General features: G+C 45.6%; 3 protein-coding genes and 1 non-coding gene across 4 annotated transcripts; 3 read left to right on the top strand and 1 right to left on the bottom strand.

Annotated features, from left to right (window-relative positions):
- The first annotated feature begins 5332 nt into the window (after positions 1-5332).
- Narf (nuclear prelamin A recognition factor) lies at positions 5333-23032 on the top strand. Its single transcript, XM_075989741.1, has 11 exons — positions 5333-5916; positions 7159-7239; positions 10228-10371; positions 12607-12739; positions 13610-13744; positions 13957-14075; positions 15737-15866; positions 17930-17993; positions 19037-19174; positions 19522-19679; positions 21381-23032. Exons 1-11 carry the CDS (start codon positions 5890-5892, stop codon positions 21620-21622), a joined length of 1371 nt encoding a protein of 456 aa, XP_075845856.1. The 5' UTR covers positions 5333-5889; the 3' UTR covers positions 21623-23032.
- A 7005-nt stretch (positions 23033-30037) lies between these two features.
- Positions 30038-69700, top strand: Foxk2 (forkhead box K2). The gene is made up of 9 exons (XM_075989739.1): positions 30038-30540; positions 51677-51871; positions 54110-54257; positions 57694-57840; positions 61376-61569; positions 62192-62367; positions 63533-63829; positions 64557-64766; positions 66652-69700. The coding sequence occupies exons 1-9, from the start codon at positions 30149-30151 to the stop codon at positions 66846-66848; spliced, it is 1956 nt and encodes a 651-aa protein (XP_075845854.1). The 5' UTR covers positions 30038-30148; the 3' UTR covers positions 66849-69700.
- Positions 56637-56764, top strand: LOC142832050 (small nucleolar RNA SNORA24). The gene has a single exon (XR_012907143.1). It is a non-coding gene; the product is annotated as a small nucleolar RNA SNORA24 (small nucleolar RNA).
- Positions 69701-76167: 6467 nt separating the features above from the next.
- Positions 76168-99349, bottom strand: Wdr45b (WD repeat domain 45B). Its single transcript, XM_075989769.1, has 10 exons — positions 99152-99349; positions 92488-92562; positions 89023-89124; positions 86690-86777; positions 85184-85278; positions 83660-83850; positions 79237-79322; positions 78363-78464; positions 77605-77726; positions 76168-77354 (listed from the first exon to the last, which is right to left on the bottom strand). Exons 1-10 carry the CDS (start codon positions 99216-99218, stop codon positions 77248-77250), a joined length of 1035 nt encoding a protein of 344 aa, XP_075845884.1. The 5' UTR covers positions 99219-99349; the 3' UTR covers positions 76168-77247.
- Positions 99350-102279: the final 2930 nt, after the last annotated feature.

Below are 102279 nucleotides of genomic sequence, written 5' to 3'. Positions count from 1 at the left end.
AGGGCAGCAAGAAGGGGGATAAAAAGGGGGTTGATAGATCAGGGCCACAGAACCGTGATCCCACATGCCTACTGAAGCAAGTATTTAAACACAAAAATCACAAGTGCCAGGTTACAGGGTGAACTGGGCAATCCTCCCTCTGCCTCTCCAGTGCTGGGACTTAAGGTGTGTGCCACTACCACCTGGTTGCATCTGGAATTTTAAGGAAATAATAAAGACATTACACTATACACTAGTACAGCATGGGAAACATGGATTACCTGAAGTCGATCTAACAAAAGATGTAAAACAAATGAAATTTGAGGTTTTTATTATAGATGTAAGGGAAAGCACAACCAGAGGCATCTAACAGAGGCCATAGTGAGCATGGCCAGCAGAACAGACTGAGCCATGAGTGAAAGAGAGAGGGGCAGAGCAAGAGAGGAAGAGAGAGGGAGACAAAAGAAGACCCCCAGGGCAGAGAGAATCAAGAGGCCCAAGAGAGCGCCTAGTCACAATGACTGGGTCTTATTGGAAAAGAGAGACTAGGGGGAGGGAAGGGAAGCTCAGTGGTGGAGAGGTTTAGGGTAGTGGGCAGGGATGAGAAGTGCTGAGGAGTCGGGCTTGTCTCTTAAAGGGACAGGACAGACTATTACACTCCTGCCTCAACCTCTTTGTTTTTGTTTGCTTGTGATAGGACCTTTCTATGTAGTCCTTCCTGTTCTAGTGTTGTGGGGTATCCACCAGAGAAGACTGCTTGGACTTAGAAGTAGAGTCTTTAGTCAGCCGGTGACTACACTGGATATTCAGGAACCCGGTGTAGCACCAAGCCTTTCTCAGGGTGAGATTTTAAGCAAAACAACAACAACAACAACAAAAAAATATTCTGGGTTAACATATTTCAGTTAACAAGAACAGTTAGCTAGAATCAGAACTACAGAAGCCAAAAAGTAAGGTTAGTATGGTTAGTTAAATAAATTTTAAGAAAGAAGAGGTTTTGTTTGTTTTGGTTTCTGGAGAAGGGTTTTTCTATGTAACACTGGCTGTTCTGGAACTCCCTCTGTACCCCAGGCTGACCTCAAACTCAGAGATCCTCCTACCTCTGCCTCCCTAGTGCTGGGATTAAAGGCGTGTGCCCCCAACTCCCAGCTCAAAGAGACGCTAGCGCTAAACTATCTCTATACCTGGCACTCATTCCTGAATGCAGCCCCAGCCAACTCAGCCAGGAGTTTTTGAAGGCAAAGAATACAAGGTTATATTCTGTTCTAATGTGACCAGAAGGTCCCCTTGCCCAAAACAAGTATTTATTACAGAAGCTGAAACAGCAGTAAACAATTAACCCTTAACAGCCCTTAACTTTTGGAAGTCTAACTTTGCTTTATAGTTCTCTTAAGCACAGAAATTTAAAAATTTTAAACTTAACTTTAGCAGCAGAGCATGCCTTTAATCCCAGCACTTGGAAGACAGAGACAGGCGAATTTGAGTTTGAGGCAAGCCTGGCATACAGAGCAAGTTTCGGGATAGGCTCCAAAGCTACAGAGAAACCCTGTCTCGAAAAACAAAACAAAGCAAAACAAAAAAAAATTGTTAGTTATCAACATAACTTTAGCCATTACAGTGGTATGTGGCTGAGTTTTACAGCTTGAATGGTTCCTCTATGTGGACCAGGTTGACCTCAAACTCAGAGGTCCTCCTGCTTTTCCTCTCAAGCACTGAGATTCAAGGCACGTACCAACACACCCAGCTGCTTTAGGTTAATTCCCCGCCCAGCCAGTTTTTTAAATCACTAACTTTGGAGTTCACATAGCCTAGTAATAAATTATTTCTCCTGGTAGGTTTGTACACCTCTCCCTGTACCTGTTAAGGTCTGAGCCCACTTCCAGGTTTGAAAACCTATCAAAACCCACCAATCTCTGAGCATGAAAAAACATCAATCCCTTAGCTAAACATTCCACCTATCCCTGGGCTTGGCTTTAAATCTCACCAGTTCTCACCCTGGAAATCTCCTCCTTCCTATATAAACCTGTCTCCTGCTCAGTTCCCTGCTGCTTCTCACTTGAGCAGAGGCAATAACCCTCTTGTATTTCTCCCAATAAACCATGTGTGAGGTTTGTTGTGCTGTGTGACTTTGTGTTACTCCTTGGCTCAAAACTGCCAGGAAGCCTTCCCCCTCAGAGCTGCAATAGCTCCATTGGAGAAGCCTTCCAAGCTGTAACATGGGCATGGGAATTCCCACAGAGCTGCCAAACTTGTATTGGGGAAATCTTTCCCCACCGAGGAAAGCTGTAACACTTCTGTTGGAGAAGCCTGAAAGAGACACCCCACCCCCCAACAGCAGCGGCTTCCTCCCAGACCCAGGGTTAAGCACAAACCACATCCAAACACCTGTTTTCTTACAGAGATCCTTTATTAAGTGGGGGGGGGGGAAGTTAAAGTGGCTGCTCTCTGACTTACACACAAAACAGCAGCAAATGACCTTGCAGGTGTAATTTTTTACGAGAAAGAGGAGGGGAGGTTATGTGTTACGTGCTATGATGAGCTAGGATGTGGTGGTTAAGGAGTTAGGGGATGAAGGAGAAGGGGAAGGCAATAAGGAAAGAGGGTAGGAGTATTTGTCCTGGAGGGACAAAGGGCTGCCTCTGGATGGAGAGGAAACAGATGTGGCACACAGGCAAATGACAGTTTATAAAGGTAAAGGGGAAACCCGTGTTAGGATGAGGTGTTAACTTTAATTGGACATGTTAATTAGGTTAACCAAAGGGGGCTTTCGATTGCTGGACTTTCCTCAGGAGGAGGAAGTGACCAGGAGGAAAACCTTAGTGGCTAGCTTTAGGAATGTAATCTAACAGTTTTTAGCAAAGCAGAGGGAATGGAGAGAAGAACAAGGTCTGCCAGAGCCACATGCTCAAGTGGGCTAGTGCCCCTTTAAAACCTTTCCTCTCAGGACAGAGCTGTAACACTTCCATTGGGGAAGCCTTCCCCTCGAGCCAGAACATTGAAAGTACCAATGCAGTAAGCTAAAATTGTTCTCTGGTGTGGCGTTTAGTGATTGAGCATTTGCATGCATGCAGAAAGTCCAGTTTTGTGAGTGTAGTTGAGGGTCTGAAGGGTAGATTGAAAACCAGCTGACCAGCTGCACACGCTTTTAATCCCAGCACTCTGGAGGCAGACAGGTGGTTCTCTGTGAGTTCAAAGCCAGCCTGGTCTACAGAGCGAGTTCCAGGATAGGCTCTAAAGCTACAGAGAAATCCTATCTTGAAAAACAAAAATGAAAACACCAAAAAAAATCCCATTCCATCCTGTAGGAAGCTCCTTAAGCAGGAAGGTAACTCAGAATAGCTTCTGAAAATAATCAGATTCACTAGGCCTTTTCCCTGCTCGAGATAGTCTCTCAGAATGATGCTGAGCTGCAAAGAAGACTCTCAGATCAGACCAGCTACCTGGAAGATGTTTAGACCAACTGAGGCACCTGGGAAGGACACTCTCCAGCCTCTTGAGCTGCCTGCAGGCTGTGGAGTGTGCTCCAGGTTTCCTGTGAACCTTCACCCAGGCTATTGTTGGCTTTGGTGATGCAGCTGTCTTTTGATCATTTCTGCTCCTATAAGTAACCCCTCACCTATACTCCTGCAAGTAATCTAATAAAGCCAAGTTGGACTCTGTTAATATCCATACTTTGGTCTGTTACGGGTTCCCTATCTGGAGTAAGTAGACATGTATGCATGTTGTGTCTCCCCAGGCAAAGTTCTGTCATACAACACTGCAAAGTAAGAAGTAAGCGCATGTCTGCAAAGAGTTCAGTATGCCATAAGAAAACATCTTGTAGGGCTAAGGATGGAGCTCAGTACAGAATATTTACTTCTATTTTTTAGATTTGTTTACTTATGTTTGGGACAGGGTATAGTGGTATAGTATTTGTGCGATCTGGGAGCTGGGTGGCGGGCCCTCCAAAAAGCCAAAAGAGTAAAACATCACACAAGATACTGAAACCAGGATGTGACAACCAGCCCTAGCCTGATGGCACTGTGTGACTGTCCGCCCAGAAACAAACGGCTGTATCCCACTCATTAGAGACACTTTCCCCGGAGTGCTCTGTACTGTGTAATAATTTACACTTAACTCCCCTGTGATGGCTAAAGACACTTATAATGGTACCAGGCATTTCTTTAGGGCTGTTGACCCTGTAATGCTTGTGACATCCTTGTGGCCTGCAGATGGGGTAAGAACAGGATAAAGGCACGTGGAGGGGGTGGGAGCAGACACAGCCAGATCTCTGTGAGGCCAGCCTGGTCTACAGCCATGAGTTTCAAAACAGGACTGTTACAGAGAAACACACACAGAGTATAATGGTGTTCCTGTTCTGAGCAATTGTTTGCATTTTGCTTTTGTAATGAAGGGAGAAAAAGCAATGTTCCTGCCCAGCCATGGATTCCCTAGATAACTGTAATGCATACCTTTGATATCCACCTTTATAAACCCTTCACTTAGTCCCTCTTTCAGAATGCTGTTTGCCTCTAAGGGTGACATCCTTCTGGTGACAGTAAAAATAAATCCATTTACTCTAAATTTGAGTTGAGTCTAAGTCTTTGGTCTTTCCCAGTAGATTCCAGAGCCGCAATGAAAGGATAAGTCGTTTAGTCTGCCTTTGAGACAGGTCTCACTGTGTAGCAGTGTAGGACAGGTTGGCTTTGATTTCACCTTTCTCTTTCCTCAGCTTCCTGAGTGCTGAGATTACAAACCTACACCAATAGAGGGCTGGAGAGAAAGCTCGGAGATTAAGAGTACTGTCTGCTCTTCCAAGGGTCCTGAGATCTGGTGCCCTCTTCTGGCCTGCAGGCATACATGTAGACAGAACACTATACATAATAAAAAAAAATAAACCTTAAAAAAAAAGTCGGGTGGTGGTGGTACACACCTTTTAAGCACAGTACTCAGGAAGCAAAGGTAGGCGGATCTCTGGGGGTTAGAGAACAGCTAGGGCCCTGTGTCAAAAAACTTCTTTTAAAAAATTCACCAACATTCCTACTTATGCTACCAGACTGTTTCTGTTTGTTTGTTTGTTTGTTTGTTTGTTTGTTTGTTTTGACAGGGTTTCTCCGCGTAGCGCTGGTTGGCTGTCCAGGAACTCTCTCTGCAGACTAGAGTGACCTCGAACTCGGAGATCCTCCTGCTTCTGCCTTCCGAGTGCTGGGACTAAAGGTGTGCGCCACCATGCCCGGGAGAATTTTAGCATTTTCTTAACTGTAAGTGATATAAGGTATTCCATGCCAACCTTCAAGGTCAGCCTACTTTCAGCCAGCCCTCCAGACTCAGCCAAGCTCACAAAGCGACGCAAGCCTGCTGCGCATGTGCACGTTTACAGCACCAGCCTACGTGAGGCTTGGCTGGGTGGTCATGGCGGTGGCAGAGGGCGGCGCCTACCCCGCCCTCGAAGAGCGGCAGTGGCTTCATCGAGGCGGTCGGGCCTCGGCTCCGCGCAAGGCGCTCTGCAGTCGCCGCGGACAGCGTCCTCCGCTCGGCCAGCGCACTTTTTCCACCGCCTCCGCCTACCGTGGCCGCTCTCACCGGCAGACCTTCCCGCGGCCCGTTTACTTCTAGCCGGAAGGAAAGCTCCTCCCCCATTTTCTGATTGGCTCTGGGGAGGGACCTGCCACTTCCTGGCCCTCTCATTGGCCTAGACGGAAGAGGAGGCGTGGGTGTGCCCTACCACCCTCGCATTCGTCTCATTGGTCCAGGGGCGTGACTCATCTTGTTTCGACTCTCTCATTGGTCTACCACCGTCCTGGGGGCGTGGCCCCCGCGGATGAAGACAACAAAGGGTCGCGGGTCGCTAGCCGGCGGCAGGCGGCGGTGTTCCAGGCTTCCTCGTTCGGCTTAGCTGAGGGTGTCGGCCTCCCGCCAGTCCCGCTCCAGATGAAGTGTGAGCACTGCACACGGAAGGTGGGTGCGGCGTCCGGCGGGACCGGGGGCGAAAGCCAAGACCGTGCGGACCGTGCCGCGGGTCGGGCTCGGCCGCGTGCACCTTCCTTTCTGTCCTGTCAGTCTCTGGTAGCCGTCACCTGTCTGCCGGGGACTGACCGGGCGGCGAGCTGGCTGCGGGCCACTGCGGGCGGCTGCACCGCCGGACTCGCTGTGGGGTCAGTGCTCCATCTCAGTCCTGGCACGCTGGCTCCCTGGAAGTCAAGGCTTAATGCAGTGATCAGAAATGCCTTGATGACTCTTATATTAAAACAAGGACAAGAGGCAGGCGGATCTCTGTGAGTTCGAGACCAGCCTGGTGGTCTACAGAGCTAGTTCCAGGACAGGCTCCAAAGCCACAGAAAAACCCTGTCTCGAAAAAAAAAAAAAAAAAGACAACAAACCAGCATACTTACAGTATCAATGAAAACGAGCGGAGAAGGAATTAAGGGCAGGCCCTCCTGTCCTGCTCCACTGGGTGGTTGAAATGACTGACAGCAGCCACACTTGGTTCCACATAGGATAGCCATGTGATGCATGTGCAGGAAGTGCAGGAACCTTTTTTTTCTTTTTGACAGAGATTGTATCATATCCAAACACCCCATAAGTTGTTCCTTTTTACTTCTCACCGTAAGTGGTAATTAAACGTCTTTCAGGGAATCACCTGTATTCTTGTGTGATGCCACATCTAAGTGTTTTGGTATCCATTGGGTTATATCTGTTCTTAGTAAAACAGCGCAGATGGAGGTGTGTGTTTATGTGTATCCATCTTTAAATATGGGTGATTTTATTTCTGTAGAAAGGGTTTCTAGAAGTAAGACTTAACTGTTCAGGATATGTTTTGTGTTTTGATAATGGAGAGAATCATGCTAAATTATTCTTGGCTGAGCTTGGTGGTACACACCTGTGATCCCAGTACTTGAGAGATTGAGACAGGAGATCACAAACTAAACGTTAGACAGTGCAATTTATCAAGAGCCTATCTCATTTTTAAAAACCTGGTGTGGTAGCACACACTTTAATTCTAGCACTCAGGAGGCAGAGGCAGGAGGATCTCTGTGAGCTTGAGGTTAGCCCCTTCTACATAGTGACTGCCAGGGCTATATAGAGAGACCTGATCTCAACAAAAGCTAAAATAAAGAAAATAGAAGAAGAAAGTTCCTTTTCTAACATTTCCTTGTCTTTCTCCATCCCCTCTTTTCTTTTCTTTCTTTTTTTTTAAAGGAATGTAGTAAGAAATCAAAAACTGATGACCAGGAGAATGTGTCCACTGATTCATCAAGTCCAGCCCAGGAGAATGAAGAGGCAAGTAAACATTTGAGTTTGTGTCGGCCTAATGTGAGTGGGGGGAGCTGCTGCTGCGTCGTCTCCTGTCGGGAGTTCATATCACCTTGCACTTCACGCACTAAGAAAGATTGAAGTAAGAAGTGGCAAGGGCCATGTATAGGCCAGTCTTAAGTCATCTCACACACCAGGCCAGGTACTCCGTGAGAAAGAGGGACATCCTGGTGCGCTGTTGAAACCTGTGTTCTGTGAAGTGGAAGGGATTTAGATTCTGTAACATGTGAAAAGACCTAACTCAAGTTTCGTGATTCTTTAAGCTTGCTGTTTAGGTGGCTGTTTCTTGAGTTCACCATAGCGATGCTTGTTTTGTATTTATTACACATCACAGTCTGAGCTGGGTTTTTTATTTTTTTATTTTTTTTTTTTTGTTTTTCGAGACAGGGTTTCTCTGTGGCTTTGGAGCCTGTCCTGGAACTAGCTCTGTAGACCAGGCTGGTCTCGAACTCACAGAGATCCGCCTGCCTCTGTCTCCTAAGTGCTGGGATTAAAGGCGTGCGCCACCACCGCCCGGCCTGAGCTGGGTTTTATACCTACCTTACTTCATGCTCTGGGGGCATTTGCCTATCTCTGCATGTGTCCTGCCATGTTCTGGATTCACAGAGAAAGTTACGGTCACTGTTCCCTTAGAAAATATTAGGACTAGTCAGGCATGGTGGCATACCAGTGAAGTCCAAGTTTGAGTCCTGTCTAAGCTATACAATGAAACCTTGTCCCAGAAACAATAACCGAGAGATAAGGATTTAAGTCAACAGACTGGTTGGCTAGCTAGTGTGAGGCCCTGAGCTCAGTCACAAACAGACACATTAATTTTAGTGCTATTTAGATAGCTCAACTGGTAAAGAAACTTGCCACCAAGCCTCAGGATCTCAGTGTGATTCCCAGGACCTATGAGTGACATATGAACACAAGATGACATGAAAGAACATTCTCAAGTTGCCTTTCTACCTCCACACCAACACATGTGCCATGGCTCTAGCTCCCCACCACACACTATTAGGCAAGCAATCAGTCAGTGTACAAAAACAGCTTTTTTTATATAAGCGGAGAATTAATAACGTGGGAGAGTTAGTAGTTCTGATGTTCTGTTTAATCTAATGGGCATAGCTCTTGCTCTCCGGTGTGCCATTACTGTGCTTTGGAGACTGAGCCTTTGGGGAACAGCAGTGGCCCCTGGAGTTCTGGGTCAGTTTGGGCCTGTGCTTTAGACACCAGGACTGCTCCCTCATGCCTACACCCTGTTGCATGGTGTTGGAAAGAAATCTAATCCCATTGGATGCGAGCACACACCTGAGAAGTAGAGGCTGGGTGTCAGTGTCATGAGTTTGAAGCTTGCCTAGACTGTACAGCAAAATTCCATCTCCAAACAACATGAAATAAACCCACAATCTTTTGAGGCCCTGTTTCTTATCAGTGTTGTGGGGAGTTGGCTTTCTTCCCTCCTAGGGTTTTGGTGAGGACGAGATAAGTCTGAACACCATCTAACCAGTACCTGAGCAATGTAGTGTGGACATACTTGGGGAAGGGTTGGTAGACTGAGCCCTTAAGGTGAGAATTCAAGGTAGGATGGAGCATCAGACGGATGTCTGCACCACATAAATGCCTGGTGCCCACTAAGGTCAGAAGAGGACAGACGGCTGCTAACCACTATTTGGATGGTGGGAATTGAACCTGGGTCTTCCGAGAGAGCAACCAGTGCTCTTAACTGCTGAGCCATCTCCAGCTTCTGTTTGCTTGCTTTTCTCTCTGAGGCAGCGCCACACTAAGCATCCCTATGTCTTGGAACTTGGTCTATACCATGCTGGCCTTGAGCTCTGTGATCTTTTCTCTGCCTCGGGAGTTCTGAGATTAAAGGCATGTGCCGTCATCTCCCAGCTTATTTTATTTATTACTAATACAATCTGAACCTAGAACCTTGCACTTGAAGGAGAGGTGTGTCAGTCACCCACACCTCTAGCTCCTAAGCACCTTCTAGAGGTGCTGGGCAGCATAAGGAACTTAAGTTGCCAGCCTATGTGAGTTCATGAGGGAGGGACAAGCAAGTTGACAGTGTGGGAGTGGACACTGAAAATAAACGTCAGGATGCCAGCTCTGTTAGGGCCAAGCGTGGCTGAACGTGAGCCCTTGGGAAGGGCAGGGCAGGGCAAGGCAGGCAAGAGCTGTGCTGTGGCCCCTGTTCTGAGCTAGTGCTGTCAGAGGCTTTGAGCAGTGGGAATGTGGCTCGTGCTTTAGTGGATTCCTCTGGGGACTGAGAAGGACAAGGGTGGGGCACAGGTGTTCAGCACCCCTTTACTGAGATGGGAGTGGGGCAGTTCAGAGCTGGGAGCTGAGGTCTGTGTTGCACACAGGTGGAAACCTCAAGCCATCATGACTGTATGGAAAGTCTGCTTAGCACCGTGGAGCTGGAAGAGCTTGGCAGGGAAACCTGAGGCTTGTTACAGGCACTGGAGAGGAAGGGTGGAAGGAGGAGATGGCCGTCAGGCCAGTTTGCAGCAGGCAGGAGTATCATCTTTCCACACGATAACACTGGGGCTAGTTCACCCTTGTTCATCTGCTAAGTGCCGTCAGGGGCCTTGTGCCATGCCATGTGCCTCCAGTGCCGTGAGCTGTTCAGAACGGCGACCATTGCTCAGTAGCTCCACCTGACACTTCAGGCATTCAGGCATGACTTTGTCTCCATGTTAAGTGTAGATTTTTTTCTTTATTGGGCTTATGTAGTTACCCTCCCTAGAGAAACAGTGCTACCAAAAAATAAATGAAACAAAACGAAACATAGAAGCAAACAGGTGGATCTCTGAGTCTGAGGCCAGCCTGGTCTACAGATCGAACTCTAGAATTCTAGGAATTCTAGGCTACACAGAGGAACCCTGTCTTGAAAAACCAAAAAAACAGAAAAAGAAAAGAAAAGGAAGAAAGAAAAATAAACAATGTTAACACCATTTTCTTTCCTAGAAGGGAGAATTCCATAAGCTGGCAGATGCTAAGATATTTCTGAGTGACTGCCTGGCATGTGACAGCTGTGTGACTGTGGAGGAAGGAGTCCAGCTTTCCCAGCAGAGTGCCAAGGACTTCTTCCATGTCTTGAATCTTAATAAGGTATGGTGTCAGCTGGAACTGATGGTGCAGGCCTGTAGTTCCAACTGCTGGGAAACTGAGGCAGGAGAACTACAAGCTCAAAGTCTGCCGAGGCTACAAAGTGAGCTCAAGACCACACTGGGCAACTTAATAAGACTTTGTCTATGAATGAATGACTGAATGAATAGCTCAATGGTAGAACACTTGTACTAGGTTCAATCCTCAATATACGTAGATAGATAGGCAGATACATAGATACATACATAGATACATAGATACATTCCTATTAGGGATATTATTACTCTGATGAAACATCATGACCAAAAGCAAATTTGGGAAGAAAGGATTTATTTGACTCATACTTCCACATCTTAGTGAGTCATTGAAGGGGAAGCCAGGTTAGGAACTCAAACAGGGCAGGAACATGGAGGCAGGAGCTGATGCAGAAACCATGGAGGGGTGCTGCTTACTGGCTTGCACATCATGGCTTTCTCAGCCTGCTTTCTTATAGAACCCAGGACTACAAGCCTGGGAAGGCACCACTCAAAATAGGCCCTTCTCCATCAATCTCTAATTAAAATGCCCTGCAGCTGGATATTTTCTTTCTTCCTTCCTTCCTTCCTTCCTTCCTTCCTTCCTTCCTTCCTTCCTTCCTTTCTTTCCTTCCTTCCTTTCATTCATTCTTTTCATTCTTTCTGTGTTTTGCCTGCTTGTCTGCCTGCAGGCCAGAAGAGGGCACCAGATCCCATTACAAATAGTTTTGCACCACCATGTGGTTGCTGGGAATTAAACTCAGGCCTGTGCTCTTAACCCAGTGCTCTTAACTGCTGAGCCATCTCTCCAGCCCCTCTGCAGCTGGATCTTATGGAGACATTTTCTCAGTTGAGTTTCCCTCCTTTCAGATAACTCTATAGCTTGTGTCAAGTTAGCATAAAACTAGCCAGCACAGATAGATGAGAGAGAGAGAGAGGAGAGAGAGATCTGGCCCCATCAGTGTCTGTCACTGTACCGTGGTTCTTTGTATCTGCAACTTGTTCCTGATGTGATGGGGGCCACTACTGCTTTGTAGAACACTACATTCTATTGTTCTATTCCACAATGTTGATTTTTGTGGGTGTGTTGGAATTCTATGGTTAACATGTGAATTTTGTATGTGGCATTTTATAAACTTAGTCTATGACTGATTTGCCGAAGTATTTTAGTTTTATAAGTCTATCAAATGAAAAAAATTCAATTTTGTAATCCTTTCCTTTTCGTGTTGTATGACAATATCTAATATTTATCAGGCTAGTCCCAAAATTTCTATTCTCCTGTCTCAGCCTCTACAGTGCCTGGATTGTAGGCTTGTGCTACCATGACAGAAGCTTTGTACATCTTGCTTTTGGATATTGGCTGGAACTTTTAAACCGGTGCACAGTAACAGTGGTGATAAGCAGTACTGGTTAAAACCTTCCTATGAGCCGGGCGATGGTGGTGCACGCCTTTAATCCCAGCACTCGGGAGGCAGAGGCAGGCGGATTTCTGTGAGTTCGAGACCAGCCTGGTCTACAAGAGCTAGTTCCAGGACAGGCTCTAAAACCACAGAGAAACCCTGTCTCGAAAAACCAAAACATAAAAACAAAAAAAAACAAAAAAACAAACCTTCCTATGGACATTAGTGGAAATGCTTCTAAGTTTACTTCTAAATTGGGTTTTGTTAGGAATTTATTGTAGATGGCCCTGTCATCCTGCATTTCACCCAGATAATGAGCTCCGTCTGGAGCCTCATAGACAACACCAGAAGCCTAGGCGTACAAGAGATGTGCAGCCGATCCTCCTGCCTCCCGTCTCCTGAGTGATGAGGTGACGGTCAACCACTCATCACCACACCAAGACCCTATGCATTGTTCTTGTTTGCTTGTTTGTTTTTTAAGACAGGATTTTTCTTCTCTGCGTAGTCCTGGCTGTGCTAGAACTTGCTCTATAGCCTATATTTTTTTTCTTTTCTTTTTCTTAAAAAATGTATTTTAAAACTTTTATGTTTTGCTGGGCTGTGGCGGTACATGCCTTTGGAGGCAAAGGCAGGTCGATCTCTTGAGTTCGAGGCAGCCTGGTCTACAGAGTGAGGTCCAGGATAGCCAGGCCTACACAAAGAGAAACCCTGTCTCAAAAACAAAACAAACAAAAACTCCATTTACTATGAATTTGCCATCGAGGTGTCTGGCTTCGCTCCTGATGCAGTCGATACACGTGTGACATTGTTGTTCTCCCTTCTAGAAATGTGACACCTCAAAGCACAGAGTGCTGGTCGTGTCTGTGTGTCCTCAGTCTCTGCCTTATTTCGCTGCTAAATTCAACCTCAGTGTCACCGATGCATCCAGAAGACTCTGTGGCTTCCTGAAAAGTCTTGGTGAGTCAGTCACTTTTTATTTTGTTAGTTTTGAGACAGATTTGGCTGTCCTGGAACTCACTCTGTAGACCAGGCTGGCCTCAAACTCACAGAGATCCGCCTGCCTCTGCCTCCCAAGTGCTGGGATTAAAGGCGTGTGCCACCACTGCCTGGCCAGTGACTTTTTTTTATATATATATTACTGTTGGTATATACTTTAAACTCATGAAGGGCCCTTTTTAGTTTTCAGTTTCAATTTTCAAGGGCACAGGATAGAAAAACTTTGAAGAAACTCCTGGAACGTCAAAACCCCATTCCTTGTGTCATGAGTCCAGCTTCTTCTCAGTGGTAGATGGGTGTCACACACCCTTTGCTGTGGGCAGACAGAAGTTTTGTTACAGTGAGGCTGACTGGTCTATTGTAAGATGTGAACCGCTTACAATATGGTTGTGTCTACCTATAATGCTAGCATACAGAAGCCTGAGGTAGGAAGATTACAACTTCATCGCCAGCCTAGGCTACATAGAGAGAGACCTTGTCAAGATTAACAACAAAAAGCCAAGTGTTGTGGTCCACGCTTTTAATCATAGCACTTGGGAATCAGACAGATCATCACAAGTTCAAGGCTAGCCTCGTCTGCATAACTTAATGAGATCTGGACCAGCTAGGGCTGCATAGTAAGACCCTGTTTTAATATAAAATGAAAGGCAGAGAGTTCACAAGTTCAAGACTAGCCTCGTCTGCATAACTTGATGAGATCTGGACCAGCTAGGGCTGCATAGTAAGACCCTGTTCTAATATAAAATGAAAGGCAGAGACTGCTTAGAAGTCAAATGTGGTTTGGACCCATACTTGGTCTGAGAGAAACATCCATGTCCCTCTGTCCTGCAGGGGTGCACTATGTATTTGACACCACAATCGCAGCAGATTTCAGCATCCTGGAGACTCAGAAGGAATTTGTACGCCGATATCACCGACACAGTGAGGAGCAGCGTGAACTACCCATGATGACCTCTGCCTGTCCTGGTGAGCACAGGCCTGCTGGTACCATTTCCCCAGAACTGTAGAAATAAATGTCCTGGCTTTGGCTAGAAGTGGACAGGCCCATCCCACTCGGCAGGGCACCTTCTGAGCAGGGACGATGCAGAGGAGGTGTCTTGGTTCATTCTGGGGCTGACAGTTACAATCAGAAGGCAGGAGGAAGCAGAGGGATCTGACCTCATGTGTTCTCTCTCTAGGTTGGGTCAGATATGCTGAGCGGGTATTGGGCCCCCCAGTCATCCCACATCTCTGCACTGCCAAGTCCCCCCAGCAGGTCATGGGCTCCTTGGTGAAGGATTACTTTGCTAGAAAGCAGGTAAGCCAGCCCTCTCCAGAGAAGAGCAGCAGAGGGTAGACTCAGGGTGGGTACAGCCTGAGGGAGAACACTGTACACTCCACAAGACAGTGTGGCCCTGGACCTCCCGGTGGAGACACTGCCTGATTGCATCTGTTCTGGGTGCTTCAGAAAGCTAAGCGCCCCCTCCCCCCTTAGCCTGGCTTTTTGCTCCAGGCTAAAGATGCCCCCCCCCCCCCCTTAGCCTGCCTTTTGGTTTTGTTTGGTTTTGGTTTTTTGGAGACAGGGACTCTCAATGTAATCCTGGGTATTCTGGGACTCACTGTATGGATCAGGTTGACATCAGACTCAGAGAGATCTGCAGCCTCTGCCTCCTGAGCACTGAAATTAAAGAAATGTTCTAACACACCTGGTCCTAAATTTTTTTATTTTGAATTTTACTTTTTATTTTATGTGTGTGGGTGTTTTGACTGTATGTTTGTATATCTGTGCACCACTTACATGCCTGGTGCTACGGAGGTCAAAAGATGCTATTAGATCCCCTGGAACTGAAGATACATCTGGTTGTGAGCTACTCCGTGGGTGCTGGAAATTGAACCCAGGTTCTCTGGAAGAGCAGTCAGTCTCCTTGACCACTGAGCCATCTCTCCAGTCCCTGGTCCCATGGTCTTAACACTATCTGTCACATGATAGATAAAACCTAGTCTAGGGTGCCTTTATGTCCCTTGCCTCAGCCCATCCCCGTCTTGTGTTCCAAGACTTTGGGCAATTTGAGATAAATCACACCCTTCCTTTCTTTCTTCTTGTTAACCAACTGTTTAAGCACCACACTGACTAGGAAAGACAGCAAGGGGAGGGATCTTCCAAACACTGAAGCCAGCCTAAAGGTTGTATCCATCTGACAACCTCATTTTAGCCATAGGAAATGTTTCTTTGTTTATAAACTGTTTATATACAGTTGGCAAATTTCACCCCCATCATGTGTATTGAGTGGAAGGGGCAGAAAACTGGCTGTGGATTGGTACACACACACACACACACACACACACACACACACACACACACACAGATGTTCTACCTGCATGTCTGCCTTCAGGCCAGAAGAGGGCACCGGGTCCATTATGGATGGTTGTGAGCCACCATGTGGTTGCTGGGAATTGAACTCAGGACCTCTGGAAGAGCAGCCAGTGCTTTGAACCTCTGAGCCATCTCTCCAGCTCCCCCTTGCCCTCTTATACCTGCTTTGAGAGTTCTAACATTTCTAAGTCTTCTCAAAGCTCCCAGCCCTGTGCTCTCTGAGTGGAACCCAAAGTTACAGATCTGATTGCAGGTGCAGGTGGGGACAGCTGAACCTATAGCAACCTCTTGGCCTAACCCCTAGAAGGCTAAGATCAAGGTATAGTTCCTCTTGAACTCTGCCCCTACCCTGAGTAGGGCTTTTGTGCTCTGGCCTCAATGTAAAGGTCACTGGGCAACTGGCTCTTGATTTGTCTCGGGAGAGCAGGGTGGCCTAGATGTTGTTCCTTGAACAGCTTCAGAAAGTCTTCAGGTAAAACCTGCTCTTACCTGTGCAGAGCTGGTGGGGTAGTACCGTACATGGGGTAAGGTAGGAGCAGCATTTTGGACTCCCCCATATTCTAGTTGACATCCTTGAAGCTCTAAGTGAGTGCTCTCCTCCACAGAATCTGTCTCCAGAGAAAATTTTCCATGTTGTCGTGGCTCCTTGCTACGATAAGAAGCTGGAAGCTCTTCGGGAGGGACTTTCCACCACTCTGAATGGTGCCAGGGGCACTGACTGTGTGCTGACATCAGGTGAGAGCTGGACTCAGAAAGTGAGCATTCCTCTGACAGGCCACTCTGGCCGAGCTGCCTGGTGGCACTGATAATTGGGTTCAGCTGCCTAAAGTGAAGAGGAGGATCCTGCATCCTGCCTGCCCTTAGTCTTCTTCCAGATGAGTCAGGTCTCTGGGAGAACGATTGCTATGTTCTTACAACACAGCCATCAACATGGTTTCCTGTAGAGGGCAACAAGTGTTTGTGCACACAGACAGCACTGGGGAGGCCAGGAAGGTTAAACACACAAGCATCCTTCAAAGGAAAGAGATGTTTAACTTGTCCTCCTGTAATTCTGGGAGTGGACGTAGTTTACAACCTGTCTGTCGAGCCAGGCTTTGCCCATATCCCCCAGAATTTAGGTTTTACTATTCCAGATTCTTCCCCCATAAATCCTGAGCATTGTTCTGGGCCATAAAACCCATCCTTACGAACGATGTCTTTTGTATAGCCCCAGTGACTTCTATGTTGTCTTAGGGCCAGACCAAATCCTGACTCCCATGGGCATTATGTCTACATCAGTCATTCATTCTCCTTAGAGCCTGTCCAGGAACTCACTCCATAGACCAGGCTGGCCTTGAATTCATAGAGATCCGCCTGCCTCTGCATCCCAAGTGCTGGGATTAAAGGCATGCACCACCACTGCCCAGCCCCTAGACCCTTATCTTGAGCATTGCTTCTGAGTCAACAAGAGACCATCTTAGGGATGAAGCCATATGTGTTTGTAAAGAGCATCAATGTAAAGACGTCTTAAGCTTTCTTGTCATCACAGAGCCAAGTTAATTGTTATCAGAAAACTTCTTTCCCCAAAATTGTGCTGTGCTTAAATATGGGTAAAATAAGTGAGCAGTTGGTCAGACTCTCAAAGTTTTGGCCCAGCACCAATACCAGGCTGAATTGAGTTTCATCCTTGTCTCTTTGTGGATACTTCTCTGCCTGCTGTCAAGGCTGCGGAGACCCTCCACACTTTCCCACTGAAAAAAGTGGAAGATTCCTATGTGCTCTAGTGAATGCTGCATTTAGTGGTCCTGCTGGCAGCTCTCTTCAGATGCCATGCTTTAGAGCAGTTGTTCTCAATCTGTGGATGGCGACCTCAACTGGGATTACATATCATATCCTGCATATCAGATATTTATAGTATGATTCATAACTGTTGAAAAATTATAGTTACCAAGTAGCAAGAAAATAATTTGTGGTTGGGGGATCACCGCAACACGAGGAACTTTACTAAAGGAGCTAGCATTAGGAAGGATGAGAACAACTGCTTCAGAGAGAGACTATGGCAAATTCGGTTGGGGATGAAAATTAGCCACTGGTGTTCTGGAAGCTTTTCAGAAGAAAGAAGGTCAAGAGCACTTGTGGGAGCTTGTTAGGATCCAGGCTCGTCTGCTTGAATCAGACTCTGAAAGCTGATCCTTGAAGGTGTGTGGACCGGGGTCAACCTTGAAGACCAGGAGCTCTCTTCCTCCCTGTCCTGTCCTGGGACTCTAGCTTTGACCAGGGTGGGACAGTGTAGCAGGGAGTATTCAATGGTGCTGGTCTAACTTCCTGAGCAGGGGTCCAGTTTCTCTAGAGCACCACATTGAGAACTCAACCTGTGCTGTGTGTTAATGGTGTCTCATGGCACCTGGTGCCTTACTGATGTCTAGGGGACTCTCCCAGGGGTTTTTCTTGGGAACCTGTATATAGAAAGAAGGCGGTATACAAAGTATACTTTTCTGATAATGCGCAGTGTCCCGTGTCACAACCTCCAGTGCAGTGTGGCCCATAGACAGGCTTTCGCTTTGATTCAGTATGAAGCAACTACAGCATTACCTCAGGTCAGGGTTCAAAAGAGGATTCTGTTTTCACATCTTTTTAGAGCTTTTCTGATGCCAGCATTACCTTTTCCCGGCAAGGGGCTCCTGAGATATGAAATGGATTATACAGCAAGAGGGGTCCTAGCTTTCTAATGCAGAATTTCTCTGGGAGAAGCAAAGCCTGGCCCAGAGCTCTGGACCACCTGTCCTCCCAGTGACTCATTGCCTCTTGTTTTCCTCCAGGTGAAATTGCTCAGATAATGGAGCAAAGCGACCTCTCTGTGAAGGACACCGCTGTGGATACTTTGTAAGTGGCATCTTTGTAAATGGGGAGGGGCCTCTAGTGAGCTTTGCAAGCCCCAGGGCTGCCCTAATCAGGTATTGTGAGTACTGAGACAGGTTCCTGCAGTTTTACCAACCTGGCCTTTGCAGTGGATTCTCTAGTACTGCCAGGGGACTTGCAGGCTTACTGTATCCTTCAGGAAGAAAGGAAGTGTAGAAGCTATGTGGGGAAGAGCCACACATCTAACACTGTAACTTCTTCTGGTCCCTTTGCACCAAGAACACAGCTGTTGGGTTTCTGTTTCCCATGGTGACCCTGATGTCCAGCTAGGACTTTGGCTTTCGCTGCACAGAAAAGCAAGGAAGTGAGTCCCAGTGACACAGCCTCACGGCAATCTTGGGTAGATGTGAAATGACAATTCACGTTGATCATTAGACCTCATTAAAAATATGCTCTGGGGGGCTGGAGAGGATTCAGTGGGTTAAGAGCGTTTACTGCTTTTCCAGAGGATCCAGGTTTGTTTCTCAAGCATCCACATGGTGGCTCCCCAAAGTTTAAATACCTGCAAAGTGGTTCCCTGGATCCTGTTCCTATAAAAACTGGGTTACTACTTTGTCTTAGTCAGGGTTTCTATTGCTGTAATGAAACACCATAACCAAAAAGCAAGTTGGGGAGAAAAGGGCTTATTTGATTTACACTTCCACATTGCTGCTCATCACTGAAGGAAGCCAGGACAGGAACATCAAACAGGGCAGGATCGCGGAGGCAGGAGCTGAAGCAGAGGCTATGGAGGGGTGCTGCTCACTAGCTTGCTTCCCCTGGCTTGCCCAGCTTGTTTTCTTATAGAACCTAGTAAGTACCACCATCCCAGGGATAATGGCACCGCCCACCATGGACTGGACCCATCCCCCATTGATCACTAACTGAGAAAATGCCTCACAGCTGGATCTCATGGAGGCATTTCCTCAGCTGATGCTCTTTCCTCTAATGGCTCTAGCTTGTGTCAAGTTGGCACACGACACTAGCCAGTACGTCATCAGCACCAGTGATGATCTTGTCTGTTTGAGGTTTGGAGACGTGAAGGAGGCAGCAGTACAGCGTCACGATGGAGTGAGCTCAGATGGGCATCTAGCCCACGTCTTCAGACATGCGGCCAGGGAATTGTTTGGCGAGCATGTGGAGGAGATCACCTACCGTGCACTAAGGTTTGCGCCGGCGGCGTATCTACGGCTGGGGTGCCCAGGAGGGGTGCTGAGAGACAGCCAGAGCTGGGGTGATACAGGCGGCCCATATGCAGTGTGTGTGGTGTGCCTGGTGTACGCGGCTGCTCCACACGAAAGCCAGCGCTGCCTACGATAGGAGGGCCTTTTGTGAGTCTCCCCACTGAAATTATCTTGGTGACATTCAAAACTTAAATTGAAAAATGGGTAGATACGGTAAACCTTGCACTGGGGAGACTGAGGAAAGATTGTGAGTTCAAAGTTAGCCTGGTCTCCATAGTAAGGACTGTACTTCAGACAATGACCATTAAAATCCATGTTTTGATTTACAGAAACAAAGACTTCCACGAGGTCACCCTTGAGAAGAACGGGGAGGTCTTACTGCGCTTTGCTGCGGCCTACGGCTTTCGCAACATCCAGAACATGATCCTGAAGCTCAGGAAGGGCAAATTCCCATATCACTTTGTGGAGGTCCTTGCATGTCCCAGAGGTAAGCGGTGCAGCAGGCCCGTAACAGCCTGTCCACAGTAACCACGCAGGGCAGGTTGCTCCCTCATGTGCGGCATGCCATCCTCGGCCATGAAGTTCCTTTCCCTCAACTGTAGCGTGAGAAGTGGACAGCTGTATCCTTAGACATTCCCTTGTGAGCGCTGTAGGGATCTCCACCTGGTACCAAGGTGGCTAATGTGGAGCTGTTCCATAGGGCCCACTGGTGGAAGCTGGCCGAGACAGGCGTTGATTGCTCCCTAGGAGTTCCCCTTGCTGCACAGGGAAATTAACCATCCAGGTGTAGAGACTGGGGCAGCTGGAGAAGGTTCCTGTCTAGGCAGAGAGACAATGAGAACAGGCCAGAGCTGGGATAGGTGTAGTGCCTAGAATCTCTCGCTGATAGAGAAGGTGTAGGTACTGGAGAATGAGCGGAGCCTCTGATCTTAAGTGGTCTCTCTACGCCCCTAGGTGTGACGGAGCAGTCTCAAGACCAGGAGTGTCTAGGTCATCCTGAGTTTGTGGTGACGAAAGATACTCAAGTAGGAACACCAGAGTTCTCAGAAAGGCCCGGGGGAGCTAGGCAAGGTGCATTGTCAGAGATGAGAAAGGATCCATAAGAAGTGAGATAAAGGAGAGCCTATATATTTCTAGTCCATCCATGTCCTAAGGGATCTTCCAGAGGAGGGAAGCTGCTAGTGACCAGCATCTAAGGGGGGATAAGAGCAGGGAGCATCTACTTCGCCTGGGGTTGTACCCCTGTGTGTAGAAACAAGATGGCTGAGGGAGGGAGCCTCTAGGAGGGCCCCTCTTGCTTTCTGGGGAAAACTGCATAGGCCTGTGAAGGAGAGAAAGTGGGTGCAGCCCGCGAGAGAGTGGACATCAAAAGTCCAGCTGTCAAGTGGCCGATCAGTGGAGTCTGAACCCAGGTATTGTACATGTATATGGTAAGCAAGGGTTTCCTTATAGCTTTCTACTGAGCTATGTATTCCCAGCCTATCTCCTGGCTTGTTTAAATGAAAGCTTGATGCTGGGAGTGGAAGCCAGGAACTTGAGCCTTCTTGACACACACTCTGCCACCAAGATATTCCTACCCCTATGTCCTTAGTGCATTTTGGGGCGTGTGTATGTGTCTGTGTGTTTGTGTGTGTGTGTCTGTGTGTGTGTGTGTGTGTCTGTGTGTGTGTGTCTGTGTCTGTGTGATTGGCAGGTCTAAGAGTGGGTGGTACTGACAATAGGAGACCCACACTGATTTAGACTGTATGGCTGGGATGCTCATGCAGAGCTCTTAGCTCGCTCAGCCCTAACGCAGCCTTGTGGAGCCTGCACACTGACAGCATTGTGTGCAAGCGGTTGTGCTCATAGCTTTTTAGCCATTCTATGCTTTTTGGGTAATTTTCAGAAGCCAGGAATCCAGACAGCAGAAATCTGCCACTTCTAAAGGTTTTTAGGTAAAACCGGTTTATAGGTAATGTGTATATATATATATATATATATATGGTAAGACTAAAGAATACCCAGAACTCTCCTCCTGGGCAGGCTCCACGATAACCTCAGAGAATGCTGCGAGCCCCAGAAACACGCCCAGATCACAAGATACTGCCTGTTTCATGCTTCTGCTTTCAACTGTGCCCCTTGATGTGAAGCTCCCTTGTAACCGGCTGTCCCACAGGGAAGATGAGGTCCACCTCTGTGTATCTTTCAGGATGCTTAAATGGCAGAGGCCAAGCCCAGACAGAGGACGGCCACACAGACCGTGCACTGCTGCAGCAAATGGAAGGGATCTACTCCGGCATCCCCATGCGGCCCCCAGAGAGCAGTGCGCATGTGCAGGAGTTGTACCAGGAGTGGCTGGAGGGTACCGAGACCCCCAAAGTCCAGGAGGTGCTGCACACCACATACCAGAGCTTGGAGCCCCGCACAGACGGCTTGGATATCAAGTGGTGACAGAGCGGGAGGGCAGGAGGGGGCAGTGCCGAATGGAGAGCGGTGGATGTTTCACGAACAACGGGTCGCTCCGTGGCATGCAGCTTCACGTGGTGCTACCTTTGTAGTGTGTGAGGGAGTAGAATATTTTCACATGGAAAAAGCATTTTTCCTCTCTTGAGTATCCTTTTAGCCCAAGATTGTGAGAAAGAGCCCAAAGATGAGGCCAGGGACACGCCCCTGTCTTTCAGAGGTCTTGTTTGTTTGTTTGTTTTGTTTTGTTTTTTAAAGAATCCAAAATGTATTCATTTTTTGGTTTTTGTTTTTTAAGAAAGGATTTCTCTGTGTAGCCTTAGCTGTCCTAAAACTTGCTCTGTAGACCAAGCTGGTCTCAAACTCACAGAGATCCATTCACCTCTGCCTCCCAAGTGTTAGGATTAAAGACGTGTGCCACCACTGCCCGGCTCCAAGTGCTAGGATTAAAGGTCTGTTCCACCACCACCCAGCTCAAAATGTGTTCTTAAAGACTCAAGCCCCTGGAGTTGTGATCCATGAACCTCAGAGTATTGCTGCGGAAATGGAAGGGCCAGGCTGCCCTATGGTGGATAACTGTGATTTCTACACAGGTCCAGTCTTCTTACCCAGTTTGGCTCTTTTTGACAATCTCGTCGTGGAAGGAGAGACCACCTACTGTAAATTGTCCTCTGACTTCCACACAAGCACCAAGCCTGGCAGCTTTAAGGTAGATCCTCTTCACGGCAGGGGAGAGGCTGGTGAGAACGGCAGATATCTGTCGATGGAACACTTGCTTAACATACATGAGGGCCTGATTTGAATTATTTTAAAATAAATGAGTCGAGAACGAAGAGGGTAGCCTACTTACGCTTTGGGGTTCTAAGGGAGGTCCAGCTCATCGGTTACCCTCATGGGGCAGGAAGATGCTGGTAGAAAGGGGAAACAGTGTATCCACACAGAGGCTTGGCTGTCCAGAGGTAACCTCTACACAATCACTTGACACATGCCAGAGTTCATCCAGGAGGTGATGTCTGGAGAAACCCAGGGGCAGTTTTGTAAAGCCCTTGGATTTTGCTCATGTATGTAATTGCCTTGACTCCTCAGTGCTGTCGGCTTTGGTTTGTTTTGTTGCTCCTGCAAGACTGTCTAGGAGCATAACTGAGTCTGTTGTAAACAGCAGTTCTCAACCTGTGGCTCGCAACTCCCCCCACCCAGGGGTTGCATATCGGATATCCTACACATCAGATATATGTATTATGATTCATAACTGTAGCAATATTGCAATTATGAATTAGCTGTGGAAATAATTTTATGGTTGGGAATCAGGACAACATGAGGAACTGTATTAAAGGGTTGCAACCTTAGGAACGTTGAGAACCACTGTTGTAAATTATAATTTTTTGCCTTCAGTCTATATGCCTTGGTATCTGTCCCTCAGAGTAACTGATTATGGAATAAACAGTGCAGCAGGGCCTGAGTATAGAGTTGAAGGGCCCAGAAGCTGTCCTACCTATCCCAGACTACAGCCTGCAGTATGCCCCAGCCTGAGTGATGTTACCTTGTTCCTGAGTCCCTTCCTGATAGGTCAGGAGGATGCCCAGCCAGCTCAGAGCACTGAACGTCAATGGTGGGAAGGGACCTACTTCCTATCCGTGACAGCAGCTGAGGCTAGGTCTAAGATATGAGATGGCTTCTGTTTTGCTGATGCTAGGTTGTGGCCCTGTGAGCTTTTCAAGACTGCAAATGGTTTTCCGTTCCTCCATCATAATGGAAGCACGAGCAGGGTGGTGGCAACACATGCCTGTAACCCCAGTACTCGGAAGGCAAAGGCAGATGAATCTCAAGTTCAAGGTCAGCCTGGTCTAAAGAACAAGTTCCAGGATAGCCAGGGCTACACAGAGAAACCCTGTCTTGAAAAAAATCCAAAACAAAGTGCAAATAGTTTAAGCACAAAGTGAGACAAGACCTGGTCAAAGCAGTATGACAGTTGTGGTCAGAGCAGACAGTGTCTTCTGGTGAGTGACTGGTTCCAGCATGACAGTTGTGGTCAGAGTACACAGTGTCTTCTGGTGAGTGACTGGTTCCAGCATGAGCAGACAACATAATCCCAGTTCATATCTACTCAGTATCCTGTTTCACAGTGCCTATGATCTACACGGCAGAGGACCACTTTCTTAGTTTGTTTCCTACCTGACCTGAGCTGTATTGGTTTCTGCCACTGTGGATAACCGTGCTTATACACGATGAAATTCTGTCACAAAGACAGCAAACTTGGTTTCTATTACAGGTAATTTAGAAATGGTTTTATCGGGGTGGGAGGCATGGTTCAGGAGCAGACTGTGTGCCTATCGTACCTGGCACTGGGTTCATCCTCTGAAACCACAAAAGCAGAAAGTTGGTGGGGAAAGATTCACTACATTCTTTCTGGTAATGTATACGTGGGATTGCTGTAAGATTTGACCCAGCCTGTGTGCCCTACCCATCACTGGTTGGCATCTGGGCTTGCCAGGTGCATCACAAGTGAGCCAGCTACACAAGTTGCAGTCGCAGCTGGCAGCTAAGCTGCAGGTACTGCCTTGGGTGCAGCACTCATCTGAGGGGCACAGCTGGCTGGAAGGGTAAGGCAGGAATATGGCTTTTCATGTGGGTTCCGTTCTGCAGCTACAGATGGGAAATTACCTGAGGAATTTACTTTGGCTTGGTACAGTCCATTACAGCAGAGAAGACACCTCATACCTTACCTTCCATGAAGCACAGTATTTCCTGTGGATGTGTCTCCTTGTAAATACTAAGTTGAGATGGATGTGAACCGAGTGAAGTGTGTGTGTGTGTGTGTCTGTCTAGTGCTGGGAATGGAACGCAGGTATGTCATGTGCTAGGCAAAAAACTGAGCTGCATCTCTCTCTCTCTCTCTCTCTCTCTCTCTCTCTCTCTCTCTCACACACACACACACACACACACACACACACACACACACACTTACTCTTTTTATTTTGAGACAAGTTCTCAGTAAGTCACCCAAGCTGGCTTTGAACTCACTCTGTAGCCTGGGCTGACCTTGCAGGTTAGGCGTGGCCAAGTAGTATGGCAGGTTTGTAGACTTTCTAGCAAGCGCCAGGAAAAATCGAGTCGCTGCAGATGCTCAGTGACTCAGAAGCTCAGCTGCTTCTGCCACTGTAGTAGGGCAGAGCAGACCGGCAAGGAGCTGTGCTGAGAGGGTACAATCTGCGTGGAGGGAGAGGCTTCTGGTGAGGGGCGGGTCTGCTCACCTGGGAAGCTCTGATTGGGGGGGGGTATCCGAAAAGCCCCACGTTGGGCGCCAAAATGTAGCGGTGTAAATGAAGGCAGACAGAAATTATAATAATATATTCAGCTTTAATTGGGAAAGAGACTTACAGAGCCCAAGGGTCCAGCGGAAAACAGGTAAGCAGAAGGGAAGGGGGAGAGCACACCAGCAATATTTATTAGTAAAAAATATCCCCAGGCGACCCCGCCCTACAAGCAAGGTGATTGGCTGGGGCTACCCCTACAATTTTAATCATCCTACCTCTACTTCCCAAATGCTAGGGTTATAGATGCAAGCTGCAAGATACCATAACCTGTTTGTTTGTATTTATTTATTTGTTGTTTTTCAAGACAGGGTTTCTCTGTGCAAGAGTCCTGGCTAGCCTCAAACTTGCAGATATCTGCCTACCTCTGCCTCCTGTGTACTAGGATGGATTTAAGCCTGTGCCACCACCACCCAGCCCATACCCTGTTTATACAGTGGAGGGACTGAATCTAGAATTTAGGGATATACTAGGCAGGCTTTCTGATAACTGAGCTATGTCCCCAGCTCTGTTTCTTCTCCTTATCCCTTTCTTGTCCTCCCCTCTGCCCTTTTCTTTCTCTTACCTTTCCCTTTCCACCCTTCCTTCTACCCCCACCCCTCTGATATCTAATGCTGGCCTTGAACTCTGGCTCAAGGGATCCACTCAGCCAAACAAGTAGATGTGACGACTACAGATTTACATCACTGCTGGAGAAGTTTTAATAGAGAAAGTCTCAGAATCATACTTTTTCAGCCAGATATGGGGCATACACCTTTGATCACTGCACTTAAAAGGTAAAGGTGGGTGGATCTCTTGAGTTGAAGGCCAGCCTAGTTTACATAGTAAGTCTCAGACTAGCCAGAACTAAATGGTGGAGACACTATCTCAAAAATCAAACCAAGGGCTGGAGAGATGGCTCAGTGGTTAAGAGCATTGCCTGCTCTTCCGAAGGTCCTGAGTTCAATTCCGGGCAACCACATGGTGGCTCACAACCATCTGTAATGAGGTCTGGTGCCCTCTTCTGGCCTGCAGACATGCACACAGACAGAATATTGTATACATAATAAATAAATAAATATTAAAAAAATCAAAACAAAACAAAAAACCGAAAGATCCCTTTCCTTCAGCCTTCCTCCCTGCTTCCTTCCACTTTTTTTTTTTTTTTTTCGAGGCAGGGTTTCTCCGTAGCTTTTTTGGTTCCTGTCCTGGAACTAGCTGTTGTAGACCAGGCTGACCTAGAACTCACAGAGATCCGCCTGCCTCTGCCTCCCGAGTGCTGGGATTAAAGGCATGCGCCACCACCGCCCGGCTCCTTCCACCTTTAAAAAAAAATTTTTTAATAATTTATTTGTTTTTATTTTATGTGCATTGGTGGTTTGCCTGTTTATATGTCTGTCTGAGGATGTCGGATCCCCTGGAATTGGAGTTACACAGTTGCGAGCTGCCATGTGGGTGCTGGGAATTGAACTTGGGTCCTCTGGAAGAGTGGCAAGCGCTCTTAACTGCTGAGCCACCTCTCCAGTCCCCCTTTTGTGTTTTTGAGACAGGTATATACCTCTATGTCCAGCTAGCCACATTCACATCTCCTCTTCCACCCACTTTCCCTGTCCCTCTCATTGCCTTTCCCTTTGTAGCCAACTCCCTCCGTTCTGTTTTGTTTTGAGATACAGTCACATTTAAGCAAGGCTTGCTTTGAACTCCTGATTCTCCTGCCTCCATCTCCCAAATGCTGGGGTTACAGGAAAGCCACCGCCCAGTGAGATTCTCCTTCAGATCCTGACAGTAAATTTGGGAATGCGGGTAGCTGGAGAGATTGCTCAGCAGCTAAGTATGCTTGCTACTTTTCTAGAGGACCCAAGTTTGGTTCCCAGGATCCACATCAGGTGACTTAACCACTTTTAACTATGGCTCCAGGGAAACTGATACCTTCTTCTGACCTCTGCAAGTAACCATGTGTACCTGGCACACACAAAAAAATCTTAAACCAGCACTGGAGGCAGAGGCAGGTGGATCTTTGTGGTTCAAGGCCAGCCTGATCCTGATCCACGTAGTGAGTTCCAGGTCTGCCAGGGCTACGCGTGGGATGATCTCAAAAACAAAAAAACAAAAAAAAAAACAAAAAAAAACCAGGCAGATAAATCTCAGTTTGAGGTCAGCCTGGTCTACAGAGTGAGTTCCTGGATAGACTCCAAAGCTACAGAGAAACCCTGTCTCCAAAACAAAAACAAAACAACAAAAAACCCAAAACAAACAAAGAAGAAGACAAAACCCAGAATATTTTTTTAAAATTCAATCTGCAATGTATATTGTTCAGATCAGGTATTTCCCTTGCCTAGCATTCGCAAAGCCCTAGGCCCATCCTGAGCACCAAGTAAGCAGGCACGAGAAGCAAATGCCTTTATCCCAGCATTTGGGAGGTGGCATTAGAATGAGAGTTCAAGGTCATCCTCAAAACATTCAGTATTTTAGGCCAGCCTGGAGTAGATTGAAAGGAAGAGAAGAAGGAAGCAAACCATCTCCCATAGTGTCTCACTAATTTCTCTTCCCAGTCACTTCACGTCATTGCCAGGTCTTTATAATGTCAGTCAATTTTAGCCCTTCCATCAGGTGTCAGGATTTTGGGGGTTGGTTTGTTTGTTTTGTCTTGTTTTTTTGAGACAGGGTTTCCCTGTGTAGCTTTGGAGCAAGTCCTGGAACTAGCTCTGTAGACCAGGTTTGCCTTGAACTCACAGATATCTGCCTGCCTCTACCTCCCAAATGCTGGGATTAAAGGCTTACATCAACACCACCCAGCAGGATTTTTATTTTACATTTGTTTTTGGAGAAAATATTCCCAACTATTTAGGTGATACTAAACACACTTCTGCCATTTTGTAGCTGTGTATTTATATAAAGCAGTATTCTTAGCAGTGATAATCATAACATCAAAATTTGCTGGAGTATGCATTAAGTTTCAGTACTAGGGAGGCAGAGAAAGGTGACTCTGAGTTCTAGGCCAGTCAGGGCTACATAGTGATACCCTGCATACAGATCAAACTGAAAATCATCAAAGATGCTCTATGTCTTGCAGGATCAAACGTTCAGCATATGGAGCAACTGAAAATCATCAAAGATGCTCTGTGTCCTGCAGGATCAAATACTCAGCTGGGTGGGGGTGGGGCATAGGAAGAAGTATATGCAGGTGGATCCTGGGGACTAACTCGTCAGCCAGCCTTGCCCAAAAGGTGAACTCCAGGTTCATTGAGAGACCTTGTCTCACAAAAAGACAAGGAAAATAAACATTGGGGAAGACATCCTGACATCAATCCGTGGTGTTCACACATCCTACGAGAGAGAAGCATTTACTCTTATATAATACATATATATAACTAGACAAGCACATGGACCCTATTAGTATGCAAATTTGCTTTACGCTAATAAAAGCTAAACATGTACGTTGAATAATTGCTCTAAAATAAATATCTTTATAATTTATTATAAGTGTTTGGTTTGGCCAGATATGGTGTGATACGTGCCTTTAATTCCGACACTTGGGAAGCAGAGGTGGGTGAATCTCTATGAGTTCTAGGTGTGGATCTCTATGAGTTCTAGGTGATCCTGACCTACATAGTAAGTTCCAGGCCAATCAGAGCTAGAGAACAAGACTCTTGTCTCCCCCCCAAAAAAACCAAAATCAACCACAAAAACCAAACAAAGCAACATAACTGTATGTTTATTTTGTATACCTGTTATTACCAGGATTGTGTAAAAAATTATTGGACAAAAATTGGTGGAGAGTGGAAAAAGATTTATCCCTGTTATAGGTAGATGCTTGAAGCACAGTGCAGCCTCAAAATGGCCCTGGGCTCGAACGTGTATAAAGTAGAAGCTCAGTCGCTGTCAGTGATGGCGAAACACTTCTTGCTCTTGACTACGCATTGTCCTTTGACTGCGTTTTGTCTCTAGACGTTTACCTAGTTATTTCCATGGTTATCTCTACATCATCTACAATCCCTCAAATGAATGTTTAATGAAATGTCTTTCTTCCATATTTATAGTACAAAGCAGTCAGCCTTTAGGAATTTGTACGGTGATTAGTCATCTATATGTCAAAAAAGACATGGCAATGTTATAGAGACACATTGATTGTCATTACATTTATCGCTGGGACACACAGAATGAATTAAAATGCGAAACGTTCTGACGCCTCTCGCCCGGGGCCGCTATTTAGAAGCTCTTTTGCAGAGTAAGTACAGCCTGCTCTAACCACTCCACTATACGGTCCCTGACCTGAACTCCTTTTGTGCCTCAGTGAGAGAACACTGCATCGCATCAGCCAGCACCTAGGGGCCACCATGTTGGTGTGACGTTCCTCATGACCACGTGCCTCCCTTAGCAGAACCAAAGCAGGTGCATCGCTGCCCTTCGGTCCTGGAAAAGACACTGGGGCCTGAGCTTCACCCCTGTATGGCACTGGCTTTTTGAGCCCCTCACAGTCTGCTCTATCTGCACGGCTCTGCTATTCTCACGGCCCCCGTGATGGTTTCTTTTTTAATGGGAGTGATGGGCTGGCTCTCTCTCTCTCTCTCTCTCTCTCTCTCTCTCTCTCTCTCTCTCTCTCTCTCTCTCTCTCTCTCTCTCTCTCTCTCTCTCTCTCTCTCACACACACACACGCACTCGCACACACGCACACACACTGGCAAAACGTTCAGATTTGCAGTCATTGCTATGAATTACTGAGTGCAGAACTATACACCGGGGTAGTTTTGAGTTGCAGCGGTGCGCTGTGTCACACTAGCCGTGCAGCGTGCGGGACTCGACGTAGCCTAGGGCGCAGTACGAGCGTGGCCACCGGCTGTCGGGGCGCACCCGCGTCCGTCGTGACCTTGGACCCCGGCTCACCCCGCGAACGCGCGCGGCCCCACGCCAGCTCCCCATCCGCCCCGGGTTTTCCGCGCCGCCGCGGCCAAGCTGCGTCGCGCGACGCCGCCGGACGTGCGGGCGCTCGGCGGCGCGGCTCGCCATTGGCCGGGCTCGGTAGCCCCACTGCGTGCGCCGCGCCCATTGGCCAGCGTGCCCGTCCGTCGTCGGGCCCGGCGCGCGGCCGCGCGAGCTCCCGCCCTCGCAGCTCTCCTCGCCGGCCGGCGGTCTCGGCGACCGTGCTCGGCTCGCGCGGCCCACGACCGCGCCCGGGCCTCGGCCCGCCAGGGCGCCCGCGCGGATCGGCCGGGCCTCGCAGGCGATGGCGGCCGCGGCGGCGCTGTCGGGCGCGGGCGCCCCTCCCGCGGGCGGCGGGGCCGGGGGCGGCGGATCCCCGCCGGGCGGCTGGGCCGTGGCGCGGCTCGAAGGCCGCGAGTTCGAGTACCTCATGAAGAAGCGTTCGGTGACCATCGGGCGCAACTCGTCGCAGGGCTCGGTGGACGTGAGCATGGGCCATTCGAGCTTCATCTCGCGGCGCCACCTGGAGATCTTCACGCCCCCGGGCGGCGGCCATAGCGCGGCCGCCCCGGAACCCGCGCAGCCCCGGCCGGACGCGGGCGGCGACTTCTACCTGCGCTGTCTCGGCAAGAACGGCGTGTTCGTGGACGGGGTGTTCCAGCGGCGCGGGGCGCCGCCGCTGCAGCTGCCGCGCGTGTAAGTGGCGGGCGGGGGCTGCGGCCTGGACCTGACCCACGCTAGCCACCCCTCGGGAGGGAGGGACCCAGATCCTGGGGGCAGCCAGGACCCAGACCCACCACCCCAGCTACCTACGAGCGGGATCAGACCCTGAACCAGACCTCTGGTCACCCTTCGGGAGGGAACCTGACCGCTATCCAGGAGCAAGGCTAGATTCAGCACCAGGACCAATTCACTGATTGTGACCTACAGCCAGAATCTAGACTTAGGGACCCACCCTAGTTTAACGCCCTACTCGAACTGGACCACATCCGCAGATTCCACCAGGGATGTTTAACCTGCTGGCCCCCCTATGTCAGATCCCATGCATTGGTATTGCAGTCCACAACCCTTTGTCCAGTCTGACATGGGACTCCCAGGACACAGACCGTCATTTCTGCCATCAACCACCGGCTCTCCCTACCTTCATCACCTGTGTTGGTGGGTGGAAGTTTTATGGGCTCTCTGTGCCTTCTGGGAGTTTGCATAAGTTGTTATAACCATCAGGGAGGTCGCACCCAAGGGAGATGTTAAGCTGTGTGTAGTCGGAAAACTGACCCGAACTTAATACCCAACTTAAATCAAGAATAGGTATCTTGTTACTTTTTCTTTTTCACATTTTCAGTGGCAAAAAATTTTGAGGGCAGTGTCTTAAGCCTAAGAGTAATCTTTTCCCAGTTTTTTTGTAGCCAAAAAATAGAAAACTTCAAACGTGAAGGATTTAAAAACTGTCCAGAATCTTAAGACATCTGGGAAAACTGGATACTTTCAGCAGTTTTTTTTGTTTGTTTTTGTTTTTAAAGCATCTCTAGCCAGGTGTGATGTCTACAACCTGTAATCCCAGCACTCTGGAGGCCGATGCAGTAGATAGAAATTTGAGTTTCCGGCTCAGTTGGACTGTGTAATAAACTCTAGATCAGTTTGAATTGCATGGCGAGACACTGTCTCGTAAAACTAAAATCAAGAACAAAAGGTGTTTGGTTTTTAAGGACTTGTCACAGGTCACTTAGGGTGACAAGGGAGCCTAGTAGGGACTGTCAGTCGTAGTACAAAACAATTTCATTTACTTCTTTGGTTGGAGAAAGTTGTTGTTTGCTCTGCGTGAAAAACAACTTTGCTCTCCAGGAAATGCTAATTATTCCCCAGGGTTCCTTTTCTAGATCTTTGCTAGTGTAGCTTTTGCCACAGACGGAAGTTTTTATCGCTTTCAGTTTTTGGAGATAGATAAGAGCTGTGCTTTTAAGTTAGGTTGATATGTGTGCTATATATCATAGCCTTGGAAGGGTGTTCCAGAATGGGACACTGCTGGGCTGCAGAGCTCACTTTTAAGAGGAATTTACCAGCCTCTGTGGTTGAGGCACTTGTTGCTCTTGCAGAGGACCTAAGCTTCAATTGGCAGCTCGTCCACATTATAGCTGCAACCGTTGGGTCACTCTTAGGTGTCAGGTACCCTATTCTGAACACGGTGCTCACCAGGCATACACATAGTGCACAGACACATGCAGGCAAGTACCCATCCACTTAAAACAGAATACATTTAAAATTACATTTGTTGCCAGGTATAGTGAGTGGTACACGCCTTTATTCCCAGTACTCAGGAGGCAGAGGCAGGTGGATCTCTGTGAGTTCTTCAAGGCCAGCCTGTTCTACAGAGAGAGTTGCGGGACAGCCATGCTTATCCAAGACCCTGCTCCAAAACAAACAAACATATAATGTTTGTTTATGCGCGTGCCTTCCTTACATCCTCCATAGCACACAGGGAGGCCAGAGGACAGCAGTTTCCCCAGTTGTCAGCTGTGGCCGTGTGAGCCTTACCAGTGAGCTGTCTTGCTACAAGTTCTTTTTTATTGTTATTACTTTATCAAATTTGAAATTAAATTAAAACACTTAGATTAAAGAAAACTTGTGAATGTGTGTCTGTGTGTTGGTATGTACATGTTGAGGGCATGTATCCTCGGGCATCGGGATCCCCTGTAGCTGGAGTTAGGGGTGGCTATGAACTGACAGGTGCTGGGAACTAAACTCAGGTCTTCTGAAGGAGCAGTACGTGTTCTTACCTGATGAACCATCTCTCTAGCCCCAAATTATTTTTTAAATCTGTTCTTCAAATTTTATTATTACTTTACGTGTATAGATGTTTTACCTGCAAGTATTTGTCTGTTTACCATTTGTTTCTGGTGCCTTCACAGGCCGGAAGAGGGATTTGGATTCCCTGGAGCTGGAGTTAGACAGTTGTGATCTGCCATATGTGTCCTGGGATTTGAACCTGCGTGCTTTGGAAGAATAGCCAGTGCTCTTAATCATTGAGCCGGCACTCTTAACTGCCCAAATTCTTTTTAATGGATTTTAAACAAATACACACATGTACACACACTTAAAAGGGAGTGTAAAAGAATAATTGTGCTGAGGCTGAAATGGTTTTTATTTTTATGTTTTTTGAGACAGTCTGACTATGGAGACCAAGGTGACCTTGAACTGGAGATCTTCCTGTCTCCATCAGGGAGCTAGGATTACACCTACACCTGGTGTAAATACTTGTTTTATTTTGTTTTCAGATGTATTATTCCTCTACAGGCCAGGCAGACTGGGAACTCAGTGTGGTGTTAGGCTGGCCTTGAACTCTTAGTGAGTCTTTTACCCCAGCCTTTATCTCTCTCTCTCTCTCTCTCTCTCTCTCTCTCTCTCTCTCTCTCTCTCTCTCTCTCTCTCTCTCTCCTTCCCCAAACAGTATTTCTCTGGTTGATCTCTTGTTTAAACCATCATGATTTTATCTAGTTCCAACTTTTACATCTTTACTTTTTGTAGTTTACTTAAAAATTCAAAGAGGTGCCCTGCATCTTAGTGCCTGCCTCCCAGCACTTGGGAGGAAGAGGCAGGAGGATCTCTGTGAGTTCCAGGCTAGCCATGGTTCCAAGTGCCACCCTGTCTAAGAAAACAAAATTCAAAGATAATTTAGAAGAATTATGAAGTACAATAGTTTAGGTTTAAAGTGTGATTGATTCAGTGGAAGAGTATATTCTGTGTGTATTTGGCATATCCAGGCTCTGGTGAATATCTTTGGTACTCTGGTTGTCTCTGCAATGGCCAGTGAACCCTGTGCCCACTGTGGATGGGTACTTGGGACTCAGTATTGCATGGCAACAACAGGGGAATGTGTTTTTCTAAAAACAAACCCCCACATGATTCTGAACATCCTTGTTCTTCAGTCATGTGTGCAAGGGAATCTACAAGGGAAATGTGATATTTTAGTTCTGAGACCCTGTGACTCTGGAAGCACTGGTGTTCTGGATTCGGTTCTCTTGGGGCTCCTGAAGGTGGGCAGGTGAGTGAGCCTATAGCCTGGCATTGGAGTAGAGGGCATCCAAGCTGGGAGCGACCTTAAGGGGGAAGTGGGTTTATTTGGCTGGTGGGACAGTGCTTTCACTTTAGTGAAAATGCCCCCCAGCCCAGGCTCAGATGGTTGAATATTGGGTCCCCTGTAGGGACTGTTTGGGGAGGTTGAGGAGGTGTGCCTTGCAGGGATATGTCCCTCAGGGTAAGCTTTTGAAATTAAAAGCTTCTAGTTTTGTTTTTTCTATTTCAAACTCATGGTTCAAGATCTGATCTCTTAGCTTCCTGCTCCTCCTGCCATGCCTGCTGCTGTACCTTACACTGTAATGGTTTTTATTCCTTTAGATAAGATTATTCCAGAATAAACTTTTTCTTCCCTAAGTTGCCTTGTTATGGTATTTCATCACAGCAATAGAAAAGTGCTAATGCAGTCTAGTAAAGAAAGTCCTCTTAGAGGACTGGTCCCTTGCTGCACAGTGCCTAAGACCATGGTTCATCTCAGCATGTGGAGGCAGAGGCAGGTGGATCTCTCTTTGAGTCCGAGGCCAGCCTGGTCTACAGAGTGAGTTCCAGGATAGCCAGGGCTACACAGAGACACCCTGTCTCCAAAACCCTTCCCCCTCCCCCCCCCAAAAAGAGAAGAAATCAGTGGGACCATAAAGTTTGGGGTTGCTCCTGTTGTCGTCATGGTAGCAGACTTAAATATAACATCAAAATAAGCATTTTTTTTGTTGTTTGTTTAGGCAACTTTTAAAAATGTTTTCTTTACAATATATGTAAGTGCATGGGTGTCAGATTCTTCAGGGGTGGAGTTACAGGTGGTTGTGAGCTGATGTAGGTGCTGGGAACCAAACGTGGATCTTCTCCAAGAGCAGTAAATTCTCTTAATCACTGGACTATCATTCCAGTCTCATCCTAATGTGGGAGTCTTCTGTTTTGAGTTGATTTCATTGGTTAATAAAGGAACTGCCTTGGCCCTTGATAGGACAGAAAATTAGGTAGGTGGAGTAAACAGAACAGAATGCTGGGAGGAAGTGAGGCAGACGCCATGCCTCTCCTCTCTAGGGCAGACGTGATGAAGCAAGCCGCCAGGTCAGACATGCTGAATCTTTCCCGGTAAGACTGGTGCTACACAGATTACTAAATATGGGTTAGGCAAGATATGAGAGCCAAGAAGAGGCTAGATATAATGAGACCAGGCAGTGTTTAAATGAATACAGTTTGTGTGTTGTTATTTTGGGGCATAAGCTAGCCAGGCGGCCAGGAGCTGGGCGGCAGGAACACAGCCTGCAGCTCTCACTACACCACCCCAACCCCCAAATAAGTTCTTTGTTTTGTTTTCTGAGACAGGGTCTTTCCACCTTGTTCTAGAACTTAATGTGTAGACCAGGCTGGCCTCTAACTCAGAGATCTGCCTGGCTCTGCCACCTGAGTGCTGAGATTAAAGGTGTGTGCCACCACAGCTCAGCCTGGCCCCGTTTTTTTTTTTTTAAGGTCTGTTTGTTTGTTTGTTTAATTTTATTTGTGGGTGCTCTATCTACATGTAACCTTTATGCCAGAAAAGGGCATCGGATCCCACTATGGATGGCTGTGAGCCACCATGTGGTTGTTAATGCTGTGATTGTCCCTCTTGGCTTCTGTCAGTCTCTGTTTGCTTTTTATTTGTATTTTTAAAATCCATATATATATTTATACATGAGACCTAGAACATAACCTCTTTTCTGGGAGAAGTGGGCATTTGAAGCTGAGTTCTGTAAGCTTTGAAAGTCATCTCTTGCTTTCCAGGTGGCACAGCAGCTTAGGGTACCCTGGGGGTGGTTGGTGACATGTTATTCTCAAGAACAGCCTGGCAGTAAGTTACCCTTTTGCTGCCAAGATTAGAGAGGCAAGAGGGCTTCTTTGCTGTCCACAGCACTTTGTGGTCTGTTGTCATTATCTTCTTGAGTTCTAATTCCTCTTCTCACACAGTTTTTTTTCCCCCTGCTAGTCTATCAGGTTCAGTACCAAATCCCCCAAAGACTTGCAATCCCTAGAAATGGCACAGCATAGCTGCCTGGTAACAGTCGTTATTTGTGCCATTAATTGTTGGTTTACCACATTACTCTTGAGCAGACATGCTCAGGTGCTGGTATAGTAGGATGGGATTCTAGCTGGATATGGCTCCCTCATCTGCTCTCACCCCGTGTTCTAGAAGGTCCCTCTGTATCGCCAGTTGCAGAAGCACAAGACAGCTTTGTGCACTTTTGGAAATACTCCAGGAGAGGATGTGGTAGTGAGTACAGACTTCTCCATTGGGAAAGTGCAACTGTTTCTGTTTTGTTTTTAAACAAGAGAGAGAAAGAGGGTTTCTAAAACAAGTTAATTTCTAAGGAAAACAATTAGTATTTTGGATAATATTTTTTTGTTTGTTTGTTTTGTTTTGTTTGATTTTCGAGACAGTTTCTCTGTAGCTTTGGAGCCTGGCCTGGAGCTAGTTCTTGTAGACCAGGCTGACCTTGAACTCACAGAGACCCACCTGCCTCTGCCTCCCCTGTGATTAAAGGTGTGCGCCACCATCACCCAGCTTGGATAGTACAGATAGTATATTTTGTCCAGTTCTTCTTTTCTTATTTTATCTTGGTTTTCTCTCTGTCTCTGTCTGTCTCTCTCTCCTCTCTCTCTCTCTCTCTCTCTCTCTCTCTCTCTCTCTCTCTCTCTCTCTCTCTCTCTCGGCAGGTTTTCTCCGTGTAGCCATGGCTTTTCTGGAACTTATTCTGTAGACCAGGCTAGCCTCAGACTCACAGAGATCCTCTTGCCTCTGTCTCCATTTGTTTTAATTTTATGGCATTGATATTTTGCTTGCATGTATGTCTGTGTGAGAGTGTTGGATTCCCTGGAACTGGAGTTACAGATAGTTGTGAGCAAGCATGTGGTGCTGGGAAATGAACCCAGGTCCTTTGGAAGAACAGCCAGTGCTCTAACCACTGAACCATCTCTCCAGCCCCGCTTATGTTTTTGGTTTTGTTTTGTTTTTAAGCAAAGGCGATTTATACCATCTTAAATAATGACAATATATTTGTCAGCTTTCATGCTTCTGGTCTTTTGAATTCACTAATTTAATTTAAGCGAACCATGATCTGTCATAGGCACATGTTGCTATTGCTGTCACTCAAAGCATGTGTTGAGCATCCTATTAAGTTGTTACCTCTCGTATCCCAGGAGTGGTGGCACAGGAAGATGTAAGGACTCTTCTTGAGACTCAGCTTCATTGAGAGGTACTACCTTCCTTCCACATGGATTTGCAGTGTGTAGCTACTTTGAAGCAGATTCTAGGAATTCTTTAGACAGTATCTGCTTTTTGCTCTAATTGACCTTTTGACAAAGCTTGTGTACCTTATACAGTGAAAGCTGTAGTAGTCCAAGAAGTGGTTCTGATGTCTCTCCTCAAGACTTTAGGCAATGTAGACATGTTTTCTAGGCATATGTAGAAGGCTGGTGTACTGGCATGCAGAGATTAAAGGCCAGGGATGCTGGCACAAATTCCGCAGTACTCAGGACAGATCCCTACAATGGATGACAGTCCCAGGTGTCAGCAATGACAGTTTTCAAAACATTTATTTTGTGTGTGTGTGTGGGCACATGTGTGTGGGGGCACATATGTAGACTCACAGGAGGACAACATAGGGAACTGGTTCTCTCTATTATGTATGTGGGTTCTGGGATCACACTGAGATGTCTTTATTCACTGAGACATCCTGTTGGCCTTTGACAGATTAAAAAAAATACACGTGTGTTATTTGTGGGGAACTAATGTGTGTCATGGTACATGTGTGGAGGTCAGAATAACATCGGGTGCACACTCTTGCTTTACAGTGAACTCCTTTGAGACCTAATTCTCTTTCAAACTAGATATGCCTGTAACTTATGAGAAAGACATCTCAGTTTTGCCCCACAACAGTATCTGACTTGTGCCTATAACAAAAGCTGCTCTCGTCTTGTCCTCTTCTGTCTGACACTTGAGGTGGGCCTTGTGGTTGAGGGAAGGACCTTGGTTCTAGAGCTGAGAATTGAGTACTGAAGATCCTCTTTGTTAATGATTCTCAGCAGACTTGATGAGAGCCTGCTGAATTTGGGGGGAGAGGGAGGAAGGTTCTTTGTAGAAAATCTAAAAAGATGCCAGGGTCAAGGTTGAAGTTAAACATTTGTAATGGTTATGTTTAAGCCTCAAAAGGTGGTTCCACTGTAGCTTAGAAAAATATTATTGTAGTTATAAAAGGAACCCAAAATCCCAAACTCCAAGTTACTGTGTTTCTGTGTTGGTGTTATCCAACTAGATCCCTACCTGCTTTCACCATAGCATGCCCATTCTAACCCTGGAGAAGGAGCCTAGGAGTGTCTGATTGGCACAGCTCTGTCCCATGGCCGCGGTAGCTTTGGTTCGTCCACTAGACAAACTTCTGTCCAGTTGATTTTAGTGTGACATAGTCTTCTGTGCACATTTATGGTTACTGAGGGTTGGGTCTACAGTGGTTGGGGTTTTGTTTTGTTTTGTTTTGCTTTGCTTTTTTGAGACAGGGTTTCACTGTGTAGCCCTGGCTGTCCTGGTACAGGCTCTGTAGACCAGACTGGCCTTGAACTCACAGAGATGCACCAGCACTGCCCAGCTGTTTTATTTTTTGTTTTTTACCTGAGTTCTACTTTTGTCACCCTGGTTTACTGCAGGGAGAGTGGACCGGTTAGGTGTGCATTAGAGTCACCATAGCAGTAAGTGACAGCTATCCAAGATACTGAGACTCACGCAACTGCAGTAGCAAAACTCATCTCTTGGTTCTCTCTTAAGTGGATATAAACAGGTTTGCTAGAGACACGAGAGGAGTTGTGAAAATGCTACGTTTGCCATTTCTAAACTGTTAGAGGTCATTTCCATGCCCATCTGAGCTTGGTGTGGCCTCCGTGGCTTAAAGGTTAGCTGTGCATTCTGATTTTTTTTACAAAATTATTTATTTTATGTACATTGGTGTTTTGTCTGCCTGTGTATATGTATGAAGGTGTTGGAACTCCTGGAGCTGGAGTTACAGACAGTAATGAGCTGCCATGTAGGTGCTGGGAATTGAACCTGGGTCCTCTGGGAGAGCAGCCAGTCTTCTTAATTTCTTCAGCCCCCATCCTGGCTTTTTAATGAGTCTTTGTCTACTTTGTCCACTTTTCTACTAGAGCATATTCTAAATATACCTAAATAACCATTCAGGTCCTGAGTATATAGTCTGTGGATCTGAATGGCTCCTCTTCAGGTTCTCTTCCTGGAGTTGTGACCTGTGACCTCCTCTAGGTCAAGGGACTTAATGGGACTCAGGTGTGTAGCACGAATTCTAGTTGGTCTTTCTTAAATTTGTTTTTAAATTAATTTATTAATTATACACACATACGCACCAGAAGAGGGCATCAGATCTCATTACAGATGGTTGTGAGCCACCATGTAGTTTCTGGGAACTGAACTCAGGACCTCTGGCAGAACAACCAGTGCTCTTAACCTCTGAGCCATCTCTCTCTCTCCAGCCCTCTAGTTGGTCTTAATAATAAAAACCCAGAGTCAAATATAGAGGTTAATGCTAAAGATGAGAGAACCAGAGAGGCCAGCCACTAGAGAGTTTTTTTACCTCTACCAATTCTCAGATCGAAGGGGTAATTCAGTCCTCAGGCTGCATCTCCAGACTCCCTGTCTCTGCTAAACCTCAGACTGCACTGAGCTCCTCTCTCCTCCCAGCCAAATCATTCCTGTCTCTACCTCCCTAGTGCTGGGTTAAAGGTGTGAGCCACTACTCCCTGGCCTCTAGTGGCTTAACTCTGCACTCTGATCTCAGGCAAGCTTTAATTGTTAAATCATAAACAAAATATCACTACACAGGTGTTTACTAGTGAATTGTTCAAGGTAGGCATAAAGAAAGATATGTATGGGTATGTACAAAATGCTCTATGTAGGTCAGAGGATACACATGTATACATACATATATGTCAGAGGACAGCCCATGTTGGTTCTCTCTTCTGTATGAATTCCAGAGATAGAATGCAGGTTGGCAGACTTGGCAGCCAGTGCTTTTACCTGTTGAGCCATCTCACTGGCCCTTGATGTATGTAGGCTTTGTTTTGTTTCATTTTTAATCTTATTTTGAGACAGGGTTTCTCTGTGTAGCCCTGGCTGTCTTGGAACTTGCTCTGCAGACAAGACTGGCCTCTAACTCAGAGACTAGCCTGCCCTCTCCCTCCTGAATGTTGGAATTAAAGGTGTGTACCACCAGCCCATCAATACACGCTTTTAAAATTTGACTTTTGGGGGATGGAAAGATGGCCCAGCAGTTAAGAACACTGGCTGCTCTTACAGAGGACCTGGATTTGGTTCTTAGTGCCCCCCCCCCATTGTACATACACACAGACACGAAAATAGAAATAAATTTTTAGGCCAGATGTGGTGGTATACACCTTTAATTCCAGAATTTGGGATCTAGAGGCAGGAAGAGATCTCTGTGAGTTAAAGGCCAACCTGGTTTGTAAATTACAGGCCAGACAGTGAGACCCTGTCTCAAGAAGCAAAAATAAATCTTAAAACAGAACAGCAACAAACTTGGGAGGTGGCTAGAGAAATGGCTGAGCAGTTCTAAGCATTTACTGCTCTTACAGGGAACCCACAGCTGACTCTAATTCCAGTTTCAAGGGATCCGTTGCTGCCTTCTGGCCTCTGAGTGCCAGGCATGCACGTGGTGCACAAACATACATACAACCAAAAGACCTTTACATGTAAGATACAAGTAAATCCCCAAACAAAACAAAACGGCAAACCTTGGTGTTTCGTGAATGCTGCAGAACAAGACAGGATGTTACAGGCAATTCACCTTTGATTCTATAACTATCTCTACTTCTGGGGAGTCATACTTATGGCCTTATACCTGTTGGATCAAATCTACCCCCCATCCCCATTAGACAGTCTCATTATGTAGACCAGGTTGGCCTCAAACTCGTTTGCCTGCCTGTGCCTCTCGTGTTGGGATAGTGGTGTGGGCTGCCATGCCCAGCCACCTATTCCTGTTTTGGTTGATGATGGACTATCCAAAGTGGCTTTTGGTTTTGTACTATGTGTTTTAAAGCTAAATATGGTTGATTGATGGAGAGGCAACCTGTGGAAGCCTGGGTATATACACAAACGGTTTAAGTAAGTGAAAATGTGTTTCCATGTTTAGAACTCATGGTGGTGATTGAAAACCATTATTAGTTTCTTAGAGGAACAAGGCAGACCTGCTATTGGTCTTATCTTGATGCTAGACAGAAGGACCTGGTCTTCCCTATATTCCCACCACTCTTGCTTGTTTTTGCTTCTCTCACAGACCACGTGTGACTCTTGCTCTCATCTGACCTAGATTACTGTGTGTCTTAGATGGAAGTAGGGTGTGGTGGTCTTTGTTTATTTGCTTATTCTGGTGACTGTCCTTGCAGAGGTCTGGGGAGAGCTGCTCCTGAGAGTGTCCAGCTGGAGCAAATCCTGCTCCCAAACCGTGCCTTTTCCAGTTGTGCGTACCATCCTGACTGGACCAGCCTGAGTATAGTGACTTGGTAGCTCGACTTTCACTTCCTTCCCTTCCCTGTTTCTTATAGAATACTGTCAAACTTGTTGAAATTAGCTTTTCAAAGATAAAATATTTCTTTCTTAGTTTGTTTTGAGACATCTGCTCTGGACCTCTGAAGACCATGTTGTTTTGTTACAGTCAGTCCTCCTGCCTCTGCCTCCTGAGTGCTAGGACTAACAAACCATCCTGCTCTCTTGTAGAAGTTTTTCTTGGTGTCTGTCTGTCTGTCTGTCTGTCTGTCTGTCTGTCTTTCTTTCTTTCTTTCTTTCTTTCTTTCTTTCTTTCTTTCTTTCTTTCTTTCTTGACAGAGTCTTTCTACTCTAGTTCAACACTGGCCAGGCCTTGAACTCAGATCCAGCTACTTTTGTCTTCTGTGTGCTGTGATTAAAGGGATGAGTTACTACACTCAACTTCTTTCTTTTTTTAAGACTTATTTTGTTTTTAATTATTTGTATGTGTGTCTATATGTGCCCAGGAAGGCCAGAAGCGTCAGAAACTCTGGAGCTGGAGTTGTAGGTGATTGTGAACTGTTCACAGTTTTATTGCTGGGGGCCTGAACTCTGGTCCTTGCCAGTTAGTATACTCCCTTAACCACTGAGCCAACTCTCCAGTTCCCAAATTTTATTTCATTTGTTTGTTTTTTGAGACAAGAACTCAGTGTTTAGCCTAGGTTGGCCTTGAATCTCAGCTTCCCAAATACTGGGACTGCAGGCATGAGCCACCATGCTTGGCTAAGGAAATTGTTTTAAAGTTGTTGTGTAGTAAGTCCAGTACCTGGCCTTTCTTCAATAATGGTTTCTTTCTATTCGGTTCTTGTTTGTGTGGCTATGTACATTAGAGATTGAACAGAGGGTCTAACACACGCTAATCATAGGGTCTAGCACCAAGCAATATACATAAATCTTGTTTGCTTCTTTGGTGAGTCACCCTTTCCTGTTTCTTTATGTACCTTAGGACATAACATAACATAACCTTGTTATCAGTCTTGACTATCAGCATTGGAAGTCATATTCTCCTTGTAGTTTGCTGGGGGGGTTGTTGGTTGGTTGAGAGCCATGTGAACCTTTCATCTAGTAACTGAGATAGAGCATGTATATGGCTGTTATTTTGATAGATCATCTGAAAGCCGGTCTTCCCAGTCTTGGAATTGGGTTTAACGAGGCCCACCATCATCTCTGGTCAGTCTTGCACTTTGCCTGGGGAGCAACCCAAGTGACTTATTTACATTCTAGTGTAAATATCATACATACTGATACTTTGGAATGTCTTGATTCCCAGAGAAGGTCTCAAAGCCCATGCCTCAGGCAGTATCTTTTGTTTTTGGACTAAATTAATTTGTCTAAAGCACTGAGGTTTGGTGGTTTGGCTTGAAGTTTTTTTCTTTCTTTTTTTCTTTTTTTTTCTTTGCTTTTTACTTGAGTTCTTAGGGTTGGAGCAGAAACAGATTTGGAGACTGCCTTCAGCTTCTACTGGTAAACACTCAAAGTTAGAAAACATTGCTAGGAAAGATGACTGCATTGCAAGTGGTTGTAGGTGGTTCTTCACCATGCCAGGTCAGACACTGAATGAAGGGCTGTCAGCTGACCTGTGAATAGGATTGTAGTCTGGTTTTTGGAGTTGTCTGAAGAAAATTATGTCTCAGAGGTCTGAATACGTTTTAACCTGAATTGACGAGATGCTGATATTGTCTGTCTGTCTGTCTGTCTTTTGCGTTCTGTTGCTCTCACTGTTTCACTCCCAGCCCACCCCGCAGGTAGTCTTTTAAATGATCAAATTGTATTTGAAAATCTGTGATAATACTTGTTATAAAGAACTTTGAAAACTCCCTGAAGTAGATGGGGTTTGTAGAAGTGCTATTCTGTGAAAAGTTTCTGTAAGCAAAAGCATAGGGCAAACACTGACCTAGGCCACTGTGGACAGAAAGAAAAGTTTAGGGCTGGAGAGATGGCTCAGAGGTTAAGAGCACTGGCTGCTCTTTCAGATGTCCTGAGTTCAATTCTCAGCAACCACATGGTGACTCACAACCATCTATAGTGGGATCTGATGCCCTCTTCTGGCATAATACATATAGTTAGAAAACTCATACATAAAATAAATAATAAATAAATTTTTTTAAGAAAGGAAAAGTGTATTTGGGGGAACAAACTGCTGGGTCTTGCCAGTTTTATGGGGACAGGTGTGTATGTGGGGGTGTTTGAGCCAGAAAACCTGGGGGCTAAAGTGAGGACTTTAATCTGTTACAGACTAGGGAGGGAGGGAGGGCGGGCACGCGCACTAGAAACTGCATGGCTTTTAAAACCAGTGACACACTTACTTCATCTCCTAAGCCTGCCACAACTTTGCCAACAGCTAGGGACCAAGTATTCAAATACCTGAGAATATGGGGGACATCTTATCTGAACGACCAAATTGTTTTAATTAACAATGTCCTCTCACTCCCAAGGAGGGAAATGTCCTTGACAGTCCTCATCTGCATTTCTGGCTAAATTAGAACAAATGGATTAGAGTTAATAATGCTCGCAGATTAAGATTTTCTGTTTGCTGTCTTTGAATTTTATGTTTTTCCTATGATAAGAAATCAAGACCTGTTTTTTAAAATGTGTGTTTGGCATCTGGGATTATAGGAAATAAAATCAATTTGGGCTAGCAAGATGGCTCATTGGATAGAGGTGGTTACCACCAAGCCTCAGCATCTGAGTTCGGAGTTCAGTTCTCAAAACGTACATAGTAGAAGGGGAGAACCAACTCTCATACACTGGGGTGGACACTTCTTCCCCCAAATAAATAAGCAAAAATGTCAAAAACATAAATTAGCCTAATAAAATTTCTGACAAAGAGCTGCTTGCTCACTATGGAGATTAAATTCTTTCTTTGTATGAACTGATCTTGTCCATCAGGATCTGAAATTTTAAACAATTTAAGACAGTGTGTCAAGGGTGCAAACCTAGTGGGCTTTTTTTTGTTGTTTTTCTTTTTGTTTGTTTGTTTGGTTTTTTTTTGGTTAGGTTTTTTTGTGTGTTTGTTTTGTAAAAGAGGATTGCTAAATTTGCTATCCAGGCCTGTCTCAGACAGGAAGAGAATTTAGTTCTTCATTTTGACTGGGTTGATAATATTGTTTCTTTTGGATTTTAGGTGAATGAAAAATGATTCCTGTCTTGGGGGCAAGGGCATAGCCTGGCTTACTGTGTTCTGTTTTCTGTCGTGCCCCTGTAGATTTTCTGTACTAAGCAGACAAACTTCTCCTCTGTAGAATCTCCTCATGAGGTTAAAGTTGGCATGTCATAGGAACAGTTGGATCTTGGGAAATAGGACTAAGGAAGATGAACTGCCGTTTCCTGTTGTCAGGTTAATACATAAAGGGTAACTCATGAACTCCTTTTTAGAATGAACTTCTGTTTGTTCATTTTGTGTTACTAAGGGAAGGGATTGAACCTAGGTCTTCTTAGATCCCAGGCAAACATTCTACCAACTGAGAGCCATTTTAGCCCTAGAATGGAATTGTTTTGTTTTTGGAGACAGGGTTTCTCTGTGGAGCCTTGGCTGTCCTGAATTTACTCTGTAGACCAGCCTGGCCTCAAAACCCAAAGGTCCTCCTGTCTCTGTCTGTGCTGGATTAAAGGTTTGTGCCATTACACCCACCTCAAAATTTCTTTTTTTAAATAAATGTTTTTTGAGTAGTTATAGGTTCAGTGTGTTAAGGGTAAAGAGATTTCCTTTAATACTCTCTGCCCAGTGACTACGGATCATATAAACTATGAGTCAAGATTTTGTTTAGCCCACTGGGTACTAGCTAGTACTTTTGTCTGGTAGTGTGTGATCCTCTGCTCCTGGCTCTGAGACATGCCGGCCAATAGAGGGCAGGAGTTACTGCTCTGCTTCTCTGGATAATTTTGGGTCTGCTGTGAGAGTGATCCAAGGTAAGTATGCAGGGAGCATTTATTGCCTATCAGTAACAGTGGAAATACTAACTAGTGGTCTAGGACAGCAGTTTAGGGGACTTCCTCCTTTTCGTATAGTCATCTCGTGTGCCTATTTAGAGAAATTCTGTGAGGAGTGGCACAGTGTTAGAATCCACTGGAAACCTGCGGGTCTGGTGGACTAAAGAAAAGTGGATGTCGTGTGCGCTATGTGTGATTCCACACTCCCGAGCACCTTGTGATCCAGACTGTTAGACTTCTGAGGCAAAAACACAAGGATGTTCTCACTAAGTGGGGCAATTGAAGGCTATAATTAACTCTTCAATGCAGGTCAGATGGGCTGCCAGGGGATTTGAGGTTAGGTTGTCAGAACCTTTGCTTTTAAATTTGGACAAGGGACTGCAGACCTGTATAAGATACAGGGCAGGAAGAAGGAAATGCTAAGGGATGGCATGCTCTTCAGCGTTCTTGTTCTTTCTTCCCGGGTTTTCTCTTTAGTCCCGGTCCTTCCGTAGCCTGTGGGTTCATCCTCGTCCTCCCTACTTCTCTGAATACACAGAACTCCTTACCTGCCCTTTTTCTCATTTGAGCGTTTCTCTAATCCCTCTGAGTCATTGCCGTTGCTGCTTTCCTGCAATCCAAACGCAGAAGTATCCTGTTCTGGGTGAAATTTAGTGAAAGCCACTTGTGTTAGGATGCATATCATCAGCATCCTCCACACTGCCTCCTCCTTGGCTCTGGACCACTGTCCTGCAATTCTAAATCATGCAATTCTAAATCATGCATTAGGTGTCTTTGCTTTTGAATGGATATAGAATAAACAATGGATTCTGAGGTAAAGGGATTTGAAAGTTGCTTATGAAAATAGTCTGTGTCTTTAACATAACTGGTGTTTGTTTCGTTTCTGTAAAGCCCCTCCTTCCCTCCCCTCTCTCCCTTCCTCCCTTCTCTCCCTCCCTCCGTCCTTTCCTTTCCTTTCCTTTCCTTTCCTTTTCTTTCCTTTCCTTTCCTTTCCTTTTCTTTCCTTTCCTTTCCTTTCCTTTTTTTTTTTTGAGACAGGGTTTCTCTGTGTAGCCCTGGCTGTCCTGGAACTCAGTCTGTACACCAGACTGGCCTTGAATTCTTTTGAGATTCGCGTGTCTCTGCCTCCCAGGTGCTTGGACTAAAGGCGTGCACCACCACTGCCTGGCTTCATGTCTGTACACTTTTAAGAATGTGAATTTAGTACAATTTATTCTACTCCAGATGAACACATAAAATAGTTTTATTTGGAACTATTATGGATAATGCTGCTGTGGATATTCTCAAGTGCTTCCGTGTTAGTCTGTGAGAAAAGATCTCATGTATCCCAGGCTGACTGACCTGGAACATAATATATAGCTCAGGATGACTTTGAACTCCTTCTGATCCTCCTGTTTGACTCATAACTGTTACGATTATAGGCACACACCACCATATCTAGCTCTTTGGATAGATTTTAAGTTAGGAAGCTTTCTTAAAATTTTATTTATTCAAAGCCAGGGTGGTGGTGGCACTGGCCTTTAATCTCAGCACTCAGGAGGCAGAGGCCAGCCTGGTCTATAAGAACTAGTTCCAGGAGAGACTACAAAGCTACAGAGAAACCCCATCTCAAAAACATCACAAAAGTTTATTTATTCAGGGCCGGGCGGTGGTGGCGCGCGCCTTTAATCCCAGCACTCAGGAGGCAGAGGCAGGCGGATCTCTGTGAGTTCAAGACCAGCTTGGTCTACAAGAGCTAATTCCAGGACAGGCTCCAAAACCACAGAGAAACCCTGTCTCGAAAAACAAAGCAAAACAAAAAAAAAGTTTATTTATTCAAAAAAATTATTTATTCTTGTTAGTATTTATTTGTTTATTGAGACTAAGTACCATTCTGTGGCTCAGACTATCTTGGAACATCATATAGTTCAAGCTGGCCTTGAGTTCTTGGTAGTCCTGTCTCAGCTTTCCAGTATCACAAGTGTGTGAAACTATACAGCTATGCTTAGCTGGTTTTGTTCCTTTGTAACAGGGCCTCTATGTCTTCCAGGCTGGTGTGGAGCTCTCAATGATCTTCCTTCCTGCCTCAGCCTCCAGGAAAGAAGTTTTGCATTGCCTCTTTTGAGACAGTCTCACTGTAACTTTGGCTGACTTAATAAAAACTTGCTGTGTAGACCAGGCTAACCTGGAATTTACAGATATCCACCCACCTCTGCCTTCACATGCTATTATTAAAGGAATACACCACCACACCCAGATAATGGATGTTTTTGTTTATTTTTAATTTATTTTAATGTGTATGAGTGTCTTGCCTGCATTTATGCCTGTGTACATGGTGAGCCTTGTGCCCATGGAGGTCAGAAGATAGCATCAGGCCCTCCCCTGAAACTGATGTTAGATAGCTGTGAGCTGCTGTGTGGATTTGGGGAACTGAGCCCAGGTCCTCTACAAGAGCCCAGGTGCTCTTAACCATTGAACCATCTCTCCAGCCCCGAAAAGGATGTTTTTAAATAGAAATTTGCTGTTGTTTTGTTGGATGTTTGTTTGTTTGAAACAGAATATCTTTATGTAGTCCTTGGACTTGCTGTGTAGATCAGACTGGCCTCCAGCTCAGAGACCCACCTGTCTCTGCCTCCTAAGAAAATTCTAGTGTATATTTTTAGGTGAGCTCATGTGTGTTCCTTCTGGGTTTGCTCCTTAAGCTTTCTATTTCCGGCTACGTGGTGGTGCATGCCTTTGCCTTGTGTGGTTAGAGCCGTGCTGGGGGAGAAAAGACACTGACTGTATAGTTCAGGTGCTTTGACATTTTCTCTTTTGATTGCTGGCACTTTAGCAGGTACCTGTAGTTTGAGTTTGCTTTTCCCTGCTGGCATAGAGGATCTTTTCATGTGCTGATTAGCCATTCCATGGAGTGCACAGGTGATGTGAAGTGTTGGGTGTGAGGCAGATCGAGGAGGGCTTGTGGCATTTGTCACCATAGGTGACTGAGTGTGGTGGAGGACAATCTTGTTCACCCAGAGCCAAACATGCACAAACTCTTGACTGCTGTGTAATCATCAACTTTATTAGTGATGAGAAAAAAACACTTCTAGACAATATACTCATTTTGCTCAGACCCTTACAGGTAAAACAAAAGTAACACTTTGTCCAGTGTGCCACTCCAGAGTTAATGTGTGTGCGTCCTAAAATGTGTCAGGGTGGTTTTCAGGTTTGTGGGAAGAGGACACCACTGTGTTTTGTTTGTCTTTAAATTAATTGTTGTGTGTCTGTGAGAACGCATGCTTTTCACAGAACATGTGTGGGGTTCAGAGGACAGTTTCCAGGAGTTTATTCTTTATTTCCACCCTCGCTTCTGGGGTTCAAACTCAGGTGATCAAGCCTACACAGCGGGCACTTTTACCCACTAAGCTATCCTGACTTGGGTGGTTGCTATTTTAAGTAGGCTTTCTTTGAAGTATACTTCATATAGAACAGAGCAATCCGAATGTGAGTTTGAGTGATGCTCATGTACATCCTGAGAGTGCCCATCGCAGTCTGAGACTAGAGCATCAGTTCACCCTCAGAGTTGCAGGCATCACCTTCCTGTGGGAGCCCAGGCAGTTTCCTAGATCAGTTGTGAGGTTTTCAGGTTTCATGAAATGGAGTCGGTGGAGCAAACTCTTGTGTTGACTCTCTTTGAATGATGTTTGAGATGCACTTGTGTTACTTGCATGAGTGGTTTTCCTTTGCGGTGGTTGAATGGCATTCTGTTGCATGGGTTCATTCTCTACTTGTTCCTCCTGTTGTCCTCCCCTCCCCCGTTTCTTCTCTCTTCTTACTGGTTTGAAGCTAGAGCACATACACGCTAGACACATACACTCTTACTACTGAACTAATCCTTATCTTTGTACTCTTTATTTTGAGATTGGGGGACCACACTCTATAACCCAGGCAGGCATTGGGCTTTTGATCCTTGTCTCTGCTTTCTGAGTAGCTGACATTACAGGCCTGTACCATAGAGCCGGATTTTCTGGCACGTGGTCAGGCAGAGCAGTGGGTAGAGCTCTTTTCAGAGTCTTTGTTAATGGAATTGGGGATAGAATTGCTAAGATGAAAAGTTGAGACAATATTGGTTGTGTAAAGAAACTCAGAACTGGTGTTGGTGGCGCATACCTTTAATCCCAGCACTTGGGAAGCACAGACAGGCAGATTTCAGTGAGTTCAAGGCTAACCTGGTCTACAAAGGAAGTTCCAGGACAGGCAGCACTGTTGTTACACAGAGAAACCCTGTCTCAAAACAAACAAAAAAGAAACTCAGACACTCAGATGAGCCACTCACATTGCTCATCCCAAGCCGCTGGGACACTGCACCAGCTCCTGAGAGTCTTTGAAATCAAGGCTCACTGTGGAAAGGTACCGCCCACTAGTATGACATTCATTCATTGTGTGCAGGTCTCCGATTAACTAAGGCCGCTGATGTTACCAAGTTTCAGTGTTTATTTCATTCCCGAGAGGACGCCGAGGGAACTGGCAGTGAAGTACTCGTGGGCTTATTGGCAGGTCTCCCTTTTTTTCTTCCAAACTCCTCCAGCCTAGAAAGAGCAGTTTTTTTCTTTAAAAATTTACCCCTGTTTTTTGTTTGTTTGTTTTTGTTTTTTTGATACAAGCCTCGTGTAGCTACAGTCATAGCTAAGGCTGACTTTGAACTGGTCCTGCCCCCATGTCTGAAGTGCTGAGATTGCAGGTGTGTACCATGACATCGAGTTTAGAGTTGAAATTTAAGTCAGTGTTTTAAGAGGCTGGAGAAATGGCTCAAGAGTTAAAAGCACTGACTGCTCTTACAGAGGACCCAGATTCAATCCCCACATGGTGGCTCATAACTATCTGTAACTCCAGATTTGATGCCTTCTTCTGACCTCCATGGGCACCAGGCACTTACCCAGTATACAGACATACATGCAAGCAAAACACCCATTCACATTAAAAAAAGAGAGATTTAATATAGATATAATCACGGGCATTAGAGGCATGAGAAGATCTCTGTTAGTTCAAGGACAGCTGGCCCTACATAGGGTTTCAGAACAGCCAGGCTACATAGTGAGACACTGTCTTAAAAGGAAGGAAAAAAAGAAAAGGGAAGAGAAAAATTCCCAACCAAAACATTATAGGATTTGCTGGTACTATAGCTGTTTTAGATGAGGAATCTGCACTCCTGAGACTCCAAGATCATGGGTGTCAATATGAAAGAGAAATGCACAGTGGAAAACAGGAACCACTGGAGTTGTTTGAAGAAGTTCCAGGAGCAGGCGATGGTTTCCCAGAGAGCAGGGACATTTGTCCCTTCACTGTAAGGGAGATAGGTTGGTTGCACGAAATCTGTTGGAAGCACTTATTTTGTGTTTTGTTTTTCAAGATAGAGTTTCTCTGCATAGCCTTAGCTGTTCTGGTACTCGCTCTGTAGACCAGGCTGGCATCAAATTCTCAGCGATCCACTTGCCTCTGCTTCCAGAGTGCTGGGATTAAAAGTGTATACCACCACCACACACTGGAAGTAATGTTTTGGAAAACAGTTTAATAAATCAGTTGAACTTATTTTATATAAAGAGACACATACCTGTGCTTTTAAACTACTTTCCTATTTAGAGACCATTTAAACATAATTGGTTCCCACGGTACTGTAAGTTGGTGTGAAGGTCTGGTTTGTACCTAAAATATATGTTAGTGAAGCCTTAGGTGTGTCAGCCCAGCTCCAGATTGTCTGTGTGTCGCCTTTGTAATACAGTGAAGGAACCATCTTCAGCCAGGACAGAGGCTGGAAGTGTTAACATTGTTAACCTTTGTTCAAGTAAAGGGAAATTAGCTATTGCTGGGGACTACATCTGGCAGGTGTTTGATTTTCTTTTTTCTATTTTTGGTCTATACTTTCTATTTTCTTATGCTGATCTGGGTACTGTCTCTGTGTTTCTCTGTCTCTCACACACTCTTTGTCCCTCTCTTCTGTCGATGGGGTGAAAGGCATGCCTCATATTTCCCAGGTTGCTCTTGAACTTTCTGTTTAGCTAGAATTGGTCTTGAACTTTTACTCCTACCTCCCAAGTGCTGGTTTCACAGGTGTGTGCCATTATGAATGGCTAGTGTCATATAAAATACCTTTTTTGTGGTATTAAATGATTTGGTGTACATTGTGGGTGGATTTTGAAGTGGGGAGGGCCTCCCTTACCTGCAGTTCCTGTGGGGAAGCTCAGGCTTCTGGTGGGCAGCGGACATGAACTGACCATTGGGTTTGTTTTTCAGGTGCACTTTCAGGTTTCCGAGCACAAACATCAAGATAACATTCACAGCCCTTTCCAGTGAGAAGAGAGAGAAGCAAGAAGCCCCAGAGTCGCCAGTGAAGCCTGTGCAGCCACACATCTCACCCCTGACCATTAACATTCCAGACACCATGGCCCACCTCATCAGCCCCCTTCCCTCTCCCACGGGAACCATCAGGTACAGCAGAGGCTGAAGGTCGCATGTCCACAGCTGTACCCAAAGTGACCCTATCTGTTTTCACCGCAACTGGCTGTCAGGAGTTGCTCAAAGTTTTTGTTGTGAATTGTAATTCTCACGTGTTGGTAGGTTGTGGGAATCCTGTCTTGTTTGTATCCCTTTGGGTTTGTTTTACCAGAGCCATTTCTGTGGCCTTGGAATTAGAGTCTGGTGAGTACACCACACCAGTGGTTACATAACCCTTCCTAAGTCTCCTGAGGTAAGCAGAGGTAAGGGCTAGGGTCCCAGTGATTTCCTCCACCATCCATAACTGATGGTTAAGAGGGCAGCCAGTGCCTTGTGCAGACCTGGTGTGGGTTGTGTTGTGTCTAGAGATTGAGATTTCACTGCCCTGTCTCTGTCTTCCAACTTATTCTGAGCCTTGGAGGGGAAAGTATAAATGACTTCTCACTGAGCCTTAGGGAGAAAAGTATAAATGACTTACTTCTCACTGAGCCTTAGGGGGAAAAGTATAAATGACTTACTTCTCACTGAGCCTTAGGGGGAAAAGTATAAATGACTTACTTCTCACTGAGCCTTAGGGGGAAAAGTATAAATGACTTACTTCTCACTGAGCTCTCATCCATCATTATTCTCAGAATTGCGGGCATCCATGAGCTCCTTCATTTGGTGGTGACGGAGAATAGTATTGAGGGGAGCTCTGGTGACTAAGTCTGGGGCTCACTTTTTTTCCCTCCCTCCCTCCCTCCTTCCTTAAAATTTACTAATTTATTATGTACACAGTGTTTTGTCTGCATATATGCCTGCACACCAGAAGAGGGCACAAGATCTTATTATGGATGGTTACTGGAAATTGAACTCAGGACCGCTGGAAGAGCAGCCAATACTCTTTAGTGAATGAGCCATCTCCTGCCTGCCCTCCCTCCCTCTCCCCCTTCTCTGGAACTCACAGAGATCCACTTGCCTTTGCCCCTGATTCTGGATTCTAGCTTTAAGTCTAGTCCCATTTCCTGTTTTTTTCTTTTTATTTTATTTTATTTATTTATTTGGGGGGGTTGTTTTGTTGCTATTTTTTGTTGTTTGTTTTTCGAGACAGTGTTTCTCTGTGTAGCTTTGAAACATGTCCTGGAACTTGCTCTGTAGACCAGGCTGGCCTTGAACTTAGAGAGATTTACCTGCCTTTGCCTCCTGAGTACTGGAATCAAAGGCCTGTGCCATCTCTGCTCAGACTGTTTCCATGTTTTGAAATATTTTTTTTCATTGAAGAGCTGACAGATTATCTGATTATATTTCTTCTAAAACTTCCCACAGACTGAGAGTGACAGAGTCTCTTGGAACCATATTCAAAGCTGAAATTTAAAATTCTAAGAGGCTAGAAAGATGACTCAGCTCTTAAAGAGCACTTTCTGCTCTTACAGAGGGACCCGGGTTCAGTTCCCAGCACAACACGGCAGTTTACAAACATCTAATTCCAGTTCCAGGACATCCACCACTCTCTTCTGGCCTCTCCAGGCACCAGGCGTGCACGTGATACACGTATACATAGGTAAACACTTCAAACATGTAACATAAATCTTTTTTTAAAAAATTAAGTTAGGGGCTGGAGAAATGTCTCAGAAGTTAAGAGCACTGGCTGTTTTTCAAGAGGATCCAGGTTTCAAGTCCCAGCATCTACACGGCAGCTCAAACTGTCTATAACTCCAGCTCCAGAGAATCTGACACCCTCACACATAAAGGCAAAACACCAGTGCACATAAAAATTTTTTAAAAAAGTTCCTGTTGGATGTGATGGCTTTCTCTCTCTGGTAGGGCACATGGGGCCCTGGCTCCTGACGATTGCATTTCCTGACACATTGCTTGAAGCAATCTTCAATACCACAAAGAATTCCTGGGAGGAAATACTGCTTTCTCATTTTTTTTCCAGTTTAGCTAGACATGGTAGCACATACTTACAATTCCAGTACTTCAGATTCAGAAACTAAAGCCAGAAAATTGCTGCCTCTTTAAAACCAGCCTGCAGTACAAATGAAGGGCGCTGGGGAAGTATAATTCCAATTCCAGGAGATCAACATCCTATCCTGGTCTTCTTTAGGCACCCACATAGCATATATGCAGACAAAACACATTAAAAAAAAAAAAACCTTAAAAAAGAAATGTTTGTTTTCCCTGATCTCAGATTTTTACTGAAGAACAATACTATGCTTGCTTTAAAGTAGACTTTCCCCCTCTCTTTCACAGCGCTGCAAACTCCTGCCCATCCAGTCCCCGGGGAGCAGGATCTTCAGGGTACAAAATGGGCCGTGTGATACCATCTGACCTCAATTTAATGGCTGACAATTCACAGCCAGAAAATGAAAAGGAAGCTTCAGGTGGAGACAGCCCAAAGGTAATTGTCTGTTGTCTTGTACCTGGGGCTGGGAAGCATTCTGTAGACATTGGTCACTGTGGGACAAGTCCTTTTAGGAACACCGTGTTGTTTTAGTTCAGCTTCTCTGCTGCTGTGATAAAACACTGTCCTACACTCCCTTATAATGGCCATTCCTGAGGGAAGTCAGGGTAGGAATCCAGAAGCCGAGGCCATGAGAGGAGTGCTGCTTCCTGGCTTTTTGCTCATACAGCCCAGAGTCACCTGCCCAGGGGTGTTACTGCTGACAGTGGGTTGGCCCCTTTCAGATCAAGAAAACCTATCGGCTACTCCAGTAGAGGCCATTTGTCAGTTGAGGTTCCTGCTTCCCCAATGATCTAGTTTATGTCAAGTGGACTGAAGCTCACCAGCACAGCACACAGTGAAGTAAGCGTCTATCTGTGAATTGGATTCTGGTGCAACTCTTAATGTGCCATAGGTATCAGGGTTCGTAGTGCCTTTTTTTTTTTTTAAGACTGTTTTTCTGTGTAACAGTCCTAGTTGTATCCTGGAACTCGCTCTTGTAGACCAGGCTGGCCTCAAACTCATAGAAATCCACCTGCCCATGACCCCTGAGTGCTGGGATTAAAGGCGTGTGCTGCCACCACCCGGCTGTAATGCATTTTTTAAATTCTTGAACACACATGTGAGGACCCCAGGGCAACTGTAGGCACAGTACTGATTATATATAAAATTTTTAGTAGCACAGAAAGGCTGTTGAAACCTTACAGTAGAAAGGAGATTATGATGCCAGAACTAATAGTGATCTTTGCGAGGCAGGAGCTGCTGGGTACTCACTTTGCAAAATTTGTTCCACCCATTTGGGTATATTCGAGTATTTTCCGTGTTAAATTATTTAAAAATAAAAATATTTTTATGCTCAGTATTTCAGCACCTGGGAGGAATCTCTGAGTTCAAGTCCATTCTGGTTTACATAGCAGCTTTCAGGCTATTGGAAGTGTACTTAGTGATACATTGTTTCTAAAAAAACAAAAACAGCATTTTTTTTAAAGATTTTTTTATTTATTATGTACACAATGTTCAGCCTCCATGCCTGCAGGCCAGAAGAGGGCACCAGATCTCATTACAGATGGTTATGAGCCACCATGTGGTTGCTGGGAATTGAACTCAGGACCTCTGAAAGAGCAGTCAGTGCTCTTAACCTCTGAGCCATCTCTCCAGCCCCCAAAACAGGATTTTTAAGGCCAACAAAATAGCTTAGCGGATAAAGGCACTTGCCACCAAGCCTGAAGATTTGAGTTTGATTCCTGGGACCCACATAGTAGAAGAGAACTAACTCCGGGAACAAATGAAAGCATCCTCAGAAGCATGTAAGAAAAAAGCCCTAGGAAGTGTGTTGGCCTTTTGAGCAGGGATGAGGCCTCAACCTCTGAGCCAAGCACATGGTGTAGGGACAGCTGCTCAGCCACATGTCAGACTCACATGGTTCTTTTCCTAGAACCTTGGGGTGTGCTGTTGTGGGTGCTTAGGCAAAGCTTTTAGCAGCCTAAGTGATAGCAGAATAAAGTTAGCCATTTAAAGTGGGCTGTGGGAGTCTTCTGAATGCTGGCATTGGTTGATGGAGAATTGATAAGCATCTCTCAGCTTATTGGAGAGCACTGTCTTGTCGCTTTGTTCCTTATACTTCTAATTTTGCCCTATCCCTAGTGCATGTCCAATGAGATGGTGTTCTTATTTTTGTTTTGGTTTTTGAGATGGGGTCAGCTGGCCTAAATTTACTATATAGTACAATAATAGTTTGTTTCAACACTATGTAAAAATCTAAAAATAAAAGTCAGGGTTGGAGAAGAGTCTGGAGATGTGACTCAGTAGTTAAAAAAGAATACTAGCTGTACTTCCCTAAGACATGGGTTCAAATCCCAGCAGCCACGTGGTGGTTAACAAGCTATAACTCCAGGTCTAAGGGGATCTGACTCTTCTGTCCTGCATGACACTGCATACACATGGTGCACTGACATGCATGCAGGTAAAATACCCCCACATTTAAAAAGTAAATAAAAATGTATACTTGATATATGAACAGTATGCATCCTTGGGGTGCTGATGATCAAATCCAGGCTTTATACTGAATGTGCTTTGAATAAGAATAAGTGGTGTTATTTTAATATACTCTCTTTTTAAAAATTTATTTATTATGTATACAGTGTTCTGCCTGCATGTATGGCTGAAGACCAGAAGAGGGCACCAGATCTCATTACAATGGCTGTGAGCCACCATGTGGTCACTGGAAATTGAACTCAGGATCTCTGGAAGAGCAGCCAGTGCTCTTAACCTCTGAGCCATCTCTCCAGCCCTTGAATATACTCTTTTGCAGATTGCTCCCCTTTTTAAGATTTATTTCTCCGTTTATCTTTGGGACCTGCCAGCTACGGCAGCCTCCCTTCCTAGCCACAGAAGAGTGTTCTTATTTCTGACAAAGTTGTCACCATTTAAATGGGTTATGATTCTGACGTCAATAAGTAACATTCTCAGTTGATTTTAGAAGTTAAAAGATTTATTTTTTATTACATAGTGTTCTGCCTACATGTCTGCCTTTGTGCCAGAAGATGGCACCAGATCTCATTATAGATAATTGTGAGCCACCATGTGGTTGCTGGGAATTGAGCTCAGTACCTCTGGAAGTGCTCTTAACTTCTGAATCATCTCTCCAGTCAGACCTCTCTCCGAGGCTTATGCTGGTACATGTGGGATTTTGAAATGTTGGAAAGACTTGGAGCTACCAGCAGCCTAGGATGAGCAGTGACTGGCTCCTTCACGGCCGCGTGCTCACATGTAGAGTCTTGACAGAAGAGGGGCGTTTGCAGAGTTCTCCTCAGGTGCTCTTCTGATTTGTGCATCACGCCTAGACATGCCGGTCCCTCTCCATGTCACAGGGCGTTTCTTGATGTGTATCGCTCTGGATTTCACTGAAGTCCAGCGGCTTCTATCGGTTTTATTTTTTGTTCTTGTCACCTCAGTTTTCACCTGTGTGATCCCCTCCCCCCCAATAGTGTTTCTCTGTGTGGGCTGTCCTGAAACTGTTTGTAAACTAGACTGGCCTCTTGTTTCTGCCTCCAGGGTACTGGGATTAAAGGCATATACCACCACTACGCCTGGCTCCTTATGTGATTTTTAATCTTTATGCTGTTCTACAATTTTTCTATTTACTTTTCCCAGATTTTCTCGATCATATTACTTTTATAATAAAAAACCCTTGTTGCCTGGCGATGGTGACGCACCCCTTTAGTTCCAGCACTTGTGGGTAGAGGCAGTCAGATCTCTGAGTTCAAGGCCAGCCTGGTCTACAGAGTGAGTTCCAGGACAGGTAAGCCTCCACATAGAAACCCTGTCTCGGAAGCCCACACTGTTGTAAGAATACTCTTGAATCTTAGGTGCTTTTTTTTTTTTCCTAACACAGGATGACTCAAAGCCACCTTACTCCTATGCACAGTTGATAGTACAAGCAATTACAATGGCTCCTGATAAACAACTCACCCTAAATGGAATTTATACACACATCACTAAAAACTATCCATACTATAGGACTGCGGACAAGGGCTGGCAGGTAAGTCCATTTCAGCTTGCTCGCGTCCTGTGTGTTGAAGATGCTGCTTATCCATCGAAGCTGTTAAAATACTGCCGTTTTATATGCCAGAGAAGTCATGGGGGGAGGGGGTCTCCCACTGGAGAGCTCTAGGCAGGATAGTGCCCTGCTTTTCTATCCGGGAGGAGCAGCAGTTCTGAAGAAAAGTGAAACTGACATGTTCTTCTATACAGACCAGGGTCGTGAAGATGACTGTGCCTCTCACCTGATGTGGCTGCTCCAGGAGTGGTTTAGGGAGAGCGTGGTTGCTTGCTCCGGGGTCTGTTTAACTCATTAGCATACGTTTTCAACTTGCTCCTATCCTTGACCTTGGGATGTTGACATCCATTTGATCTTTTACTGCCATGACAGCGTAGCTGCCTTTCCATCTCTGTATGTCTTACTTATTCTGACATTGCTTTGGGGCAGGGGCTCTCAACAGAACAGCTTATTTAAGAAAATTGTATTTCCAGGGCTGGAGAAATAGATCAGTTGGTTTAAAAAACATAACAGTTATAACTTGTGCATAAGGACTTGCGTTTTATCCGTAGAATCCATGTAAAAATCAAGGTGCTGGAGAGGTGAATACCGGTATCTCTGGGACTCAACTCACTGTCTGACAAGCTTTAGGCCTGTCAGAGACCGGGTCCCAAAATATACCAAAGTGTTTTGCTCCTGAGGAATGAACCTCAGAGCTATTTCCTGGCCTACACACACATAGGCACAGAGGCGGATTCCTGCCTGAGTCCTGTTTTCCAACATTATGTTTGGAGGATGTGCGTGTTCCCTCCCTGTCCCAAAGGCCCTGCATCCATAGGATTGCTTTTCAGTCTAAGTTTTAGGGTATTACAGGGTCTGTTCATTGAACAGCTTTTTTATTAATTTATAGAGGAGATTCTAACATAAAATGGGGCAGTCTGAGTGATTGTATAGAAAGGTGGACTATTTCTTCCTTATATTTCCTGTCACAGTGCCTCCCTCTCACCGCTTCCCTATTAAATCTCCCGGTGTTGCCTAGGCTGGCCTCGAACTTGCAATATTCTTGCTCAGCCTCCTAAATTGCTGGGTTATAAATGCACTCTCATGCCTGCTTCCAAAATGATTACTTATAATTTTATAATTTACCCAGCCTGGAGTTGGTTGTTTACTGTGTTTATAAGAAAGTATGAAAAGACTGGGCTGCCATTGTCTGAAAGACCAGAGCTAGTTTGGCGTTCCCATCCAATGAGAAAGACTGACTGAGTGTGGGAGCTGGAGCTCGGGTCCCTTCTAGGAAGGCTCAGACTAGGGATGCTTGTTTTAGGTGTTCATTTAAGATTACACTAATTTATAGGTCACATGAGCCTATCGGGATTTTCATACTTGTAAGAACAGATTGAAGGCACATTAATCTTAGCCTTGATCGCAGTATATAGACCTGAATTATATGGAAAATGGGTCCTTTTTTGTTTGTCTCTAAACTAAATATTTTGTCGCTTCTTCCTGCTTTTACAGTGCTGGCTAGGAAATTGCAGGTGACCATTTATGAATTTGACCTCATACTGTATGCAGATTCTCTGGAAGGGGGTAGTTAGGAAGGAGACCCAGACTAGGTGGATTCTGTTAGTATTCAGATCAGTTCCCTGAGTCTCCTGAGCACGTAACTGGTAGCAGAGGAGCTTTCATGGCTCATGGTGGACGGAAAGCCTAGTTACTGCCTCCACTTTTCCATTAGCTGATAGCGTGCAAACTCAGTTGTTCCCTGGCCTAGTGTTGGTGGGGTCTGTGGAGTGTTTTCTGTACGGGAGCAGGCTCAAGGATTTCCCTTCTCAGTGGGTAGTGGCTTTGAATTGACTGGTTGACTGGCTTTTATCTGTTTTCTGGTTTCAGAATGATTCAGATTTTGGAGTATTTGCCTGTCTATAATAAGATATAGGGGAAATAACCAACTTAAGGATGATATTCATTCAATTTTTTTTTTCTTGTACGAATAGTCTGCAGGTAATTTTATGTAAACTTTCTAGGATGCTCGTGTTAATGGCAGTTTGGCACATAGGGGCAAATGTGAATTTTTTACTGGAGCATCCTGTTGCCCTCTACGTTTTGGATTTGGTTTCGGTTTTGTGTGTGTGTGTGTGTGTGTGTGTGTGTTTTTAAAAAAAGACAGTGTCTCCCTATGTAGTCCTGGCTGCTCAACAACTTGCTCCGTAGACGAGGCTGGCCTCAAACTCACAAAGATCTGCCTGCTTCTACCTCCTGAGTTCTGGGGTTAAAGGCGTGTGTCATCATCTGGTGATTTGGGATTTTTAAATTAGGGTGTTGAGCCTGTGTCATCCTTGTCTGGGTTGCTTCTCTTAACATACAGCCTTTGACTCTGCCTCTCCTCCAAACCTGAAAGGTTTGAGTGCAGCTGGTGAAGGTTTGCCTTCTGTGTGAAGGGCACCAAGAACAGTCCCCTTTGGTTTTCTGGAATTGAAAGAAAGGTTGGTTGTCAGTAATACCTGATAACAAAACATCGCACCACGTGTCTTGGTTTTTTTAAATATTCTAAATCTCAGCGAGTCAGACACAGCCAGGCCCCTCATACTGCTCACGATGTAACTCAGGTCCACAGAATAGTCAGAGGCCTGGCTGTTCTGGAGCAGCCCTGGGACTGATGGTAAAGCGATGCTGAGCATCTGTTAGATTTTTTTTTTTTTAGCTGCCTGTGACAAGTCCGAACTTCAGGCCATGGCTAGTTTTATTAGAAGGTTAATGGGGAATTGAGAAAATTGGGGATTTTTGGATATTCCCTGATTTTATTTTGAGTTATTACCACTTTGAAAGAAGATGAGATAATAGCTGATATTCATGACTTCCACCCTGCGTGTACTTGAGGTGTGGTCACATTCAGATCACAGCAGGCTCTGTCTCAGACTTGGACAACCTGAAGCTGAACTTTCTGAAGAATGATGGCTTCCGAGTTGATTTTCTCTCTTTCCTAACGGTGTTATTGTTGAAGATCAAATAAACACATGGATGTACTTCGCAAATACAGAGCCGAGTACTTGACTAGAAGGTGGAGTCGTTAAAATTCCTGGTCTTTACTGACTTGCTGAATAAATCCTTTATACTGTATTAATATACTGTACATGGCATGGCAGACTGTCAGCTAGTTATGTGCAAACATTTCTAAAGGAGTGCCTTGTGTCAGCTCTTTGTCTTCAGACAGAGTTAGCAGTTAGTCCTGATTGCACCTGGCAGAAGTCAAGGAGGCAGTGACAGACCTTGAAAGGAGGTAGATATGGGAGATGGCAGAGCCTTAACCCTTCCCATGCCTAGGTTCCCCCTCTCTACCTGAGATTCCCTGAGTTGTGGCCACAAAGGCTCCAACCCTGAGCAGTCTCGTTCAGCCAGGGAGGGCTGGGCCTTGAAGCCTCTCTGTCACGTCTGCATTGAGCATCTAGTTTTCTGCTTTACAGGACACTAAGGCTTGGGCACATCTTCATTTCTCAACAAAGAATTATATGAAGTCTACGTATTTTTTTATGTTTCATAGAATTCAATTCGCCACAATCTCTCTCTGAACCGTTATTTCATCAAAGTGCCACGTTCCCAGGAAGAACCAGGCAAAGGCTCCTTCTGGAGGATAGATCCTGCCTCCGAGAGCAAGCTGGTAGAGCAGGCTTTTAGGAAGAGACGGCCTAGGGGCGTGCCTTGCTTTAGAACCCCCCTGGGACCGCTCTCCTCTAGGTAAGGACACAGGAACCAGAGACCACACCCATGGTCAATAATATCACCTCAGTGTGCTGGGGAGCTTCTTTCCGAAAATGAGGACCTGCGGATGCTGTTACTGGTGTTGGGGTGGGGACTGGGGAAGGTTGGTTGTGTTTGTTCCTTACTGTTCTGCGTTCCACCTGTGTTGCTTGCTGTTTCTTTGAACTTGATGCGTATCTTACAGTAGGTAGACCCCAGTAGGCAAGGTCATGGGCCACGGTGTTTTCCTTTCTTTTGGCATGTGAACAGTTTTTAAAGCGACCTTCAGTTCTGTGCTCAAGATTTCTCATTTGTCTGATTTTGAAACCAAACACTTTAATCTATTGGAAAAGAAATGAGTTTATTAGAAACCGTAAGGCCCCACAGTCTGTTCCCTGCTGCGTCCTGCTGACTGGCTGCACAGGAACTGCTCAGAGAGGGCACCAACCTTTTCATGGGACTGAGCGGCCTCTGACATGCGTGTGAGAGAAAGTCAGAACACAGAGCTGCACTCAGTTGGCAGGAGACAGAAGGCTGCCCTTTACAAAGTGAGGTTGAGTGGACAAGTCCTTTCTGGGGCATCACTGTGAAAACCCACTGTCTTCTTTTGGTGACCCAGGAGTGCCCCAGCCTCTCCCAACCATGCAGGAGTGTTGTCCGCTCACTCCAGTGGCGCCCAGACCCCGGAGAGCCTGTCGAGGGAGGGCTCCCCAGCCCCCTTGGAGCCGGAGCCTGGCGCCTCACAGCCCAAACTTGCCGTCATCCAGGAGGCACGGTTTGCACAGAGTGCACCAGGTGAGACCACAGGAGGAGAGGTGGCGAGGGTCAGGCAGTGGGGCCAGACAGACAAATATGCGTGCATTTGGCACTAAAGCAGTAGTAGAATCCTCAGGAAGCTTCATACCTTGTGCCTGGTACTTTGTACAGTTCCTGAGTGTTATGTAGAAGGTTTCGGGGAAAGAAAGTGGCACTGGGAATTAATTTTCTCTCCCTCCCTCTCTCTGTTCCACTCTCTCCCCCTCCTTCCTTTCTTTTTCTTTTTTTTCCATCAGCTCAGGTGAGATAGAAGTATGGCTGTAGTGTGCCTGACCGAGAGGTTGAGGCAAGAGGATTGCTGTGAGGTTAAGGACAGCCTGGGATTCATAGTAAAGCCCTGTTTCTAAAAACAAAAGTCAAAGAATCAATATTTCTCAATTGCTTCATTTTTTTTTTTTTAAAAAAAGGTCTCTTCTCACTAAAAGAAGCTACACAAACTAGGCAGTGATTAGAATAAAAATATATCTACTTAATGAGTAGGTGAATATTCCCAGTTTACTTGCAAAACCATAATATAGAAGGAAATGTGTGCCTGGGAAGATGAGCATTTTGACCACTAGGCATGATGGATGCTCAGGGAAACCCTAGCCTGCTACCTGTCTGCAGCTGCTGGCGTCCACTTGCGAAAGCCAGGGAGTGGCCTGGGTCTGCTTATGCGTTTTGTGCCTCTGTCCTACCAGGGCAAGGATGGCTCATGTCTCTAGGCCCAAATATAGGGCATGTTTTCGAAGGAGGAAGTATAGAAAGAGGTAGTGGGAAAAACAAAGCTAAGTTTGCAGTCTTTGATTCTTAGATGTGGGAACTTAATGTCCCTGTTAAGATACTACGTTTCGACCATAAGAGATGGCTCAGTGGTTAAGAGCATTCTCTGCTCTTTCAGAGGACCTGGGTTCAGGTTTGGTTCCGAGTATTCAGTGTCCTCTTGTAGCCCCTGTGGGCACTCATATGGTGCACAGACATAAAAGTAAGCAGAGTAAGCAAAAATAAATCTTGAAAAATTGTAATAATAAAGATAGTATATATCTCTCATTAGTAATATTCTGTATTTTAAAGTGTAGTGTTTATGTTAGTAAGTGCTTAGTGTGAGAACTATAAGACCAAGGGCCATGCAAGCCTTAACACTGCTCATGTTTTCTCCCAACAGGGTCACCTCTCTCTAGTCAGCCCGTCTTAATCACTGTCCAACGGCAGCTACCCCCGGCCATTAAGCCTGTCACCTACACTGTTGCAACCCCAGTGACCACATCCACCTCTCAGCCACCTGTTGTGCAGACGGTACATGTTGTCCATCAGATACCAGCAGTGTCAGTCACCAGTGTGGCTGGACTGGCCCCAGCAAACACATACACAGTTGCTGGACAAGCTGTGGTCACTCAGGCTGCAGTGCTGGCTCCTCCTAAGGCAGAACCACAAGAGAATGGCGACCACAGAGAAGTCAAAGGTGAGCAAGAAGACAGCACCTCGTGCTAACTTTTCAGTCCCATAGAAGTTCACAGGCTCGGTTGTCCTTGGCTGTTTTAACATGTTCCTTAGTTTTTGTGTGATTGTTTCTTTTCTTTCTTTTTAGGGTGGCAATTGAGTCCACATACATCCTAGAGAAACCCTGTTTTACTAAAGCACACCCCTAGCCCACTGTTGGTTTTAAAGATTTTACTCTGTGTGTGTGTGGTTTGCACAAGAGTGCGTGCGTATGCATGCACCCTTGGAAGTCAGAGGTGGTATGTCTTCTTGGAACTAGAGTTACTGACCAATGGAGGTGCTGGGGATCAAATCTGGTCCTCTGAGTGTAGTATGTTCTCATAACCATTGAGCCATCTCTCCATCCCATTACTTGGTTTTAAACATTTCTGCAGTACTAGGCATCAAGCCTAGGGCTTTGTACATGTCAGGCAAGTCCTCTATGGCTAAGCTATAGCCCCAGCTTTTTTTACTTTTTTCCCTTTTTTTTTTTTTAATTTTTAAGGCACAGTTTCAAGTTGCCCAGACTAGTCTCAAACTTACTTTGTAACCCAGACTGGCCTTAACTTGCCAGTAGCTGAGGTGGTAGCCATGTGACACCCTGTGATCCTGTGTTGGAATTAGGCTTGCACCGTACTTGTTTTCATTAACTGCCAAGACCCCGGCTTTGCAACAGTGTATCATCTCTCTTCCTTTTCTTTTGATTTCAGTGAAAGTAGAGCCTGTCCCTGCAATTAGCCCAGCCACACTAGGCGCTGCTAGCCGAATCATCCAGACATCACAGGGTACCCCTGTCCAGACAGTGACCATAGTACAACAGGCGCCTTTAGGTCAACACCAGCTTCCAATAAAAACTGTAACGCAAAATGGAACTCACGTGGTGCCCGTGCCTCCAGCAGTGCACAGCCAGGTGAACAACGGTAAGAACGTTAGTTCGCGTCTGTTCGTCTCCCAGCAGAGGTTCTTGACTATGGGAAGAAGCATTCCATGCTTGGTTCTGATTTGACTTTGTAGTTTTGTCTGTGGAAACGTTTGCCGTTTAAAGCCGTGGGAAGTGCAAGGGATGCTGTGGGAGCCACGAGGATTGGTATTTTCCCACCACAGCCCCTTTGTCTCTAGAGTTTTTTTTTAAATTTTATTTATTTATTATGTATACAGTATTCTGTCTACATGTCTGCCTGCAGGCCAGAAAAGGGCACTAGATGGCACCATGTGGTTGCTGTGAAGTGAACTCTGGACCTCTGGAAGAGCAGCCTGTGCTCTTGACCTCTGAGCCATCTCTCCAGCCCCCTAGAAATATTTTTATTTTCATTCAGTTATTTTTACTTTATGTGTATGGGTATTTTGCCTGTATGTGCATCTGTGCACCAAATGCATTCATTGTCCGTGTAAGCTGTAGAGGTCAGATCCCCTGGAACTAGAGGCGCAACAGTTGTTAGCTGCCTTGGGGTGCTGGGGATTGAACATGGTTTCTCTAACCACTGGGTTAGTTTTCTGGTCTCTCCCCAGAAATTTTTACAACATTCTAGGGAAATACCAAACAAGAAGCCATTTAATATAAAGAGGGTTTATTTGTGCTCAGAGTTTGAAGATATAGCCTGTCATGGAGTGCAAGGCAACTGGCCACATTGTGTCTACTATTGACAAGCAGGAAGAGATGATCGCTGGAGTTTAGCTAACTTTCTCTTTCCAGTTCAGGGGGATATAAACTGTGTGTTGTCGGTGTGTGGAAGGAAGGTCGGAGGACAGCTTTGTTCCTGTGGGGTCTAGGATCAAACTTACTTTGTCACATGGAGGCACAAGCACCTTTCCTGCTGAGCCATCTTAAACTGGCCTCGTAAGGACAAACTCAGATTTTTCAGAGTTAATATGTTCTTTCTTTTTTGAAAAACTACTGGGGATGGAGAGATTATGGTTAAGAACCCTTGCTATTCTTCTAGAGGTTATGGGTTCAGCAACCACCTCTAACTCCAGCTACAAGGGATCTGGAAGTGTCCTCTGGCCTTTCCAGGTACCTACATTCACGAGTTTGCACACCCACGTAGAGAGATTTGCAAACATGCATATAAATAAAAAAGTCTTTTTACAATTTTTATAAAACTGTATGATGGGGTACATGTGCCGTACATAGCACACATGTGAAGGTCAGGACAACTTTGAGGATTTTGTTCTCTTTTCCACATTTGTGTAGGTTTTTAGAATTGAACTTTAGTGGTCAGACGCAAATGCATTGTATAGTCTACTATAAAGACTGTGCATATAGTCAGCAGTGTTGGGGGGTAGGGTGCACATGAAGGTCAGAGGGCAACTTGTGGGAGTCGGTTTTTTCTTTCCATCATGTGTGTTCTGAGTATGGAGCTCAAGTTCTCAGGCTTGGTGGCAAGCTCTAAGTTACCGTACTAGCTTAAGCATGTCTTCTTTATAGGCAAATGCTTTAGGTAATGACTTGAACAGGTGAGAAATGGCTGTCTTTCAAACCAGAATAGCCTAATTTCCTCCTTGGAAGGAACAACTCTCTGTCCTTCGGGTGAACAGAAGCCACCCCCGTCTTGACAACAATGAGCTCTTGAGTAGCTTATACGTTTTTAAAGCTGCAGAAGTTGTTCTTGTTGATGGAAATACCCACTAGCCAGGCTTTGACTGCAGCTTTCCTGATTTCTTCTGCTTAGGATTCTCTGCCTTCGCCCTTCAGGGCCATCCCTAGGGTTCTGTGTAAGCTTAGCTCAGTAGATTTGCAGTGCCAGGGTGGGTTGTGGTCGAGGGTTTATGCAGTAGTGTGGGTTCTGACGCACTGTCTCTCTTCAGCAGTGGCAAGTCCTCTCCATATGCTGGCAACCCATGCGTCAGCATCGGCGTCCCTGCCCACAAAGCGCCAGAACGGTGACCAGGCAGAGCAGCCGGAGCTCAAGCGCATTAAAGCAGAAGATGGCGAGAGTATTGTCATTGCCCTGAGCGTAGATGCGCCACCAGCAGCTATGAGAGAGAAGGGGATCCAGAACTAGCTGCTGGGAGACCTTCTCTTCAGACATCAATTTGTGGTGCCAAAAGGAGATGCTGCCTCTTCCTGAAGCAGGGAGCGCATCCTCAGTGGGTAAAGGGCCCTGCGGTTGGACTTCACCTCTTAGCACTGAAAACATGAACCCAGGTGGCCTTAAAACTCCCTAATTTAAAGACAAGTTAGACTTGAACAGACCCACAACAGCAACCCTGGTTCCAGAGGTGGTGTCTCCTACAGAGCACTCGCTGGGCTGTCATCTGTGGGCTCAGCTTTTACTACAAGCAAGAACTCTGAGTCTCTTGTGCAGATGCAGCACCCGCTGCAAGTGGATCTCTCTGGCTTTCCTCTAGGGGACAGAGACATAGCCACCTGCTGCCCTCATAGGACCTGCTGGTTGCGGCTGAGAGACAAGACAGTATTTTGTTGTCTACATGTGGAATTAGAATACTTGGAGATGTCCTTTCTTTACTAAATAACGGGGTCTTTGACATTTCATATCACTCCATTTCTACTCTGGAAATTTGAGATTCATTTGGGGGAAGAATGTCATTCTGTTTGTTTCTGTGGTTTGTTTCCAGCCCATGGGATGGTTTGCTATGGTCTGTCCTGCCTGTTTGGGTGGCACTTCTTTAGGATACCTGCTTGCCCATTTCCGTTCAGAGCAGTTCCCTGTGCCATTGTAGAGGGTGGGTGGACTGAGGCTGCATGGACCTTTAAGGCCGGGGCACTGGGACAAGGGACCCCGGGAGCCTCTAGCCTCCGGGCTGCACGTACCTGTTCTTGCGCGTTCTGTTGTCTGTTTCTTTATGTTGACTTTGTCCTTGGCGTAGTTTCCCACTCTAGTAAATGAGTCTCCTACATATTATGTATGCTTAAAGCAGCAGATCCCCCTCCCCCCTTGGGAAACAGACCCAGCTTCTGTTACACCTCCCTTTTCAGACTGAAGTCATAGGTCTCTCCCAGAACCCTGCTGGGAGTCATAGGGGTCCGCTCTGGCTTCTGGCACCTGACTGGTTACCTGCATGGCGAGAGCTCTTGGAGAGATTTGAGGGTCTTGGAAGTAGGACCCAGTGGCCAGGTTCTCAAGAATCCAGGCCATTTTCTGATTCTCTAGAGGTTTCTCTGGCTTTTCAGAATGAAGTACCACACTAAGTCTGACTTACGTCCTATATAAGTAAAGTTTAAGAGGGAAGGGTGAGGAGAGGTGGGAGGCCAGCAGCCCAGCCCACACTCAGGATCACCGCTCATCTTTCCGGAGCATTCTGGACTTAGCTGAGCAGCAGGCAGAGGGACTTAGCCTCATTGTGGGTTGGTTTTTTTTTTTTAAATGTCATCATCATAACGTTATTTATTTAAATGTAGTTATTTTGGTATTTAATTTTTTTTAAGAGAAGGGGGGAAAACCCTGTATTTTCCTGGTAGAATGAAATGGCTCAGAATGGTATATTTAGGCAATTTAAAACATTATTTACATAAAGACCAAATATGATAAGTCTGTTCTAAGTATTGCTTCACCCACAGTATGGAGCTGTCACAATGTTACTGCAGATGATGTGTGTTGACGTTCTGGAGTTACTGCACACAAGCTGGATTTATATAACTCAGCCACTGAAAACAATAAAAGATGAGACATCATGTGAGTGAGAACACGTGTGTGCCACAGCAGTCTGCCTTTGGACTGCAGCCTGGGGGACTGGAGCCCCTCCCAGCCGCAGTCTGCCTCCTCCATCTTGCAGGTAACCTTGAAATGTGTATTTCTTAAAGGTTTGCATTTTGCAAAGCACTTTGGGTTCTCTTGTGCCCAACATGTGGGTCCCAGCTCTGGGCCTCAGTTATGTGGTGCGCTAGCAGGAGGCCACCCTAGTGAGGTGGGTTCGGGCACCACCAGCTGAACATACTGTGTGTCTGGGGACATCTGCCTGTAGCATGCTTGACTAGGATTGGGTAGATGTTCCTGCGTGAGTCAAGTCTGCAGACTCGTTACCTCTGAGCTCCAGACAGACCTTAGGAGTCTGCAGGGGTTTCTTTTGGGGGCTCATAGAAAACTTTTGAAGATGGAAGGAGGATTTTTTTTCTTGAAGGCCACATTCTCAGTCTCGAGTGAGTGAAGTGTCCTGTGTAGCCACAGTCACACACTCACCTCTTCTCCTTGCTGCTCTTTGGTACATAGGAATGTAAAGCTGAACGGAGCGGGCACAAGCTAAGCCGCAGACTAACAGTACTGAGCCCAGGTTTCCTTGCCAGTGTTGCAGGCACTGCTTTAGTCTATGTTCCTCTGAGTCCCCAGAAGCCGCTCCACACACCATGGCTGGGCTCATCTGCTCTCTGATGTGGGGTGGGGGCAATGACCCTGACACCACAAGTAGCTTGCAGCACTTCCCAGGTCCACTGTGGCACCTCAGTGTTGAATGCTTAACGAGTCTCTCTTCGACCTTTACCAAACTTCTGAGCTCCCTCAGGGACTAGATAACTTGAGTAGCTTTGGCTTGAACCACACAGAACACAAGGGGAAACTTTGCTGTGCCCTGGGTACAGTGCATTCCAGAATGTGTGTGGCATACTTTGTATATTCTCCACACCGCAGAATGTTTCCATAAACACCCCACCTCACCTCCTTGTCCTCTGCAGGGGGTGGCTGGGCACAGAGTAGCTGAAGTAGTTCAGAAGGGGCTGGGGAGTATCAGGACTTAGGCTTTCTACGCTGTGACACAAGGAGAGAAGTGACAATCGTGAAGTCCGAGCAACTGCTGTTCTAGAGTAAGCAGAGTGGTGATCTGTGTGCAAAGATTTGGAATTTTTAAAAAAAGTACCAAGTTCCTGAAATTCAATAAAATATTTTTATTAATTTTAACTGAATACAGAGTATCATTGTCTTTTGATAAGCAGCTACGTCTGTCTTACGTCTGTGCTGGGAGACTTTCCCAGGAACACAGGTGTGTTCAGCACAGGCTTCTTCGGGGGTGCAAGCACAGGGCACAATAGTGACAGCTATACAGGCAGCTGTGTGCTATCCAGGGTTGGAGTTCAATTATTTTAGAGTTTAAGTTGTCCGTGTGCACCCCAACCCCAATGCTTGCCCTCTGACCTAAGGATCAAGATCACCGAAAACAAGAGATAGCAAAATGTTTGCCAAAAAGGTATACAGGTGTTGAGGCTCCCAGGTGATGACAGTGGCCTCCCAGCTGCTTTCCCAGGACGGAATATATGGAAACTCTATGTTGGGGATGTGTGGTCAAAGCCAGGAGAACTTACAGGTGACGCAGTGGCAGCCCAAACGTGGGGAGCATCCTGAGAAAGTGCTCCCATGCAGGTGACAGTAGACGCCCACAGTGCTCTGGTAAGCAAGAAGTGGCATTAGGAGCATTGAATATTTAGAAGAACCTTGACAAGGAATTGGGAGGGTTGATCAGTAAAATGTTGGCCTTGGATGTACAAGTCTGGATTTGATCCCCAGAACTTGATACGTCCATGTGGTAATCCTATAATCCTATCCCTCAGAAGGTGGAGGCAGGAGAATGAGAAACTGAAGGCCATCCTTGACTGCAGGGCAGGTTTGAAGCCAGTCTGGGCTACAGGAGATCTGCTCAAGGGGGAGCGGAGAACCCTTTAACAAACAGGGGAAACAGGGTGCCTGGGAGACAGAATCTGGGGATACTAGCATGCACAGGGGGTTAGAAATTCCCCGTACTACTGCACCTCACGTCCATCTGCAGCCATCATGGCAAAGCTGGCCAGGAGGGTCTGTGAATTGTCCAAGCAGTGCATGCAGGGTGGACCTGAGCAGCCCAGAGCAGGCTGGGAGAATGCTTCCCACACACAAAGGTGGGTATGACTTCACAAGGTATATGGATATGAAGTCAGCCCAGCAGTGGTTGCTAAGGTAAAACCATATTCCAAAGAGTAAGCAAGTGGCCAAAGAAAGCTCAACCCAAAGAGGACAGCTATCAACTCCAATATGACCTAAATGTAAATAAAAACAGATGACCATTGGAGAAGAATTAGCCATGCTTCCTAAAATAGAGCAAATGCTCTTGAAATAAATCAAAAGGTATAGAGCTTGGGCATCATAAATGATTCAGTAGATACAGCATTTGGAAATGAAAATAAACTTCAGGGACATATGCCCCTGAGTTCCCAGCAAAAGATGGACTTGGCTTTCAATAAAACAAGCCAGGTGGTGGCGCACACCTTTAGTCCCAGCACTCGGGAGGCTCTGTGAGTTCAAGGCCAGCCTGGTCTACAGAGCAAGTTTCAGGACAGCCAGGGTGGTTAACCAGAGAAACCCTGTCTCAAAAAACAAAAACGAAAAGGAATGGGATGTGCGAATACCCATGAGTAGAGACTATTGAATTTAGATCCCACGTAAGACCACAGTTAAGATAATCTTTTAAGTCATGGACGGGGACTTCACAGTCATTGTGAGTCAAAGGAGAGACTACTGTCTTCTTAGGTCCATGGATGGACACTAAGCACAACTAGGAAATTTAAAGGGCTAAGGAACACTATTGATCAGAAACTGAACAAGCAGAACAAAATGCTCTTAGAAAATAAAGAACTAGCTAACCAGTGGAGCTGCTTCAAGTACTAAGGAAGTCCTTGTGTTTTCATTTAACTGATAACAAGGTGAGAATTTTAAACCTCCAGGAATCAAGAAAAAGTTAAAAAAAAATTAGAGATATTTAAGCAAGTAACTTGCATTTTTAAAATGTGATCCTTTTAATTTGCCTGTATTAAAATCATTCAAAACAAAACTTAATTGCTGCTTGCTTAATTAGAGCATTTACATTGATAAAGTTATGAAGGAAGCAGAGATTTGACGTGGTAAAACTCGTACTGGAAGTTAGCTTTACAGCCTAAGTGTAACTCTGTTTCCTTCTATGCTACTTAATCCCACCACAGCGTGAGTTCAGACAGTGACTTTAGTAGAATCTGTACAGTTCACAATGGCCCGTCTGCAGTGTCTACGATCTAACACGGAGGCCAGGAAGACAGCAAATGTGAGCCTCCCTCCGAGCAAGAGAACCAGCTGGAAGTACTCTAAGCTTTAGACGTGGAAACCAGCAGGTAACGGCTTTATTTCCAGTACTATGAATTAGCACAAGATATAAAGGAACATACTCGAATGAATGAGCAAATTAAACTCTTTAATCAAGAACTAGAAACTAACTTTGGAACTGATAAACCCACCTGAAGTTAAAAATATATGCCTGTAATCCTAGGATTTAGGAAACCGGCAGGGTTCCAAGTTCAAGGCTAGCCTGGATTGTACAGTGAGTTTTGATGGGACCCAGGCCACAGCAAACTGAATTAACAGACAAAAAAAAAAAAAAAAAAAAAAAAAGACACAGCCTGTGCTTGGACAGGATGGGTGGGACAATGACAGAACCACACTAGTGACATCACTGAGACGGTAACCAATAGAAAGTATCATCCCTGCACTTGGGAGGCAGAGGCAGGTGGATCTCTGTGAGTTTGAGGACAGCCAGGGCTACACACAGAAACCCTGTCTCGAAAAACCAAATTAAAAAAAAAAAATCAGGGCTGGAGAGATGACTCAGGTTGAGAGCATTGCCTGCTCTTCCAAAGGTCCTGAGTTCAATTCCCAGCAACCACATGGTGGCTCACAACCATCTGTAATGGGGTCTGGTGCCCTCTTCTGGCCTGCAGGCATACACACAGACAGAATATATTGTATACATAGTAAATAAAATTCATACAGATGGAAATAATTTAAGAATGTGTTACGGTCAGCAGTCAGTTTTCTGTAGTATATTAGGGAATGGGGTGATAAAGGGCAAGTTATTTTATTTTTATTATTATTATTATTATTTTAAAGACCAAATTCTCTGTTCTCTGTCTTCTATCACTGGGGAAAACCTCAGATGTCATGGTTCTTTTTTTTTTTTTTTATGTATACAATATTCTGCCTGTATGCCTGAAGGCCAGAAGAGGGCGCCAGACCTCTTTACAGATGGTTGTGAGCCACCATGTGGTTGCTGGGAATTGAACTCAGGACCTTTGGAAGAGTAGGCAATGCTCTTAACCACTGAGCCATCTCCCCAGCCCTTATTATTTATTTCCAAGACAGGGTATTTTCTGTGTAGCTTTTGCAGCCTGTCCTGGAACTTGCTTTGTAGACCAGGCTGGCCTTGTACTCAGAGATCTGGGATTTAGGACCCGCGCCACCACCCCGCTATTTATTTATTTTTTTTTTTTTGAGACAGGGTCTCATAGCCCAGGCTGCCTTGAACTTCTCCAAGACCACAGGTGTGTAATATGCCTGTAATGCATCAGTGACCTGCGTGTTGTGTGCTAACCAAACACATCTTTAGCTCCAAGCGAGAGCTGTTAAGAATAAGGAAGTAGCGCACGCCTTTAATCCCAGCAGAGGCAGGTGAGTTCGAGACCAGCCTGGTCTACAGAGCTAGTTCCAGGACAGGCTCCAAAGACACAGAGAAACCCTGTCTCAAAAAACCAAAAAAAAAAAAAAAGAATAAGGAAGTAAGCCCAGTGGCGGTGCATTTCTGAGATCTCAGTCATCTGAAAACTGAGGCAGGACTTGATCCGGAGAACAGTAAAACTGGGACAAGGGTGGAAGGAAAGTGGGTGTGGTGGTGTCTGCCTGTAATTCCAGCACGCGGCAGCTGGGGGCAGGAGAGTCGGGAATTCAAGGTCCTCTGTTGTACAACCCTCTGGGCTACAAGAGACAAACATTAAACCAGAGCTATAAAACCAAAAAGCCATACAGTTAGGAAAAGACACCCAAATGTATTTAACACAAAGCAGGGTGTAACAAAGAGATTTAGTGCAAAGTCTTACAAAACTGGCCCAGGTGGCAGTAGCACTTCTAAGAGAAAAAGTCAGGGTTTGGCTCATGTGCAGTCACTTGCCTGACATGCAAAAGACCAGGAACACGCAAGAAAAATTCACAGATGACTGTCATCCATGTTCACACAATCCAACCTTTCTACACATGAAGGTCTTGTTCTTCAAAGACTTGATTGAAATGGGCAGGGTTGAGGGCAGAGCTTGTGTTCCCAGGAGAGGTAAGGGGGGATATTGGTTGAGGCTGGAGATATAAGACTATTTCAATAAATTTGAAAACAATGTGCCCTGTGCCTGGCCTGGTCCTAGTGTTGATGTTTAGGAACAAGTGAATGAACATCAAAGCTGAGAACTCTCTGGAGCCCTCTGTGGTATACACACCCTTAATCCTATTAATCCCAACACTACAGAGGTTCTAAATTGGATGCTGGCCTCGTCTACACAGCAAGTTCCAGGACAACCTGTCTCAAATAAACAGTAAGAATTGAAAGCCTTCAGGCCCAACAAGCTTATACATCTTTGTGCACAGTTATTTCCGTTTTAGCACTGGTTGTGCTAGCAAAAAGTGCGAGTATTTTTGAGCAACCACAGTATCTCTGACATTGAACTTGCTTTCTTTTTCAAAGCAGTACTTGCAGTGTGGAGGCTCCAGGAACTCAAGGCCACCTTCAGGCACACACAAGTTTAAGCCCAGCCTGGGCTACACAAGACCCTGTTCTCAAAAAACCAACTAACTATAGAAATGTTTCTAGAAAACTTAAATATTAGCCCCTAAAGCTAGGCATGGTGGCCAGCCTAGTCTACAAAGTGAGTTCCAGGTCAGCTAGGACTGTTAAATAGAGAAACCCTGTTGCAAAAACAAAACAAAAATCGGTGCCTAATGCTGATTGAAATTAAAATGTCTTCATCATTCATCTTTTCTGGTGGTAGAAGTATGAGACAGTTCTACAACACTGTATTTCTCTGTCTGTCCCTCTCTTGTTCTTAATAATTACATATAGCCAGGCATGGTGGTGCATTCCTTTAATCCCAGCACTTGGAAGAAGCGGGTGGATCTCTTGAGTTTGAAGCTAGCCTGGTCTAAATAGTTCCAGGACAGCCAGAGGCTGCTACACAGAGAAACCCTGTTTCGAAAAATACAACAAAAAAGAACTACATAAATTTTGTTTTTTTTTCTAAATTCTAAGTACTTTCCAAAATGTAAGAGTCAACCAAACACCTCGATCAGCCAACTGAGGAGAGGTCGTACATCATGACTGTGACCACCAGGCTATAGACCATGCTTGCACCCAGAGGCATGGTCTGCCTGAAGAAAGAAAACATTAAACAAAGACTTGGTCCCACAGTGACGTTGGCCAAAAGGGGAGGAGGAACAGCCAGGGGTCCACTCAACCATGTGAGCCTGTGGTTTCTGAGAAAGGTGAATGTTGGTTCAGGACCTGGCAGCTCTCGCGGGTGGTAACATTTAGTTTGCTGAGAAGAGTGGGCAAGGCCGAAACAGTGCAGTTTCTCATGTCCAGGAGGACCTCAGATGCTAAGACCACACCTTGGAAAAACCGCCAATCAGGAGCTTTTGGAATCCCTGTTTAAGTGCCAGCATTCAGATATCCCCTCTTGGGTCAAGGCCCACCTACCACTGGGTGTTTGAAAACCCTGTCTGCTGATGCCTGTAAACCTATAGAGCTTTGCATGGTCCACCAATTCTATTATTACCCAGAGACAAGAACAAAACTGAGGAGCAGGCAGCGCTAAGAGTTTTCTCTTAACCCTTGCACTGCCACTCACAGGGAGCCCATGTGTGCTCACTGTCCCTTGCAAGGTGTGCCAAGGATGGTGTGGGCTGGAAAGTTGACTAGGGAGGCCACTAACAAGGAGGCTTTGCCCAGTGTCATACACCCTCAGCATGATTGGATGCCAGGCCCTCCTGTGCCACCCATCCTAGCCTCATGCCAATCCCGCGGTGCTGGAGCACAACACTGCCTCAAATCCTGGTGTATCATCGCCTGTCACCTGCTTGCCTCCCCAGTTCTGAAGCTCCAATTCACACTGGGAAGACCCACGCTTCAGGACCACTGCAAGTTGGAAACATTGAAGGATCATCACACTGCCTGCCCCCCAAAACTGCAAAAATATTATATAAACCAGTCTGACACCAGCCAAAGTATATAGACGAGCGGTGCCTCACAGAACCTTCCGAAGGGCAGCTTGCTGATACCTGTGAAAACAGGGAGCCAACGCTGGTATGGCAGGGGGCAGTGACACCAAATTTTTTTTATGAAGTGTTCCATCTGTACCCGCTCTCTGGATGGTCCTAAACCATACAAACTCAGTTTCTCTTTTCAGAGGCTGTGCTGATGAGGTACCCATGTAACAGGGCACTCTACTCCCAGCTCAATGACCTACAGGTCTGCCCTGCGGCAGGTGCAGGACCCTAATCCCGTTATATACTCAGGATGAGAACATCTGGCTTCATTACACATGGCTCTGCTCTTTACAGATAGAGTACAACAAAATTAGTCACTTTTATTTCAAAGAAACAGTACAAACAAGTGTGCAAAATTAAGTTTCATGATTAAATACACATAAAGTAACATGCATACTTGACATCAAATCCACAGTTAGCCGATTACAAGAATATGAAGGAACTGGCAGAACTGAGAACCTGCTGCTGGGCACAATTTAAATGTTTGCAACCCGAAATCAAAACCGCAAAACCGAGCTTCTTAGAAGATATGTAAAAAACTAAACATATACCTCGAGTGGCACAGAAACACGGAGCCTGTAGCCTGTGTCAGTACCAGGATGTGCCTGCCATCCCCAATGCTAGCGTGTGTTCCTGTGGGTGTTGGGAGAGATGAGACAGGGTAGACGCCACAGGCAAAGCCAATTCCCTTCACACAACTGGTAGCTACAGGCACATGGACATTGCACTGAGAAGGCCCCTAAGTTAAGTAATGCTTTCTTCTGGAAGTGATTTTTAAAGTCTATGTGTTACTTTGTTCCCTAAAGGTAATGGGAAGTTCTGTTTTAGCCCAAACTAAACCAGGAGACCCTGCCTCCCTCGCAGCCTGAGGACTGTGCCTCAAGCGGGATGTAACTCATCCTGTTCTCTGGCAGGTCTGGTGAGAACCCCAAGCATGTGCTCTGAACAGTGCTCCTCACGTGTGGCGGAGGGTTCTCTACCCTTCTGGAGTGATGTACGACGTAAGCCTGACACACTCATCCCTACCAGCTTCCACTGACTCGTGCTTGGACAGTCCCCAGGGACTGCAGGGAGCCTGCTGGCATGAAGGTGTGGTGGTGTCACTAATGCTAACATCACAGCTGAACTAAAGGGTGGTGGCCAGCAAGAGCCAGAGATGCTCAGAGCCACAGAGTCTGCAGAACCATGAGGACGAGTCCTTTTGATATGGGAATGAGAAGCCTTGCTCAGGAAGGCAGACAACCACGTATGGCTTCGAGACCAAGGTCCTCGAGAGGGTCCTTGAGCCCCTCACCCACAGGCCTGGGGCACTGGCACCAGCCCCAGGAGTCCACAGGGCGCTGGGTGGTGGCATCAGCTGCACTCACAGGCAGAGTCACAGCTTGTCATCGGTCATCTCCAGGAACTGTGCACACACATCACGGACACACTCGCCCTTGGGATTGAACAGGAACTTGTAGTAGCTGCCGTCCGCACAGATAGCTGGGAGAGGAGACCACATCGATACATGAGCACAGTTACAGCCCGCCAGGGTACATGCTCATCTAATGAGGACTGGCAAGTCACCTTCACAATGCCCAGATCTACCATCAAAGCATTCCTGGGAAAATGAAAGGGTACTAATAGCATCCTAAATGCTGAAGGCTTTGAGTAGGCCCCACCCCAGCCACAGGACTTGGTGCAGTCTGGACCACATGCTGAGGCCTCCCACACAGATGAACTAACTACTCACCAATGACTGCATTGGGCTCTGTTCCAAAGGCACAAATGCATGGGGAGCCTGATGGAACCTGGAACTTGGAGAAGCTCCACTTGGAGCTGAAGTATTTTGGAAGGAAACTGGCTGATGCCAAACTGTAAGCACAAGAAGAAAAGAGAGGCTTTACATTCACAAAGACAGAGACAGAGGTGTAGCTGGCTTGATACCACAGCACTGCTGAAAATTCTGAAATTCTTTTACAGCTCAGAGCTGTTATTATTATTATTATTTAGTTTTCTGAGGCAGGGTTTCTCTGTGTATAGTCCTGGCTGTCTTAGAACTTGCTCTGTAGACCAGGCTGGTCCACCGGCCACTGCCTTCCTGGGACTGGAGTTACAGACAGTTGTAAGCTGCCATGTGGGTACTGAGATTGAACCAGAGCCCCCTGGAAGAGGGGTCAGTGCTCTTAACTCATGAGTCACCTCTCCAGCCCTGGACGGAGTGATCTCATTTCTTATATACAAAGTCATGGTTCTGTAATAAGACAGCATGGCTCTCGGCACAGGAAGGGGCACAGGCTCTCTTGCCATCAGATTAACCCTCGAAGAGCATGGCAACATTCAGGAACTAACCTGCCCAGAACCAAGTGTCAAAGAACCTGACAGTAATGGGGCCTTGGAAGTGGAACAACAGGTGCAGGATCATTCCACATTCACTTTCAAATCCCACAAACACCTAAACTGACATCAGATTTGCCCTTACAGGAAACACAGGGAACTCCTAAAACCCACCTAGACTGTTTATTCCTTTTTGGATCTTCAGCTGCAAAGATGTGCACAGTGCCGTGATCACTGGACACACAGATGAGGGAAGCGTCCTGATTGAAGTTGATGCTGCAGAGAAACCAGACAGGGCTTGGGTCTGTGCAGATACAGAGAACCACAGAGATCCAACTCCCTTGTTGTCAACACACACAATGCACTAACTAGCCCACACCCCAGGTCTCAGCACTGTCGTGTCAAAAGCATTCACCATGGAACCAGGGATCACTCTCTGTTCACCAGTGCCCCTAGGCACCACTGCTGATGCCTGTGTGCCAGTGAATGGTGTGGGGTTTCCTGAGAGGACCTCCATGCCAGTTTCAGGAGGTTCAGGTGAGAAAGGCATACCCTGCCCTGAGGAGGTGGCTCCCAAGTGTGTCGTAGCAGGCAATGGCTATATGCCTTCTGTACTGACAGCAGACATGTAGGGGACTGTGCCTAGGGCCAGGGCACACAGGTTAAACTTCCAATCTCAATACCCACGGGCCAGAAGTGGCCAGGGTGGTGGCAGGCTCTTGCTGTAGCCATGGTATGAAATGCTGCCTGGCTGGGCTTTAGCACTACATACATTATGGACCCTTAAAGGTGAACTGTTCACTCTCAAAATGAAACAGACTGGCTCTACCATAAAGGGGGAAGTAAGCACCACAGGGAAGGAAGTTGGAATAGAGGGAGATGGGAAGAATCTGGCAAACATCCATGCTGCAGCAGGACAGGGAAGGCCCATAATAAGAAGTAAAATCAGTAATAAAAAGAGCTGAAACCCAATAACCTAACAGCTCAGCCACACCCTCCCACCTGTGCCGCCACCCTGTTTCTATTGCTCCCAGGGTGAAGCCCTTACCAATAGATATTAGCCGCTTGAGATCCTCTTCGTAGCTCCTGGACTAAATGCCCTGATGAAGTATCAAATATTCTTATAAGGGTCCCCTTTGAAAAACAGTGAAGTGTTTCATTATCAACAATTTGTAACTCTGTCATCAATCTGAAACGATTTACATAAAGACCCATTGGCCCCGATAGCCCTGTATCGACTCGCCCACAGCACCTAGAATCCAGTGTGTCTCTTGTCTGCTAGCTCAGGCACAGCGCAGGAGGGGCCACAAGACCATCCCCCGCGTGCTGCAGGTCCTCTCCACAGGCACCAGGCCCTCTTCCTTTCAGGAAATGAGGCAGCACAGAATGACAGGAGAACTTACACACCAACTGCACCAACCTCCCTGAGCAAGAACTGTGCTCAAAAGACTCAAAAAAAAAAAAAATGTTTCCTTAAAAGTGAAACATAAAAACAGTTTTTGTGGACGATGACCTGGCAACCTCTGGAGATGCCGCAGGGAGGGAAACTGCCACAAAGTGTCCTAAACAAGCCTGACATGCACTGGATCCACCTAACCACTGCTCAGTCCTATCAATGGCAAGGCTATACGAATCCAGTCTAACAAGATGAAGTTCAAGTAAATTCTAGAGAAGAAAACATTAATTATTGCAGAATCCAGTGTTCTAACAGTATTCACTAAAAATAAACTTGTTAAAACAAACAAATACTTGGAAGGCAGAGACAGATACATTTCTAGGAGTTTGAGGCCAGCCTGGTTTACATAGTAAGCCCTTGTCTCAAAACAAAAATGAAAACAAAACCCCAACCACCAACAGCCCCCACCCACCCCTACCCAGAGTTACTAGTTTATCTGGTTTTTGTTTTGTTTTTGATACAGAGTCTCATACTGCACCAAAGGATTGCCCCAGCTGGTCCTGAGGCCACAATGCTCCTGCTTCAACTTCCCTGCCTGTTTCCAAGTGCTAGCATTACAGAAGTAAGCCATTAAGCCTGGCTATAGTTACTAGTTTTATAAATATTACGTTAAATGAGTGACAGAATGGAATATAAAAAGGCTTCTAACTGGCAAAATGAAACAGCCTGACGTTGAGTAAAATGCTTTTACATAAGAACATATTTTGTAACAAATAGGTTATATATCTACATATATATAATAGGTTTCATATATATATGACTATCATGTATTTACTGAATACTTGGATTTTTGTTTTGTTTTGTTTTGAGACAAGGTTTCTCTGTGTAATAGTTCTGGCTGTCCCAGAACTCGTTTTGTAGACCAGGCTGGCCTCCAATTCACAGACATCCACCTGCCTCTGCCTCTCAAGTGCTGGGATTAAAGGTGTGCACTATCACTATTTACTGTAGTAATACTTATTACTTATTACAGTAAGCTGTACTTACTGAATATTTGTATCCATAAAAAGGCTGGAGCAGGGCATGGTGGCACAGAAGACATCAAGTTCATAGCTTGCCAGGGTTACACTTAGTAAGGCTCTCAAAATAAAAATAAAACACTCCCCCAAACTACTGAGTTACAGGTAAGTCTAGGCTACATAGTGAATTCCAGGAAAGTGTGGAACATACAGAGACACCTTGTCCTAACAAAAGAAACATTGGCAGCATGGTTTACTGTGGAATATCGGTTGTTATTCCTGGCAGGTAGCTGTGCCTTGCTGCTATCTGTCATCCATCAATACAAGAAAGATACCATATTACTTAAATTAGGAGGCAGAGGCAGGCAGATCTCTGTGAATTCAAGGTCACCCTGGTCTACAGAGAAAGTTCGAGAATAGCCAGGGATACACAGAAAAACCATTAAAAAAAAAACTGTCTCAAAAAAATCAAAACAAAGCAAACAAGCAAGCAAATAAATAATTAAACCGAATTTCTGCTGGACTTGAGGCACGCACCTTTAATCCCAGCACTTGGGAGATGGGGCAGGAAGATTTCTATTAGTTTGAGGTCAGCCTGGTCTACAGAATGAGTTCCAGGACCCTCAGGGCTGTTACACAAGGGAAACCCTGGCTCAAAACAAAAATAAAATGAAGGAAGAAAAGAAGGACGGAAAGAAGGGAGGGAGGGAGGGAGGGAGGGAGGGAGGGAGGGAGGGAGGGAGGGAGGAAAGAGAAAAGAAAGGAAAATACCAAAATTCAGAGTCAAGTTTGTAATGAATGTGTAGTTTTATTGTCACTATAAAGCTGATAAGAAAATTCAAGGCAAATCATCATAAGCTGACTCTGGGGTCAGCCCAGTGTGTGCATAAAGCCTGAGTTTTATCTAAGCCACACTGGTAAATATACAAAGTTCTGCCGAGTTGAGAAAACAAAAAAGAACACACATGTCCCACATTTCTAATGGATTCTGATGTGTGTGTTCATCTAGTGAGGGTGTCCACAACTGTACACACAATTAGAGGCCAAGGGTGAATGTTCTGATGTGTGTGTTCATCTAGTGAGGGTGTCCACAACTGTATATACACAATTAGAGGCCAAGGGTAAATGTTCGGTCCTTTCTCTATGGCCCTCAACTTTATTTTTTGACCCAGATTCTCTCACTGAACCTGGGTCTCATTATTTCAGCTACAATGACTGGCTAGCAAGCCCAACAAGGGAAGTACTTACTGTGCAAGTACCAGAAGCGTACAAAACTCATTTTTAAAAAGTCAGGAATGGCACACATCTGTAACCTCAGCGCCAGGGATGTGGAGATGGCGGGGTCACTACTGTTCACTGGTAGTCAGCATAGCTGACTTGGCAAGTTCCAGGCCAATAACACACCATCTCAAAAACATGGCTATGTGAAGAACATCTGAAGTTGACCTCTAGTCTCCACACACGCATGTGCACACGATCACCTGCATACGTGTAACTGAGGTGTAGGGAGTTGAAAATGAAGAATCTAAGGGTAAAAGAATTTTTAAAAAATCCTTTGCCAGATAAGCCCATCCTACCAACACCAGTTTCTATTTATTTATTGTTTGTTTGTTTGTTTGTTTGTTTGTTTAATTTTGAAGACAGGATCTTATACATACCAGACTGGCCAAGAATTGATTCTTTTATCCCCACCGCCTAAGTACTGGTAACAGGTATGCATCATCATGGCCCACCTCCTTTTGTTTTGAGGCAGGGTCTCACTGTGTAGCTCTCGCTGGTCTGCGTGGACCAGACAAGCCAAGTGCTGAGATGAAGGCATGTGCCACCACCAGACCAGGCTAGCCTGGAACGTCTAGAGCCTCTGCCTCCCAGTGCGGGGACTAAAGGTGTGCACCACCATGGTTAGTGTAGCTCTGGAGAGCACATTCAGGGAATTGTATATAGTTAGGTAAGCATTCTATCAACTGAGCTACATTCCCAGCTGAGAAAAATCCCATTTCTAAATCTATAAAAACAGTCCTTGTCTAGTCAGCTGTAATTCCAGCACTTAAGAGGCTGAGGCAGATACCTAGGCCTCTTGGTAACCAGGACAGGAAGAAGTAGACTTGCTAACTCTCTGCTGTATGTCCAGATACACTGACCACTGCTGTCTGTTAACAACAGCTCAGGAAACAACTAGGCAGGACAGAGTCTAACTGTGACTTCTCCTAGAAGGCTGAATCCACTGATGGAAACACCACTGGCTTGTGGGCTCACTTTAATTAATAATTTCCTACAAAGTGAAGTTGGGCTTACTGTCCTAAGTGGAAACCATAGTAAAAAAAAAAAAATACAAATTTTCAGAAGCTTATGCAGTGGTCAGCAGATAAAGGTACTTGTAGCACAAACTTGGCAACCAGAGTTCAATGCCTGGAACCCACACAAATACAGAAAGAAAACCAGTTCTACAAAGCTATCCTCCATCCCTCACGCTCCCCCCTCAAATAATCTAAAAATAGGTATAAATTTTTGGTTTTCACTTCAGACAAAAATAAATTACAACACGGTTGTGGGGGTTTGAGTGAGCAGCATTCCCCTATAGGCTCAAATGTCACTTAGCCCCAGTAGCTGTTACTGCCTGTGGAGAGTATGGAATCTTTAGGAGCTAGAAGCTTGCTGGAGGAAGTACAGCACTGGAGTCGGCTTTGGAAACCCACTGCCCACCCCCCTGCAACCTCTCAGCTTCATCTGTTGTTATGGATTCTCCCTCTGAAAGTCAAAACAAACCCTTCCATGGCTGCTGCTGGTCGTGGAGCTTTATCCCAGCACCAGAAAGGAACCAACAGAATGGTCAATGTGCCAAAGTCTCATCTGTGGTTAAGTCAATGAGGAAGTATCCTTAAGCAGTGTCACCAGAAAATCAAGACCTAAGTCCGCCTCAGTCTTCCGAGGGCCCAGGTTAGCAGTCTGTCTTTACTGGGTTTGTAAGGAACAGGAAGTAAAGCAGACAATGTTGGAGGCCTGGCCTAGACCCCGACCCACAGTCAGATCTCACTGGCATGGAGGCCTGCACTTACTTTTTCAGATGCAGTTGCAATTCGAGTTCCCTGCAGGTTGAGAGCAATGCAGCTCAGGACGCCCTCATGTGCGGGAATGTCCACTGGTGGCTTCTCGGTGCTGGCCAGGTCCACAAGCTGTACGTGGCCGGTGTGAGTGCCGGGGAAGGCGAGAAGGGAGTTGTTACTGTTGGGACACAGGACACAGAGACCTAGGCAGAGACAGAGAGAACTGGTTGGAAGACGACACTGGCTAAGCCTGTTTACTCAGCCACAAGTCAACTACTTGTGGAGTGTATCGACCTTGGAATAGTCACTGACTGGAAAGAGTCTTGGGGCTGACCAAGCTGCTGCCCACGAGACCTGCTTACACAGGGAACACTTGCTGAACAATTTACTACTCAACACATTTATCTATCAGGCGTCCGTCTTCCATAATGCCAGCTACTGAGAATACAACAAAAATTACAGAATTTAAGAACTACTCCATCAGCAATAACACAAACTCTCAAATACTTAGAGTCAATCTAGACAAAGATGTAGCACAACATGCAGAGACCCAGACATACTTCCCAAGGCCATGGTTGGAAAAGCCAGCTTTGCCTGTGTCTAACTCATCCACAGCCTTCAAAGACATAGCTAAACCCTCAGCACACAAGCTGACAGGGAGGGTTATGAGGAAGAAAGGTCCTAAAAGACCCCCCCAAAATGCACAAAAAATGTAAATGTATAAAGTAAGACTGGAAGATTAATTTTAAAGTTTCAGCAATAATGGCAGAGTGGTACCAACCAGCATATGGATCACTGGAAAAGAATGGAGAGTCCAAAAGAGACTTTTGATTCTTACTCATCAAAACAAAGGGAACCAAAGTAATGTAATACACAAGACAAAAACAATACCCTGTATCAAAAACAATGGTTCTCAGCAGGGTGTGGTAGAGCACAGCACCTGCAAAATCCTAGCACTCAGGAGGCTGCGGCAGGAGTGTGTGTAGGACGCCAGCCTAGGCTATGAGAACCTATCTCAATAAACACAAGTATTCAGAGAGCTGAACATGTACTTCCTGGCTAGTGTGTCAGCTACTCTGGGAGCTGAGTCAGGAGCAGCCGAGTCCTGAAGTTCAGGACTAGCCTAGCAAGACTTCACTCAAAACAAAAAAAAGAGGTAAGAGAGAAAAGGAAAAGAGAAAAATGAAGGGAAAGATGGGGTAAGCATGCAATTTATAGCACAACATGACTGAAGGGAAATGACCATTTCCGCGACAGTATGAGGGTGAGGTTGGATACGTAAGTCAGTCAGTTACAAAAAGTCTACTCAAAAAAGAAGAAGAAAAGGCCAGAGCTCAGCAGCTCCCAGTGTGGTTAGCTCCGGAGGCAGTCAGCAGAGGAAGAACCCCAAGACTGTGGTAAGGGTGTGGTATCCAGGATGCTAAGGGAGCTCGGGCAGGCAGGGAGGAAAAGCTAGCACTCCCGCGCTTGTCTGAGTGCGCACAGGGCACCCAGCCTCTTCTGTGTCCCACTGCTGCCTTCCTCTCCAGTTCTCACCTTTAGGGTTATAGCAGGTTTCAAAGACGTGCAGCTGATGGGGATTGTGTGTGAATGTAAACACCTTAATCATGGAGTCCAGAACCACAACAATTCTGAAAAGAAAAATGCAATCAGAGCTCCTCTCCTCAAAAGTAAAATAAGCATTTTGAGATTTCTGTTCCCACTGTGAAACTCGGAAACACAAGATACCTCACACAAAAATGACTGGGCTTGTTTTTATTTTTTGTCAGGGTCTCAGCTGGCTTCAGTCTCAAATTGACAGGGGTCCTCTTGTCTGATCCCCGAGTGCTGGGATTGTAAGTGTCTATCAACACACCTACTTTGTGTTATTTTTTTTGAGTTAGGGTCTCATACAGCCCGAAGTGGCCTTGAACTTGTTACATACTCGAGGGTAGCCTTAACTCTTTATCCTCTTGCCTTCATTTCCCAAGTGTTGAGATTATAGGTGTGTGCCACCATTCCTGTTACAAACAGGTCCAATGTGGCCAAGAAGGCAAAAGCATAGGGGCTGAGCACAGCTGGAAGGGCCCACCATCCTTCAGAGCACAGCTGGATGGGTCCACCATCCTTCAGAGGTCACTCTCAGAGGAACTTCATGAGCAGACAGACATCTCAACTAGAGCATTAGCAAGGTGAGACACATCACAGAATTACACTCTTACTCTTAAAACATTTCTATAATTAAGGAAATTGTACCAGGAGTTGTGGCACAAGCCTGAGAAGCCCCTCCTGCCACCTGGAAAGCTGAGACAGAATAGAAAGACTTTAGGGCTAGCTTGGGCTACCTAGTTAAAAAAAAAAAAAAACCCTGATCAACAAACTAAAACAAAAACAGAACAAAACACCACCCAAAAAATTCCCAAGTAGAAGATTATTAGTTTGGGTCAAATATTTGCATTATTACAGCCTCTAAACACTACCATAACTAAGCTAAGAATGATGCAGGAGCAGCTCTCACATACACTCAACTCTACAGCTGACATACAGGGAAATCTTAGGAACATGACACATGAATCACATCCAGTGAAAACACAAGGGATAGTGATGAAGCTCTTCTTTCTCCCAGTCAACAAGCTAACAGGGTAAGCTCTGTAAGGAAGGCTGGGCAGGGCCGGCTACTTTCAGCAGGGAAGAGTCAATGACAAGATCAGCTTCCAAGTTCTCCTCTACACGGGACACCCAGTAAAAGGTAGCAATTGACAAAGCCCGGCTGACACTGCGGCGGTGCTTCACATGCAGACCTGGGGACATCCCCATGCCTACCCAGAACATCCCTCTGCAGAATCTAGCAGCCAATCAAATTTTCAGCCTTCTTCAAGGCAGAAGAAACAAAAACAAAGTAAAAAACAAACAAACAAAAAACAGTGACAAAAAAAAAACACCCTCTTCTGCTATGGGTCATAAACTAGTTACTGACATTTCAATACACTATTCCACAGAAAATCACTGTATCTGTTTTTTCAGGAAAAGAAACTCCACTTAGAAAATTACCACTGAACCCACCTATCTCTCCGCAACTTGACAGCTTTGACCTCCGTGGAGAACTCTATCTCGATGACTGTCTTCTTCTTCAGGTCATCCCAGATCATCACTGAAACACCAGAGAGTGCATATGGCGTCACAAGTGGCCCACAGTGCAGAGCTGCAGGTGGCATCTGACACGTGAGGCCAAAAGGCAGGGTATGGCCAGGCTTGCAAGGCTAGGTGGAGCTAGCCCTCAGAACCCTTCCCGACTCACACAAGCACAACCAAGGTCTTAGGAAACCTACCTGTCGTACACACTCAAGCCTGCTTCACCTGAATGAGCTAAAAAGCAAGAGTGACGATAGTGACTCGTCGAAGTGTTTCAGTGCCAGAGAGAGTGAAAAGGGGGCTGGAGATGGCCTGGTGGTTAACAGTGCTTTCTGCTCTTCCAGTGGACTCAGGTTCAGTTCTGAGCACCCACATCTGGTAACTCACAATCACCTATAATTCCAGGTCCAGGGACTCCAATGTCCTCTTCTGGTCTCCTCTGGCACTCACAAACATGTGGTGTACACTCAAACACACATGTACAGAAATAGATTTTTAAAAACCAGCTGGGAAGATAGCTCACTGTTGAGTATTGTCTAGCATGCCTTTGGAGGCCTAGGTTCAGTTCCTAGCACCATAAAGAAAAGGGGAAGAGTAGGGGGGAAAGCAGGAGAAGGAACCGGCAGGTGGCAAAGAGAAGGCTCAATAGGTAAAGTTTCTGTGCTAAGTCTGATAACCTGAGTTCACTACCTGGAACCCACTGAACCCACATGGTGGAAAGAGAACCAGTTTCTGAAACTTCTCTTCCTTACCCCATGCATAAATAAATAATTTTTAAAATCTTTAAAAATGATAATAGGTAGTAGGGAATATAAGACTTAGCACGAAGAAAAGGGGAGGGGCAAGATCCCTACCCATAACCACACTACTTTTTCATCTCTCTGCTCCTGATTCTAAAACAAAGGCAGAACTGCAGGGCCAACCTCACCTGAGTGCTGGCTGTTTCCCGTGTGCATAGAGCTCCAATGAGAACGGCAAGCCTAGGACCCATAATCACCTCTGCCTCTGTACATGGTCCCCTTTCTTTCCTTTTAGGGAACTCGGTAATAGAAACAAAGCATCAAGACACCCAAGGTACTTTCCCGCCCTCACAATCCTTTCTTTTTTTCCTATATCAGACATGAGCTATTCCAATTCTTTACCAGAAACTAGCTTACAAGGTACTTTCCCGCCCTCACAATCCTTTCTTTTTTTCCTATATCAGACATGAGCTATTCCAATTCTTTACCAGAAACTAGCTTACCTTCCCAGTACATCCTCAACTACCACTTAGTTGCTGTGGGATAATGCTCTTGTATCTTGTAAAGATTTGTCAGTCTTTTTGGTTTAATAAAACGCTGACTGGCCAGTAGCCAGGCAGGAAGTACAGGCACGGCGACCAGACTAGGAGAATTCTGGGAAGAAGGAAGGCAGTCTGCAGTCACCACCCAGATGGAGAGGAAAGAGATGAGAATACCTCATTGAGTAAGGTACCAAGCCATGTGGCTAACAGACAAAAATTATGGGTTAATTTGAGTTGTAAGAGCTAGTTAATAATAAGCCTGAGCTAACAGGTCAAGTCAACCAATTTATAATTAATATAAGCCTCTGTGTGTTTTGTTGGGACTGAAGAGCTGCAGGACCAGGCAGTACAGAAACTTCCATCTACACTTAGTCTCCCTCATCCCCAAGACACGCCCCACTTCATCCTCAAGTAACCCTCCATCTTCCCTGTGCTTTTTTCTCTCCTTCTTTCCAGGTCATTCCCCCCTCAAACTTTCTTCCTTCAGATGGGATCAGCTGTGCTCACTTCCTCCTTCTAACAAAAGCTAGATTAAGCTCAACCAAGGGTGTGATGTCTACAGTGAAAAGAAATTTTAGGAGGGCCATACCTCTCAACTGTAATTTCCTCTAACATATATATATATAACAACAGATCCACACCAATACTGTAACCCATGCACCCACAGCCAACCTGGCTCTTTGTTCTATGTGAACAACAAGTTAATGTTTCTATGAGTCCATGGCTTTCAGCAGGGGAAAAAAAACTTCCCTAGACTTTGCTTTACCAATCACAGTTACACCACTACCCACCTACAGGTGAAGCAAACCTCAGTCATTAACAGTTGACCTCCACCTACTCTCTGGAAGCTCCTTTCCCAGTGGTTTTCAACACCCCAGAGGACTACTAGAGAGGCTCTCACATGGTTACAGACATAAGACGCTCTACAAAATTCAGGCACCAAGACATACATGGCAAGGTTTTAAAGACAGGACTACTGTACCTTTGTTGGGAGGATATTTTGGCTTTTTTCCACCACCAACTAAAGCTAAATAGTTACAGCGAAATAACATTTCCACGTGGCCAACTCCTCCTTCTAAAAATTCTGAAATGATAATTTAAAAGTTAAAATGTTTAGCAAATGGGAAAGTGACAACATGCAACGCTAAGCACTCTACTCATTTATTTACTTGTTTTTGAGCCGGGTCTCACTATGAAAGCCCTGGCTCTAAGCCCTGCTTAAAACTTAAGAGCTCTGCCTGCCTCTGCCTTCTGAGTGCTAAGATTATAAAATACATACCACCACAGCTGACCTAGCCAGCATTTCATTCCCACACTATTTCAAGTGTGTGGGGGCTTTGCCTGTGTCACATCTGTGTACGACGTGTGTGCCTGATGCCCGCAGAGGCTAGCAGAGGGTATTAGGAAATCCTGGAACTGGAATCGTAGAAAGTCGTGAGCTGCCATGTGGTGCTAAGAATCAATCTTGACTGCTAAGCCATCCCTTCAGGCCCTAGCATTTTATTCTTAATCATCAATTTGTAACCAAATACCATCTGAAGTAGAAATGGTGACTACCTCAGAAAACAGTCAGGCTTTCCTGACTTCTCTCAAGTTTCTGTCATTGTGAGCAACAGTCTCTTGAGAGCTAAGAACAAATTCCCTGAGAAACTAATTGAGTAAAAGTGGAAAATGTGTATGTGTGTGTGTGTACACATATATACCTAGATAAATCTCTCTCTTTTTCTCTTTTTCTTTAAGACAGGGTCTCTATATAACCCTGGCTGTCCAGGAGCTCACTATGTATTCCAAAGTGGCCTAGAACTCACAGAGATCCTTCTCCTCTGCCTCCTGAGTGCTAAGGGTGTGCACCACCACAACCAGCTCCCAAATTCATATTTTAAGATGCAACAAGTTCTATAGATTTTGGAGAAGTAAGCAGTTGTGGTGCACACCTGTAACTCCAGTACTCAGGAGGCTGAGGCAGGAGGATTAAGAGTGCAAGATGGCTCAGTTGGTACAGAGCTTGCCATGCAAAGCCCGACTATCTGAGTTTGATCTCCAGAACCTATATAAATGTAGAAGAGAACAGAACCCACAAAACTTTGACTTCAGCATGTGCACCCAACACTGCACATATTGAAGAGCACAAAGCTAGTTTATACTATATACAAAGACAGTCTCACAAGTAAATAAACCAACAAATGGAAGAAGTATACTAGAAGCCCTAAAGCAAAGGCTAAGTCAATCCGTGACTTCACGTGTGGGGTGTTTATGTGTGTGCATGAGAACTATTCTAACCGTCTGTTGTACTAAGAGATGGGAAAGAAGGGAGGGTGGGTGGGTGGGTCAGCTGATCACAAATAACTCATTACTGTTAACGCATTACTGTTGAATCACAGCGATTGTACTTTCAGTATTGATGTCTGTATGGTTAGTTGTATGTCAACTTGACACAAACAAGAGAAATCTGAGAAGAGGGAACCCCAATTGAGAAAATGGCTCCATAACATTTGGTTGTACGTCAGCCTGTAGAGCATTTTCTTAATTAATGGCTGGTTGATGAGAAAAGTCCAGCCCATTGTGGGTGGTGGCACCCCTGGATTAATGGTCCCGAGTTCTATGAGAAAGGAGGCTGAGCAACCCACAGGGAGTAAACCAGTAAGCAGCACCCTCCACGGCCTCTGCACCAGCTCCTGCCTCCAGGTTCCTGGCCTGTTGAGTTTCTGCCTTGACTTCTATCAACGGACAGTTACGTGGGCTATAAAAGTTGAATAAACCCTTTCCTCTCCAAGTTGCTCTTGCTATGGTGTTTCATGAAGGAATAAAAGACAGTGTCTGTTTTCAGTCCAAGACAGGGCTCTCACTCTGTAGAGAGTGCGGAGATTAAAAGCTCACACCACCATATCCACTGGTGCTTTATTAGTCAGGGCCCCACTTTACATAGAACTCACACTTCTCTGCCTCAGCCTCCAGAGCACCGGGATTACAGATATGTGCAACTTCAGCGGGATGATAATTGAATCAGGAAATTTAAAACCCAACTTTGGAGAGAAATGGTTATGATTCTTCATTTTCTTTTTCTTTAATATTTATTTATTTATTTATTGATTGATTGATTGATTGATTTATTATGTATACAATATTCTGTCTGTATCCCTGCAGGCCAGGAGAGGGCACCAGACCTCATTACAGATGGTTGTGAGCCACCATGTGGTTGCTGGGAATTGAACTCAAGACCTTTGGAAGAGCAGGCAATGCTCTTAACCGCTGAGCCATCTCTCCAGCCCCATGATTCTTCATTTTCAATAATTTATCTAAAATTTGTTCACTTATTGTTAATGCTTTATTATCCCAGTAGTTAAGGACCAGGAACTGACAAACATTTAAGAAAAAATATATAGGATGAGAAAGTAAGCTGAAAATAACTCTACTTATCAAAATTAATCATAAAAATGAAAAGCACGCCGGGCGATGGTGGCACACGCCTTTAATCCCAGCACTCGGGAGGCAGAGGCAGGCGGATCTCTGTGAGTTCGAGACCAGCCTGGTCTACAGAGCGAGTTCCAGGACAGGCTCCAAAGCTAAAAAAAAAAAAAAAAAAAAAAAAAAGAAAAGCACAATTATTTTATTTACCTATACAATTTCTAGTTCCAGCTTTTGAAAATTTTTATTTTATGAAAACACAGACTAAGGAGCTAGAAAGATGGCTTAGCAGTTAAGAATAGTGGCTGCTCTTCCCAAGGGCCCAGTTTTGACTGCCAGCACTTGTAGCTCTCAACTGCCTGTAACTCCAGTTCCAGGGAACCCAATGCCCTCTTCTGGTCTCTTGTGAGCCAGGCATGCAAGAAGTACACAGACATACGTTCATTACACACACACACACAAATTTTAAATAAAAAACAAAACATGGATCAAGACACTAAAATAGCTAGGCATTAGTGGTGGAGGCACAGGCAGGTGGGTCTCTGAGTGTAAGGCCAGTCTGGTCTACACAGCAAAACCCTGTCTCGGGAAAAAAAAAAAAGATATTGAAATAAATAGGAAGAATTATAGTTTATCATTATAAAGAAAAATTTTCTCTTTCCAGACTGTTTTGTTATGAAGCCCTGCTTGGTCTTGAACACACTCACAATCCTTCTACAGCAGCTTTCTGAGCGCTACGATCTGAATGCCAGGGTTACAGATATGTGCCATTAAACCCAGCTATTATTAAACCCAGCTATTAATACTTTGTAAATGCTGGACATTTACATAACTGGGATTAAACCCATGATCTGATGTCTCTAGTTTTACATTCAGGAAGAAAAGTGCATTAAATACACCTTATTCTTCCCAGCAGAGGTAGCAGGACTGAAGATGTGAGGAGGAAAAGAAACATGGTCGGCCCCGTTTACAAAAGGTCAAGGTCTTCTCTCTAGACTGAGGGCTAAGAGGGGGAATTCAGCAAACGATCGCCATACCGTACCTTGTTTCTCTTTTTCTTTGAGTGGATCGGTGTTATAGACTCGGAATCCATTTTCCATTCCACATGCAAAACATCCTAAAGTAAGAAACATGGAAGAGACATGTTAATCCCCAGGGCTGTTGCCAGCAGAAGGGGTCCAGGGAAGCTTCTGTCACATGTTCAAACCATATATGCTGTGTACTAAGCCACAGCGACCTGGAATGTACTTTGGATGGGCATTTACCATGTAGTTTCCCCGCTCTGGGCCCTTCTCTGGCATTCCAGTGGGCCAGGTTTCTGCTTAAACACTGGCCACACCTCTCACTAGCACCAGAGTCTCACCAGACTCCCCTTCTACAACACAGTGCTTGAGTGCTGTGTCAGGTAAAATGTTAGGGATGTGCAGTGCTAGGAGACAAGGTGGAGGCTGCTCTTTTCCAGCTCCATGGTGACCTCCTAGAGAGCAATCCTGAGGTCTCCCAGGACCTCACTCTTGATTGTTCAGACTCCTCAAACTCCTGTCATAGTCACAAGCAGTGACTGACTTAGGACATCCCAGTCAGTCACTGTCTCCAAGTCACATACTGAGATTGTCAAGGTCCAAATAAAAGGTACTGCTAGGAACTGAAAAAACACCCAGGACGAGTGGTGGTGGCACATGCCTTTAATCCCAGCACTAGGGGGGCAGAGGCGGGCGGATCTCTGTGAGTTCAAGGCCAGCCTGGTCTACAAGAGCTAGTTCCTGGGAAACCCTGTCTCAAAAAACAAAACAAAACACCCAAAAAACAAAAAAACACCCAGGTCTCAGGATGATATGGTGATTCCTATAATCATGGCAACATAAAACTACACTAATTAACTTCAACTATTACTGAACTCAAGCTTCAGCTGAGAGAAGGAAACCAAACACTTCATCTTTTCCTCCCAATTCAATGGTGCAGTTTGGTTCCTCACAGCAGTGGGTTAAGGGAGGCAAAGGTTCTCTGTGGTACCAGCTGTAGTCCACGCTTCACCTCCAGAGACAGAGAAGACACCTGCCTGTCTCTGCATGAACAAATGATCTCTAAACCCTCCAAGAGCAGCCAGTCGGTGATGGTGCATGCTTTCTATTCCCAACACTGGGGAGGCAGAGGCAGGAGGATCTCTGAGTTTGAGGCCAGCCTGGTCTACAGAGTTCCAGGACAGTCAGGGCTACACAGAGTAACCCTGTCTCAAAAACCAAACCGAAAAAAAAAAAAGTCGAAACCAAAACAAAAGAAAACCAACCAACCAAAACAAACAAACAAACAAACAAACAAAAACAATTCACCAAAAAAAAAAAAAACCACCAAGAGTAAATCTACAAATCAGTATAAGCCAAACCAAGTTGTAATAGACTCAACGCATAAGGCTACTCTAGCCAGGGACCTTGGGACTCCTGATCCCCCGGCCTCCACTTCCCCAGTGCTGAGATTACAGGACTCTACCACCATCCCTAGTATTGGTCCAAACCCATAACCTCATGAGAGCTAGGCATGCACTCCATTAACCGAGCTACATTCCTGTGCCTGTCTGAGTAAGAATGGCCCCCCCATCTGTCCATGTGCAGCTTTCATTGGTTAATGAATAAAGAAACTGCCCTGGCCTGTTGATAGGGCAGAACTTAGGTAGGTGGGGAAGACGGAACTGAATGCTGGGAGAAGGAAGATGGAGAGAGACACCACAGAGGCACCATGGAGCCGCCAGAGACAGACATGCTGAATCTTTCCCGGTAAACCACTGCCACGTAGCGATACACAGATTAATAAAAATGGGTTAAACTGAGATGTAAGAGTTAGCCAATAAGAAGTTAGAGCTAATGGGCCAAACAGTGTTTTAATGAATACGATTTCTGTGTGGTTATTTTGTGTGTAAGCCAGCTGGGCGGCCAGGACAAACAAGCAGGCCCCTCCATGCGACAATTGGCACCAACATGAGGGACTAAATCCACTTTAAACACCTGAGAGAGCTTAATTTTAAACACAAAAACAGAGTTTAACACAGCTTTTTGCTCTTTACTGGCTCCCTTAAGGGAGATTTTCCTGACTCAGCCGCAGCAGGAAAAAGTAGCAGTTTTAAAATGCCGGCTGTCTGGGCCACTGATTCTTTTAGGCAGGTCTAGCTACAGAGCATCTGAGTTGGGTTTGTGAGCAGCATCTGCATGCAGCTTGCTTGATGGCATCTGGACTAACAGTGTACCTGGAACTGGAGCAGTGTGCTCGGCTCAGAGACGCAAGCAGCTCCACCATGCTGGACTGTGCAGAGCTAGCTGGAACTACCATATATGTCATAGTAATAGCGCGGCTTAAGTTTTAAACTGGGCAGGCAAACAGGTAGTACCGTATTACCCCTACTAATGGCACAACTTGAGTTTTTAAGAAGCACTTATCATTTTAAGAAGTGCTCCTGAACAGTCAAGAATTACAGATTCAGACATAAAAGACCTCTAAATGGGTCACAGTGTTGGATAAATGTATGCAGGCTTGGGAGAGAGAGGAAGAGTGTAGAGTCATAAAATAAAGTTAATGCTGGAAAAAGGGGTAAAGTCTTTAAAGAGGCAGAGTACAAATAGTCATAGATTAAAAGGAGTAAAGAAAAATAAGCCACGTAAAAATGGAAAATTCAGAGAGTCTGGATTCTATATATTATTGTGTTTTCTTTGAATTTTTTTGACTGTGAAGGAGCTAAGTACAGAGAGACATTTCATTGTATGAATATACATGCTAAACCAGCATGTATATTCTAAGGGTATCTTGACTTCAGAATTTGGGTCTAACGACATGTTGCTTGGAAAAAAGAGGTTCTTCTTTTGTTTTCACAGAAGTCAAGAACCTGTGGATTGCTTCCAGGCGAATATGGTTTCATAGACCACGCCCCCCTGAAAGGTCACCATGAACACCCTCAAAAAATTACTTTGCCCAACTGCTGACTGGAATGAACCTAGCACACAGGATACACCATGAAAGACCTGATTAACAGCACCCCCAAACAGCAGGAAGCAGTATGGACAAATCTATGCCCATATTCCCAAATACCGACTATAAATGTTTGTTTACATTTAAAAGGGATATGACATAGATATGAATAATTTGCTTTGGTATGGATCTTGGTTTATTTGCTGTGGGACAATGGTCTGTATCCTGTCAATTATATTTTAAATAAACACTGATTGGCCAGTAGCCTGGCAGGAAGTATAGGCAGGACAACCAGGCAGGAAGTAGAGGCAGGGCAATGAGAACAGTACAATTCTGGAAAGAGGAAAGCTTATTCAGCAGTTGTGACTCTGCCACAGAAGAAGCAAGATGTCATTACTGAAAAGGAACTGAGCCATGTGGCTAATACAGATAAAAATAATGGGCTAATATAAGTTATGAGTCAATAAGAAGCCTGAGATACTAGGCCAACAGTTTATAACTAATGTAGACCTCATGTGATTTCTTTGGGACTTAGCAATTGTCAGGACAGAAACCCTGACATTTATCGAGACAAATTTAAGGTCAATTTTGTTATATTTCTGATCTTGATTAAGGCATTGTGTTTGTGCAGCCCATTTAAGAATGCAATGTAAAAGGTAGTTATTTATAATAAGTCAAGACTGTAGTCATGTTAGTTAGGTTTTCTGGATATATAGATATATTTCAGTTAGTTATTCTTCAAATCTTTCAGAGACCTTCAGAATATGGCATTTAAATGTTTTAATAACTTAGGACTTTTCATGACAATGAGACACGTCTGCTCCTGGCAGCACCAGTTACTCCAAGAAGAGGACGGGCATCGAAGAGACTCCTTATGGAGTTGTTTAGCCATCTGGGCAAGAAACTGCTCTTGCCTGGATTGCTTAACTGGACATGCAGGACCCACAGAGAAATGACTGCTAAACTTGCCTAAAGGTGAGATGATCCTTCAGGGTTCCTGCTTCATGAGTCTGCGAAACATTCTGCAGGATACAGAAGAAAGTGACTGAACTGTCTTTGAAATTTCCTGCTTTATGAAAAAGTCTGTTGGATACTATGGGCCTGTAGGCTGAAGATGGATGCCTCAATGATACAGAACTTTGGGTGACTGTCCAGGTGGTGAGATGACTCTGTCAATTCTAGAGTTTTGGAAATTGCTTACAATGCACTTCCTGTTTACTTAGGTAATATTATATCCTTCTGGAGTCTTTGATGGAGTTGAAGAATTTATAGTTATAGTTTTCCTTAGTTATGATAAAAGCTAAAGTAGATATAACTATTGTAACTGCAATTCTTGCTTGATAATTGTTTTCTTATATGTAATTTTACTATGTTAAAGTTAAAGCCTTCCTTTTTGTTTAAACAGAAAAGGGGAAATGGTGTGGGAGGTCCTTTTGTCTATGTGCTGCTTTCATTAGTTAATGAATAAAGAAACTTCCCTGGCCTTGTTGATAGGGCAGAACTTAGGTAGGCGGGAGGACTGGACTGAATGCTGGGAGAAGGAAGGCAGACAGACACACCAGGCAGCCAGGACAAACAAGCAGGCCCCTCCATGTGACACCCATCAGCTCATATATTAAATACTTGCCTAGTTGGTGTAACTGGGAAAGATTTGGAGATATGGGCTTGTTAGACAAGGTGTGTCACTGTCAAGGTGGTTCATCAGGGCAACAGAAAAGTAACTACAACAATTTGACAGCTCAAAAGCTATTTTCTTTCTTTCGTTTTTGGAGACAGGGTCTCTTTGTGTAGCCCTAGCTGTCTTGGAACTCACTCTGTAGACCAAACTAGCTTGAAACTCAAGAGATTTGCCTGCTTCTGCTTCCCAAGCGCTGGGGTCAAAGGCATGCACTGTCATGTCCAGCTAAAAGTGAATTTCTCAAGGAATTGTATAACTATTAATTCTGTAAAAGGTTTTATTACCAAAATTTATTTTAAAAAAAATACTGATTTTTTTTCCTGCTCTTAAATTCAGAATGTTTGGCCAGAGGATGCCCATTGTACGTCTTACCCCTACCATGCTGTGCTAACTGTGTTTCTTCACAGTCCCCACAATGGGACCAAGCCTAAGAGAGCAGCCACCAGGTCAGTAATCCCAGGCTGCTCTACAACACTGCAGTCTGCTTTCTTCCAAGAACTGCCAGTGCCTTCAAAGGACAAGAGTAAATATGCCCATCTCCAAATCTAAAGGAAAGCTTCCTACACCTGTCACAAGACAGACATTTTCTACCCCTTAGCTTTGCTTACCTTAGAAACATTATAGCTATCCTTCGGGTTTTGATTATATTGAATGCATCCCTCAAACCTCCTGAAACAGCTAGCCCATGAACTCCAAGTAAATATATATAGATAAGATACACAATAGTACTACCTACTTAAAATTATTTTTTTGTACCCCAGCACTTCAAAATAAATTACTTAAAAATTATTTTAAGAGGGATGGTGTGAGTATGGTATATGAAACAGGAGGATCAGCACAGTTTACACAGTGAGTGAGACTCCATCTCAAAAACAAAAATGGCTAGGTGTGAGGTATAGGGAGGGGATCTCTATGAGTCCAGAACAGTCCGAGATACACAGTGCAACCGTCTCAAAAATAAACTTAAAGGTTTTTTTTAAAAGGAAAAAAAATCATCTTCTTAGCCAGGGGCAGTAGTAGAATCAGCCTTGTAATCCCACCTACCCCAGAGGCTGTGGGTAGGAATATCCCTTGGCTCAAGATAAACTTGGCCAAGAGAACAAGATCCTATCCCAACAACAACAGAATTCAAGTTAAGCTCATTTTTCTGGGATAGGAAATCATACATTTGCTTAAGTGCCTTCAAAAATCTTATTTTTGAATGCCAAGATGTTAAAACTCTTAGAAGCCCAGAAGCCCAGAATAACAGCCTTTAAGCTTTTCTCTTCCTTTGGGGAGATTTAGGAAAATGTAACTGAGCTGGGCGGAGGGCCTCACTCTAATCATTGCTCACAGGAGGCAGAGGCAGGTGAATCAGAGCTTGAGGCCAGCCTGGTCTACAGAATGAGTTCCAGAGCACCCAGGGGTTACATAGAGAAACCCTGTTCCGAAAAAAACAAGGAAAAAAAATAGAAAGGGGAACTTGACATCGGAGGCAGGGGTTCCTGCCCACATCTTTTAGTACAGCACACAGTGATAAAAAACATCTCCCCCAAGACCCCAAAACTCATAGAGCAGCTCCCAAAAAGGCAAATTATAGACGTCTTTTCATTCTATTGAACAGAAGAAAATACCGGAGGGGAGGAAGAGGGGTATTGCTGGGACCCGCATCAAGATGCCAGCCCACAAGAACCACGACAAACTGCCGCTCCGTGACTGGTAGGACCTTCGACGACACCCGATGGCAACGTAAACGCTTTAAGACCCTTATGCCCAGCAGTAAGCCTGCGTGGTCCAGGCACCCGGTACAAAGTGAGGCTGCCCGCGGGGAGAGGCAGCGCGTCAGCAGGGACATGGGTTGGGGGGTGTGCTCGCCACGCTGTGGTTGCCCTGGCTGGAAAAGCGGGGGGTGGGGATGTCTCCATACAGGGTGGTTCGGAGATCTCCCCCAAGAGTCTGGGGTCTCAGGGCGTGAGGGAGGACTCCCGTTAGGGTCGAGGGGGACACTCGCCACAGACAGATCCGGGGCCCTGCAGTGTCGGGGTCTCCCGGAAGGGCTGGGGTTACTGCCACGGAGCCGGGCCCGGAGTCTCACCATGGTCCTGGTTGAAGCCGGCATACAGCAGCCCGTTGCCGTGGGGGTTACACGGCAGAAGGTTCATGGTGCCGTCACGGGGGGAGCGGGGGTCCCTCGCCCCTCAGCACCGCATTCCGCTCAAAACCCGACGATCTATCCCGTCGCGCGGCGCTAGGGCCGCCGCGGCCGGAAGCGACGGTCCTAGGGGCTTGCGTCGTGCGTGTGTCGTCAGCGCGTGCGTCGTCAGTGCGCGCGGGCCCGCTGGTGCGCGTGCGCGCGCGCAGCTTGCGAGCCCAGTGCGCCTGAGACTTTCCAGCCCTGGGAAGCTGGTGGCCGGGGAAAGCCGAGCGCGTCCGTGAGGGGCGGGGTGGACGGATCGGAGGAGGAGCTGCGGAGGGAGGTAGGTGCCTTGGCTCTCACACAGCCGGGGAGGATCGACGGGACCGCGCCCGACACGCCTGCCCACGTCGCAGACTCTCCCGGAACCCTGGCCGCCTTCCCACGGAATGCACGTTCCCCCAGAAGCAGCCTTCTTGAATTCGCACTTGAGTTTTCCAAGAAACGGATCCCTCCAAGAAACCGACACAGTCGATCTCCTGTGTCTTTCTGGGCTCCCCCAACCGACTGACTCGTCTTCCCACAGATACAAATTCCCTCAAGAGACACCTCTCTCACTCCAAGAGCCTCATAGGACACAACCCTAGTAGGAAAGTTCTCCCCCACCCCCGCCTTCCGCACTAATCACGGGGTGGGGGCTGTTGGTTGGGGTGTCCTGGTCACAGAGGTTTAGACCCCAGTTTAGACCACAGTCAACTTGAATGGCTACTTCTTTCCGCACTGGCCTCTCCCTAACTTTACCATCCTTTCCCCCAGTACAGACAGCATCTTGGAAGTAGCGAGCCATCATGTAGGAGTCCTGTCCTTGAAGTTTGGCCTCCAGAACTTTCAAACTGTGAGACTAATGCTTCTGTTATTTGTAAACTATCCCATCTTGGGTAATTTTCTGTGAGAATTCTTCAGATGACCCAAGATATGCTCATCCATCTCTCTGCCCCATCCAGCAACCTGGGAAAGAAGTGAGTCTCACAGGGAGAGCTTGTGAGCTCCCTCCCCCCCACCTTACAGCCTGATTTCAGTTACCTCACTAACAAGCAGCTTTGATTTTGCTTATGAAACCCACATTTAATTTGATGAAGCTTTTTTTCTCAGCAAAGTGAGTCTGGGATCTCCAAATTTTTGCAAAAACAAACACCACCGTGACATCTGTAATGCACTTACTTTGTCTACATAAATTTTAAAGATTTATTATTTTTTAAGTGTGTGTGTTTCTATGTAAGTGTATGCCATATGGGTGAGGGTACCCTCGGGGGCCAGAAGAGGAAGTTAGATTCCCCTAGAGCTGGAGTTAACAGGTGGTTATAAGTCACCAGATGTGGATGCTGGGGACCAAATTCAGGTCCTCTGTAAGAGCAGGGGGTACTCATAACTACTGAGCAATCTCTAGCTCAATTGCTAGCCTAAATAATATCCGGTTAAAAAAAAGCTTTCTGGGTAGGAAAATTTCTGCAATGCAGCCATTTTCACAGGGCAAATGAAGACATAATCGTGTGTGATATGTTTTAATCTCAGAGTTTGGAGAGAAGCTCATACACCTGGGATTAATGAACCCATGCTCAGACTTTCCAGTGAATGCCACAGGGGAAAATGACAAAGGTTCACTGGGGTTTAACCTGCATTTCAGCTATACTTTCTGTGTATTCACCACCAAAGCATGAACACTTTTTTATTTTTATTTTTATTTATTTTTTTTTTGGTTTTTCGAGACAGGGTTTCTTTGTGGTTTTGGAGCCTGTCCTGGAACTAGCTCTTGTAGACCAGGCTGGTCTCGAACTCACAGAGATCCGCCTGTCTCTGCCTCCCGAGTGCTGGGATTAAAGGCGTGCGCCACCACCGCCCGGCATGAACACTTTTTTAAAAAAAAAAAAAAATTTTTTTAATGTGTTGTGTCTGAATGACTGCAGGCCAGAAGAGGGCACCAGATCTCATTACAGATGGCTAGGAATTGAACTCAGGACCTCTGGAAGAACAGCCAGTGCTGTCAACCACTCAGCCATCTCTCAGCCCCAGCATAAATACTTTTCTTAATATGTTCCATTTGATAACTTTCATTCTACAGAAATTTGCTGTAGCACTTGCTGGCTCTATCGCTTTTTTCAGGTCCCCATAATAAACTATGACAGACTTGGTGTGAAAAATGTATCTATTCTACAGCAGTCTGGAAGGCAGAGGTTCAAAATCAAAGTGCAGGAGGGTTGTGTTCACTCTCAAAGGTCCTGGGGAACAAAGGCAAAAAACCTCTGGGCAGCCTGTATGTTCCATAGATATCCGGCTTCCAAAAGGCTCCAGGTTCCAGGAGTTTACAAAAAAACAGGTCTGGACATGGTGTGTGCATGTGATGTGTTCCCTAAGCTGAGGCATAAGAACCTATGTGGAATGGCTGACTTAGCTGGGGCTCTCTCCCGCACAGCCCACCATCCATCCCAGCAGCACTGAAGAGGGGAGGGAAAGACATTTAAGGAACTTTCTCCACACAGCTAGATGCCCACCCGTTAGCTTCAAGTCTTCAGTGGACCACACAGCTGTGCTCCATCTTCTCTGAGGACATCATTTCTATGTCTCTGGAGTCCTGTAAATTGTTAAATCTGTAAAGCACTAACAAAAATCATAGAACATCCTATCTTTATCTTAGTTCACTTTTTCTGCTATTTAATCCCTTCTTGTGCCCTGCTTCCCAAGTAGCAGGACCAGAAAAGAGACCTAGACTTGAGCCTTTGTAGAATCAGTAGGGTTTTTGGCCAAGAGAGTGACAAGGGTTTCGTCTGTAGGGAAATGCCTGGCCACAGCTCTCTGCTCCAATAAGGGACAATAAACCTCTGACATTTGCCAGGAGACACATGGATGCTGTCGTCACTTTATTTTGTGGAAACAAGGTCTCACTCTAATCTTGGAAATCACTATGAAGTTCCAGGTTGGTCTAACTATCACAGCAAAAATGCTCCAACATCCCAAGAACGGGGATAGCAGCCATTAGCCCCCGCACCCAGAACGAGGGATAGCAGCCAATAGTCCCCGCACCCAGAACGGGG

This window comes from Microtus pennsylvanicus, chromosome 11 (genome assembly GCF_037038515.1).
Source record: "Microtus pennsylvanicus isolate mMicPen1 chromosome 11, mMicPen1.hap1, whole genome shotgun sequence".
Classification (NCBI taxonomy): domain Eukaryota; kingdom Metazoa; phylum Chordata; class Mammalia; order Rodentia; family Cricetidae; genus Microtus; species Microtus pennsylvanicus.
The sequence above is the reverse complement of the archived record's forward strand: the minus strand, read 5'-3'. Positions and strand labels throughout refer to the sequence as shown.

Bases quoted from the DNA above. Each gene is read 5' to 3' on its own strand.
- Narf (XM_075989741.1), top strand. From the start codon at position 5,890: ATGAAGTGTGAGCACTGCACACGGAAG. The intron at 5,917-7,158 runs GTGGGTGCGGCG...TTTTTTTTAAAG, and splicing joins GTGAGCACTGCACACGGAAG to GAATGTAGTAAGAAATCAAA. The intron at 19,680-21,380 runs GTAAGCGGTGCA...TGTATCTTTCAG, and splicing joins GGTCCTTGCATGTCCCAGAG to GATGCTTAAATGGCAGAGGC.
- Foxk2 (XM_075989739.1), top strand. From the start codon at position 30,149: ATGGCGGCCGCGGCGGCGCTGTCGGGCGCGGGCGCCCCTCCCGCGGGC. The intron at 51,872-54,109 runs GTACAGCAGAGG...TCTCTTTCACAG, and splicing joins TCTCCCACGGGAACCATCAG to CGCTGCAAACTCCTGCCCAT. The intron at 61,570-62,191 runs GTAAGGACACAG...TTGGTGACCCAG, and splicing joins CTGGGACCGCTCTCCTCTAG to GAGTGCCCCAGCCTCTCCCA.
- Wdr45b (XM_075989769.1), bottom strand. From the start codon at position 99,218: ATGAACCTTCTGCCGTGTAACCCCCACGGCAACGGGCTGCTGTATGCC. The intron at 86,778-89,022 runs GTACAGTAGTCC...CTGGTGTTTCAG, and splicing joins AAAATATCCTCCCAACAAAG to TGATGATCTGGGATGACCTG. The intron at 77,355-77,604 runs GTGAGTAGTTAG...CTCCTCTCCCAG, and splicing joins AGAGCCCAATGCAGTCATTG to CTATCTGTGCGGACGGCAGC.